Source organism: Trichomycterus rosablanca, chromosome 4 (genome assembly GCF_030014385.1).
Source record: "Trichomycterus rosablanca isolate fTriRos1 chromosome 4, fTriRos1.hap1, whole genome shotgun sequence".
Lineage (NCBI taxonomy): Eukaryota > Metazoa > Chordata > Actinopteri > Siluriformes > Trichomycteridae > Trichomycterus > Trichomycterus rosablanca.
This window is the reverse complement of record NC_085991.1, coordinates 33,908,454-34,052,632: the sequence shown is the minus strand read 5'-3', so window position 1 is coordinate 34,052,632 and position 144,179 is coordinate 33,908,454. Positions and strand designations below refer to the sequence as shown.

The 144,179-nt window shown below is 39.7% G+C and overlaps 2 protein-coding genes across 2 annotated transcripts; one reads left to right on the top strand and one right to left on the bottom strand.

The window, feature by feature from the left end:
- The first annotated feature begins 1,115 nt into the window (after window positions 1-1,115).
- On the top strand, window positions 1,116-11,622 carry cckar (cholecystokinin A receptor). The gene is made up of 5 exons (XM_062993262.1): window positions 1,116-1,257; window positions 3,707-3,958; window positions 6,056-6,317; window positions 9,080-9,207; window positions 10,951-11,622. The coding sequence occupies exons 1-5, from the start codon at window positions 1,116-1,118 to the stop codon at window positions 11,541-11,543; spliced, it is 1,377 nt and encodes a 458-aa protein (XP_062849332.1). The 3' UTR covers window positions 11,544-11,622.
- A 23,115-nt stretch (window positions 11,623-34,737) lies between these two features.
- Window positions 34,738-121,478, bottom strand: rbpjb (recombination signal binding protein for immunoglobulin kappa J region b). The gene is made up of 11 exons (XM_062993261.1): window positions 121,407-121,478; window positions 68,313-68,351; window positions 54,657-54,752; window positions 44,722-44,887; window positions 43,332-43,506; window positions 41,012-41,149; window positions 39,656-39,768; window positions 38,746-38,886; window positions 36,990-37,145; window positions 36,565-36,668; window positions 34,738-35,029 (listed from the first exon to the last, which is right to left on the bottom strand). The coding sequence occupies exons 1-11, from the start codon at window positions 121,424-121,426 to the stop codon at window positions 34,765-34,767; spliced, it is 1,413 nt and encodes a 470-aa protein (XP_062849331.1). The 5' UTR covers window positions 121,427-121,478; the 3' UTR covers window positions 34,738-34,764.
- Window positions 121,479-144,179: the final 22,701 nt, after the last annotated feature.

Sequence of the window (144,179 nt, the reverse complement as noted above, 5' to 3'; positions counted from 1 at the left end):
GTGTTGGGTCGAACTGAAAATTGAATTCGGAGATGACCTTATTCAAATCCTCTATGGTCCAGTCCTTATGTAATTTGTAAACCTCAACCCCCTGCTCTAGTAGCCAGTTTCAAACCCTCCTTACGGTGGCACGGTGGCTCAATGGGTAGCACTGTTGCCTCACAACAAGAAGGTCCTGGGTTCGATTCTGTGTGAAGTTTGCATGCTCTCTCCGTGTCCGTGTGGGTTTACTCTGGGAGCTTCAGTTTCTTCATACACTCCAAAGACATGCAAGTGAGGTGAATTGCAGATACAAAGTTGTCTGTGATTGTGTTTGACATAAAAGACTTGAACTGATGAATCTTGTAAAACCAGTAAAACTGTAAAACATGCCATTAAAATCCAAATAAATAAATAAACAAACCTACCTTATCATGTGCTTCACCCCAGCTGATTGCCAGTCTTTTAATATGTATCTTGTTGTTATCCTGTGGTTGTTGGGTGGCATTTAGATGAGTTGGCAGTCATCCTTGAAGGGAAGAGTCATTTCTGGCCTCAAGGGTTGGCAACTACTACTAGCACTATTTTGGCAACTAGTTGGTCCTTGTTTGGTTCAGGTGATCATTTAACCAGTAGGTTATTTTAGAATAAGGTGTATCTGTGTTGGAATTTAACAGAAATAAAATGTGTAGAGATGCTGATTTAAGACAGATTTAGAGTAATCTCTAAATGAAACACTAAAGTGGTTAAATGCTTGTTTCTTGTGCTTGTACATGAGGATGGAACAGTAGAAAGTAGGAGGAGGTATTGCAGTAGTAAGGCGGGTCAGTGCTGCTGCTGTGGCGCTGCTGGGGTAGAGATGCACGTTCACTCAGCTCACATCAACTCTCATTCCTCTCAATACTTCACTCCTTACACACCTTTTATGTCAAATTACGTCTTATTTCTCTCAACATATTAATTTTAAGATAACATTTTGGAGTGTTACAGTGAAACTATTATTTATCTTTGGATAACAAACCATGACATGACACCGACTTTACAATGATGGGACGGCAGCGGTTTCTGGTAGCTTGTTTACCTGTTGGTCGATGAAAAAGGATTTTTTTCGTTGTGTGTAGAGTAAAACAAGAACCATGGAGACATTTACTATACATGATTTGCTTATTAATAGCACGGACATTTATAAAATACTGTGTGAATTCGCCTTCAGAAACTTATCCGAGTGTGAGAATGCAAGTGATACCGGTACATCACAGCCAGCTCATGAACCCAAAGGTAAACATGCATTTCTTAACATTTTATATGCACCGTTTATTATGTTCTAATTAAAAAAACATTAATGCGTTTGAATGTACTCATTACTTTATATAATAACTTGTGCTTGTGTCATATTTATGTTTTTTTAATGTGTTTTTGAGGTGACATGTATATCTATAGCACCTGTTTGTGCCAATACCTCCACTGTATAGTTCTAAACATGGGAAAAATGATTTAAGTTCCAGATGTTCTGCAAATATGTCAGAAATACAGCTTTTACAAATGACAAATTTAAAATTAAAGTTAAAATGACCAACAACCACCATACTTGCTATAATATACATTTAATAATTTACTTTTTGTTTACTTAGTTAGAGGAATAAGAACCTGGAGGTGAAGGTTTATCTTTAAATTGGCTTCATGTCACCCCCTCCCAAAACTGAATTCATAATGTCTTAACTTCATGCACTACAACAAAAAATAGAATCTTTTAGTATCAAATTGAGACTACAAATGTTATATGAATATGATTTCAGTTATAGTATCAGTTAGTTTGGTACAAAATCTATTAATTTATTCATTTTAATTTGCCACTTCATCCTGCTCAGACCCTCAGTTTTCACCACTTTAAAACAGGGTGCAAATCAGTCATTTACACCTAAGATTAATTTAGAGCAGCCGGTCCACCCTTTTTGCATTTTGTTGTGATGTGGGATCTCACCAGGACATGGGAACATTCTCACAGTGACCAGAGGCGAGGACAGAACCCAAATCCCCAGGACCCATGTCGTATGTGGCATCCAGTCAGATGCATCATCATGCCTGGGTGCAAAATCTAGTAAAATAATAAAATATACATTATGGTTGTCAAAATGGTCCTCTCTAAGGCCTTTCCAAACACCTACTTCTTATGATTCTTCGGTGAGCTAATATCTCAGTTTTTAAAGGTGCGTTTATGTTCGACTAAAGGACTCTGTATCTCAAATGCTTTCATCGCAAAATATCTCATCGATTTCCTTAAAGTTTGCCTCTCTTCTAGCTCGGTAGACATGTACAGCATATTTACTTATTTATTAGCCCTTCTAACTGCTTAATTCTACTGCGTGAGGTGCTGCTGCCAAGAAAGGCATTGGTTCAAGGCAGTAACACACCCAGGACATTACACACTTACACTTATAATGCAGTACTAAATATAGGGGATAATGTGGTTGGTTGACACAGGCAACTGCTTTTTGTCCTGTTCAGAGACATGGTGTGTCCGGTTCAACTAAGAAACAATGGGCGCAAGGCAGAAATATCCTAGACAGGGTGTCAGTTCATCTCAGGGCTTCGGCCACTGACCCTCCAACCCAGACATAGCTGATCAAGCTTGGCTGGCTGATAGCACCACTGAGATTCAAACCTAGATCTCAGAGGTGCTGGTCTAGCATAGACTGCTGTGCTGTATCTTACTAAACTAATTCTGCCAAACATTCTCAATAAAGTTGCCTTTTTGCTGCTGCTAGTTGGGTATTTGGAACGTAACACTTCCCTCTTCCTTATAGCCTGTATATTGTAATACTAAGGACACTTCATTTAGATCCTATCAGTGCAATATTTTGCAGATATAAAAATAATAGTAAAAATAATTTTTTGACACAAAATGAAAATTTAACATTATTATTAGAATTGTATTGGAATTAGTTAAGCTTTTTGTACTGGCTTAATCGATGTATTAAAAATAAATTAAAACAATTTGTCCTGTGATGGACTGTAGTTTTCCTGCTTTTCGTCCAGTGAATTGCACCCACCGCGACCCTGAATGGGATAATGAATGAATGTTTAAATTATTTGTTCATGAATAAAACATCTGTTTTGAGTTTTACCAGTCAGATTATTTTAAGAGACACTGTTATATTGATTATTATAATTAATGCCTAGTGCCAGTTATGCAATGATGCATGTTGTGTAACAGCAGTTGTCAGTTTTTACTGTGGTAATAACAGGCTGTGTCCTCATCTGCATACAACAAGAACAAATAGCATGTCAAATAACAAATTTGAGTGTGTCATTACTCTTTGGGTATACTGTTTAGCACATAGCCTGCATCTGCACACAATCAAAGACCACATATCTTTAATCTTTGAAAGTTTTATTTGTTTACTGTATGTAGCCTGTTGCATCTTTGGAAAATACTCCAGACTTATAGCCTTTCCCAAAAAATATTCTGTGGACCATTGTAGACTATTCTATATTACTGAAAATTGTTTGCATAAACAGATGTAAAGGCTGTTTATTAACTTGGAAGAAGTAGTAAGGAGAACAGTACTGTTTTTGAATAGATTAAACTGACATTTATCAAACCTGAAACCTGTTCTACATCATCTAGACACATACAAATGAATCAGTCCATATTAAACTTATTATTTCTGCAGAGTGGAACTGTATATCAATGTGTATTTGTCCTGTGCACCCTGTGAAATGGCAGATATAAACCAGACGGTGCGTATCGTGCTTTACTGTGTCATCTTCCTGCTGAGTGTTCTGGGGAACAGCCTGATCATCACCGTGCTGGTGAGGAATCGACGCATGCGAACCGTCACCAACCTCTTCCTGCTGTCTCTGTCTGTCAGCGACCTGATGCTGTGTGTGATCTGTATGCCCTTCACCCTCATTCCCAACCTGATGAAGAACTTTGTGTTTGGCAGCGGCATCTGTAAAGTGGCCACTTACTTCATGGGTGAGTAGCTGGGACTGATGTGAACATAAGCGTGATAAAATAATACATGTCCTGCGAGTAAGTGCAGGGCCGAGTTACAGCTGTGGGTCTGGGAAATTCAGCAGATGGGCAGGATGGATAAATCGGAGGAATAACTGCAGGGTACTTCACAAATACATGTAGGTTCACAAAGTCTGCTTTAGCATACAGTTTCAAGACACATCTGATGAAAAATTCAGTTGGTACCTGTGTTATGTTTGAACAAAGAATATACAGTTATCGAAAAAATTAATGTTTGGGAACTCTTTATCAGGATTGCTGCTTTTCAAAAGACATTGTCTAGACTTTATTTAATTTGTGGTTACTGGTCAGGGTTTCTGTGAGCCTGGTTTCACTGGGAAACACTGGGCATAAGGTCAAGTCAAGTCAAATGTATTTATATAGCGCTTTTTACAATGGACATTGTCTCAAAGCAACTTTACAGAATCCAGGACCAACAGACAAAAAATACCCTATTGAGGGAGCCGAGGGCGACGGTGGCAAGGAAAAACTCCCTTAAAAATACAGGAAGAAACCTTGTGAGGAACCAGACTCAGCAGGGACCCCCATCCTCCTTGGGTGGCCTTGGTTTAAGTCGGAAACACCGTGGACAGGGCGCCAATCCATTTAATCCTTCGGCCACTCTTCCCCAAGGAACAGCCAATGAGGTCTGTGTAAATATCTGGTCGGCCAATAGCTGTTGAGGTTCAAACTCAAATCTCAGTGGTGGTGAGCAAGCATAATAGCCATGAGACGCAAAAGTTGTGTCTCAGTGCAACTTTTAACCTAATTTAGGTTTTAGGTGATGTGCTAATACTCTGACAGTCACCTGTAGATTTTTAAACCATGATGCTTCCTCCACCATGCTTCACATTTGAGATAAGATTCTGCCCTTTGGGATGTTGTTCCTTTTTGGGAATAAGCTACTTTTTACAAAACATATTTTCTGTGGAATATCACAGTCTTTGTTGGATGCTTATTTAAGAGTTAATGCACCACGCATTGTAAACTCCTTACAAACCGCGCTTAGAGGCAATGATTAAATCTAGGTCCCCAGGATGCATGCAATTTTACCCATGGTACTGATGAGGGATTTATGTGCAGACACACCTTGAATTCCTTCATGAATTCCTTCATGAGCTATGTGCTGCCCCCGTTAAAAGTAGAAAGTGGTCATTATATTGTGACTTAATTGTGTATCAGGACTGTAAAGGATTTATTAATATGTTAAATAAAGATTTAAACACAGTTAACACAATTGTGTTGTTAGTTTAGACAGACTGTTTGTCTATTAACTCTACACGCAGTTAAAATGTACAACATAAATACAACATTATATAAAATATAATGTGTTTTAAACACACTATGTTAGAAAACAGATTAGTACTGTGTTTCCATTTTTTTGTGCTATAGTCATTTTGGTATTGGACATTGTGATTTCAGACAATGTTAGTCAGTTAGTTACGTAAGGTTAAATCAAAGGACTAGAAGAATGCTTAAGGATTAGGTTTGGCCAACAGGATGTTAACTAAATAGCACTACTATACTTGGAAAGTCAAAATCATGGTATGACAACCATTCAGCATGCTTTGCATGTGTATACAGTACAGTTACATTTGTGATACAAGGTTATTATAAAGAAGTGGAGATTTACTTACTGTACTATCGCTGTGTACTATCGCTGTGTGGGTCCTTCAACTTGACACTTACCAGATCACGTTGTTGATCATTCATTAAAAAAAAAGGATCTTAGATCCTAGCGCGGTCAGTCATAAAGTAAGCTATGTCAAATTGTTAACGTGACAGTGACTCTTAACATAACAAGAAGTGCATACCTCTACTCTCAGCTCATACAGTGATTACATTTGACTATAGAATGATTTTAAATATCGGTGTTTTATGTTTTAAGGGGCATGATATGTGTTTGCCCGGAATTACAAAAATGTTTTACAAAACCAATGCAGTCCTATGTCTTTACTTAGCTGTGTGATAAAATCCATAAGCCATTTATATGTTACAGATTAGCTCTGCACATTAACTGAATTGAAATAAAGTAATGAACTGATTTTTTTTCTACAGGTATCTCAGTGAGCGTGTCCACTTTCAACTTAGTGGCCATCTCTTTGGAGCGCTATAGCGCCATCTGCAACCCACTAACGTCACGCACCTGGCAGACCAAGTCGCACGCCGCCAAAGTAATCAGTGCTACATGGCTGATCTCCTTCCTGCTCATGCTGCCATACCCCATCTCCAGCACGCTGGTGCCATACCGCCGCAACAACAACAGCACAGGGAACATGTGTCGCCACATTTGGCCGAGCGACGTCGTTCAGCAGTCATGGTAAAACACAGAACTGCACAGTAATTAACAAAATGATTCATTACTAATAATTAATTACATTACTCAGTGATTCTGATTATTATTAGTAATAGGGCAGCATAGTTTCAGATCCTTAGGGACCTGGGTTTAATTCTTGCCTCTGATCACTGCCTGTAGAGTTTGTCATGTTCTCTACTGTTTAGAAGCTGCTCTTATCCATATGTACAAAAGTATCCAGTGTTTTCCGGTGGCACTTGATTCAATGCAAAATAAATGAAAAATGAATCCTTATTATTTGTCACAACTATTTAGACGAATTAAGACATTTATTATTAATTTATCTTTTTGGTGGGTCTATAGTCTAATGGAAAATACTGGGCACAACCCATTAAACATTTCTTACTGTCAGTGACCGAAGATGAGAATTAAACCTAGGTCTGGGCAGCTGCCACTCTACTAACTGTGCCATTGCTCAAGCACATGTATTAATCTGAAGAGCAATATTATCTAAGAATATAACAGCACACTTAATATTTGTATGTCCCTCAGCTCAATTTTGAGCTTGATTTATTGCTGTTAACAAGCTTTTGGTGCTTGAAAGTATACACAACTGGTAGAACCAGTTGCCCTGCTACAAATTCAGTCTTACTTTTATGGGTTGAGGTTCAGCTTTTAAAAATTAAGATAATCTTTCTCTTTAATTAATTCATTCACTTTTTTTGCAATGCACCAGCAGAACAACCCCAAAGCATAATCCTACCACCCCATACTTGATTGTTGGTACTGTTTTGTTGGGTTTGAGTACCTCAGAAAATCTCAGTCAAGCTTTAAGGTAGCAATTTTGGAGCAGGGGGCTTTTTTTGGGACTGGCAATTTAGGTTACAGTCAATCGGAAATCTGTTTGGTCAGCACCTTTCCTTTTATAGCAGACTAAATATTACTGAAACATAAGGTGACATTTCTGACTTTGGCAAAGAGACCACTTTTCCATGTTTTTTAGACTTTATAAAATGTATTAATAATGTTGGATCCTGAAGTTGCTTGGCTGTAAGGGCTCTAAGAGACATTCCTGACTGTACATAGCTTAGTTGACTTCCCCATTGTAATGCTAGAAGCTTAGTCTAATTGGTGTTAAAGAATGGACACAGAAAAGTCACCAGCTAATGTAATCAATCAATAAGAAGGAATTAGGAAATTATAGAATTTTCACAACCACATTTGCAGCTACAAATAAGGCTTAAGGGCCGTGTATTGGGACTCAACGGTGGCAATTTGGCAGTGGTATGGCTTGAACCGGCAACCAACTGATTACTACCTTAGTACCTTAACTGCTGAGCATCGACTGGCCTTAATAACTAAGTTGCTCCCATCTCTAAAACATCTCCCAATCAAAGTTTTCATCTTAAAAAAAGCTTATGAACTAACTAACTAACTAGCAGAGTGTTTTTGGACAATGAAGTCTCCCATTTATTTAGTCACAGAAAAGAGCAGTTGCAGGAATTGTTAAAGCTCTGTGTAGAAAAAGAACTGTCGAGTGCACAGGTTTTCTCTGGGTGCTCTGGTTTCTGAAACATGCATTAGGTCAATTAGGGACTCTAAAAAGCTCTGTGGTGTAACTCAATAAGTAAACAGGTGAATGTGTGATGCACTGGAATGGACTGGTATCCTATATGGATTTCTGCCTTACACCCAGTGTTTGCAGGTAGGCTCCAAACCATTGCAAGACTGATCCAGATTAAGTGGTCGCTGTGGGTAGATGAATGAATGTCTTGCCAGTTTCAGTAATTGTACAGTTTGTAGTGTGTATAATGACAGATGTCTTTGAAATTAGTATTAGTAATAGTACTTTTTTCACATAGCACAACAAATCTAATTTTAAATTGAAAGTGGACAGGGCAATCCATCACAGGGAATTACACTCTTACTTACTCACTTACTTACTCAGGGAAAAGACTATGATGATGTGTTGTTAACCACTGTACCATCCATGATGTCAGTTTATGGATTTTCTGAATTAAGAAAGCCAAATACATGATCTAATTACAGTAATTATAGTGAAATGTGTAGATGCCTCATTGCCCTGCTTGTGCTTTAAAGGGGACTATACTCTAATAAAGCTGGTCTTGGGAGCTGGTCTATAATGGTACAATATATAGCCAAATGCTATATATATATATAGCCAATACAATGGCTATGTAGTGGTACAATATTTAGCCAAATGCATGTGGACACCTCTTTCAGTTACTACAACAAGCAAGGCCCATAAAGACCTTGGGCAGTTGTTAAAAGTTGAAAGGGCAGTTGTAGTCTAGCGGTTAAGGTTCAGGACTAGTAATCAAAACGGTCAAGCCCCACCACTACTAGGCAGCCACTGTTGGGCCCTTGAGCAAGGCCCTTAACCCTCAATTGCTTAGATGTGACAGCTGTATACTGTCACACTTGTAAGTCACTTTGGATAAAAGCATCTTCTAAATGCTGAAAATGTAAATGTAGGTGTTGAAGAAATTCAGTAGCCTGTACAGCAACAGCTTTGATATGAATAGGAAGGTCGATTGCAGCCAGGCATGTCTGTCCAACATCACTGCCTGAACCTGAAAGCACTTTTAACTGAATAGACACAAATTCCCACAGGCAGACTGTAAGATCTAGTGAAAAGCCTGCTGACTGTACTGCTTACATACTGTTAATGTTTCTATCATAACATCAGCTACATTATACAGTGGAAAGTGAAAGCATGCTGGAAAGTATTGATTTACTGAGCTGTGCAACTTTCCTTTATTCAGGTACGTGTTCCTGTTATTGATTCTCATCCTAGTGCCGGGAATTGTGATGATGACAGCTTATGGGCTAATATCAGTCGAGCTCTACAGAGGAATCAAGTTTGAAATGGCTAATAGGAAGTCTAACCGAGGTATGAATTTTATACAGTTTTATTTCCAATAGAAATGGCTGCTACATATTCTTGCTCCTGTTTTTTTTTTACCTAATCTCTGTTCATGTATCTGTAGTGTGTGTCTGAATATCAGAAACTATTGTTTTGATAAAAAGCATGTTTACATAGGAAATTATAAACAAATTCCACACACATACATGTACATGAGTGCATTTTGACTGGCCAAACAACATACTGTAGGCTTTATTATAAATTATATAAAATTGTAACAAGTAAATGTAATGTAATTACCTTTCAATGTAATCAGATTAAGAAAGCAAAAATGTTTTTCTTTTCTGATACTACAGAATAGGAAAAAAAAAACCCACAACACTAAAAACACCGTTCAAAAGCTGAAGCATGGTGGTGGTAGCATCATGTTGTATGTGCTGTTTTTAATCCGTAGCTGGCCAGATATTCACCTTTCAACAGCGCAGTTACCAAAAGTACAAAATGAAAGCCTTAATCAAGTTGTATAAAACTAAGAATTTTCAATCCAGTATGTCTTCCAGAGACTCAGTCGGAGATCATACCTCACTTAAACTAGGGTGACCGTATTTTGGTTGGAAAAAAGAACACTTGGCAGGATGGCAGCATGGGCCAGGCGGACACCTGCACTGGTTGAAAGTTTGGTTCGGAGAGGGGTTGGCAAAGTAATTTCATTCTGCTTCCCAAGAATCAGGGATTTTTTTCTGTAATTCGTCTGTAAATAATCACAACCTGTAAGAGAACTGCGAGAAGCCGGGACCTAAAGAGAAAGGTTTTTTTATGGGGAGGCCATGTCTGGGAAAAAAAGGGACGTATGGTCACCCTACCTAAACTGACAGTTCTTATCAAGACATTAGAATCAATGGTTGTAATACACCAAAAAGAGCTGGTAGAGACTTAAGCTAAAAGATTATATGCTGTAATTTCTTAATTAGAACACTGTGGACTTCTTTAGTATTTTCCACACGTTCAAAATAGACTTGGGGGGGGGGGGGCAAGGGTCATTGTGGAAATGTCCTGATGGTGATAGTTAGAGGGGTTAGAGGAATGTAAGATTTAGTATTTCAAAAAAAAGAATGAATCTGACTAATATTATCACAATGTATTTGGTAGAGCTCATTCTCTCTTAAATTATTAAGAAATCAAATAGGGTTACATATGTATTGGGGGTGGCTTGGTAGCACATCTACATGGTCCTGAGAACCTGTTTGTCATGTCTTTTCTGTGTCCATGTGGGTTTTCAGCCATTTCTTAACTCGACATTATGAAATGGCCGCTGGGTGTGAGTGATTGATTTAGTAAAGGCGTGAGTCGTATTGATTGGCACCATGTCCAGCGTGTATTCCTGCCTTGTTCCCTGTGGCTGTTCACCCAGGTGTGCATTTCTGGCAGAGATTTACAGAGATTTACCCCGATGTTTCTTAATCGTCAACAATCACTTCATCATGAAATGGAGAAAACCTACACAGACACAAAAAAAACAATCAAAACATTTAATGATAGTGGAGGATGATGCTGCACAGTATCAAGGGTGGACGAAAAATTATATTTTCTAGGTTATAACAGTGGTTCCAGGTCATAACACTGGTTCAAAAAGGAAAAATTTTATGCAAGGCACTGTATTCTGAAGAAAACAAAAATATTCCATATTCCATTAACTAGCCAAACAATAAAGCATTTTAGCACTTTTAATTAAAAGCAGTTTTAATTAATCTGACTTTTTTATGTTTTTAGAGAGACAGAGCAGCACAGGAAGCCTTAAGCCCAGCGATAGCGACGGTTGCTACCTTCAGTCGTCCAAAAAGAAGCGCTCAGAGTCCTTAAACAATCAAACAGCACTACTAGTTTCCAGCAACCCCAGCAAGCCCAAGCTGAGCCGAGTGTGCAGCAGCAGCCCCACGGCTAACCTGATGGCCAAGAAGCGGGTGATCCGCATGCTGCTGGTCATCGTTGTGCTTTTCTTTATCTGCTGGACCCCGGTGTATGCAGCGAACGCATGGAGGGCGTTTGACCAGCGCTCGGCTGACCGCATTCTCTCCGGAGCTCCTATATCATTCATCCACCTCCTGTCATACACCTCTGCCTGCGTCAACCCCATCATCTACTGTTTCATGAACAAGCGCTTCCGTCAGGGCATGCTGGCCACCTTCTCGTGCTTTGCTAAAAAGTCGGCGCACGAGGGCAGTGGTAGCGGGCGTCTCAGTGCTGGAGGAGGAGCGGGTGGAGGAACTGGAACTGCAGGAGTGGAAGGGCAGGAGAATACACATAACAGTGGGACGCTCACCAGGCTGACCTACAGTAGCATCCGTGGCTCTACACATGCATAACAGGAGGAGAAGACACAACCTCGGAAGATAAGGTTCTGCACTTAAGCTCTGCATTTAATAAATCACATACTGATAATGGCAGGACCTTAAAGAATCAGCTGCTCTGGGATCCATTTAAAAGTTGTGATATGTGAGAAAACCAATGGTCTTATTAGGGGTTTCAATCCTAAATGAACCCTTTTATTTGGTACATATGTACAACAATGTAACATTTAATCCATGCAGCTGTACAGTATCAGAATTTATACACTAAGGCTTTAATTTACTAAGATTCTAAATAAAGAGTACATATTTGCATGTGCAGTTGACAAAAAACTGCAAATATTATATATAAATGAAGCTTTCGCATGTGCTATTTGTTTTAGATAGCCATGCCAAATTTAGATCACAAAAAGCTACGGTTATACACTTACTCACTCAGTTTCTTAACCGCTTATCCAATCAGGGTCCCATGTGGGGGGTACAACTGGGTTTTGGATGTCATACAATGCAATTGACGCACTTCTTGTCACATACACCACACACACATCCAGTAACATTCTACTGTAGCAGTATTCTTGGAATATTGGAACATAACTACTGGCCCTAACCATGTCCTAAGTCCACATTTTCTAAGTAGTAATTGATTATGTATTAATACTTCTAGTGTAAATTAAAAATGTTTCTCTCACAATCTATAGACCCAGCCCATTGGGTATTCAAATTAAGCTGTTGCTCCTGGTGTATTGGTATGAAAATATTTTAGCACACATTGCCCCCCTAATATTAATTGAGCATAGTTTGAATTCCTGTTTGCAAATTGCTGCTAACTAAATGCACCCTCTTATGGACCCTCTACTGGCCTTCATCCAGCATAAAAAGGTACAAGTCACCTCAAACTAGTTTTATTTCATTTGCGATGTCCATAAGGTCAGCGTATTTTAAGGGCTTTTCTAGCCGGTATATCCGAATCCACTAAAGCATCTTTGGGCTGTGGTACAATGCAGCATCTTAAAAACATATTTCCTCCTTGTGGAATTTATGTCAGGTTGTTCTTAGAGCAAATGTAAACAAAGTGGGTGTTAGCAATGAAGTATCTGGACTGAAGAGTCCAGTAGTTAAGAATGTTTCATTATGCATCCATGTCAGGGTAAACAGAGACATTTAAAAGTACATGAATGTGCATGGCTTAAGAACCACTTTGGTTCACATTAGGGCAATGAGTAATGCTCAGACCTTACATAAGACACAGGAGGTTATGGTCCTGCTCGTTTCTTTCTATTTATCTGCTCCATCTGCAGTCAAACAGTGAGGGGGGGAGGTTTACTGAAGAGCTCAAATTTATCTGATCAATCACTAGTCCTCTGTGTAATTTGTACTGCAGAACACAGTGCTACAAACAAACAAGCTGATAACAATAAGATGAGAATTCAATGTTTTATTAATTTGCTACATGTGTTTGTAGTTTAAGCAAATAATTGTTTAAAATTATAATCCTAAACAAATGATTATGGTCAGGTTTCACAGCTCCTAAAGCTAAAAAAACATAAATATTAAGATTTAAGTGAATTAACAAATAATTTTTTTTTTATTGCATTTTACAAGATGTCCCAACTTTCGGAAAGGGTTTGTATTAAGTAAAAAAATAGACCAACATTTAATAAATAAGTATATACATTCATACCATCAGTTAATGTGACCATTTATAATGATCAATGCTGTCCATAACAGCTTTATACACCGACAAGGCATAACATTTTTACCACTAACAGGTGAAGTAAATAACACTGATTATCTCTTCATCACAGCACCTGTTAGTAGGTGGGATATATTAGGCAGCAAGTGAACATTTTATCCTCAAAGTTGATGTGTTAGAAGCAGAAAAAATGGGCAAGTGTAAGGATTTGAGCGGGTTTGACAAGAGCCAAATTGTGATGGCTAGACGACTGGGTCACAGCATCTCCAAAACTGCAGCTCTTGTGGGGTGTTCCCGGTCTGCAGTGGTCAGTATCTCTCAAGAGTGGTCCAAGGAAAGAAAAGTGGTAAACCCTGACAGGGTCATGCGCGGCCAAGGTTCATTAATGCACATGGGGAGCAAAGTCTGGCCCATGTGGTCTGATCCAACAGACGAGTTACTGTAGCTCAAATTGCTAAAGAAGTTAATGTTGGATCTGATAGAAAGGTGTCAGACTCCATGCCTCGACGAGTCTGGGCTGTTTTGGCAGCAAACGTGGGACCAACACAATATTAGGAAGGTGGTCACAATGTTATGCGTGATCGGTGTATGTTATTGAAAGTCTTTCAAGTTCTGGATGGTTTGAGGTGATTTGTCGAAGAGTTCTTGGAGATTAAAAATATCTTAGCCACCGCTCAGGTGGCGCAGCGGTGAAAAGACACGCTGCAACCAGGGCTGGATTCTGAGTACGTAGTATCGAATCCAGCTCTGCTTCACCGGTTCGAAGCTGAGTGGCTGTATGGGCAACGATTGGCCGGTTGCTCAGTTGGGGGTGGGACAAAGAACCGGATGTGGGTCTCTCTCTGTCAGAATGCGATTACGACCTCTGCCGGCTGATTAGAGGCGCCTGCACAAGAGATGAGGAAGAGTGCCCTTAGGGTGTGTCTCTCCGCATGCAACGCTAGGTGGCACAACACTCATAAAAATGTGTGGGTGGCAAAAATGCATCCGGCTGCTGCTCATGTTTCGGAGGGGATATGGGTTAGCTTCGATCTCCTCGGTCAGGGCAGGGTTCGGCATAGACAGAGAGGAAGCATGATGCAAATTGAACAATTGGATGCGCTAAAGGGAAAGAAAAAGGGGAATATATATATATATATATATATATATATATATATATATATATATACGTATATATACAGTATATATATATATATTTTAGCCTTGAGTGGGTGATCTATTGTACAGTCTAAACTCCAGAACTTCTTCTAAGTGTTCAATTATACGACGGATCTTAAAAAAGTTTCCTCACTTTTATATTTTGGTTGGAAACAGTGAGGGTGGGTGGAGTAGTAATTGGTCGTGTCTGAGAGACTGAGAGAGCTTATAGTGTGGATTTAGCACTATATGATTTCCGCCTTTTGGACGCTCAGAGAAGCTTTAAGGGGCAGAAGATTTTCATGTGATGATGTGAAAGCAGCGGTGCATCAGTGGCTACAAGTTTTTTTGCTGATGGCATTAAAAAGTTGGTATGACACTTGGAAAAATGCATCAGAAGGTGACCATGTAGAAAAGTGATGTCATTTGTTTTTGAAATTCTTAATAGATTTAGATCTGGTGATTGGAGCGAACATAGATGGTGCTTAACTTGCTGCTGGTTTTAATCAAATCACTATAAAAGCTATTTTAACATATTGTCATATGAAAACAACAGCAGGAAACAGCATTTGCACCATAGGGTGCACTTGGTCCTGCAAATTTACCTCAGAATTTTTGACTGTTATATCATGCTAAACAATTATAGCAGATGATCCTAGCTTGATTTAAACATAAGTCTATCCAAATGCAACCCTACTCTAACTCCGTCAGCTTTGTAAGGTTCACAACACTACCGGAAGTGTTGTTTTTGTTAAATAATTGTTGAGGCCGACTCATAGTGGTAGTTAATCAAATCTGTGTTGCCTATAGTAATATAAAAAAATTCCACATGCAAAAAATGTTCCTGATGCTGTTCATGTGTTTGATATACACTGTCATTTAAGTTTTAAAACTAATCCCTTAAAATATTTTGCCATTTATTAGACCAGTGTTCCTGCTACTCAGTCACATAATGTGTAGCCACTTTGGAATTCTGTTAGTTTGAAATTATGTTGCTTTGAAATCCCATATATATAGAGAGAGCTGATAAATGTTTAAAACATATATAAAAATATATATGCCACTTTTATTGTAAATGTGATTCAGTTACTTTGAAGTCAAGCTCATTTATGTGGTGTTTCTGTTGTTTTGTCCACACCTTGGAGAATACAGTTTTAATTTGTTAATACTAACAATGTTTTAAAATATTTGCATTTATTTTTGAGTCAGTAAGTGACTTTAGATGTTATTTTAAAACAGTATTATTGATTTAAACGTGTTATTGTTTTAAACTCTACTCAGCTAGTTGTGTTTACTGATTTAGTAATGCATGTAGACCCAACAGGACTGAGGTTGACCAGACCAGATGTTTGAAGAAAACACATAGCTGGAGCGTTCAGAAACTGTACAGACCTCCAGCATAGCCAAATCACACGCAGAACTTCAAAACAATGCCGAACGAACACGCCCTGATCTACGTTTGTGGATCTGTGTACATAATCCAGCTACATCCAGCATTTATCTTCTGTGCTGTTTTTTCAGACGATAAACACACACAAATATTACTTGCCCTGGTTATGATCTGTAAATATACTCAAACATGCTGGCAAATATGCGGAGTACGTCCATGGCTACAATCTGTCGTCATTGCCACTCAAATATGTGGAATTGTGTAAATAAGGTTTGGAACGTTTCGCTGCTGATGCTCTTTGTAGAACCTGTGTAATGGAGATGTCAGGACTGTTTCAACCACTTTCACTCCCGAATGTACACAGACCGTTCTCTGTCCAAATACAGAGCGTTCTTTGAAACCGTACAGCTTGTTCTCATTATTTGACATGCAGTCCACTCTTATCTTCCCATGAGACTTTTCTCACCTGTCAGCAACATCAAAGCATTGAGCCAAGGCCCGCCACTTACACCTGGGTTATTTCCTAATAATGAGAAATGTAGCATTTTCTAGCACTTGTATTTTTGAATGACTTCTTTTTATTTGTGTTCATATATAGTTTCATTATTAGCTTATTGCCTAAGAGAAATATGTATACAGGCAGGTTGAAATATGTATTCACACTACGTAATTGCTCATGTACCATTCTTGCTGGTGAATAAACACTGAATATAATAAAGGCTTTATTAAACTAAGTGTATGTTTATAGCATGATAGCTGAGCCATTAATCACAGACTGATAGAGCTCACACATCAACATATGTGCATCACATTCATTCATTTATTCATTCATGATCAGTATCTGTAATGTGGCAGCTGCTGAATGTAACTCAGCAAGGGACCCATGGTAAGAGTTGTGTCCTTCTGCAATGCCCTTTTGGCTTGCGGAGGGAGCATGGAGGGCAATTTCCTGTGCCTTGTAAGTGTTAATTTGCTTCAGGTGGCGCAGCGGTAAAGTACGCTAGTGCACCAGAGTTGAGAAGTAGAGAATCTCGACTCTACCTCTCAGACTGGGTTGGGCGGCAGCATGAACAACGATTGACTGTTGTTCAGGGTTAGAGGGTAGAGAGTCGGATCATAGGTCCTCATAACTGGTGCAACTGCGGCCCCTGCTGGCTGACTGATGGCGCCTGCACAGGGCTGAGGAATAATGCTGATGGGGTGTGACCCTCCGTACACAGCGTCCATTAGTGTATGAACTCGACTCGTGCAGGTGAAAAATGCAGTCTGTACTGATTGCGTACCAGAGGGGGCGCAAGTCAGTGGTGAAGGGTCGAACCAGTATAGAGGACGCAATCAGGGTCATTGGACACGACTAGAATAGGGGAGAAAAATTGGGGGGAAAAAAGTAGGAAAAATAGATAATAATTTGTTTCAGGTGAAAGTTTTTCCCTCTCATACTTGCCAGCTTCTCTGTTGGCACACTTGCTTTTCTCTGAAGCAGTGATACTGGGCCGCTTGGTTTAGTCCCATCTTCCGCTGGCACATGATGTCAGCATTCTTTAGCTTTCTGGGAACTCACCCAATGTTGGGCGTTTTGGGCCTCATGATGGCACCACCCTGACCGCGAATTGCCCCAGAGGCGAAGTGACATTACTTTTCTGGAGCAGACTATTCCATAAATCCATGTTATGCATAGGGTGTGCCAGTAGGTGGGATAGGGGTGCTGGTCTGGCTGGTTCTGAAAGTAAGTAAGTAAGTAAGTAAGTAAATTTTATTTATAAAGCACTCTTAAAACAACTTACGTTGACCAAAGTGCTGTACATCGAATAAGCATACATAACACAACATTATATTAAAAAAGTAAGAACCAAATAAAAATACAGAGTAAGAGACAAAATAAAACAAATACAAATAGACAATTTGACAAACTTGACAAACAATTAAAAACAATTAAAATTGACAAACAATTAAAATTAACACAGCTCCTCACTGTTCAAATGCCAGCTTATAAAGGTATGTTTTTAGGAGTGATTTAAAAACAGCGGCCGAAGGTGCTTGTCGAATATTAGGAGGTAGAGTGTTCCATAGCCTTGGAGCATAAACTGCAAATGCACGATCACCTTTTAGCTTCAAACGAGCCCTAGGAACGGTCAACAAATTCTGAGTGGCTGATCTTAAAGATCGCTGTGCGGTTGCGGGAGAAAGCATACCACTGAGATAAGCCGGGGCTTGACCATTAAGCGCTTTAAAAACAAATAAAAGCACTTTAAACTGAATCCTGTGCTGAACAGGCAGCCAATGTAGTGAGGCAAGGACTGGTGTAATATGGTTTCTTTTCTTGGTATTAGTCAGTAACCTTGCTGCTGCATTCTGGACTACCTGCAAGCGCCGCAACAGAGACAACAGAGACTAATCCCAATATACAGAGAATTACAGTAGTCAATTCTTGCAGAAATGAATGCATGAATAACTTTTTCCAGGTCAGAATAGCAGAGAAAAGGCTTAATCTTCGCAATATTTCTGAGCTGGAAGAAGCTATTCCTTACCACAGAGTTGATTTGTTTATCAAATCGGAGGTCAGAGTCAAAGATAACACCAAGATTTCTCACAGATGTGGGCTTGTCACAGCTGGCCGGAGCAGCCTGCGTCATCTCTGTTCAGTCCACTTTCTTTGTTGCAGGCTGTCGCCTCACAGCAAGAAGGTCCTGGGTTTGATTCCCAGGTGGGGTGGTCCGGGTCCTTTCTGTGTGGAGTTTGCATGTTCTCCCTGTGTCTGCGTGGGTTTTCTCCCACAGTCCAAAAACATGCAAGTGAGGTGAATTGGAGATACAAAATTGTCCATGACTGTTTGACATTAAAGACTTGAACTGATGATGAATCTTGTGTAACAAGTAACTACCTGTCCTGTCATGAATGTAACCAAAGTGTGTAAAACATGACGCTAAATCCTAATATATACTTTATTTGTCATATATACATATACAGTTGTACAGTACAATGAAATTCTTTCTTCGCATATCCCAGCTTGTTTGGAAGCTGGGGTCAGAGTGCAGGGTCAGCCACCTTACGGCGCCCCTGGAGCAGACAGGGTTAAGGGCCTTGCTCAAGGACCCAACAGTGGCTGCATACAGTGCCTTGCAAAAGTATTCAGCCCCCTTGAACTTTTCCACCTTTTGCCACATTTCAGGCTTCAAACATAACGATATGAAATTGTAATTTTTTGTGAAGAATCAACAACAAGTGGGACACAATCGTGAAGTAGAACGAAATTTATTGGATATTTTAAACTTTTTTTAGAAATAAAAAACTAAAAAGTGGGGCGTGCAATATTATTCAGCCCCTTTACTTTCAGTGCAGCAAACTCACTCCAGAAGTTCAGTGAGGATCTCTGAATGATCCAATGTTGACCTAAATGACTGATGGTGATAAATAGAATCCACCTGTGTGTAATCAAGTCTCCGTATAAATGCACCTGCTCTGTGACAGTCTCAGAGTTCTGTTTAAAGCGCAGACAGCATCATGAAGACCAAGGAACACACCAGGCAGGTCCGAGATACTGTTGTGGAGAAGTTTAAAGCCGGATTTGGATACAAAAAGATTTCCCAAGCTTTAAACATCTCAAGGAGCACTGTGCAAGCGATCATATTGAAATGGAAGGAGTATCAGACCACTGCAAATCTACCAAGACCCGGCCGTCCCTCTAAACTTTCAGCTCAAACAAGGAGAAGACTGATCAGAGATGCAGCCAAGAGGCCCATGATCACTCTGAATGAACTGCAGAGATCTACAGCTGAGGTGGGAGACTCTGTCCATAGGACACAATCAGTCGTACACTGCACAAATCTGGCCTTTATGGAAGAGTGGCAAGAAGAAAGCCATTTCTCAAAGATATCTATAAAAAGTCACCTGGGAGACACACCAAACATGTGGAAGAAGGTGCTCTGGTCAGATGAAACCAAAATCGAACTTTTTGGCCACAATGCAAAACGTTATGTTTGGCGTAAAAGCAACACAGCTCATCACCCTGAACACACCATCCCCACTGTCAAACATGGTGGTGGCAGCATCATGGTTTGGGCCTGCTTTTCTTCAGCAGGGACAGGGAAGATGGTTAAAATTGATGGGAAGATGGATGGAGCCAAATACAGGACCATTCTGGAAGAAAACCTGTTGCAGTCTGCAAAAGACCTGAGACTGGGACGGAGATTTATCTTCCAACAAGACAATGATCCAAAACATAAAGCAAAATCTACAATGGAATGGTTCACAAATAAACGTATCCAGGTGTTAGAATGGCCAAGTCAAAGTCCAGACCTGAATCCCATCGAGAATCTGTGGAAAGAGCTGAAAACTGCTGTTCACAAACGCTCTCCATCCAACCTCACTGAGCTCGAGCTGTTTTGCAAGGAAGAATGGGCAAAAATTTCTGTCTCTCGATGTGCAAAACTAATAGAGACATACCCCAAGCGACTTGCAGCTGTAATCGCAGCAAAAGGTGGCGCTACAAAGTATTAACGCAAGGGGGCTGAATAATATTGCACGCCCCACTTTTCAGTTTTTTATTTCTAAAAAAAGTTTAAAATATCCAATAAATTTCGTTCCACTTCACGATTGTGTCCCACTTGTTGTTGATTCTTCACAAAAAATTACAATTTCATATCGTTATGTTTGAAGCCTGAAATGTGGCAAAAGGTTGAAAAGTTCAAGGGGGCTGAATACTTTTGCAAGGCACTGTAGCAGAGCCTGGATTTGAACCGCCAATCTTCTGGTTGATAGCCCAAAGCTCTACCCACTAGGCTACCACTGTCCCATACTAATAAGAAAAAAAAAAATTTGTTTCTGTTATTTTGTCCACTGTATTTGTTTGTGATGGTCCCCCTTTTTGTTAGTGGCTTTTTAGTGACAATATTGTTCTAAAAATCATATTTAAAACATACATATATATACAGTGTATCACAAAAGTGAGTACACCCCTCACATTTCTGCAGATATTTAAGTATATCTTTTCATGGGACAACACTGACAAAATGACACTTTGACACAATGAAAAGTAGTCTGTGTGCAGCTTATATAACAGTGTAAATTTATTCTTCCCTCAAAATAACTCAATATACAGCCATTAATGTCTAAACCACCGGCAACAAAAGTGAGTACACCCCTAAGAGACTACACCCCTAAATGTCCAAATTGAGCACTGCTTGTCATTTTCCCTCCAAAATGTCATGTGATTTGTTAGTGTTACTAGGTCTCGGGTGTGCATAGGGAGCAGGTGTGTTCAATTTAGTAGTACAGCTCTCACACTCTCTCATACTGGTCACTGAAAGTTCCAACATGGCACCTCATGGCAAAGAACTCTCTGAGGATCTTAAAAGACGAATTGTTGCGCTACATGAAGATGGCCAAGGCTACAAGAAGATTGCCAACACCCTGAAACTGAGCTGCAGCACAGTGGCCAAGATCATCCAGCGTTTTAAAAGAGCAGGGTCCACTCAGAACAGACCTCGCGTTGGTCGTCCAAAGAAGCTGAGTGCACGTGCTCAGCGTCACATCCAACTGCTGTCTTTGAAAGATAGGCGCAGGAGTGCTGTCAGCATTGCTGCAGAGATTGAAAAGGTGGGGGGTCAGCCTGTCAGTGCTCAGACCATACGCCGCACACTACATCAAATTGGTCTGCATGGCTGTCACCCCAGAAGGAAGCCTCTTCTGAAGTCTCTACACAAGAAAGCCCGCAAACAGTTTGCTGAAGACATGTCAACAAAGGACATGGATTACTGGAACCATGTCCTATGGTCTGATGAGACCAAGATTAATTTGTTTGGTTCAGATGGTCTCAAGCATGTGTGGCGGCAATCAGGTGAGGAGTACAAAGATAAGTGTGTCATGCCTACAGTCAAGCATGGTGGTGGGAATGCCATGGTCTGGGGCTGCATGAGTGCAGCAGGTGTTGGGGAGTTACATTTCATTGAGGGACACATGAACTCCAATATGTACTGTGAAATACTGAAGCAGAGCATGATCCCCTCCCTCCGGAAACTGGGTCGCAGGGCAGTGTTCCAGCATGATAATGACCCCAAACACACCTCTAAGACGACCACTGCTTTATTGAAGAGGCTGAGGGTAAAGGTGATGGACTGGCCAAGCATGTCTCCAGACCTAAACCCAAGAGAACATCTTTGGGGCATCCTCAAGCGGAAGGTGGAGGAGCGCAAAGTCTCGAATATCCGCCAGCTCCGTGATGTCGTCATGGAGGAGTGGAAAAGCATTTCAGTGGCAACCTGTGAAGCTCTGGTAAACTCCATGCCCAGGAGAGTTAAGGCAGTTCTGTGAAATAATGGTGGCCACACAAAATATTGACACTTCAGGAACTTTCACTAAGGGGTGTACTCACTTTTGTTGCCGGTGGTTTAGACATTAATGGCTGTATATTGAGTTATTTTAAGGGAAGAATAAATTTACACTGTTATATAAGCTGCACACAGACTACTTTTCATTGTGTCAAAGTGTCATTTTGTCAGTGTTGTCCCATGAAAAGATATACTTAAATATCTGCAGAAATGTGAGGGGTGTACTCACTTTTGTGATACACTGTATATATCACTATTGTTTACCTTTAATCCTTTAATAGCTGTGAGAAAATATTGTATTTGCTTTTGTAGGGAAGTCAGAAAGTTTGTAACGCTGTATGACAGTCGGTGAGAGTAAATGTGTGCACTCATTGAGTACAGTATTTACAGCCTGGTGTAAAACTTACTGTGATTTGTCAGGCTGATAGTTTCTCCCATTTATCACCAGGACATGTTAATGAATGTAATGGCTACCTTGTAAAGTACCAGAGATTAAATAAAAGCTTTTAAGCATTCTGGACTGGATACAGTTGTGTATACACACAGCAACCCAATATAATGTTTGGGTAGCTAAATGGAAACATCTCCTGGTGTCTGTGGAGCGCTCTGCACTCTGGATGTGCTAGTGTAGAACACTTTCCTAACAATACAGTAATCAAAAAGAGTGTACCAGGGCTGTTAATGGCCTTAGTAAAGAGTTAAGGGATTACTATGGGGTCTTCTGAGGCTCCAGGGTTATTACCCACGAGTCACTGCACCACTGGGCATAACAGCTTTCATGCTGGATGTGTTCAAAAGACTAGCACGCTGATCCAGGAATGTTGAGACAAACAAGGCAACAAGATTGAAAATATGTTCATCTAAAAAAAAGTGGAGTTATGCAAGTGTAGTGAAGATTACAGACCTGTAGGTAGTTCCAAAAGTAATATATATATATATTTTTTTTAAATATATTTTATATTTTGTTTATGCATTTTCTCCCCTTTTTCTCCCTTTTTAGCGTGTCCAATTGCCCGATCGCGTCATGCTTCCTCTCCACCAATGCCGATCCCCACTCTGAGGAGAATGTAGCTAACCCACGCCCCCTCCGACACGTGGGCAGCAGCCGTATGCATCTCATCACCTACACTTTGACAAGTGCAGTACAGATCAGCGTTATGTAAGGGTGATAGTGGTTAAGGTACTGGACTAGTAAACAGAAGGTTGCCGGTTCAAGCCCCGCCACCACCAAGTTGCCACTGTTGGGTCCCTGAGCATGGCCCTTAACCCTCAATTGCTCATTGTGTTAAGCTCATTGTGTAAGTCGCTTTGGATAAAAGTGTCTGCTAAAAGCTGTAAATGTAATGTACGGAGAGACACACCCTGAGAGCACTCTTTTCTCATCGCCATTAATCAGCCAGTAGAGGTCGTAATTGCATTATGAGAGAGACCCTATCCGCCTTAATCCCACCCATATCTGAACAACAGGCCAATCGTTGTTCATGTGGCTGCTCAGCCTAGCCGGCAGGCAGAGCTGAGACTCGATATGATGATATTCGAGATCCCAGCTCTGGTTCCAGCGTGTGTTTTTACCGCTGCGTCACCTGAGCCGCCCAAAAGTAATATATTTGTAATAGAACAGCAACAACATGCATATAAACACCTGATACCAGTTTCAACCTGAAAGTGAAAATGAAGCATAATTAGGTTTGATAGAACTGATTATGGGGGCAAATTATGTAAAACAATTACAAAATAAATAATCAAAGATTTGTATTTTGTACTAGATTATGCTTTCTCTTTGGCTCGCCACCATGTTGCTGTGGCATCAGTGACTACGTCATGAGGTTGGTTAGTTGGAAAATTGACCTGGGAAGACTGTAGTCGCAGTAAGTTGTGAGGAATTTCGAGAGAAAAGTGCTTCATTCACATTATAGTAGACGATGAAACTGAACAGTTTGGGAAGATTTAAAGAAACACAAAGGCTTATGCATTCAAGCCAGTAAGGAGGAGAGTAACTGTGTGAAGTTTGTGCAGAGGAGTAACCCTCAGTTTCCTGAGGTGTGAAGTGTGGTACCTGCACTGCAACACTGTCCACAAGATCTGCTGTCAGGGGGCATTTGATTGAAATATTAAATATCTGAAATACATGTCAAACCGGATTTGGAAATGATTGCTGTTTTTATTTATTTATGTTTTCCAGGTGTCACGGCAAGAAGGTCCTGGGTTCGATCCCCAGGTGGGGCGGTCCGGGTCCTTTCTGTGTGGAGTTTGCATGTTCTCCCCTTGTCTTTGTAAGTTTCCTACAACAGTCCAAAGACATGCAAGTGACCTCAGAGATACAAAGAGATAATTAGAGATACAAAATTTTCCATGACTGTGTTTGTGATATTAAATCTTGTGTAACTAGTAACCACCATAGTTGTCATGAATGTAACCAAAGTGTGTAAAACATGATGTTAATATCCTAATAAATAAATACATTTACATTTTCCTACTGACTTGGAAACTTTGACTAACTTTTTAGGAATTGGGTTTGTAAATTTTGAACTTAAATACGATGTACTTATTTTCACTACTCACTTTATCTTGGTTAAAGTCCCAGTTGTTTCAGCAACACAAGAAACCCCAACACCCATGATTAAATTACATAAACACTTGTGAAAAACAAGTATTTAAAGTTATTTAGTTAGTCAAACAACTAACTAAATACCTAACCAGATAGATTGATAGATAGATGCACAGTATATATGTAGTATTATGTTTATAATTTGAGTTTTTATTAGGATTTTAACGTCATGTTTTACACACTTCAATTACATTCATGACAGAAACGGTAGTTATTAGTTACACAAGATTCATCAGTTCACAAGTTCAATATCAAACACAGTCATGGACAATTCTGTATCTCCAATTCACCTCACTTGCATGTCTCTGGACTATGGGAGAAAACTGGAGCTCTCGGAGGAAACCCACACAGACACAGGGAGAACATGCAAACTTTACACAGAAAGGACCCGGGGATCGAACCCAGGATGACACTGTGCCAAAAAAAGACCACAAATTAATAGCATTAAGACAAGAGTAAGAAATAATGATTTATTGCAGCATAATTCCTCTTGGCCATACCACTGATTTACTCACAATAAAACAAATCTCTTTTTCTTCGGGATACAGTCCAAGCTTTTTTTGGCTTTATGTTTGTTTTCTTAAATTGTCTATTTAATTTCTTGGCTGAACTCTTAAATTTTCCAGTACAAAGCTGAGCTGTAATACCCCAGTGCAGCTAACAAAAAGCAGTTCAACTTGGTTATCAATTGAATTTGGTTAAGTGGTTAAATATGTAAGGGGCAATTACTTTTTCCCACTTGTTTTTTTCGTTGAATCTTGTGCAAGGAAAGCACCCAGACAAGACACCAAGTCTGTATAAATGCCTTCCTTGTGCACAAGATTCAACGAATGATTCTTCTCCTGGTTACGTTCTTTCTATTAGCTCAAGGGACAGGACTTTGAGTGACTTTTAGTAAAAACCTAACAACACTCAATGGGTGTGTTCGAAAACCTAGTGAGCTCTCTACATAGACAGCATTTTACGTCATCCTATGCACGCTCCCGAGAAGTAGGCTGTTCAAAATCCTAGATGCATTATTACATTGTCTACTAAGGTATGTTACAATTTCAACGCTATTTTGACTCAAAAACGAGTGAGCATCCGATGCTGCCTTAGCAGGCAAGGCAATCCCAGCATTCATTGCGGCACAACTGTTCTCACAGAAAAATAAAAAACATGGAGAACGGTGCGGAGAAACGGACGAAGTTATTTTCAAATGTAAATACATTTATTATTGATTTTTAATTTGTATAAACGTGCACAAGTGTATTTATTTGCAAATTCGGGCTTGTCAGGGACAGTTTCGCTGTTTTTGGTACACGGAGGGAGACGTTATTTGACATGCTAGCGCGTTGTGCCACCTCATCCCATTGGTTTGAATGCCATGATGCTAACTGTGTTAGCTTAGTAAGGGAAACCCGATGTGATCGCTGTGTAAGTAGTGCGTTCGAATAACCTTACTTAAGTCAATGACTTATTAGAATCCTCTTTACTTAGGCAGCTGCCTATGTAGACAGTAAGACAGCAAGGCAAATAACTTTTCCCCTCAATAAATGAAATGATCGTTTAAAAACTGCATTAGATGTTTGCTTCTGTTGTTTTAGACCTATAACACATTTTATTGTTGAACAAAATGTGACAAATATGCAAAAATATTCAGCCAATAAGCAGTGAAACCCCACAAAAGCAGTCAAAACACAATGTAAAGATTTTTATTTGATGACTTTTATGCCAGTATTGCAAGTTTTATTCACTTATTGAGAAATGAAGCTGAGCATGTGCAATATGTACAAAACAAACAACTGAAACAAACTATTGTTCTACATCAAAACTGCCCCCCCACCTTCCCGTTCACGTTATTGCTAAATATCACAGAACAGAAGAGAATCCTACTGGTAGGACTGATACCACTACCATAACCACACCTCAGCTTCTTAACACTAGTACAATACACTCAGAAAGACGGGGTTTCAGGTAAAAATGGAGAATTATGCAAATGTAAGCTAGGTTCTCTGTGAACACACAATGGTACGATCAGACACACATTATATAAAATAAAGGAAAATTGGTAGGTAAAATGGAAAGGTACAGAGGGGAAAAAGACAACGAATAAGTGCAAAGAGTTATAAAGTAAAAAAAAAAAAAAAAAACATGTGTGCAGACTGTCCATTTTGACTGAAAGCAGCCAATAAAAGAAACAGAGTGGGCAGAGGACAGAATGAGTAAACAGAAAAAGACGACTGTTGGCTGTAATGTTGAATTTGTGCCACAAACAAGTTTTATGTTTTTTTTTTTTAAATTGAAAACAACAAAAGCTGCCCGTGGTGCCCTATTCTTCTTTTAGGCAGTGCATGAAAATCTAAGGTATAAAAGTCATTTGGCATATTAGAGAAGAACCTCACGCATACACGTTGATCAGAGCTCATAAAAAACAGCTGCATTTGGAAGAGCCGAGTAAAAACAAACAAGAGAAACAAAGCCAGTGGACAGTTTATCACTAAAAACTACAAAACCTTTCAAACTATTTGTAGATTGTAGCATCTCACTGGTACTATGTAACGTTGCTTTTTAAAAGTATGTGGACACCTACATTTACATGTTTGTTTATTTATTAGGATTTTACACTTTGGTTAAATTCATGACAGAAACGGTAATTACTCATCAGACAAGATTCATCAGGTCACAAGGTTATATCAAACACAGTCATGGACAATCATCGTGTCTCCAATTCACCTCACCCGCATGTCTTTGGACTGTTGGAGGAAACCGGAGCACCCGGAGGAAATCCACGCGGACACGGGGAGAATATGCAAACTCCACACAGAAAGGACCCGGACCGGATCGAACCCAGAACCTTCTTGCTGTGAGGTGACAGTGCTACCCACTTAGCCACAGTGCCACCCTACATTTAGATTATTGGCATTTACCAGATGCTTTTATTCAAAGCATCTTACAATGCAAGCAGTTAAGGGCCTTGCTTAAAAGCCCAACAGTGGCAACTTGGCAGTGGTGGGGCATAAACCAGTGACCTTCTGATCACTAGTCCAGTACCTTAACCACTAAACTACCACTGCCCACATCTAGAAAGACACCTGCTCATAAGCTTGTTGGCCGTTCCATGCAAAACAAAACAACAAAAAAAGTGCTGCCCCCTCCCTTTGTGAATCTAACAGTCCCCACTCTTTTGGAAAGGCTTCAAAAAGAGAACAACAAACGGGTGTTACAAAATTAGTAGCATAGAACTTATTGTATACACTGCTTAGCAATGGGAGTGGCTAAAACAACTAAACTCAATACTTAACACAGGTATCCACATACTTTTTCCATACAGTTTAAACCATCCAAAATACCACAGCATGAAAAGTCTGAAAATCATTTGGAATTACCTGCATTTCAACCTAAAACCCTAACAATGTGGTCTGATCTTTATCCAAGTTAAAACAATTAGCCTTAACACACAAACAAATGTACTTTTTAGGTTTGGATTGAGCACTACAAAGACAATCTGCATATTTGAACAAAAGCGACAGGGGACGTTATTGCTGCTTTTATTCAACACAAGGGTTCACATACTTTTTCATATTTTTTTAGACTGTGGGAGAAAACCCATACAGACATGGGGAGAACATGCAAACTCCACAGAAAGGACCCGGACCGCTCAATTGAACCCAGGACTTTCTTGCTGTGAGGCGACAGTGCTACCCACCGAGTCACAGTGGCAAAGCTGGTGGAGTGGGTTGCCTATAGCAACATGGGCACTGATGACCTTGGATTGAGGAGTTTTGCATGTCTACTCATGTCTGTGAAGGTTTCCTCTTGGTTTTCTTACCTCCGAAAACATGCAGGAGGAAAAACAGCCACTTTAAAATGCACCTAGGTGAAAGTGGATAAGTAAGTGTGTGTTGCCCCGCAATGGATTTGCACCCTGTGCAGGCTGTGTTAATGCCGTACGAGCAGGTGTGTTCCAAATAGCACTGGCCCCCCCTACAACTTTGACTATAATGGAGTTAGGAAAATTTATAATTAATTATTAATTAAAGGTATTAAAAATGTGACTTGTATGAAGATCAGACCACATAAATAAGTAATAAAAATCAGGTCATTTGAATGCGTTCACAATGTGATTTTGATTTTCTTATCTATACGTAATTTAAAGTAAAGCAGGTGAGTTTCAGTCCTTCATTCTAAAGCTCCACACCAAACACAGTCAATGTAAACAGCATAAAAAAGTTAGGATTGTCATATAGTCTTTTTTAGAAAGCAAAGAAATGAAGCCTGCGACCACAGCTCACAGCTTCAATCAAGTATTGGGGTTCAATATATATAAAAAACACATTGGCCAAAAGCTAAATGCAAAATACACAGATCATACAAGCTGAATGGTACCTAAAAGAAAATGTATGTGAAATATGTGAAAGCAATCTGGCCTTAACGAATCTTATTTGTTCAAAGCTGATGCCACAATAGACAAAGACGTAATTAAAGCTCATTTCATACCCACCAACCAACCAACCAACCAACCAACCAACCAACGAACCAACCGACCAACCAACCAACCAACCGACCAACCAAAAAACAGCATGCTTAATTCTATAAATCGTAGTTAAAAGTGGTCCTAATGGCACTAGATGTCTGGGATGATGTACTAACAGACTATACCTAACATACACAGACCACTGCTACTGTTGCTACTGTCAGTTTTGGTCACACTAATCTTTACAAATTATTGCCTTGTTTGTCTGATCAACATAACCATTAAGATTAAAGATGCACCAATGGGAGGCTCCCAGTTGGCACAGCGAGATAATCCGCTAGCCCACCAGCATCAAGATTCTCGGCTTTACTATCAGTTGGCTGGGCGTCCTCTAGAAGGCACAACTGACTAATGCCTGCAGCAGACAAAACTGGCTTTCAGTCTGCCGGGTAGGAAAGGCCGACCTAAGGAGTGGGAGAGCCACGCCCAGATCTCTGCACTAACCCCATCCCTTAGGACCTTGGTTGCCCAGGGCGCCTGTACAGAAAGTGGAGGAACGCAGAGATCGGGGTGTGGCTCTCCGTATGTGAAGCCGACCTCACGCGCAAATCCACCGATGTATGGGTGAATAATGAAGAGTACTGGTGCCAGGCGAATATACACCCTTCTTGGACGCCATCTGGGTCCCCGGTAGCAGATTGGCTACACTAAATTGGGTGGAAAAATGCATTTAAAAAAATGCACCAATAGAAGTTCTGTCCATTTTTGCCAAATTTTGTCTAACAGCTCTGAGTGTTGGTCTGTATTCAGTTACTAACCCAATTGGAAACAGGTTCTGTGGCTTACATAACGTTGCAAACACACAAAATCATAAAGCTGGGACGCAAGAAGACACTTCAGATCTCATTACATTTGGACATTGTGTTAAGATATAATTAAATATTAATATATATTAAATAATTTGGCCTGTTTACCCAGATATGTTTACATTTATTGTTCTTAAAGTATATACTGTTGATTTAAGCTCAATCTGCAAGATTCATCAGTTCAAGTTTTTAATACCAAACAGTCATGGACAATTTTGGATCTCCCATTCACATCACTTGCATGTCTTTGGACTGTGGGAGGAAACCGGAGCTCTCGAAGGAAACCCACATAGACACGGAGAGAACATACAAACTCCACACAGAAAGGACTGGGACCGCTCCACCTGGCAATCGAACCCAGGACCTTCTTGCTGTGAGGCGACAGTGCTACCCACCGAGTCACCATGACGCCACAGGACATCTAAAAATTATTCAGATTATTTAGCCAACTAGTCATTTTCAAATGAATGCAGTTTGTTAATCTGATTTTGCTAATCCTGTCATAACATAATATTTTAATTATGTTTAAACCCTCCCTATTTAATAAGGTACGTTAAATTACTTTTCAAAAGAAAATAAATATAAAAATGCATGGCTTATAAATAATAGGCACTGGGCTTAAATGCCTTCCAACAGTGTTTACTAATCTGGCAGGGATTTGCTTTGTTTGATCATTTTAAGATGTTTGAAACATTTAAACAGTAAAGTAATGAATGTAAAAAAGCTGAATTTAACTCAAGATGAGTAGCTGTAAACCACAGCCACTAAAAGTGATCAGGCTGGTGAAAATCAGAGGTTATTCCCACAGAACAACACACAGGTAATGACAGATACAATATTGCTGTATGCATATATCATTAAACAACACACATTGTAAGGCCTGTATATATCTATGGAGTGTCTTTCATGTCCAGTTTAACAATTCTGACGATATATGCATGTAACAGGATGACACCATACACCAAATTCTCAAAGATGAAAGATTATCACAGGAAGCTACAAGGCTGTTGCAGTAAAATTGATGAAGTATATTGATGCAGTTCATTTACTGTTAAAATGACTAGCAAAGATTGACTTGTTAGTTTCTCCTAGTCGCTATTAATAATCTTGATTTACACTTGTGTGTTAGCGAGGCCACAAGAAACAAATAGAAAAAGTGATGTAGTAAAGCTGTCTACTTTTGGTGTACAAGAGGCCACCGCCAACACACAAAGTCATAAACAGAAAGCACGTCATAAGATCTTTGGGTGTGTTAATGTACGAGCAACACGATCAGATCCTCTAGAGTTGGACAACATGCAGATGGTATAAAGAAACTCAAGGAAGGAAACAATTTAAGGCTGAGCACAAGAGCTCGTCGTTCACAGGCCACGTTCTTAAGGCGTGAACTGCACTCTAAAGACCCGGATTTACTAAAGTCACACATAAACAGATCTAATTTACATGTGCAGTTACAGATGTGAATCGATTGTTGGTAGTTACTAGACCTAATGCAGATAAAATAATAATAATCCATAAAAAAGGGTTTGCTTATCCTAGCTGGTTTTATTAACCATGGCAGGATGTGACTTTAAACAGAGAAAAATAAAAACTATTAATATAAAATAATAATAATAACTAAAAATAAATGTAGATAAAGACATTTTGTATCTAGTTATGTTGGATGTTAGTTGACTTTTTATTTATTCTATTTTATTTATGCATTTTCTCCCAATTTAGCTTGGTCAATCTGTCTTCCACTGCTGGGGGATACCTGATTGCAGTCGAGGTGGGTATGTTGCTGCTCACGCCTCCGCTGACCTTAGCGGCACTCTGCACAGGCGCCTCTCTATCTGCTAACCAGGGTCCTTACACAGCGTTTGAAGACCCCACCCACATAGTCCTGTCATCCCACCCTAGCAGAGATGTGTCTGCTGCTGGCACTGCCAATTATGCCCGCTAGAGTTTCGAATGCCGAGTTTCGAACCGAGGTGTTCAGAATCTCCGCGCTGGCGTGCTAGTAAAATATCCCGCTGCACCATTACTTTAAAATTAAGATTACTTTGCCAGTATGGCAACAAGCAGAACTAAACTAAAATGTGTTTGTGTTACATTTGTGTAATGACGATTTATATGAGTTCATTTTTAATAAATTGTCTTAGAAATACATTTTGGCATTAGATTGGGAACTTTGGTATGCATTTATACTTTGCTCTCAGGTGGTGCAGCTGTCTATAAAGCTAGCCCACCACCGCTGATCCAGGTTTGAATCCCAGTCGACTGGGTGTCTACACAGACAAAAATGACTTTGTCGTGAAGATGAATGGTTGTTTGGTCAAAGCCCTGCAATAGATTGGCACCCTGTCCAGGTTATTGCTGCCTTTTACCCAGTGTTTCGCAGTGGAAACAGACTGCCGTGAACATGACCAGGATAAAGCAGTTGATGAAAATGAAATTAGAAAAATGTGGTTGTTGTATTTGGTTTGGTCAAGTGTTGAGTCAGCAAGACATCCACATTTAGGAAAACTTCATCAACGTAGATCTGACAACAGCATAAATGCAATTAAAAGCAGGATTGTTGTTTGAGGGATGTGTGTTCCTTCTTTTCTCCATTTTCTGCTTTTCAGGTTTGGTAAATCCAACTGCTGGTGTGGAATGAATCTATCCAAATGACCAATGTTCCATATGTTGCATTCTTAGGTAAAAATTGTCATAATCTGATCTTTGTTAAGGCAAATGTGTACATACACCACCTCCTTGTTCCTACACTCACTGTCAATTTCATCAGCTCCACTTACCATATAGAAGCACTTTGTAGTTCTACAATTACTGACTGTAGTCCATCTGTTTCTCTGCATGCTTTTTTAGCCCCCTTTCATGCTGTTCTTCAATGGTCAGGATCCCCACAGGATCACTACAGAGCAGGTATTATTTGGGTGGTGGCTCATTCTCAGCACTGCAGTGACACTGACATGGTGGTGGTGTGTTAGTGTGTGTTGTGCTGGTATGAGATAAGACACAGCAGTGCTGCTGGAGTTTTTAAACACCTTAGTGTCACTGCTGGACTGAGAATAGTCCACCAACCAAAAATATCCAGCCAACAGCTGGGCAGCGTCCTGTGACCACTGATGAAGGTCTAGAAGATGGACAGTGAGTGGACACGGTATTTAAAAACTCCAGCAGCGCTGCTGTGTCTGATCCACTCATACCAGCACAACACACACTAACACACCACCATCATGTCATTGTCACTGCAGTGCTGAGAATCATCCACCACCTAAATAATACCTGCTCTGTGGTCCTGTGGGGGTCCTGACCATTGAAGAACAGGGTAAAAGCAGGCTAAAAAGATATGTAGAGAAACAGATGGAGTACAGTCAGTAATTGTAGAACTACAAAGTGCTTCTATATGGTAAGTGGAGCGGATAAAATGGACAGTGAGTGTAGAAACAAGGAGGTGGTTTTAATGTTATGACTGATCGGTGTATTTTCTTTATTAAAGAGATGCAATCCTTCATAGATCCTCTTAGTAAACCTTTTTGTTGGTATTTGTACTTTTAGTAAATCAGGGTCTAATGCGTAGTTACAATAAGGCCACGTCTAATGGAAGAATATGACTTCTTCAAATAACTTAATCAATTTATAACAAAAAAAATTGGAAGTTTTGATAAATAAAGTTTAGGAAGACGAAAAGAATTAAAAAAAAAAAACTATATAAAAGCGGTTCAGTCCAGATATGAGTTGACACTTTACTGGTAACAGTATCCAAACAAAGTAGAAACGCTCCAGCTCATTAGACTATTAAAGAGCTGCTGTATTGCGAGTGGTGGTTTTTTGTTTTACTCTTTCAGACAGGAGGAAGAGACATGGCACTGTTCCTCCTAAACCAAGATGCACTATAGAAAATCCTTAAAGGAAGCATATTTACGTTGTATTGCAGACAAGGCAAAAGCGTTGCTTAAAGCTTTTTTGTTCTTTTCAAAGACTGTAAAAATCGATAACAAAAATAGACGCTCTGAGTTTCTTTCCGATGCAAAATAAACACATCAATTAAAAAAAAGAAAGTGAAAAAGAAAGAACGAGTCTCGTATTAAAAAACGACTATCAAAAATGAGGACGTTCAGGCGAATGTAAAAAGTATATATGTATACGCACAAGTATACATATATAGATGAAAATACGTTATACAAATAAGCCAAGCAAAGACTACAACAGCAGCCTGCTATGACTTTTCCCTACAAAAATCATCAAATAAAGTAAAAACTAAAAAAGTGTAAAAACTCAGATAAGGAAGAGAATCTATTTGGTAACAAAAGCGTACAATATGCCTTGATACAAAAAACGTATGGAGAAAATGTACCTTTACTAAAGCTTATACAATAACCTTGGTCCATATTACTTATTGAACATCACCCTCGTCTTCTAGGAAGTCCAGACAGAGCCACAAAAACATTCAGTTTCACTCCTTCACTCAAACACCGACTGTAGGGGGGATAAAGAAATTGAACTGAAGAGGGAAGCTTCACTGTCATGGGTGTGTCTTCACCTTCTGTAGTTCTTTGACAGGTACAGGTGATATTCGCCATGCAGCAGCGTCCATCACCATAAATCCTTCTCAATATCCCAAAGACATCACCCATCCCCCCTCTTCATTTTAGCCGAGGTGTTTGACATCTATATGCAGCATTTCTCTGAAGTGTACCTGTAATTTTCTTTACCCCCCCCCCCCCCCCCCCCCCCCCTCAGTGTAGCATGTGTGCAGTTCTTGAGTGTTCCCGTGTGTGTTAGGAGACCACAGTGGTGTTGGAGGAGTTTTCCGTGACCGAGTCAGTGTTGGCGCTGTTCGCAGAGCGCAGGATGGCTCCGGCAGCGCTGCAGTGAGGCCTCGGGCCTGGCTCTGGCGTGTATGTGAACGTCAGTGTGGTGGAGTAGATGATACCGTCGTTCCGCACCAGCGTTACGGGAACCTGTACCGGCTGCCTCACCCACCTCCAACCCTCACGGAACGCTGAAATATCAGGTACTACGCATAGCATGCTCTCTCCACACCTGCAGAACAGGAAACACCGGGTTTAAACACAAGCTTTCGATTGGAATTCCATCCCTTTTTCTCCAGATTTAGCATAGCCAATTAGCATAGTCTTCCGCTGCTGGGGATCCCAGTTGCGCCCGAAGAGGGTATATTAGCCTGGTCCATGCCCCCTCTGACGCATGCACAGTTCCTCGACCCCTTCTTTTTCGCCTGTGCCTCGGTGGATTCGCACATGAGGCTCCTCCTTTGCTGCACAGGCACCTCATGCTGCTAACCAGTCCTTGCACAGCGTTTGAAGACCACACCGACTTTATTAGTCTGGTCTTTTCTCACCCAGCAGACTTGATCGCCAATTTTTGTCTGCTGCAGGTATTGCCAATTGTGCCCGCTAGATGGCACCCAGCCGACCGGTAGCAGAGCTGAGATTCAAACCAGGAAGTTCAGAATCTCAGTGCTGGTGTGCTAGAGGAAGATCCTGCACTTTTTAGCCCTTGTTTTTTTTGACAGAACTGTCCATCACCAAACATTGCCACCATTTTTTAAATGGCTGGATTAAATTATCATTTTTCCATAGTTCAGGCAGGAATAAGTGTATCATAGGGTCTGTCTGAAAACTTGAGTGAACTGCCTTGCTGTCTACTGCCTACCTAGGCAGCTGCCTAAGACACTCTAATAAAAACTTATAGGAAAGGTTATTTGGACACCTTACTTAGACAGCAATTACGTTGATTATATCCATTTAAACCAAAGGGCTGAGGTGACACAACTCACTAGCATGCCAGCTAACATCTTCCTCCGTGCACCAAAAATGCTTACATTGTACACCTTTATACGAATAAAAAATCTATGAGAATTTATTTACATTTAAAACAAGTCATATTTGTAATTTTTTGAAACAAAAGTTGTGCCGCATTAAATGCTGGGATTACCTTCACTGCTGGAGTAACATTTGATGCTTCCTCATCATTTAGTCAGTTTATAGCTTAGATTTACATTTTCGACATTTAGAAGATGCTTTTATCCAGCAGTGATTATACAGTGACAGTTTATTGTCTAAGCAATTGAGGGTTAAGGGCCTTGCTCAAGGGCCCAACAGTGGCAGTGGTGGGGCTTGAATTAGCAACCTTTCGATGACTAGTCAAGTACCTTAACCACTAGGCTACATCTGCTTGGAATTAAGGCACCTCAGTAGGAGCATTTTAAGGAATGTAAGAATTAAGTCTTCTTCTTTGGAGCACATGTAGGATGATGTAAAATGCCATCTATGTAGAGAGCTCACTAGGTTTTCAGACAGACCCTTGAATGTACACCTGATACTGTAAAAGTGCCTCATATTTGTGGCCTGTTAGATGACTATTTGTGTACAAAATTATTTCTAGGAAGATGGATGCCTAATAATTATGTCTCTTGTAATGTACCTAACAAAGGCACAAATGAGCAGAATATGCAGGTGAACTGATAACAGCTGAGGGAATCATATATATACTTTGGAAACAACAGCTCTTTTGTCTGTATAGCATTTCAAATCCATGTGTAAAGTAAGACATCTAACCTGTACATGGTCTCAGCTTCAACGTCCCCAAACCACACACGCAGGTTTGGAGCAAAGTTCTGTCCTGTTAGTTCCAGCATTGCTACATCCCCTCCACCATTCAGCTGGACACACATAAACACACAAAGTCCATCGGTTCTGTGGTTTTTAAACCAAGGTATGTAATGTATAGCCTGGTCATGGCTAAAAATGATTTGTCATAACCACTTACACTAGTTATAATAATAATTAATTGCTAATTTATAACATATTAAAATCTGCTGTGTGGTTTGTTTCTTTCTGTCCCCAAAGGTTACCTGATTGTTAATAAACATTAGTCAGCTTTATCTATTTACTAGGACTTCATTTAGATTTTGTATTATGCACCACCATATAGCTGTTCAAGGTGAGGGGGGCTGAATATTTCAGATTGTAAATGTACTAACCTGTAAACTCTCAACCACAGGCACAGGTGTGACAGATGAGTGGACAGGTCCCATTCCCTCATAGAAAGTGTATTCTGCTTTGTCTGTGCTGATGATTGTCCAGGAGGCACCATCGTTTACCATCTCTTTATTTGGTTCTTTTGGGCATGGAGTGGCCTGACACACACACACACACACACACACACACACACACACACACACACACACACACACACACACACACACACACTTAGTAAAGACACTTCGCCAAATGGGTACATTCATTATTAATATATTAGAAAATGGATATCAGTTAAACTTGCTTAGGAAAATAATTTATGAGCTAAAAGATGTTATGTGTGAATGATACAGAGCATGTATAAGGTAAAGTCATGTATAAGGGTGTAAGGGACTGTTTGTATTAGTGTTAAGCAATAAAGGGCAAAAATTATCCATGGACAAACTAATCCGATGGCATCACAAAATTACCCAAATATCCCAAAAACCTTCTTAAAAAACCCCAATAATTTGCTTTTAAAAAATTCGGCACAGTAAAGGATACATCTATTCCTCAAATCAGCTCTTCTCCATCATCCTGTTGTTTCTAAATACAGTCATTGCAATCAGGTGCTTAGCAACTACTCTGATTGTAATGACTGCACTGATCTATGCCATGATCAATGCAAGAATATAAATCAGGAGACAGCTACTCTATGATCTATATTCCAGGTAACATTTATGGATAATGACCTGCCTTTGTTGTTTTGCTCAATTAAAGTACAAATGGTATTTACAACATCAATAATAAAGACTGCAGAATGTGTAGGATCAGCCAGTTGCCTACAAAAGAGCTATAATCCATTTTCTGAATGCTCAAATACAAGTCCTAATGGGCTGGTTATGGGATATTTGAGCATCAAGAAAATCAGAACAGTATTTTGGAGGAATGTGGTGTAATTTACAGCATTTATTTACAAAAAATGACAACTGGTCAAAATTAGTGTTGCAGTTGTTTCAGACCTCAAACAATGCTAAGAATATTTGGTTTATTGTTAATCACAGATTTTATAAGTCTTCCATGAAAGTTGTCCACTTTTTGTGAATGTGAAATCTGTAAACTGGATCTGGTTGGTAAAATAGGATCTAGTGGTAAAATAAATAACAAAATATGGTAAATACCTATTTACTTTTACTTAATAAACAAAGATTAAACAGAATGAAGAGAAAAATGTGTCAGGTTCTTAGAAATGCTGGAACAACTACAGTGCTACAACAGTACAGTGTAGCTACAAGAAGTGATGTAGTATTAAAGAGCAAAGTTGCTCATTCCAAGTAATGCTTGACGTAATTTTTACTGTTTAATTATTTATATTTAAAAACTTAAAACTTAAGGTGGCACTGGAGTAAATTATGCTAGACCACTATAACTGAAATTCAGCATTGCTATAAGGCGGTTGAGTGTTAACATAGAGACGATTGGCTATGTGTGTGTGTGTGTGTGTGTGTGTGAGGGGGGCCCTGTGATGGATTGGTGTGCTGCCATGTTAATGCAATGCATTCCTAATGATCCCGGACCTGCAACCCTGAAGAGGATTAAGCTGTGGTAAAACATTAAAATAAAAATGGAGCAAAATTTTGAAACTCTATATTTTATAGAGGCATTGCAGATTTTCAATGTGTCTTTTTAACACACCTTTTTATTTTGTTCCTACTGAATTGTGTGTGTCTGTGTGTGTGTGTGTGTGTGGGTGTAAATGCACCAAGAAAGTGTACACACTTGAAACTGGATGATCCTCTCTTGAGAAAGGCACAGGTACATCCTCTCCGTATCCTTTAGGTAGAAAGCACATTTATGCAGCTGAGACACGGGATCGTCTGCATCCAGCAAAGCCGTCTGCTTATCCACCTTCCGGATGATCTGTATGAATATGTACAGCACAGAGGCACACACACACACACACACACACACACACACACACACACAATCATAAATAGATGAAGTACATTTATTAGTAAGGAAAAGAAAAGGGAATGAAAGACAGAAGGTGGATGAAGGAAACAGAGAGTAGGAAGAAAGTTAAAACATGTACAGCATGATTTAAAGTCTATTAGTCTATTAAATACCTAAATAAAATCATGTTTATTGTGGTTATTTGTATGTGTGGCCACTATTAAATAGTCATTGAATATGACTATTCAAATTAAGACTAAAACTGATATCATACTTGTGAAGATTAGCAGTAAATAATCAGATTTTTTGGGGGGTTTAGGTGGGGAAGTTCCTGCACACTACAATAAAGTATACAACTGTAATAATAAATCTGGTATTCCATAAAAGTAAATAAAAAAAAGACCAGACCTGCTTAAAAACCCTGCAGTTTTAGTCTCTGCTGGCTGATATATGGCGCTGCACAATGAGACTAGGGAGAATGGAGATTGGTGTGTGACTTTCCATACAAAAAAAGGCATTGTGTGAACCCCAGATGAAAAGATGTGTCGGTACTGCACACGTGTTGGAGCAGGCATGTGGCGGTGCAACCCTCCTTGGTCAGGAGTGGTCTGCAGCAGTAAAGGTGACTTACGATTGGGTAATTATATATGACTAGATTGATGGAAAAATGCATAAACAGAAAATAATGATAATAAAAGTTACCGAGAGAAAGACAAAGGTAAAAAAGAGACCGTACCAGTCGAGGAAGAGCCATCCCTGTGACAGAACAGACCAGTTTGACTGTTTGGCCGTAGTGAACGTAACCATCCCGCACAGTAAACTCCTCTCCCTCCGACTCTTCATCATCCACTGTACACACACACACACACAGAGTATTTATTTATTAGAATTTTAACGTCATGGTTTATACACTTTATTTACATTCATGACAGAACAGGTAGTTACTCATTACTCGAGATTGATCAGTTCAAGTATTTAATGTCAAACACAGTCATGGACAATTTTGTGTCTCCAATTCACCTCACTTGCATGTCTTTGGACTGTGAGAGGAAACCGGAGACACGAGAAGAACATGCAAACTTCATACAGAACAGACCGGGACCGCTCCACGAACAATCGAACAAAGAACTAGCTGTGAGGCAACAGTGCTACAGGTGGAGCCCACACACAGAGTAAACAGGGAATCGGACAGTGAGTTCTCTAGCCGTTTGCTTTATTCATGCTGATGTGTACATGCCAACTGTATGATGAAGATGTTTATGATTGTATGTGTTTGTAAATGCGTGTGGGTGAGCCTGTCTGCATGATGAAGATGTGTTTGTGCATTGGAAAAGGTCTGCATAAAGAGCTCATAGCTTTGCTTGCCTTATTTGTATGCACTTCTCATTTGGTTTTGCTTTTGACCATATCTGAAGACTTATATTGAGAGCTTGACTGAGAAGTCACACTCATGTTCAGTGAACTACATCTAACTGCATAATGCAATCTGATTGTTAAAAATTAAAACTTAAAATAGAAAACAATAACTACACAGACGCCGGTCGGGTCGTGAATGTGGGGTAAAGAGGGGACAGCCCAGCCATTGGCATGCACTTGTCAGTGTGCTCTCAGTGCCAATCCCAATCCAATTAAAATGAAAAAAAAAGGGGATCTGGTATTGTGTGCAATCAGCTAAGCGGATTAGAATGATCCATTGTAGCGACCACAACGTGGGTTCAGACCCTCTGTGTCCCTGACCAGCATGAAGTGGATAAAATGTAATTGGTGGTCAGGACCACCACAGAGCAGGTGTTGTTTGGGTGGTGGATCGTTCTGAGCGCGGCAGTGGCGCCGACATGGTGGTGGCAAGCCGTAGCCTAGTGGTTAAGGCACAGGACAAGTAATCCAAAGGTTGCTGGTTAAAGCCCCACCACTGCTAGATTGCTGCTGTTGGGCCCTTGAGCAAGGCCCTTAACCCTCAGTTGCTCAGACTGTATACTGTAACCGTACTGTAAGTCGCTTTGGATAAAGGCGTCTGCTAAATGCCGAAAATGTAAATGTAAATGTAATTAATGAATGTATCGTGTAAAGTGTGAATGTGTGGGTGACTTACAAAGGTGGATATAGAAGGCTCCCCACTGTTGTGAGCTGGCATGGAAGTTGCCACCCTCCACATGGAGGTAACGCGTGCTGACCGTCTGTGAGCGCAGTCTGTTAAACAGTGCCACTTTTGTTCCAGACGCTATACACACTACACACACCCAAACAGAAAAACAAAAAGAGAGGGAGGTCAGAGGAAAAGAGATGCAGGGAGGTCAGAAAAGCTTCGTGTTTCAAGACATCATTAAATATTAACAGTGTTTAAGAGCAAAAAGGCCAGCTAAAAGTGGAGTTACATTAAGAAGCAGTAAACACCACTCCCTTCTGGTCTGATGTTAGATATATGTTAAGCTCACACTACTTCGAATTACTAGAACAACAGGTTAACGTATTGGGTGTGTCTCCCTCTAGCGGTGGAAGATGATAAAATCATAATGCACCCATTTTTTTCTTCTTTTCCCCCTATTTTTCGTTTGTTCATCATCCTGTCAAAACATGTCACTGACGAGAACATGCTGTTTTTAAACCCTTACCCAGTTGTGTTTCTGGGAATGTTCAAAGTTCTTTGTGGTGACCAAATGTCCATATAATAATTGGAGTTTGTTACTAAGTTATGCTTAGTAATTATACAAAATTACACATAAATTATGCTTTAACTTTTAGGCAACCTTTCCTGCTCCGGTATGACTGTACAATTTATGAATACATGTTTTAACAAATTTGGTGTAGAGCAACTGTCTTGTCTACTTCCTGATGGAACACATTTGTGATCAATCAGAATGACAATTAAAGACCAGGCATTCTAATCCAGCATCTGTGATGACTTAGTGGACACAAGTTCACAAAGAGACACAGCGAAGTGGGGATTGCCATAGCTGCAGGAGGGAGATGAGGGGTCATATTAATGGCATGATCATGATTATGTCCATAAAATAATGGGTCAGGTGTCCGCATACTTTTGCAAAACAGTGTAGGTTATGACAGTCTTGGGATTTCAGTGATCATCACAGCTGTTACTTTTTTTTTACATGACAAAATAATCTGAATCAACAATATACATTTACCAACCCAAAAATCAATTCAGTGGTGTACCATGGTATCTTCCTTTCTAAGGAATAATTATGATTGACTAGCTGTGCACATGTAAATAAGAAAATCTGAGTGCGCTCTGTCCAAATCTCAAAAAAGACCAGACATATTTTAAGTAAGGAATGCCAGATGCAAAAAATCATTTGTACAGACACTTGATGTACAAAGTACTGTATATTAAACAGTGGTCTATTGCCAAGAAAAGAAAGCTTTTCACTTAAATGTTAGGTCAGTGGTAGCTTAGCAGTTACTGTTTTAAGACACAACACCACCAAGTTGTCTCTCCTGGGCTAATCAGTAGCTATAATCAGCTATACCTGTAAATCACCTTGGATAAAGGGACAGCTAAATGCCATTAATGTAAAATGTTAGTGGCTCAGAATAACAGGTGCAGTCAAACTAGCCTAATTTATATTGGCACAAAACAAGTCACTAGGCATAGCTGTACCCAGTGACATGAAATTATAAGGCCATGCAACTAATATAAATGACACTTTCTAGACCAGAAGAAAAAATACTTTTTAAGACTGTTTAAATGCTTTGAAATTTAAATTCAACTGCAGACACACTGAAACAAGTAAGTCAATTACAGCGCCTTAAAACCTCTTTCAATCATAAACTTGAATTTAACAATAATTTAGTGAGTGATTAACATTAATTTACCGAATTAAAACCAAGCATGAATGCCACGTAACTGCAACAGACCTATACATTTAAGTTACTGAGTCGTAGTAGTCTTGCACTAGTGTAGACTACCATTGGGCCTAGATAAAATAAAACATGGGTATGCTAGTATTTCACACTTAATTTTCTGGTTCATACAGATATTGACATTATAACCCTTATTAAATACCACTTAAACATGTTTCATTGTGTATTGAGTCATATGAATATGATGAATAAAAGCATGGTACAAAATAATGTCAAAAGGTCTATAAACACCAAGAATGGAAGAGAAACACAAAGCATGTCTGGAAATTGAAAAAAAAAAGAAAGAAAGAATAAAGCAGACATCCCATAATATTCAGAAGATTAAATCTGAGTGTATATTAGTAGTGCAAAGATACAGCTGATAAACTTGCAACATATTTACTGTACTCAGAAGATTGTATGAATAGTGGCATCTCAGTAAATAATACAAAGCAATACTGTTGAACATAGTAAAAGTAGCAAAAAAAGTGTGTGTGTGTGTGTGTGTGTGTGTGTGTGTGTGTGTGTGTGTGTGTGTGTGTGTGCGTGCTTACAGTCAGCATTCTTGAGGGACTGTTTCTTTTTGGAAGGTTTGGAGATGACCTTGATGCGCTTGCTGAGGAAGACACCGATGTTGGCGCTGTTGCCGTACAGCATGCGCACCGTCAGCATGAAATGCTTGCGCTTGTCCGTGTCAGAGATGTACAATGTTTTGGCTGTGCAGTAGTTCTGCATGGAGAAAGAGAAATGATGCAGAGCTCAGAGATTTACTACATACATAACATTATAACATCATGTCTTACAAAACAGTGCAGAGACGCTTGATTCGGTCTACTGAGGCGAGCAAACCTCTGACTGTGTAAAGCCTGCTAGAAAATCTTCCTGTGCAAACAAAAGAAACATTTCTCCATCACAACAGTACAGCCAAGAACACAGATGAGATCGGTTTGCCAACTTGTTGGAAATGTACTAACATTTTGGCTGTGAGACCATCAGTCTGATTATTTAATAAATTAACTTTTAAAATGGGAAGAACATTTAAGAGTTCTGGTGAGAACAAGATTACAATCTGGCACCAGGACTCTCCCCATAATGATTAGAAAGGTTTATGTACTATAGAATAGAAGGCCTTTATTTGTCCTTCATACATACACTGATCAACCATAACATTAAAACTACCTCCTTGTTTCTACACTCACTGTCCATTTTATCAGCTTCACTTACCATATAGAAGCACTTTGTAGTACTACAGTTACTGACTGTAGTCCATCTGCTTCTCTGCATGCTTTGTTAGCCCCCTTTCATGCTGTTCTTCAATGGTCAGGACCCCCACAGGACCACTACAGAGCAGGTATTATTTAGGTGGTGGATGATTCTCAGCACTGCAGTGACACTGACATGGTGGTGGTGTGTTAGTGTCTGTTGTGCTGGTATGAGTGGATCAGACACAGCAGCGCTGCTGGAGGTTTTTAAACACCCAGCTGTCCCTGCTGGACTGAGAATAGTCCACCAACCAAAAATATTCAGCCAACAGTGCCCCGAGGGCAGCGTCCTGTGACCACTGATGAAGGTCTAGAAGATGACCAACTCAAACAGCAGCAATAGATGAGCGATCGTCTATAACTTTCAACTTTACAAGCCGGGGTCAGAGCGCAGGGTCAGCTATTGTATGGCACCCCTGAAGCCAAAAGGGGTTAAGGGCCTTGCACAAGGGCCCAACAGTGGCTGAATAGCAGAGCTAATGACATATTTAGAAAAAGCCTATTTAACAATCTATTAACAGGGCTTATAATAATTTTATAAGCAAACTATAAATAAAGTCACACTCACTACGTAACAGTGCTCTTAAACAGTTTCTTTCAAAGCACCGTGTTGCTGAAAATGGAAACAGAAAACCCCCGCAGTGTGAATTGCTGGTTTTGACACTGTGTGTATGTGCTCTACCTTTCCCTCAAGGTTGAGTTGCTGCATTTCCAGGTCGCTGTTCCCGATCCCGATAAAGGCACATGGCTGAGACTCCTGCTCTGAGCAGCCGTCTCTCTCCATTTGCTCCCTCTTCTTCTTCCAGCCGCAGCCCATAAGATATACACATGGTGGAGGACAAAAAAACCTGCATACAAAGAGTAAACAAAACAAAAATGGCGAGTTACAAATGTAAACGTATCCCATCAAAGCTTTTAATCAAGATTTACATAGTTTAGGGCTTAAGGGAGGCACAACAATAAAAGTTTTGCTTTTTTTAAACTGGAGTCATAGCCATTTATGGTCAAGGCCCTCAGAGTGCACAACTGACTCTGCTCATTTACATTTTAGACATTTAGCAGACACTTTTATACACAGTGACTTACAGTGTATTGAAGCAATTGAAGGTTAAGGGTCTTGCTCAAGGGCCCAACAGTGGCAACCTGGCAGTACCTTAACCGCTAGGCTACAAGTGCCCACATATTATTATTATTATTACTGTTATTATCATCCTAATGTCAATTCCAACTCCTGGCAACCAAACTGTTTATCCAGAACATCTTGTCTTCTGTTTGGGTTTGGTTCATCATATCTCTAATTGTTTCCATCCATCTTGTTGCTAACCATCCTCTTCCTCTTCTACCTTCAACTCTTTCACGCATAACTGATTAACTGGTTCTTCCTATGTGTCCAAAATAAGAAAGATTCAGTTTGATTATCTGGGCTTTGAGTGAGAGGTTGGGTTTAATTTGGTAAAGGATCCATTTGTCTCTTGCTATTTAAGGTACTATCAAAGGTCTTTGTCATCCCAAGTTCAAGGGCATCAATATTCTTTTTGTCTCGCTACTTTTATTGTCCAGCATTTACAACCATAAAATACCTCAGAGAAGAGCATAGTCTGGACAATTCTAATCATAGTTTGAAGAGACAAATCTTTACATCTGAAGAGCTTTACATCTTTACAGTTTTTCCAGTCCATTCATTCTTGTTCTGCCAAGTGTCAGTCTGTGGCGTATTTATTGACTGCTGGATCCTGCTTTTAATAATTGATTCAAACAGAAAAAACTCCACCACTTAAACATCTTCACAATCAATGTTAAAGTCAGTGTCAGAAGTTATTGTTTCTTCCAGCAGTCTTAAATTTATAATCAGCATCCTCCAGTCCTGCTTCTCTTATTGTTTAGTGTACAGACTGAATAGGAATGGTGACAGAATGCAGTCTTGTTTAACTCCAATTATGACTGTGGCTTGTTGATGAGTGTACAGATTCATTATTAGAATAATAAAAATCGTCTTGAGGACATTCTATCATTTTGCGTGGTCAACACAGTTGAAAGCCTTGCTGTAGACAGTAAAGCGTGCTGACTTTCTTCTTGAATTCTATGGATTTTTCCAAATCCAGCATACATCTGTGATGATGTCACGATATTTCTTGTTCCCTAGCCTTTTTAAATCATGTTTGCACATCTAACAATGTAAAGCTCTGGTCTGTGTTAAATCATTTCCAGCATATCTTACCGGCGTGTAATATGTGGGGGATTATACGATAATATGAACACTTCTTCTTGTGTCCTTTCTTTGGTAGACAGTATGAACTGACATTTTCCAATCTGCCAGCCATTGAGTGCTTTTTCAGGTTTGTTGGCATAACTTGATCATCGTTTTAACCTAATCTTCTTCCATCTTGAAATATTTCCATTGCAATGACATCAGTATAACTGTCTACCTTATTGGAAAAGTCAATAACCAATCTGTGGGGACATGTGGAAGGTGGTGGATAGGTAGTCAGATAGCTCTCATAATAGCTCTAAGACATCATAATGACAAATTGGTTTTTGTGATTCTTTGCTGTTCACAAACCTTTTACAAATGGTCTAAAAGCAGTAGCGTTATAAAAACAAACAAAAAGAACTTTTAGTATCTCCATTAGTGAACTAACACAATACTGCTAGAACAGTGGGGTGAAATCCATTTTAAACAGTTCTAGTAATATACATTCATTCAAATAAATGACTAAACATTATTAAATCAGCAAGTACAGTAGAGACTGATATAATAAAGTCTGGCTGATTTCTTAGAACACAGACACTTTGCTTTTCATTTCCAGTAGATGGCAGCAGACACAATATCATTTAAAGCGCGTTTTCACCACGTCCGTTACAGTACTGCCAAAGCATTTAAATTTATATATGGTGTTAAAAAAGTTATGTAAAAAACAGTAACACATAAAACACTATTACTGTCAGGAATGTCTGTGTTTGGGTGCTGCTCTTCTGTTCATCCAACATGTCTGTTACATTCAATTAAATTCAATACATTCTATGGTAACTTAGATATACAACAAATATAGACACTTATTGCTAAAGCTTGGTTATAGATTAAAGAAACAAATAAAATAATAATACTAAAAAAACACATACACACACCTTAATAATAATGTAATAATAAAATAATATCAGTGCAATAGTAACAACAATAAAAAATAATAAAACCCCAAATCAAAAATCAGAAGTTGGGACAGCATGGAAAAAGCAAATAATAAAAAAAACACAGAGTTTCTTACATTTACTTTGACTTTTATGTGATTACAGTTTGAACCTGAGATATCTCATGCGTAGTCTGGTCAACTTTATTTCATTCATAAATAAACCTTCATTCCTGGATTTCAGGCCTGCAACACATTCCAAAAAAAGTTGGGACAGGGGCAATTAGGGGCTAAAACGAGGTGAAAAATGAGGTGAAAAAACGAAATAATCATGGTTGTACAAAAGCAGCATCCAGGAAAGGCTGAGTCTTTAATGAGCAAAGATGATCAGAAGATCTCCAGTTTGTCAACAAATGCATGAGAAAATGATTGAAATGTTTAAAACAATTTTCCTCAAAGAAAGACTGGAAGGGATTTGCATATTTCTCTACAGTCTCCCTCCACATAATATCATTAAACAATTCAAGGAATCGGGAGACATTTCAGTGCTCAAAGGCCAAGGGTGCAAGCCTAAGCTGTCAAAGGTGTTAAACGTCAAAGTAAATGTAAGAAACAATGCATTTTTATTTTACCGGCATTTTCCATACTGTCCCAACTTTTTCTGATTTGGGGTTGTAGTAAAAATGATAACAGTAAGTGCATGGTGTGCATTATGTAAATATGTGTGTGTGTGTGTGTGTATAGTGCTACTAGTATGCAGCTCTCTCTTTACTCCCCTAGTAGGTGAGATAGTCTGACAGGGTCTGAAAGAGAGTTAGATTTGGGGATGCACTTATCTGAAGGAGCTGAGGACACGGTGTAAACAAAACATGTTAAATAAGCAAAAACTAAAGTTAGTCTGAAGTAAACAAGGCACATATTTCCTCAGAAAAGAAATTGGTATTCTAAAGTTGAGTCAGTGATCCCTACAAACCCAAGTTTTTAACCTTTTTTTGTTTGAGGGCTTTAAGTGTCCAAGACAATATTGGAAACAATCCCACACAGGCTGCAATTTCTCTTCTGAAAGAACGTGTTTATTAACGAGAAAGGCCAAATGCCTAAATTAGTGTGTTTCAAATTATTTTATGTTTGTTACTACAGAATTCCTTGTCTATTAAACAAAAAAGGCTTGGGACAACCTTTTGAGACTAGTTTAACATGTATTATGCATATACACTATGTGGACAAAAGTATTGGGACACCCATTCTAATTTTGAATTTGCATGATTCAGCCTCAACAACTATAGATGTAATATGTATTTCTTTCTTTATTTTGACATCATATTTTACACACTTTGGTTACATTCATAACAGGACATGTAGTTACTGATTACACAAGATTCATCAGTTCAAGTTTCATGGACAGATTTGTCTTCCATTCACCTCACTTGCATGTCTTTGGACTGTGGGAGGAAACCGGAGCTCCCAGAGGAAGCCCACACAGACATATAGGTGTAATAAATCAATTATATAAAGCACGCTTTATGCTTCCAACATTATAGCAACAGTTTGGGAAAGGCCCTTCACTGTTCCAGCATGTCTGTGTGATTGTGCACAAAGCAAGGTCTATAAAGACATGGAGAAAATCTTGGCTTAAAGAAACTCCAGTGGCCTCCACAGAGCCCTGACCTCAGCCCTACTGAACAGCTTTGGAATGAACTGGAATAAATTGAGGCTTTCTTGACCAACATTAGTGCCCAGCCATACAAATGCTCTTTTGTTTAAATGGGCACAAATTCACACAGACATACTTTAAAGTCTTTTGAGAAGCCTTCTCAGAAGAATGGCGGTTGTTATAGCTAAAAAGATCACAAGGCTCATTGTCAGGTGTCCAAATACTTTTGGCCATACAGTGTTTATGTGTTAATCAGCAGGCTTTGCTAAGAATTGTTTGATTGAATGATCAAGACTACATCTTATAACCCATTTTTTCCAATAATTTAGTCACTTTTTCACCCACTAGCCAAGTAGATGAAACATTTGTAGCTATGGCTGTGGCTTGTTTCAAAGAAGTCAGGCTGACATGTGCTTCCTATGAAAGACAGGGAACCTTATGAAAACATGGGTCTTCAGGACCTTAGGTTACTGTCTAGAAAGAGTTTTTCCTGACCTTCCTCTAAGCACTACAGCTTTATTGCAACTCCCAAAAACTGAATATGGTAAATGTAAGTAAATGTGTGAATGCATTGCCCTCACATGACTGTGAGCTAAAGTGTGTACACCATTTGCACAAGCGCCACTTTGCACACAGCACAAAGCTGAAAAAAAAGAAGAAAAAAAATCCCACATGCTGATCAAAACAGAAACACATTCCCAAGCTTGGGTTCAAACCCAAAGAATCTCACACCGCTTAGTCAACACGAAACCTTTCTAATAGACACGACGTACAACAGAACAAATGATTAACATGTCATAAAAATGTCTGGGTCAAATACAAGTTTCTACTATATTGTAGGACGTTTTGGTGATAGGGGAACCCAGCAAGTTTGTATGAAGCTGCTTTATATCCTGCTAGTGTCTGGTTTCACATCCTACTAGTCTCATAACACCGAAAAGTCACTACAGCACAGACTGAAGAAAAGACTATGCTTTGAAGAAAGGTCTATTTAAAAAATAGATCAAATACATTTGCAATCAAACTGCAATTTAGAAAGATTATACGAATAGTCCAAAGGTTTTTCATCCAAATTTTTAAAGTGTCTGAACAATATGTGTTTCTTCAATCACAATGCTGCATTTAAACACTAACACTGTTTAGGCATGAGATACACACTGGTGAGTCAAAACAGATCTGATCCAACCAAGACAAAATCTTCACAAGACATCTGAGGAAATCCTGTGGTATCTGGTACCAGGAGGTCCTTTAACTCCTCTATGTTAAGAGGTGGATCATCCTACACTGCATCCTGGTACCTATTCCACAGGTAAATGGAGCACACAAGCCCAGCCATCCATATGATTCTAGAGAACACTGTCAAATACGCCGTCAAAACAGCTCTGACCCAACCAAGACATGGTCTCCACAAGACATCTGAAGAAATCCTATGGTATCTAGTACCACGACATTATCAGCAGATCCTTTAATGTCTCTACGTTAAGATTGGATCATTCTACACTGCATCCTGGTACATATTTCACAGATAAATGTTGCACACAAGCGCAGCCGTCCATGTGATCCAAGAGCATACTGTCAAATACGCTGTCAAAACGCTCTGACCCAACTAAGACAAAATCTTCACAAGACATCTGAAGGAATCCTGTAGTATCTGGTACCAGGACATTACCAGCAGGTCCGTCAGCTTCTCTATGTTAATAGGTGGATCATCCTACACTGCATCCTGGTACCTATTCCACAGGTAAATGGAGCACACAAGCCCAGCCATCCATATGATTCTAGAGAATACTGTCAAATACGCCGTCAAAACAGCTCTGACCCAACCAAGACATGGTCTCCACAAGACATCTGAAGGAATCCTGTGGTATCTGGTACTACGACATTATCAGCAGATCCTTTAACGTCTCTACATTAAGATTGGATCATCCTATAGTGCATCCTGGTACCTATTCCACAGGTAAATGGAGCACACAAGCCCAGCCGTCCATGTGATCCTAGAGAATACTGTCAAATATGCTGTAAAAACAGCTCTGACCCAACCAAGACATGGTCTCCACAAGACATCTGAAGGAATCGTGTGGTATCTGGGACCACGACATTATTAGCAGGTCCTTTAATGTCTCTACGTTAAGATTGGATCATTCTACACTGCATCCTGGTACATATTCCACAGATAAATGTCGCACACAAGCACAGCCGTCCATGTGCTCCAAGAGCATACTGTCAAATACGCTGTCAAAACGCTCCGACCCAACCAAGACAAAATCTTCACAAGACATCTGAAGGAATCCTGTAGTATCTGGTACCAGGACATTACCAGCAGAGCCTTTAACGTCGCTACATCAAGATTGGATCATCCTACAGTGCATCCTTGTACCTATTCTACAGGTAAATGGTGTACATAAGCCCAGAAGTCCATGTGATTCTAGAGAATGCTGTCAAATACACTGAAGAACCAGCTCTGACTTATTCAAGACATTTACATTTACGTTACATTTTTGGCATTTAGCAGACGCTTTTATCCAAAGCGACATCCAATACTGTGACAGTATATTGTCTAAGCAATTGAGGGTTGAGGGCCTTGCTTAAAGGCCCAACAGTGACAACCTGGCAGAGGTGGGGCTTGAACCAGCGACCTTTCAATTACTAGTCCAGTACCTTAACCGCTAGGCTACAACTGCCCTAGACAAAATCTTCACAATACATCTGAATGAATTCTGTGGTATCTGGTACCACAACATTACCAGCAGGTCCTTTAACCTCTCTACGTTAAGGTTGGATCATCCTACACTGCATCCTGGTACATATTCTACAGGTAAATGGTGCACATAATCCCAGAAGTCCATGTGATTCTAGAGAATACTGTCAAACATACAGTGTATCACAAAAGTGAGTACACCCCTCACATTTCTGCAAATATTTTATTATATATTTTCATGGGACAACACTACTCTAAGTTATATCCAAGTTTTATTTCTATAGTCAGTGTACAACTTGTATAGCAGTGTAGATTTACTGTCTTCTGAAAATAACTCAACACACAGCTATTAATGTCTAAATGGCTGGCAACATAAGTGAGTACACCCCACAGTGAACATGTCCAAATTGTGCCCAGTGTCAATATTTTGTGTGACCACCATTATTATCCAGCACTGCCTTAACCCTCCTGGGCATGGAATTCACCAGAGCTGCACAGGTTGCTACTGGAATCCTCTTCCACTCCTCCATGATGACATCACGGAGCTGATGGATGTTAGACACCTTGAACTCCTCCACCTTCCACTTGAGGATGCGCCACAGGTGCTCAATTGGGTTTAGTCCATCACCTTTACCTTCAGCTTCCTCAGCAAGGCAGTTGTCATCTTGGAGGTTGTGTTTGGGGTCGTTATCCTGTTGGAAAACTGCCATGAGGCCCAGTTTTCGAAGGGAGGGGATCATGCTCTGTTTCAGAATGTCACAGTACATGTTGGAATTCATGTTTCCCTCAATGAACTGCAGCTCCCTAGTGCCAGCAACACTCATGCAGCCCAAGACCATGATGCTACCACCACCATGCTTGACTGTAGGCAAGATACAGTTGTCTTGGTACTTCTCACCAGGGCGCTGCCACACATGCTGGACACCATCTGAGCCAAACAAGTTTATCTTGGTCTCGTCAGACCACAGGGCATTCCAGTAATCCATGTTCTTGGACTGCTTGTTTTCAGCAAACTGTTTGCGGGCTTTCTTGTGCGTCAGCTTCCTTCTGGGATGACGACCATGCAGACCGAGTTGATGCAGTGTGCGGCGTATGGTCTGAGCACTGACAGGCTGACCTCCCACGTCTTCAACCTCTGCAGCAATGCTGGCAGCACTCATGTGTCTATTTTTTAAAGCCAACCTCTGGAAATGACGCCGAACACGAGGACTCAACTTCTTTGGTCGACCCTGGCGAAGCCTGTTCCGAGTGGAACCTGTCCTGGAAAACCGCTGTATGACCTTGGCCACCACGCTGTAGCTCAGTTTCAGGGTGTTAGCAATCTTCTTATAGCCCAGGCCATCTTTGTGGAGAGCAACAATTCTATTTCTCACATCCTCAGAGAGTTCTTTGCCATGAGGTGCCATGTTGAATATCCAGTGGCCAGTATGACAGAATTGTACCCAAAACACCAAATTTAACAGCCCTGCTTTCCATTTACACCTGGGACCTTGACACATGACACCAGGGAGGGACAACGACACATTTGGGCACAATTTGGACATGTTCACTGTGGGGTGTACTCACTTATGTTGCCAGCTATTTAGACATTAATGGCTGTGTGTTGAGTTATTTTCAGAAGACAGTAAATCTACACTGCTATACAAGCTGTACACTGACTACTCTAAGTTATATCCAAGTTTCATGTCTATAGTGTTGTCCCATGAAAAGATACAATGAAATATTTGCAGAAATGTGAGGGGTGTACTCACTTTTGTGATACACTGTACTGTCAAAAACACCTCTGACCCAACCAAGACAAAATCTTCACAAGACATCTGAAGGAATCCTGTGGTAGCTGGTACCAGGACATCCATACCAGCAGGTCCTTTATTGTCTCTACGTTAAGACTGGATCCTACAGTGTATCCTGGTATCTATCCCCAGGTAAATGGTGTACACAAGCCCAGACGTCCATGTGATCCTAGAGAATACTGTCAAATACGCTGTCAAAACAGCTCTGACCCAACCAAGACATGGTCTCCCAAAGACATCTGAAGAAATCCTGTGGTATCTGGTACCAGGACATTACCAGCAGGTCCTTCAACTTCTCTATGTTAATAGGTGGATCATCCTACAGTGCATCCTGGTACCTATCCCCAGGTAAATGGTGCACACCAGCCCAGCTGGCCATATTTTGACTGGTTTGCGGTTATGCAGCTGTATACACTGAAGGGTTTGACGCATTGCGTGTTGTGGCATGTTCGTCACATCATAGGAATTAAAATGATCAGCAATTTGAGCCACAGTAGCCCTTCAGGCACCATAGCCTTCATGTCTTGCCCATCAACCTGATGCCTTGTCTCTCCTCAGACCACTGTGGGCTGCCTGTAAGCACCTGTTGCTGTTTTGGAGATACTTCAAGCCAGTCGCTTGACCAAAGTGATTTGGCCTTTATCGAAGTTACTAGATCTTTATACCTGAATATATCTGCTACATTTAACATGTAAGCTGCAAGTAGCTACCATCAGCCCATCATTTAATATAACCCTGACAGTCGTGTGCACAGTTGTTACGAAATAGCCAGTCACTGAAAGGTTAAAGCAAGGGAAAGAATAATAAAGGGAATCGAGCCAAATCCAAACACTCAGTCCCTACCAGCACTTAAGTCTGTCAAAGCGTCACAGTGTAGCTAATTTCATGGGGAACATTTAACAGCAGGTTTAACAGTCTCCTTTCTTTCCCTCTCTCGGCTCTATCTGAGGTCTGGCACTGAATTTTAGATTAACAGTCACACACTTCTGGTGTGATCACGAGGGAAACGCATTGCTAGCCAAAAGAAACCAGCCAAGATCTAACCACGACATGAGCTCCCCAGATACTGAATCCTCTTCTCTCTGATCAATCCGTCCGTACCTTCCACTCCCCGATGTTTTCCTCAGTTCTCCTTTATGTTCCTTTACTCCAATTTCAACTTTATATTACGTTCGACCCTCTTTCCTCCTTCCAAAACTCCCTGCAGGCAAAGAAAACCTCATTTCCTCCACTGCTTCATATGCAAGAGGGGTAGCGTGAGAGGTCGCAAAGCATTTCGGCAAAACATCCCTGCTGAAATTAACGGTCATACCTCGGCCACTCGGAGCCCTTAGAGCTGCGGTTTACCTTTTTTCATTGCCGTAGGATTTCTGTGCAACTTTAGCATGCAGGATCAGAACAGTCTGGTCTCCTCGCTCCTTTAGATAGTTTCGCATCGCTTCTCTAGAGAAAGAACAAAAAAACAACAAGATGAAGAGTTAGCTAATTTTCCAGAAAATATCAAATGACAGTATGGAAAGATTTAGTGTTGCATTTCTATTTTGTTTTTACAAAAGTTTCCACACTTTTTAAAACTCTTTATTAAGAATTTAATATTTAAATTTAATAAATTTAATATTAAGAAACAAATGACATCACTTTTATACATGGTCACCTTCCGATATATTTTTCCCAGCGTCCAACTTTTTAATGCCATCAGCAAAAATGTTTTTGGTTGAGCGTGTAGCCACTGATGCACCACTGCTTTCACATTATCATCACATGAAAATCTTCTTCCCCTTAAAGCTTCTTTGAGCGGTCCAAAAAGGTGGAAATCAGATGGTGCTAAATCCACACTATAAGCTCTCCCAGTCTCTCAGACACGACCAATTACTACTCCCCCCACCCTCACTGTTTCCAACAAAAATATAAAAGTGCGGAAACTTTTTGAAGATCCCTGGTATTAAATTTTAGTATTCCTTAGGTTTTTTCATTTCCTATTTTTACTAACCACTCTGTCCTCTTTCATCTGCAATTACTGGGCACACGGCTTGAACACACCCTAAACCGGGTGTCAATCCATCGCAGGGCTTCGGCCATGACCTCCTCAGACATAGCCAATCATGTCGATATAGGAGCCTGGCCAGCTGATAGCACCACTGAGATCTTCAGCTATTCCATTGGTGTAGAAATCCCCTTATTTTTCCATGACGTCACACTGCCACTAGGGTGCCTAAGGTCTGTACTTTAATACCACTGCTATACACCAATCAAGCATAACATTATGCCCACCTTCCTAATATTGTGTTGGTCCCCCTTTTGCTGCCAAAACAGCCCTACAACTTTGATGCACTGTGTATTCTGACACCTTTCTATCAGAACCAGCATTAACTTCTTCAGCAGTTTGAGCTACAGTAACTCGTCTGTTGGATCGGACCACACGAGCCAGCCTTCGCTCCCCACATCAATGCGCCTTGGCCGCCCATGACCCTGTCGCCGGTTTACCACTGTTACTTCTTTGGACCACTTTTAATAGATACTGACCACTGTAGAACTAGCACAAGAGCTGCAGTTTTGGAGATGTTCTGACCCAGTCATTTTTTCTGCTTCTGACACATCAACTTTGAGGATAAAATGTTCACTTGCTGCCTAATATATCCCACCTACTAACAGGTGCCGTGATGAAGAGATAATCAGTGTTGTTTACTTCACCTCTCAGTGGTCATAATGTTATGGCTGGTCGGTGTATACAAACGTTATTCCAACAAAAGTTGGAAACAGCCTAACTGTTGGGAAGTGCACTTGTCAGTGTGGTCTCAGTGCTGGTCCCAAACCCAGATAAAAATAGGAGGGTTGCGTCAGGAAGGGATGCGGAGCAGATCCGCTGTGGTGGAGCAGTCAAAAAAAGTACAGACCTTAAATACAAATTAAAGCTTTGACTTTCCTATTATTAACTGAACCATTAATCTAACTAGTGTCATAACAACTGAATTAAAGGGAGGACTGAAATTCTATAGAAGCCGGCCATTAAAGCCTTAATAATTTCAATACCTTTGTATTTAGTCTCATATCTAAAAGGTTTATTTACGACTTTCCATAAAGAAAACATTAGAAGAACATTATTAGACCTTTGAAGTGGAAAGTTTCTAGAACAATACACAAGCACTCTTTAACCATTGCCTTATATGAAATTCTGGCCGTTTAAGACAGTCTGATTTAAAAAATTTCCATTAGGCCACAGCTCCTACAATTAAAACATCACTCATCTTACTGCTTCAGATCCTCACTATTCATATGTACAGAATACAATAAATGCGTAGACAGCAATCACTTCTTTAGTGCGTGTGTATTTAAAAGAGAATGCTGGTGGAAAGCCTGCATGTGCTTTACGGTCCAAAACCTCAAAAGCCTGACTGGAAACAAAACCCAAGTTTGATTAGCCAATTCTCTGGTGAGCACAAATATGTGTTGCTTGCAGAGAGCACACGAGCACGATAGCCAAGAACCTCAATCTCCACAGCTGGGGGGTCTTTATAAAAGTGTGTGTGTGTATCTTCAGGGGACGGTAATGAAAAGGGTAAAAGGACAGATGCAAGATGCAGAGTATGTGTGGAAAGAAATCAAAAATAAAGGCAAAGTTTGGGAATAAAGAAGGAATAAGAACAATAAACATTATAAGACCTACTTTAGTTAACCAACTAAAAACAGTTACTGCATATGTAATAATCTCCCTTGTGCGCACTCATGTATGCATATGCACAGACAGGCACATCCGCACCTTTTGTACATTAATCTGCACATTTTCTTAAATTTGCATCGTAGTTTTACTTTATAATTTATATATTACAGCTGTTAATTACGTATAATCTATAACAACCCTACGATGTAAACCAAAAACATCTCCATATGTACCCCCAGGTCCCGTTGTTGTTATACAGATGCTTGTTTGTTTGTATAATGTGAATCTCTGTAGTGTGTACTATTACTTTTGACTTTTTAAGTAACTTGCTACTGAGGCCTTAATTTCCTTTGGGATTAATAAAATATCTGTCTGTCTATCTATCGATCGATCCACAAAGCCTTTGTCATACATAAAGCATTTGAAATGTTAACCAACACTGGTCTGTACCTGACTTGATTTTGCCCTGCTCACTCAACACACACACACACACACGCACACGCGCACACACACACACACACACACACACACACACACACACACACACACACACACACACACAGCAAGCATCCTCCACACGTTCAAGTTCGTCACTTCTTTGTTATGGAAAGTATGGGGCCCCTGAGACTTGAAGTGGGAGGGAAAGAGGGGGCGAAATAAAGAGGTGCAAGATCACAGCCTGACAGTAACCCTTACAGGACCGGTCTGGGGCTTCAACAAACAAAGCACAAACCACTGACACACACTCATCCTTCAGTCTTTGTCCACACTAGTATGGCTGTATTTAAAAATACATTTTGCTATATTGGAACAGTGTGTGAAGCACAAAATCTGTCATCCAGTAACAGGATCTGGTTATGACCGACCCATAACACCCAAACCATGCCTGCAGCCAAAACTGCACTTAAACTGTAAATTATTTCACTTTTTTATGTCTTGCTGGTTGTAAAGCTTCGGGAAACATTAGAGTGTCTTAATGTTTTAGAAAAGCATTTCTACATCAGTTTATCAAAACAAACCTGGCAAATCTGGCTGCTTCTCAAACCACATACTATTAGATGCATTAATAATTAACGGGCTAACCGATACCCGACAAAGAAGTCGTACTTCAATGAATGCTGTCGGTTAAAAAGGTCATATCAGTTCATTTCCAACAGCTGATGCTTGAAATAAAATGAACTAAGTGTGAAGCTACAGATCTCTACACACATGCACTGCTGAACTGTTACTCAGCTTCACCCACCCTCAGTTCGCATGCGTCAGTTCACAGTTTGCATACTCATTCTGAGAAAGAGCGCTGCAATTCTGATCCGAACAGAAAAAAAACCTTTTATTAATAATGAACACTGGAACTATCATGTATTAACTTCTCAAACGGAAGCTGTTTTGTATCAGTATGCAGTAATGTTGTTGTTTTACAGAAATGATGTGGATGTTTTGCATCATGCCCCTAAATAAATGTAGATCTCTAAGAGTAAATGCTTATCCTCTTGTAACTACACTAATGTTGTCATAAAAAAGACACCAACTGTATCTTTCAACTGTATTTTTATTCTTTGATTAACTGACTGTGTTTACTGGTTTTGCTACAGATGTAAGCTTCTTACTCAACAGCTGTCAGGTAATAGTAATAAAATAATTAGCAAAAAATGCATTCAAACATACTACCATTAACAATAGTACATCAAGGTTTAGATCAAGATTATGATTTGTTTTTGATCTTTTCACTTGGCCAATCAAACCTTCAGGCTTACAAAGTTCTTAAATACAGACTTTGACAAAATAAAGTACATTAATTGGTGACCAATCATTTATTAATTTACTTTTGGTAACCCCTTACCAGAGCCTACCCAGTAAAATTAGGCACAATGCAAAAATACCCATAGAAGAATGAAAAAAAGCCTTCATTTGTAATATATACATATACACGTGTGCAGCTTGTTTGGAAGCTGGGGTCAAAGCGCACAGTCAGCTATTGTACAGACAGAGTAAAGAGCCTTGTTCAAGGGCCCAACAGTGGCTGCACAGCAGAGCCTGGATTTGAACCAACAATCATCTGATTAATAGCCCAAAGCTCTACCCACTAGGCTACTACTGTCCCACCCATCTATAGATCTACCGATCTACTGTCTAAATAACAGTGCATCAGTCCAGTGGAGGGTCTAAAACTTTAAATGTAAAACCAGCTATCCTGAAAAAACATCCTAAACATGAAGAGAACATCCAATCTCTTCACAACAGTGAGACAGTGACTGGAGGTGAGATTTAAACCATGATGAGTATCACTGACACTACTTGCTGTGCCTTGGCACAAACTTGAAGCTTCCTAGATTTGAACGGACAACCGTCTATGCAGCACTTCATAAATCAGGCCAATATGGCTGAGTGTCAAGGCGGAGGCCACTGTTGATGGCAGGTCGATGCACCCACACGAGTAGCGAAAGTACACAATGCCTAGTTCACACTACACGATTTTTGCCCAGATTTGGCTCGGCGACTGGTTGGCGCTAGATTTTCCGGCTCGGGAGCAACTCTGCGTTTGCTCGGTGATCTCAACTCGGCTCTCGATCGCTATGTGTGAACTACCCAAAAACTCGACCCGACCGGCTCGCCGACCGCTCGGCGACTGGATTCAGTTTTCTAGCAGGTCAGATATCTGATCCGAGATGTCCGACTGGGAATGAGTGACATGTCGAACAGCCAATGAGAACGCAGGATGCAGGATACAGGAAACGCAGGAGAGAAGTGTAAACAGGTGGGACAAAGGCTTAATTAATATACAGTAGTTTATATCAGAATACACCGGCACACACACGTTTTACAGTATTTCTGATTTGATCATCCTCTACAAAAGATGATACCCATGCTGCATTGCAAAAGTATTAATAACCTGCACAATCCATACTGTTCGTGTTGCCAAATCCACTCAGATTCATTTATTTTTACTCCTTGATTTTACGCTGCACAACAGCGCACAAACACTTTGATCTCTCACCACTTGTTGACGTGCATTTTTGGACGTGGTATCATTAAAAAAAGCAAGACCAGAGAAGCTCGCCTGCGATTCCAGTTGGTGATAGATCGTGTAGTGTGAAACCCCCTATCACCGATCAGTCGTGTAGTGTGAAATACACACTGACTGAAAGACTTCAGAGTGCAAAAGATTCAGTCGTGTAATGTGAACTGTACAGCGACCCGACAAATCAGAAAGTCGTGTAGTGTGAACTTGGCATAAGGCTAAGCATGTCTGGGACACCTTTGTCTAGGACAGTGGTAGCCTAGTGGGTAGAGCTTTGGGCTATTAATGAAAAGATTGAGGGTTCGAATTCCAACTTTATCATGCAGTCACTGTTGGGCCCTTGAGCAAGACCCTTAACCCTCTCAGCTTCAGGGGCGCCGTACAATGGCTGACCCTGCGCTCTGACCTCAGCTTCCAAATAAGTTGGAATATGCAAAGAAAGAATTTGGTTGTACTCTACATCTGTATATGTATATATGACAAATAAAGGCATTCTATTCTAGTATGCCTGTGCAACTCTTTGTGAGAATCCACTGCTGGCTGGTGTAAAAAAGGGGTGGTGACTTCACACATATCAGAGGGAGTGAATGCATTTCTGTGGTACTCATTGGCCAGCATTGGGGTCTTACAAGCAGCAATGAAATTACATTTCGGAATTTTAAATTGTTGGGTCAGAGTTTGGAAGGATAAGTATAGTGAGTGGGAAAAAAAATGCAAAAAAGTCACTGACAAACCAATTTCTATAAGAATAAATATAAACTTTGGCTGACTAAATTGTAAACCATGTGATTAGACACCTTACTTCTCATGAGGCAACAGTTCCTGAAGAAAAGCAATGAAATCATTTTCCGGCTGCTTGTGCCATCTGATATCTCAGATACATTGCTTGACCTGCCGTGTGTGCACGAGCGTAAGTGGGTGAAAGTCAGGAAAATTACAGGAAAATATTTATAGAAAGAATCTAGTAGTGTTTCATTTCGAGAAGAACGATTTCTTACTGTGCTGAGGTATTTTTGGGGTATTTTAATTATTTGTGTAAAAAATGAAAACTTCAGCTTATCACAACTCATTCAAAAACAAAATGTTGACATAAAATATGTAAATTCATTAATTCATAATATATTTTTTCAATATTAAAAAGTGAAAAAAGCTGCTTGTTCTTTTGGATGTGTTAAGAATTCATAATAGTAAATGAATGTAGTAAATAACAGAGGTAAGAAAGTTGCATTCACTCTTACAAAAATGAATCATGAACTTGTTCTATATATGATCACTTACTGTGACAATTGAATATGCTGGAATTTTTATTTTTGGTTATCTTTTGCTTTTGTAATCATGTATATGTGATATATACCCCGATCAGCCATAACATTAAAACCACCTCCTTGTTTCTACACTCACTGTATCAGCTCCACTTACCATATAGAAGCATTTTGTAGTTCCACAATTTCTCTGCATACCTTTTTAGCCTGCTTTCACCCTGTTCTTCAATGGTCAGGACTCTCCCAGGACCACTACAGAGCAGGTATTATTTGGGTGGTGGATCATTCTCAGCACTGCAGTGACACTGACATGGTGGTGGTGTGTTAGTGTGTGTTGTGCTGGTATGAGTGGATAAGACACAGCAGCGCTGATGGAGATTTTAAACACCTCACTGTCACTGCTGGACTGAGAATAGTCCACCACCCAAAAATATATCCAGCCAACAGCACCCCATGGGCAGCGTCCTGTGACCACTGATGAAGGTCTAGAAGATGACCAACTCAAACAGCAGCAATAGATGAGTGATCGTCTCTCTGACATTACATCTACAAGGTGGACCAACTAGGTAGGAGTGTCTAATAGAGTGGACAGTGAGTGGACATGGTATTTAAAAACTCCAGCAGCAGCACCGCTGTGCACTCATACCAGCACAACACACACTGAAGAAAGCAGTTTTAAAAAGTATGTAGAGAAATAGATGGACTACAGTCAGTAATTGTAGAACTACAAAGTGCTTCTATATGGTAAGGGGAGCTGATAAAATGGACAGTGAGTGTAGAAACAAGGAGGTGGTTTTAATGTTATGGCTGATCAGTGTATATATATATATATATATATATATGTATATATATGTGTGTGTGTGTTTGTGTGTGTGCGCGCAAATATATATCTGTACTGACATTTGTTTTTTAAACACATGAACATGTGATTAGGAGTTACATTTGTTTATTTTTTGGTAATGATGAGAGCACTTTTAAGCTTATACAACCCAGTATTAGTCTCTAAACTTTCATCATCAATCTCTAGGTATTTTGTATCGTAGCCTCAGTTATTTGTCCATTTCGTAAATGTTCCTGTATACACACACGACGGCCAAATGACTAAACAAACCAGTAATGTTTTCTTAACTTGCATCAACAGAATCGTGTTGTACAGTATAAACCCATCAGAAGAGAATTCGTCTTTGGGTTCCCTGATCCTAAAAACAAGAACTTTGTTCTTTGTGTCCGACTGCATATGCATGATGCTTAATCAATGCAGCTCTGTAAAGAAGATTGATTGCCCAAGCTGAGTAACTGTTGCTCCATATGGTCAGGAATCATGTGGTATAAATAAAAAAGTACTGGTCAGTTGAGGTGATGTGCATGATGCACCAGATGGTGCACACGCATAGGCCGATGTGGTCAGTTTGAACGCCGTGTCCATCCATTAATCTTGCCATTAATTAAAGCCTGAGCGTGAGGCCACATGATCCCATGCGAGCAGAGCATCACTTCTCGGGATATGTTCTGTGGTCTCGCCTCGTATACACTCTGCTTGCATGCGAAAGAAAAACCGTGGCAGCGTGCGACTGTGTGCAGTGTAGACAAAAACCACACGCACTGGGAACAGCTCCCTAACGGAACAGGGGACAGAAGCCAACCTGCCCCTACTTAGAAAAGCCGTCTTATGAAGTTCTAGTTCCTGGAACGAGCATTTTTAATTTGGCACAATATGTGAATGAATAAAAATAGCACCCAAAAAAAAGCAAATATACAATCAACAAAAGCAGTTATCTGAATAAAAAAATAATCTTCTTGAATGGGAGGTACTGTAATTTTAACTTGTTATGACTGAACCCTAGTTAGTTACAGAAACAAAAGTTAAAACTGATGTTTGTTTGTTTATTAGGATTTTAACGTCATGTTTTACACTTTGGTTACATTCATGACGAACAATAGTTACTCATTACACAAGGTTCATCCGTTCACAAGGTTATATATCAAGCACAGTCATGGACAATTTAGTATCTTCAATTCACCTCACTTCCATGTCTTTGGACTGTGGAAGGAAACCGGAGCACCCGGAGGAAACCCATGCAGACACTGGGAGAACATGCAAACTCCACACAGAAAGGACCCGGACCGCCCCACCTGGGGATCAAACCTAGGACCTTCTTGCTGTGAGACGACAGTGCTACCCACTTAGCCACCGTGCCGCCCAAAAACTGATTTGAAATTAGGTGTACATCTGTGAAGTTGGGACATTTTTCTAAAATGCAATAATAACAAAAATCTGTGATTTGTTTAAGGTAATGAACCACTGTTGAATGTGTGTGACCTTCAAGCCCTTAAAGGGCATAAGAAACTGTCATGCTACAGCAGCCACATGAGCTCAAGAGTACTTCAGAAAACTGTTGTCACTTAACACAGTCTGCTGCTGCATCACTAGAAACTCTATTTATGCAAATAAAAAAGCAACATCAGAAACATCAGAGTTCTCTGGGCCCGAGTTCATCTCATATGGATTGAAACAGTTATACAGTTGAAACGTATTCTGTGGTCTTTTTAATAGATTAATGCATTTTATTAAACCAACCAAATATCAAAGTCACAAATTCAATACAAATGAGACACAGGCAGAACCCTGGAACTATGGGTAGAAAATATGTTAAGTCTTTAAATTTTTTAATGTTTTTATAAACATTATTTAATATTTGTAGACATTTATGTTTATGCAATTTTGCACTTTTTTATTGTTTTTAGGTGTTTTTTTTTATTTTTATGGGTTTTTCATATTTTTTGCTGACCTTTGTAAAGTTGCATAAATTAATGATCACATTTTATTTTTCCCTATTCTTATTATTATTTATTTATTTATTAGAATTTTAACGTCATGTTTTACACTTTGGTTACATTCATGACAGACTCAGTAGTTACTCATTGCACAAGATTCATCAATTCAAGTATTTAATGTCAAGCTCAGTCATGGACAATTTTGTATTTTCAATTTATCTCACTTGCATGTCTTTTGACTGTGGGAGGAAACCAGAGCTACTGGAGGAAACCCACGCAGACACGAGGAAACATGCAAACTCCACACAGAAAGGACCCGGGACTGCTCCACTTAGGAATCGAACCCAGGACCTTCTTGCTGTGAGGCGACAGTGCTACCCACCAAACCACCCTAATGTGTGGAATATTTATTTATTAGGTTTTAACGACGTGTTTTACACACTTTGGTTACATTCATGACAGAAACGGTAGTTACTCGTTACACAAGATTCATTAGTTCACAAGTTTAATGTCAAACACAGTCATGAACAATTTTATATTTCCAATTCACCTCACTTGTAAGTCTTTGAACTGTGGGAGGAAACCAGAGCTACTGGAGGAAACCCATGCAGACACAGGGAGAACATGCAATCTATTCACAGAAAGGACCCATACTGCTCCACTTAGAAATCGAACCCAGGACCTTCTTGATGTAAGGTGACAGTGCTACCCAGTGAGCCACTGTGCAGCCCATATTCTTTTTATTAAATCCACCACAAAGTTAAACATGGCGATGGTCAAAATGATGTAAATGCAAGCATTACTGTAAGTGGATTTTAGAAAGACATATGCTGCCATCAATGCCATGTCTTTACCTGCCTGCAGCCCAGATCTGTCTAATATTAAAAGAAAGTTAAGAAAGTGAGTTACCAAACCATTAAAAGTGTCAATAATATGAAAGGTCCCAACTTTTAAATTGGGAATATACAATCAAGTTGGTCAGAGAAATCATACATTTGTCAGGTAAATAAAGGTTCAAGAGAATTAATGTATCCCTGATAGCATTTTACAAAAAGTCCTAGCTTTTTCAGTAAGGAGGTTTATACATCAAAAGATGTAACTAAATTATTTGTAAACAAGATAGGCACCATATTTTTTAGTTAATTTCAAGTAGTGCTCTCAGTTCCATTCAGAATCTGCATTTGAAAATGTACGCAAATCCAACCAATACCTGGAGTCACAATTTCCTCACTAAATGTGTAACTTGGCCAGAAATATTTAAAGTGTCATTAATTATGCATAGGACAAATCCAATCAGTCAACAATTATTTTATTTGAAGAAAAAGGTGAAATTGCTTTTTTAATGAGGCGAATGTCTTATACTTCTTAAAACACTGCTATACAGCGTCAGATTGTGATTCGACTGTGCAGACGTTACAGTAAACACAGAAGAGAAGTGGTAAGAGGTTCTTGGTGAGTCATAAGTTTTTTAGAAAGGTTATGACAGATGTGGGTACTTCCTCAGGAAGATGCTGTGACACACACTAGCACTTAACATACAGCAGCAAACACATACAAGTGTACTTAAGCAGTATGTACAGCATGTAACTCCCCCACATGTAGAACTGGAGCAAAGGAAACAATGCTTTCATGCTGACTCATCACTACGTCACCATCCATGCAAAAACACGCTTTATTCATCACCCTACAGCTTAATCTATTTCAGCTGTAAAACACTTTCCATGTTACTACTTATTGAAGACTAGTGATAAATTCTGAGGGAAGAGAAGATTAAGAATGAAAAGGAAAAGGGGAATCGGAGAAAGTAAGACAGATGCAAGCTACAGAGATCTATCTATCTGTCCGTCTGTCCAAATGCTGAGGCGCACTGAAAAGAAATTCCTAATGCTTCAGCATAGCAAGAGATTTTGGATAATTTCATGCTCCCAGCTTTGTGGGAACAGTTTGGGGATGGCCCGTTCCTGTTCCAACATGACTGCGCACCAGTGCACAAAGCAAGGTCCATAAAGACATGGATGAGCGAGTTTGGTGTGGAAGAACTTAACTGACCTGCACAGGGTCCTGACCTCAACCCGACAGAACACCTTTGGGATGAATTAGAGCGGAGACTGCGAGTCAGGCCTTCTCGTCCAACATCAGTGTCTGACCTCACAAATGTGCTTGTGGAAGAATAGTCAAAAATTCCCATAAACACACTCCTAAACCTTGAGGAAAGCCTTCCCAGAAGAGTTGAAGCTGTTATAGCTGCAAAGAGTGGGCCAGCATCATATTAAACCCTATGGATTAAGAATGGGATGTCACTCAAGTTCATATGAGTGTGAAGGCAGACGAGTGAATACTTTTGGCAATATAGTGTATCTATCTATCTGTCTGTCCATCCGTCCGTCCGTCCATCCATCTATCTATCTATCTATCCGTCTATCCATGTCTATCCATGTCTATCCATGTCTATTCGTCTATCCATGTCTATCCCTGTCTATCCATGTCTATTCGTCTATCCATGTCTATCCATGTCTATTCGTCTATCCATGTCTATCCATGTCTATTCGTCTATCCATGTCTATCCATGTCTATTCGTCTATCCATGTCTATCCATGTCTATCCATGTCTATTCGTCTATCCATGTCTATTCGTCTATCCATGTCTATCCATGTCTATTCGTCTATCCATGTCTATCCATGTCTATTCGTCTATCCATGTCTATTCGTCTATCCATGTCTATCCATGTCTATTCGTCTATCCATGTCTATCCATGTCTATTCGTCTATCCATGTCTATCCATGTCTATCCATGTCTATTCGTCTATCCATGTCTATCCATGTCTATTCGTCTATCCATGTCTATCCATGTCTATTCGTCTATCCATGTCTATTCGTCTATCCATGTCTATTCGTCTATCCATGTCTATCCATGTCTATCCATGTCTATCCATGTCTATTCGTCTATCCATGTCTATCCATGTCTATTCGTCTATCCATGTCTATCCATGTCTATCCATGTCTATTCGTCTATCCATGTCTATCCATGTCTATTCGTCTATCCATGTCTATCCATGTCTATTCGTCTATCCATGTCTATTCGTCTATCCATGTCTATCCATGTCTATCCATGTCTATCCATGTCTATCCATGTCTATCCATGTCAATTCGTCTATCTATGTCTATCCATGTCTATTCGTCTATCCATGTCTATTCATCTATCCATGTCTATCCATGTCTATTCGTCTATCCATGTCTATCCATGTCTATCCATGTCTATTCGTCTATCCATGTCTATCCATGTCTATTCGTCTATCCATGTCTATTCGTCTATTCGTCTATCCATGTCTATCCATGTCTATCCGTCTATCCATGTCTATCCATGTCTATTCGTCTATCCATGTCTATTCGTCTATTCGTCTATCCATGTCTATCCATGTCTATCCGTCTATCCATGTCTATCCATGTCTATCCATGTCTATTCATGTCTATCCATGTCTATCCATGTCTATTCGTCTATTCGTCTATCCATGTCTATCCGTCTATCCGTCTATCCATGTCTATCCATGTCTATCCATGTCTATTCGTCTATCCATGTCTATCCATGTCTATCCATGTCTATTCGTCTATCCATGTCTATCCATGTCTATTCGTCTGTCCATGTCTATCCGTCTATCCATGTCTATCCGTCCATCTATCTATATGAGGGATCACTTTTTTTAACTCTACATCACTTTTCTACATAGTCACCTTCCGATCCATTTTTCTCCTAATGCCATCAGCAAAAAAATTTTTTTGGTTGAGCATGTAGCCACTGATGCACCGCTGCTTCCACATCATCACATGAAAATCTTCTTCCCCGTAAAGCTTCTTTGAGAATCCAAAAAGGTGAAAATCAGATGGAGCTAAATCCAGTCTATAAGCTCTTTCAGACAACCAGTTACTACTCCTCCCACTCTCACCGTTTCCAACGAAAACATAAAAGTGTGGAAACTTTTTGAAGATCCCTTGTTTATATATAGGCTTCCAAGAGACCAACAGCAACATCAAATGAGCTGCAGGAATTTCTGGCATGTACTTGTTTTCTACTACATGTACATCTCTTCATTTATCTAGAACATTGCCAGTCATACTTGTGTGGATGCTTGGCCATCCAATAGCACCACTGAGATTCGAACCTGGATCTAAATGGTATTGGGCTAGCATAATGGACAAATGCGGCACCCGATCGCCAAGGAACCATATGACTTAAATGTTTTATGTGCGTATGCTTTCTGTGTGTACATTATCAGACGAGGGTGAGCTGCTTACCTTGTCAGGCGCTGTGGTTGAGGGCGCTCCCCGAACTTCCTGTAACGAGAGGACAGGAAAGAGAGAAAGCACATGAGAAAGGCTGCCTGATGACTAACCACAACACAAACATCAATTTGGTGCAGCAGGCACAAACCACCTGAGAAACCACCCGAGAAGATGAGTTATTACTGCAGAGAGAAGTGCACTCACACATCACAGGAAATGCTAAACTGCTACTGACCACACCACGATTTTAAAATCTCCTCATAGTGTCTGACAAACCATCAGACCACCATCACACACTCGTCCGGCTGCTATTTCAACCTTGGGAAAGTTTGGTCACATGACTGTTTGTACAAACACTAACAGGTGGCTCGGACTGCGTAATCCTCCTACCACTCTTCCTCAAACAGTCATATTGCAAAGCTAACAACTCTTAACCTGAGCTGAAAACCAGCTAGATTACACTGAGCTTTACAACTTATTAACCCTGGTTCAGCTGAGGTTCTAGAAGGAGTTCTCTGTTTGTACAGTACAACCACTGCACTGCAGGAACCGGTCTTTATGAACATAGCAAGTGTTAAATGTTATCAAAACAAGGAACATATTCAATGCACTTTACGTTTAGTTACTGTGGAGGACACAAACGTCAGTATTTGATGACATGGCAAACTTGTTGGCAATAAAGAGAAACGCTCTGCCATGCTTCCACTGTTGGGCCCTTGAGCAAAGCCCTTAACCATGTGTGCTCAAGGGGCACCGTACTATGGCTGACCCAGAGCTCTAACCCCAGCTTCCAAACAAGCTGGGATATGTGAAGAAAGAATATGTATACACTGATCGGGCATAACATTAAAATCACCTCCTTGTTTCTACACTCACTGTCAATTTGATCAGCTCCACTTACCATATAGGAGCACTTTGTAGTTCTACAATTACTGACTGTAGTCAATCAGTTTCTCAACATACTTTTTTAGCCTGCTTTCACCCTGTTCTTCAATGGTCAGGATCCCCACAGGACCACTACAGAGCAGGTATTATTTGGGTAGTGGATCATTCTCAGCACTGCAGTGACACTGACATGGTGGTGGTGTGTTAGTGTGTGTTGTGCTGGTATGAGTGGATAAGACACAGCAATGCTGCTGGAGTTTTTAAACATCTCACTGTTACTGTTGGATTGAGAATAGTCCACCAACCAAAAATATCCAGCCAACAGCGCAACAGGTGTCCTGTGTCCTGTGATGAAGGTCTGGAAGATGACCAACTCAAAGAGCAGCAATAGATGAGCGATCGTCTCTGACTTTACATCTACAAGCTGGACCAGCTAGGTAGGAGTGTCTAATAGAGTGGACAGTGAGTGGACACAGTATTTAAAAACTACGTGCTGCACAGCGCTGCTGTGTCTGATCCACTCATACCAGCACAACACACATTGTGTGATTGCTGAGAATGATCCACCGCCCAAATAATACCTGCACTGTGGGGGTCCTGACCATTGAAGAACAGCATGAAAGGGGGCCAACAAAGCATGTAGAGAAACAGATGGTCTACAGTCAGTAATTGTAGAACTACAAAGTGCTTCTATATGGTAAGTGGAGCTGATTAAATGGACAATGTGTGTAGAAACAAGGAGGTGGTTTTAATGTTATGGTTGATCGGTGTATATACATACATATATACAAACATACATATTATAAGCTACACCTACTATATAGATAAACATTGTGTAAACATTTACCCTTAACAGCCCCTCTCTTGCTCTGTACTGCCCCCATAACACCCCCCTAGGCCCCATTTAGACACACAAACCACCCCCAATGCATTTTTATGCATTTAACCCCTTGAAATTACAACCTCTGCTGGCCTATTGATGGAGCCTGCACAGAGACGAGGTGTAATGGAGATCAGTGGATTACTCTCCTTGTGCGAAACTGAGCCCCATTCGAACTCATCTTGTGCAGGTGAAAAGATGCAGTCAGATGCAGTGTTAGTTGTGGCTCTCCTCTGTCAAGAGTGGAGATCAGCATCAGTAGAGAGGAAGCGTAATGCAATCAGGTAATGCAAACAATGGCAAAGTTTGGCTTAGATTAGCGTAGGAGGTGTTAATCATGTGACACAATCATGGAACAACATTTCAGCAAAGTACAGTAGTTTATAGGAAAGTGCAAATATTATTTGTCATATCAAAACCAGACCACTCACAGCATTATCTGTCTAGAAAGTCTGAGTGAGCGTGCCACCTGAATTCAGAACCATAACTCGGGTTAAAGGAGTCTGTAGGCTTTTCAGAAATCTGACATTTAACTGGTACAGAAAAACCACAGAGTTCAGGTTGAGAGGAGAAGGGTGCATTTCAAAGTTCACGTCTTTGATTTCAGAGTGAAGTTGTGATATCAGTGGCTGACACGCATTCAGGAAATGAGCTCTACAGATCTAGAGACCTACAGACCTCCACAGCAAACAAGAAAACACCATACATACACTCAGAGAGCACTTAATTACATACACCTATCTGTAGGTTTATTTTAAAAGGTATGAACTTTGTGGGTATACAATTACTGCCTGCAGTCCATCTGTTGCTATATACACGTTGTCAACGCCCATAACTCTCATAAATCTGTCAATCAAATAAGGCCTGCTAGGACCCCCATGACTAGATGTTATTTAGTTGGTGGACTATTCATACACCTGAAATGTTACTAGATTGTGTAAGGGGTGTAGCAGGTGCAGCAGTGTTATTATAAACACCCCAGTGTCAATGCTGGGGGAAATAGTCTTCCAGTCAAAAATATAAAGCCAAAAGCTTTTTGTGTTCAGAGAGTGTCCACTAATAAAAAACCGGAAGAAGATTAACACACACTGGTAGGGATGTCCCGATCCGATCTCAAAGATCGGGATCAGGGCCGATCAAGGCATTTTTTAACTGATCGGAATCGATCCTAATCCCGATCTTTTGTTTTACATCAGCATGTCCGCTGTGTGGAAATTGTTTGAATTGGAAAGTAAAACAAGTCCAGCAGTGAAGTGTAATGTCTGCAATGTGAGCGTTTCACGAGGCGGTAGTAGCAGAGCTGCATTCATTACTGTAGAATTTTACTGTAGAATTTTACTGTAGAATTTTACTGTTTATATGGTGTGTGAGTTAAGGATCACTCTGGTTTACTAAACAATGTAGTGATGCACTCGTTTGATAAAGAAATAAATACACGGTATATTCACATATTGTCGGGAGCAAAACACTTTATTAACGTCTTCTGTTACGGTACCGAATAGCGGACAGCTAGAGTCAAGCACACTAGTCCATGCACTATGGAAGCCCCAAAGGGTCAAAACACACTCACTTTGCATAGAAACGTCCATCAAACCATTGTCACAATACAAGCACTTGCTTGTAAAAACTGGCTTTCCTTCATAACAAGAGTGACTTTCCATTTTATTTTGGTATTCAGGTTTTACTGTCATGCTTTTAAGTAACTTTTTTTCTTATATTCAAGTTAAGCTGCTACACAGATTTCTGTTCATTTTTAGTGTATCACTGCATTAAACAGATTTTTTTTCTTCGAATGTAAAGTTTAAAGTAAAACTGTAATTATCTCACTTATTTTGATTAATTTTGTAAAAATACAAGAACATTAAGCCAATAGTTTGGATGCAGCATTTTTCCCTTCAGCACTGCAGAGCTATTTAGTTGTTAAACATATACACTGGATTAATTTGAATAATTGTAATGTACTTGAAGTGTGCACTGTGTGAACAGTTTTATCTAGTTCTTATCTAGACAATATCTAGAAAATACAAGTATCGGTTTGAGACTCGGTATCGGATCGGGATCAAAATTAATAATCGGGATCGGTATCGGGAACAAAAAAACGTGATCGGGACATCCCTACACACTGGACACAAAAAATACCACCAGTGTTAACAGGGGTATGTGTTCCTAATAAAGAGTCAGTAATTGTAAACAGTGTGTAAAAATCCCAACAACACTGCAGCACCTGATACACTCGAACAGAACAATGCTGAGAATGCTCCACCCTCCAAAAATCATCTGGTCAGTTGGGTTCCCTTTCCAAAGATAAATAGTGTACAGGGGGGGACAAAGTATACAGAGCAATAGATGGGCTACAGTCAGTAATTGTGTAGCTGCAATGTTCATATGTATGGTAGATATAGCTTATACATTAAAAAAATTATGTATTTGTTCATTTTAAGTGCTAACTAAACATGTTAATCAAAATGAAGAGGTACAGTCTGTATATAAAAGCTTTTTCTGACAACATGAGTACAGATATTATAAGATGGTAAGCAGAGTTTTACCGTTATACTGGAGTATGATGCAAAATATGCACATTATTTCTGTAAACAAGATCCACGTGTAGAAATGCGGGATACAGTCTGAGTCCATACTGGAGCAAACAGCTTCTGTTTGTAGTTATAATTCATAATTGTTTATGATTTTATTAATGCAAATGCATTTAAAAACTTTTCTTCAATTGTGTCTGTTAAACAAAACTGGCGCACGTGCACTAAGGGTGGGCTGGGGAGCATTACAAATCAGAACTGTTACTTTGTACAAACTGTAGCTGCACTTTTGTGTGGGATCAAGTGTATGCGATTGGAAATAGCTTAATTAAAATTTTTTAACCAGCATTAATCAAACTGTCGATATTGGTTAACTGGTTAATTATTGACATCACTAGTCAAGGTATACCACGACTATGTAGGGTCTAAAGAAAATGGTGGTATCACTGTAGTTTGCACCTTAACACTCAGACACTGGAACTGCTTTTAGGTGACAGCAACGTGAAGAACTGCTGTAAGGTGGTGGAGAGGACACTGAAGAAAGCTGTGGGTGTTTAAAATAGAACGATACAGAGAGGGAAATCGATGGCTGAATCATCCGTGGGCTTGAAGGACTCAGACAGTAAGTCTGAGGTAATGACAAAAGGCTGTAAATGAGAGGGACAAGGTCTGCGGAGAAGAAGCCAGCATGGAGCATGCGTGGAAAAAAGACAAGATAAGACCAAGGAGGACAAAGAAGTAATTAGAGCCAAAAGTAGAGGAGAATGAAGCTGGCTTAACAGAAAAGAGGAAAAGCGGCAGAGAGAAACGACGGGTGTGTAAGTAGAATAATTATAGAGCCAGAAGATCAATAAGGTTCCCACAGTGAGACGCTGATGTTTGAGTGGATAATAGATTCCAGCCTGTTTCAGATACATGCTGCGGAATGACCCATATTCACCACTCTACACCTTACAGAGAGAAACAAAACCCATACCAATCAACACAAACTTGGTAAATCAGTATGAATATCTAAGATCCGAGAGGAACTGCTGCGTAAATAAACAATGACCCAAAAATAACCCAGAATCACCACACATTTACATTTTCGGTACTTAGCAGACACTTCTGTCCAAAGCGACTTCCAGTATACAGTCTAAGCAATTCAGTGTTAAGGGCCTTGCTCAAGGGTCCAACAGTGGCAACCTTCTGTTTACTAGTCCAGTACTAGTCTCTAATCACATACACATTTGTGCCACTATCTATCTGAAAATACTGGACCCAAGGAAGGAATACATCCTGAGCAGGAACCCAAATACATTGGAGGGTGCCACAATCACATTCACATCATCACAATCACTCACACATAGGTTTAATTTAGTACAGCAGATTCACCTTCTGCGTGTTTTGGGAGGTGAGATGTCCAACAAACTCATGGTCGGATGTCCATACATGCACTCATGGGCAAACAAATTGGTCAAACCCAAAATTTCCTTTGGTCCAACAACAAATTACTGGTCAGAAAATTAGCAAATGTTCTCATTTGACTGCTTCCACTATTCTGTGACCGCAGTGAACTGTGCAATACTCTGATCTGGTTAAATTATTTCAGCTAATAAGGATCATCACTTGTTTGATTTTATATACATATACAGTGGTACCTTCAAACTCAATCTCAATTGGTTCTGGGAGTGGCGTTGAGTTAAGGTGTTGAGTTTCAAGGTATTTTTTTCTCATAAGGATGTATGGGAAACCTGTAAATGTGTTCCATGGCCCCGTGGAACTGCATATATTTAGGCTAATGTAAAATAATGGGGTTGGTTTTGACACTTTTACATTGAAATGACACAAATATAAAATAAAAAACACTGAAATACGATTATGAAAACAGTTAAATACAATAAAATCTGCACTTTACTTTTACTTCTTTATTGTTCCCTTATGCTTTTTAATTGTGAAGATGCTTGATCTTGGAATACCATATTCCTTAGCAAGTTCAGTAAAGGCGCATTCACATGAGAAGCATCAAAATTGCTTTTGCACTGGCTGTGCCGTTATTTCCTATGGAGTGTGCCAGTGCACAAAGCTTAACGTGACTTATTGTACTTAAACAACGAGTAAGGAATTTCATTATAACACAAGTTTAAAAGTGAAACAGATACATGTGGACGCTTTCAGAGTGAATTTGATGATTATTCCACACAAATGCAGACTCGTCTCATAGTCGCACTTTGATGACGTCTTACTGCACTGCTCAAGCCATGCGCTGAACTAAGCGGCTGTTCATTGTTAAGTTTTCAGGTTTTTTTTTTTTGGTTTTTTTTCTTTGCATTTTTCCCAATCTAGTCATGTCCAATTACCTGATTGCATTACGCTTCCTCTCTACTGATGTTGATCTCCACTTCTGATTGAGGACAGCGAGACTCCCCCTATGACACATGTGCATTAGCTGACTGCATCTTTTCACCTGCACTATGCGAGTTCATATGCGGATCAGCTTTGTGTAAAGAGAGCCACACCCTGATCAATGCATTATTCCTCGATTCCTCGAACTCTCAGGATACCCAGGATACCACTCAAGCTTGTAAACGTCTAAAAATAAACAAAAGTAACCAAATCAAACAATCTTAACCTAACTGTCCAGTGTTGCCAGTAGAATGGTGGGTTTCATTTCTGAGCCTGGTTTCTGTTAAATGTCTATTTCTTTATGCAGTTTAGGGAGTTATTCCTCAACACTGTCGCCTTCTGCTTGCTTATTTGGAACCCAAACACTTTTCACACATGACAATTGGCTATGTCTGAGGAAGAAATATCCGGATTGGGATTCATCTCCTTGCTGCTGTAACAGCGACTCTTTTTGTCTGGTAAGGGCACTAAAATGAGCAGCAGGTTAAATCCAATATACTTTAACTACGACAATGCAAAGAGAAAAGGAAAAAATTGAAAGTAAAAAGAGGTGTCAAAAGATGCAAAGATGGCAGCCGGGGCAATATCCTGTTTGTTCAGTGAGCTCATATGTTGAGTCAGTCCTTTCTGTCTCCGCTCACGTCCGTCCAGCCTAAGCCACGAGTGTCCGACAGGAAACTCTTTCACTTACGGCTTAGCACACATCGGACCGTACAGCCGGCATGCGGCCCTTCTAAACATGTCCGGACTCAGAGGAGAAAGCAAGCCAGACAATTCAGTCTCTCAACACGTACGCCGCCACAGTACTGAACGTTAGAGCTAGGAAAGTTGAGAGGGAAACGAGGGAAAAATGAAAACAAAACATGGTAGAGATGAATGGTAGCTGGTGACACTTTCCCCCGGTGAACACTTTGCAGAGGAGCTCAATAGAGGAAAAGGAAGCTCTGTCGGAATTGTGGTTTAATCTGTTTTTCTGCACATTATCCATTTTTGTTTCCTTCCCTCCGGTCTTCCTCCCCCTTCATCCCACAGTGGAGAGAGAAAAGTCGCAGTCTGCTACTGTCCAGACAAATCAATAAACACATAGTGCATTACATCTTATGTATGACATATTTGCCATGTCATGCTTGGTATGATTTTGGCTATTCTTTTTCATACTGTACCAGAAATATATATGAAGCAATTTATATGATTAATATGGTATTGTTACTGTTGTAGAAAGAAATAAAATTAATTTTTGTGGTGTGGGCTTCAAGTTACTTGCTAGTGATTATGACTGACCATGGCTTGTTTTACTGTACCCATTAGAGTAAGCCACAAGTATTACAATGGAAAAGTCTGCGAAGCCTTGTATATTTGTTTTAGGGATGCATCGATACCATTTTTTCCCAACCGAGTACGAGTACAAGTACATGTATTTTTGTACTTGCCGATACCAATACCGATACCAATACCTATTTAGAATACCGTTTGTTTTTTTAAACAAAAACACACGTGAGAAGTGACGAGAAGTTTAATGATACCACGTCCAAAAATGCACGTCAACAAGTAGCGAGTGATCAAAGTGTTTGTGTGCTGATGTGATGAAATCAAGGAGAAAAAAATAAATGAATCTGAGTGGATTTGGCAACACGAATAGCATGGATTGTTCTATAGTGAGTTGTTAGTTAATAAATATTTTTGCAATGTTGGTGTTTTGTTGTTATGTTTTGTAGAGAACGATCAGGTCAGAAATACTGTAAAACGTGTGTGTGCCGGTGTATTCTGATATAAACTATATTATCCCCCTGTCCCACCTGTTTATACTCCTCTCCTGCGTTTCCCCTCACACCGTATCCTGCGTTCTCATTGGCTGTTCGACATAGCACTCACTGCCAGTCGCACATCTGAGATCAGATATCTGACGCAGAGCCGCAGATTCTCTCTACCGCTCTGATCTGACGTGCCAGAAAACTCGCCGAGCCGGTCGGATCGAGTTGTTGGATAGTTCACACTTAGCGATCGAGAGTCGAGTTTTGAGTTGCTCCCGAGCCGGCAAATCTATCGCCGACCAGTCGCAGAGCGAAAATCGTGTAGTGTGAACTAGGCATAACGCAGCAACGTGCACTAGGCACACGGTATCGGATGTTCAGTATCGGAGCCTCGTTTGCGAGTATGAGTACAAGTTAATGAGCGCGGTATCGGGCAAATACCCGATACCAGTATCGGTACTCATGCATCTCTAATTTGTTTGTTTGTTTTTATAAAGCTGTGTTGTCACATTTATGATATCAATGCCAAGAATCAGTGTTTTATGCTAGTTTTATTGGTCTTGTATTGTATAAATTTCCATACTTTTTTCCGTACTATATAAAGAATTTTATACATGGTTACCTTCCGATGCATTTTTCCCAGTGTCGTACCAACTTTTTAATGCCATCAGCAAAAAATGTTTTTGGTTGATGCCATAGCCACTGATGCACTGCTGCTTTTACATCATCATCACATAAAAATCTTCCTCCCCCTAAAGCTTCTTTGAGCGTCCAAAAGGTGGAAATAAAATGGAGCTAAATCCAGACTATAAGCTCTCTCTCAGACACGACAAATTACTACTCCTTCCGCATGTTTTTAGTCTTATATTATTACGAAATTTGATTATTATTTCTGTACTATCTAGTGGGGGAGTTTCTTTTAATGTATTGGGCATACACTGACCAGGCATAACATTATGACCACTGAGAGGTGAAGTGAATAACACTGATTATCTCTTCATCACGGCACCTGTTAGTGGGTGGGATATATTAGGCAGCAAGTGAACATTTTATCCTCAAAGTTGATGTGTTAGAAGCAAGAAAAATGGGCAAGTTAAAGGATTTGAGTTTGACAAGGGCCAAATTGTGATGGCTAGACGACTGGGTCAGATCATCTCCAAAATTGCAGCTCTTGTGGGGTGTTCCCGGTTTGCAGTAGTCAGTATCTATCAAAAGTGGTCCAAAGAAGGAACAGCGGTAAACCGGCGACAGGGTCATGGGCGGCCAAGGCTCATTGATGCACGTGGGGAGCGAAGGCTAGACCGTGTGGTCCGATCCAACAGACGAGCTACTGTAGCTCAAATTGCTGAAGAAATTAATGCTGATTCTGATAGAAAGGTGTCAGAATACACAGTGCATCACAGTTTATTGTGTATGGGGCAGCAAAAGAAGGACCAACACAATATTAGGAATAATGTTATGCCTGATCGGTGTATGTAGTCTTTGTCTTTCACAGTTGTACTTTGGGCATTCGTTAAAGATGTGTTTTATGGTAATGGGAGTCTGACATTAAAGTCTTCTCCTAGTATTTAGTGTTGGTGTGTCAATCTGGAATGACCTATTCTACATCTAGTTTAGATAACTTGGTCTGTACATTTTCCATAATGTATTTTAGGTTTTTTTTTCCTGATGTGAACTTGGGGTGAACCTCGTGTAGTTTATTGTTTGTCTGTGTTCCATTCAAGTTGCCATTTATTTTTAATTAAGTCGCTTATAAGGGGTTTGATGTCCGTTTTTGGAGGTTTGAGGTTAGGAATATTTTGTAGAGTTCTTACTCTTTCCAACTGGTTAGCTTTTTTATTTCCCGATATTGCACAATGACAGGTATCCAGCACAGTCCAATATCAAACCTTGTTGTTGTAGAAAGAAATAAAATGTCATTTAATTTTACGGCATGGGCTTCAAGTTACTTGCTAGTGATGATGACTGATCATGGCCTGTTTTACTGTCCCCATTAGACTAAGGCAGGGGTTTTCAACCTGTGGGGCGCGGGGGCGTGGCATTGCGAGATTTTTTTACTTCTAAAACTAAAGCAATTCATTTTTCACCCACGGGAGACATATTTGATTATTCTTACTGACCACGCACACACGCACGTTTAATGTTATTCAGTTTAGTTTGGAAAAAAAAAAAAACCTTCAAAATAAGGCTAACAGCGAAGATAAACCGGTGACAAAAGCAACGACCGCTGTTATAGGACGTGTGTGTGTCTTTGAGAGAGATGCTCTGTTCACTGTGTCGATATAAGTGATTCAGGAGACAATTCATTTTAAGCGCAGCGTAAGTTTCTTTTCTCAGTCATCTCTCCGTGTTTACTGTTATTAAAGAATATAGCGGTTTTAAATAAACACCAACTACTACAGAACAGTGACTCGCTTACCTTAAAAAGCTCAGGCTTAATTATACTGCTTATTACCACATAACGGGAACCGACTCAGACTCGTTCTGCCTGTGGAGCTAAACGTTTTCTGTCAGTCAGAGCAGATGATCCTGAACTAACCAACTTAGTAATTGATGAACTTTTGTCTATGCTTGACTCTGAAGTAACGTTTTCTGCTCTCATCTACATCAAACAAGAACCGCTTACGATTTACCACAGTGAACCACGAATTTATATAATGTGTTGATAGAATCGGCTCTGATGGGATCGGGCTGTATTATTTTTTTGTAAATATTAAGTAATATTTTCAATCAGCAAAATTGCATCGTATTTATGATGTGCACAACGTTATTTCAGCTTGGGGGGGGGCAAGTTCGCGGTTGGCACACGAAGGGGGGGCGCATGTCCAAAAAAGTTGAAAACCCCTGGACTAAGGCACAAGTATTACAATGGGAAAGTATGGGGAGCTTTGCGCAGATCACAGACTTTTTACACAGAAGTCTGGATTGTCACTTGAGGCCATTTTTAATCAGTTTTAGATACAAGATCATCTGTGCAGAGAACTGCCTGCAAGCACAAGGTACATGAAACATGAAGTTTCATGCATGAAGTTGAAAAGAATCCCCAAACTGTCACCTTATGCTGAGAGAAAATATGTCCAGATGGAGAACAATTAAAAAACAGGTCCACGAATACAGAACAGAATAGAAGGCCGTTACTTGACATATATTAAGGTACACATGTACAGTACAATGTCATTTTTCCTGAATATCCCAGCTTGTTTGGAAGTTGGGGTCAGTATGCAGGACTAACTGTTGTATGGCGCTCCTGGAGCAGAAGGGGTTAAGGGCCTTGCTCAAGTGCTCAACAGTGGCTGCATGGCAGAGCCAGGATTTAAACCCACAATCTTAAGATTGATAAGCCAAAGCTCTACCCAAGAGCTTCTCTTGAAGCTCTTGAAACACAGATCTATGCTTCATGTAACAGGTCAATCAATGAGGTCAAGCCAGAAATTTGACACCATCACATATACAGTGTATGCTGCATGTATGTACACCGATCAGGCATAACATTATGACCACCTTCCTAACTGACTGGTCTGTGGCTATGCAGCCCCATACACAACAAACTGTGATGCACTGTGTATTCTGACACCTTTCTATCAGAACCAGTATTAACTTCTTCAGCAATTTGAGCTACAGTAGCTCGTCTGTTGGATCGAACCACATGAACCAGCCTTCGCTCCCCACGTGCATCAATGAGCCTTGGCCGCCCATGACCCTGTCGCTGGTTTACCACTGTTCCTTCCTTGGACCACTCTTGATAGATACTGACCACTGCAAACCGGGAACACCCCACAAGAGCTGCACCTTTGGAGATGCTCCGACCCAGTTGTCTAATCATCACAATTTGGCCCTTGGCAAACTCGCTCAAATCCTTACGCTTGCCCATTTTTCCTGCTTCTAACACATCAACTTTGAGGATAAAATGTTCACTTGCTGCCTAATATATCCCACCTACTAACAGGTGCCATGATGAAGAGATAATTAGTGTTATTCACTTCACCTCTCAGTGGTCATAATGTTATGCCTAGTCAGTGTATGTATGTTTTTTGACACTTTGTGTAGTAAATTGTATAGGTATTGTATTTCAATCCTTTAAAAACAGTTGCAGTCCCAAGAGGGCCATGACAGACAGATTTCTCTTAGAAAGGGAGGTAAACTTTTGACTCCCGATTGTTTAGACTCTTTATTCCTGCGGCAGCAATGACAATATGTAACCTTAGGTCATTTAACTGGTATAAACCCTAAATCTATTATGAGTGTAGACGTGACGGGTGTCTATATTAAGTTATAATAGGGGTTTCCCTCATACTTTTCCAAAAGGAAGTGAGAGCGATGTAATGGTATCACATGCCAAAACTCGACAGGATGAGCACTTCTTATATCAACCTAGAGGTCATTTTACATTATTAATCAATCCTTATAGACCAGGTCAGACTTAAATTTTCATATTCATAAACTGACCTGGGAATATCCCTTCCACCATGGTCTGTGTAGACACCTGGCCAGCCAGTAGCAGTGCTGAGAGTTAAACCTGGAGTCTTAGGTGTTACCGCTCACAATCTCAAAAGATCAGCAAAAAGCAGCCTGTATGCAATGCATATGAATACGTTATGAGGTCAAACCCATCATATAACAATTTGTAAAACATAATTTTATTATATATACAGTCCCCTCCAAAAGTATTGGAACAGTGAGGCCAATCCCTTTATTTTTGCTGTAGACTGAAAACATTTGGGTTTGACATTAAAAGATGAATATGAGACAAAAGATCAACATTTCAGCTTTTATTTCCAGGTATTTACATCTGGATCTGATACACAGTTCAGAAGATAGCACCTTTTGTCTGAACCCACCCATTTTTCTTGTGAGCAAAAGTATTGGAACAGATCAACTTAAAACAGATTACAGTGAATAAGACTTAATATTTAGTTGCAAATCCTTTGCTTGCAATAACTGCATCAAGCCTGTGAACCATTGACATCACTAAACTTTTGCATTCTTCTTTTGTGATGTTTTTCCAGGCTTTTACTGCAGGCTCTTTCAGTTGGTGTTTGTTTTGGGGGTTACTCCCTTCAGTCTCCTCTTTAGCAGGTAAAATGCATGCTCTATAGTAGGGCTGGGCGATATGGAGCAAAAATAATATCTCGATATTTTTTAGCTGAATGGCGATATACGATATACAGTGTATCACAAAAGTGAGTACACCCCTCACATTTCTGCAAATATTTTATTATATCTTTTCATGGGACAACACTATAGAAATAAAACTTGGATATAACTTAGAGTAGTCAGTGTACAACTTGTATAGCAGTGTAGATTTACTGTCTTCTGAAAATAACTCAACACACAGCCATTAATGTCTAAATGGCTGGCAACATAAGTGAGTACACCCCACAGTGAACATGTCCAAATTGTGCCCAAAGTGTCAATATTTTGTGTGACCACCATTATTATCCAGCACTGCCTTAACCCTCCTGGGCATGGAATTCACCAGAGCTGCACAGGTTGCTACTGGAATCCTCTTCCACTCCTCCATGATGACATCACGGAGCTGGTGGATGTTAGACACCTTGAACTCCTCCACCTTCCACTTGAGGATGCGCCACAGGTGCTCAATTGGGTTTAGTCCATCACCTTTACCTTCAGCTTCCTCAGCAAGGCAGTTGTCATCTTGGAGGTTGTGTTTGGGGTCGTTATCCTGTTGGAAAACTGCCATGAGGCCCAGTTTTCGAAGGGAGGGGATCATGCTCTGTTTCAGAATGTCACAGTACATGTTGGAATTCATGTTTCCCTCAATGAACTGCAGCTCCCCAGTGCCAGCAACACTCATGCAGCCCAAGACCATGATGCTACCACCACCATGCTTGACTGTAGGCAAGATACAGTTGTCTTGGTACTTCTCACCAGGGCGCCGCCACACATGCTGGACACCATCTGAGCCAAACAAGTTTATCTTGGTCTCGTCAGACCACAGGGCATTCCAGTAATCCATGTTCTTGGACTGCTTGTCTTCAGCAAACTGTTTGCGGGCTTTCTTGTGCGTCAGCTTCCTTCTGGGATGACGACCATGCAGACCGAGTTGATGCAGTGTGCGGCGTATGGTCTGAGCACTGACAGGCTGACCTCCCACGTCTTCAACCTCTGCAGCAATGCTGGCAGCACTCATGTGTCTATTTTTTAAAGCCAACCTCTGGATATGACGCCGAACACGTGGACTCAACTTCTTTGGTCGACCCTGGCGAAGCCTGTTCCGAGTGGAACCTGTCCTGGAAAACCGCTGAATGACCTTGGCCACCATGCTGTAGCTCAGTTTCAGGGTGTTAGCAATCTTCTTATAGCCCAGGCCATCTTTGTGGAGAGCAACAATTCTATTTCTCACATCCTCAGAGAGTTCTTTGCCATGAGGTGCCACGTTGAATATCCAGTGGCCAGTATGAGAGAATTGTACCCAAAACACCAAATTTAACAGCCCTGCTCCCCATTTACACCTGGGACCTTGACACATGACACCAGGGAGGGTACAACGACACATTTGGGCACAATTTGGACATGTTCACTGTGGGGTGTACTCACTTATGTTGCCAGCTATTTAGACATTAATGGCTGTGTGTTGAGTTATTTTCAGAAGACAGTAAATCTACACTGCTATACAAGCTGTACACTGACTACTCTAAGTTATATCCAAGTTTCATGTCTATAGTGTTGTCCCATGAAAAGATATAATGAAATATTTGCAGAAATGTGAGGGGTGTACTCACTTTTGTGATACACTGTATATCTCGATATTTTTTCATCCCATACAGTAATAACAAAAAGACACTTCTGAGACAAAGCTACATGTTCCAAATGTTATACAGGCACTTTTATTAACATTCCGCTGTAGAGAAATTCCTCAAAAATAAACTATTGGCATATATTAAATCAGGGGTCACCAACCTTTTTGAAACAGAGGGCTACTTTAAGGGTACTGAGTAAGCCAAAGGGCTACTTGTAGGATACAAACTTCCTGAATAACATAAGGTTGCATGGTTTACCTTTAATGATAATATTATGATTAATAATAATAATAATAAATATTCATATATGTGAAGAGACTGTCTGATCACATGTTAATTATTTCTTGCAATAATTATTAACAATGATGTACCATGGCAGGAAACACAGACATATTTAAACATGTAACATTATTTATTTCTGAAAGTCAGAGTGATCACATCTCTAATATTTTTGTAAATATTGTTGTTTTGTATGAATGAGCATATTTGTAGCATTTTGATCAAAATCACACAATTTTTTAAATTTATTTATTAATTTTTTATAAATTATGACTTCTGTAGCATTTTTTTAGGAAATCATTAACAGTCCCATCTTCAAATAATGTCCCGTTTGTACTGATCCCGTTTGTACTGATCACTACTTTTGTTTTAGAACAAATCATGAACTGTGTCCCATGTTTATACAAATGATCAGTTAAGTAAGATTTTTTAAAAGCTACGATTTAAATGGACGTTTCTGTGACATGTACTGAAGCCTCTCTCCACATTGTGCCGCTCTCTGTCGTCGTCCCCCGAATGAAACACACTTTTCCTCCCAATCATTGTTAAAATATTAAGTTCTCTTTTGCTTTTCTTGTGTGTTTTTTCATTATTATTTTTTCGGGGTAAAACCCGCATCTCGCTCCCCATAGTAGCTGCGCTCGCTCGCTCGTCTCAGCGTTCTGCGCCCGATATAAAACTCTGCACCCAGACCAGATCAAATCAAAGCTCATATAAACATCAAACAGTTTTGTTCTTGAAATGTTATATTCAGTATTGTCATTTTCAAATCTACATCAATGCAAGTGTTATTGATTCAAAGAGATCAACAACGAAAATATCATTTTTAGACGGAGCTCTATAGTCACTAGAGCTGTTTAGAACATGCCCTGCGGGCGACTCACGTGGTGGGGGAGGGGCGAGTTGTGTTCAGTGAGGGAGAGGGGCGGGGCAGGTGAACATGTGCAGAGACAAACTGGGAGAAGGGAACGACGAACTGTCGGATCTAAATAGAACGCAACATCTACTGTATATCGATATACGCGATATTGTCTTATCTTATATCGCGTATGAAAATATATCGATATATCTTTAAAACTCGATATATCGCCCAGCCCTACTCTATAGGGTTTAAGTCTGGAGATTGACTAGGCCAGTCCAAAACCTTCCACTTCTTGCCCCTGATGAACTCCTTTGTAGTTTTGGCAGTGTGTTTTGGGTCATTATCTTGCTGCATGATGAAGGATCTCCCAATCAGTTTGGTTGCATCTTTCTTTAAATTAACAGACAAAATGTTTCTGTAGACTTCTGAGTTCATTGTACTGCTGCCATCGTGCGTGACATCATCAATGAAGATTAATGAGCCCGTCCCAGAAGAAGCCATGCAAGCCCAAGCCATGACATTACCTCCACTGTGTTTTACAGATGAGCTTGTATGTTTGGGATCATGAGCAGATCCTTTCTTTCTCCAAACTTTAGTCTTTCCATCACATTGGTAAAGGTTCATCTTTGTCTCATCAGTCCATAAAACTTTATCTGTACTTCTTGGCAAATTCCAGCCTGGCCTTCCTATTCTTCTTGCTCATTAGTGGTTTGCATCTTCTGGTGAAGCCTCTATACTTTTGTTCATGAAGTCTTCTGCGAACAGTAGATTGTGATACCTTCACTCCTGCCCTCTGGAGGTTGTTGCTGATGTCACTAACAGTTGTTTTAGGGTCTTTCTTTACAGCACGCACAATGTTTCTGTCATCAACTACTGTTGTTTTCCTGGGTCTACCTGTTCGACATCTGTTACTTAGTACACCAGTGACAACTTTTTTCTTCAGGACATTCCAAACGGTTGTACTGGCTATGGCCAATATTTGTGCAATGGCTCTGATTGATTTTCCATCTTCTCTCAACTTCACAATTGCTTGTTTTTCACCCATAGACAGCTCTCTGGTTTTCATGTTAGTTACTCATCTAACTATAAATGCACAGTCTGCACAGGCAAAACCCAAATCTGAAACTGAGCGTAGACATTCAGCGCTATTTATTGTTTAAATAATCAATGTAACAGGACACACCTGGGCAACAAAACACACCTGACAGTCACATGTTCCAATACTTTTGCTCACAAGAAAAATGGGTGGGTTCAGACAAAAGGTGCTATCTTCTGAACTGTGTATCAGATCCAGATGTAAATACCTGGAAATAAAAGCTGAAATGTTGATCTTTTGTCTCATATTCATCTTTTAATGTCAAACCCAAATGTTTTCAGTCTACAGCAAAAATAAAGGGATTGGCCTCACTGTTCCAATACTTTTGGAGGGGACTGTATATATACACACAACACCCATATCATGCTTGGGAGGAAAAGTTGCCTTAACTGGTTATACCCCCATTAGCAACAAAACCCAACTCATTGCATCTAAATAATTTTTTTAATTAAGTATTTAAATGCTAATTTGTTTTACGCTGTGCTTACACAATGGTTAGATTCACAGCAGTAAGGGTAGGTCATTTTATATCAGTCTATAGCCTTTGTTAAGTGTTATTTTAGTATGTAGATGCGTTCTTTTACACCAATTTTTTTCAAAAATTCTCATATTCTAAGGTAGTGCTATACACCAACCAGGCATAACATTATGACCACTGACAGGTGAAGTAAATAACACTGATTAGTGAGTGGGATATATTAGGCAGCAAGTGAACATTTTATCCTCAAAGTTGATGTGTAAGAAGCAGGAACAAAGGGCAAGCGTAAATATTTAAGCGAGTTTGACAGGGCCAAACTGTGATGGCTAGAAGACTGGGTCTGATGATTCATGTTTTCTTTTACATCACGTGGATGGCCGGGCGCGTGTGCGTCACTAACCTAGGGAACACATGGCACCAGGATGCACTATGTAAAGAAGGCAAGCTGGCGGAGGCAGTGCGATGCTTTGGGCAATGTTCTGCTGGGAACGTTGGGTCCTGCCATCCATGTGGATGTTACTTTGACACGTACCACCTACCCAAGCACTGTTGCAGACCATGTTCACCCTTTCATGGAAACAATATTCCCTGATGGCTGTGGCCTCTTTCAGCAGAATGATGCACCCTGCCACAAAGCAAAAATGGTTCAGGAATGGTTTGAGGAGCACAACAATGAGTTTGAGGTGTTGACTTGGCCTCCAAATTCCCCAGATCTCAATCCAATCGAGCATCTGTGGAATGTGCTGGACAAATAAGTCCGATCTATGGAGGCCCCACCTCACGACTTACATGAGTTAAAGGATCTGCTGCTAACATCTTGGTGCCAAAAACCACAGCACACCTTCAGGGGTCTAGTGGAGTCCATGTCTTGACGGGTCAGGGCTGTTTTGGCAGCAAAAGGGGGACCAACACAATATTAGGTCTACCTTGTCATTGTCATCAATGCCACAGTGCCCCGGATTTAAATGCAAACGGTCTTTCTTTTGACTGTAGCTGCACTGGTGGTACAGCTGTAAAATATGCCAACCCACTAGAGCTGAGATCCGGGTTCTAATCTCAGCAGTGCTAATCTCGGCTACAGTGGGGTAAACAGCCAAACAGTATAGCTATTGGGAGGTGCACTTGTCAGGTTGATCTTAGTGCTGGTCCCAAGCCTGGATAAAAATAAGGAGGGTTGCGTCATCAGGCATAAATCTGCCAAATCAGATGGCAGAACTAAATGAGCCACAGTGGCGAACCATGAATACAGGAGCAGTCTTGCTTTTACCACTTCATTGCTCCGTGCTGTCCTGCTTTCACCCATGCTGAAAGCGAAAGGCTAGCTCCTGTTCTCCAGTAAATACAAGGCGTGAATGCTGGCTCTGGAAGTCAACATCTGCACTCTGTCATGCACATTTTCACATCTTTCAACATCACTTTTGCAAAGCGGTTTGTGCAGCTCGCCCCGGGATTTAAGTCAACAGCATTATGAACCACAGACAGCAGTGGATTAGCAGTCAGGATAGCGTGTCAAAGCCTGGGGGGGATTCTCCTCACTACTTACACAACTCTGCTCACCACTACTGCATCATCTGGATATGTAGTTTCAGGGTAAAGGGATTTTAAGATTTTTTAGGCGTGAGTGTGTGGGAATGTATGCGTGTGTTTATTGCAAACGTGTGAATTACAGGGTGGTTGTGGGTAGTAAATTAGAAGCATATCCTGCAGATCAGGTGCCTGCAGGCAGAAAGATAATTCTCAAAGAGCTAACCGCTGAGACTACATTTACACTGGTGGCTTATTGCGAAATACCATCTTCCTGATGTCATTCACCTATTCAGGTCTAACCACCAACAAGAAGCATTCTTACATGTCAAGAGCCAGATAACGAAGTAAAGTTCATTATTACTCTAGCTCTGTATACTAGAAGTGTAAAGGCCCCTTTCTGAGAGGCTGGACGCTCTGACAAAAGTATTTGGTCACCTGACCTCACATGAGTTAGTTAGACATACCATTTCAAAAACAAATGACATTAAAACAGAGTGACCTCTGTTCTGATCTTTTCACCTGATTCAATAATCAGAACGCTTCTCACAAGTCTTCGAAGTATGTCTGTGGGAATTTGTGCCCATTTGTATGGCGGGGCACTGATAATGGTCAAAAAAGAATCAATTGATGTTTCAGTTCATTCCAAAGCCGTTCAGTGGGACTGAGGTCAGAGTTCTGTGCAGAGTTCTGGGGCGATTTAATGCATGGGCTTACCTGGGCTTCAGCCCAGGGGCCCCGAATAATTGAGGGCCCCGGATTGGCTGTTTTATTTTTTTATTTTTTTATTTTGGTTAATAAGAATGGGGAAGCTTACAAACCAATGATTTTGTAAATAATTTACACGTTATTCATTTCTGACTGTTGATTGGCCAGATAAACTCTAACGAGCTGCTGTAATTCTGATTGGTGGTTTCAGTTCAGCAACGTGAATGTTAGAGCTAGTATGTGAGTGACATTCAGCTCAGCCAATCAGAATGCAGCACCAGGTTTATACACGTGCGTTCGGACGTTCTGCAGTTAGTTTTGTATATGAGACTCGCCTTATGGTCCCAGCATTGAAGTTCGGGTTCTGGAACTAGGCGGTCTAAAGTGCTGTAACCCTCACTGAAGTCCTGACTAAACAGTTTAAGTGACTCTACCCTGTCGTGTGCCTTTATTCCCACACCTCCACCACTGCACAGCAAAAGACCCGCAGCATCCCCACCGGACAGCGGCGAGGTGAGCCGACCCTCTACGATAGCAAGTGGCTAATGCTAGCGGTAAAGTGCCGCAATAGCGAAAGTAAAAACACGACAATATTTTTGTTAAGTAAAATATAAAAATAACTAAGACAATGAAATATCAGAATACATGTAATCACAATACACAGTGAGTGCACAGCAAGGGATTTTGGGAATCTGTGTAACCTGCTTAACGTCACTAGACCAATATACAGGGGTTGGACAATGAAACTGAAACACCTGTCATTTTAGTGTGGGAGGTTTCATGGCTAAATTGGACCAGTCTGGTGGCCAATCTTCATTAATTGCACATTGCACCAGTAAGAGCAGAGTGTGAAGGTTCAATTAGCAGGGTAAGAGCACAGTTTTGCTCAAAATATTGCAATGCACACAACATTATGGGTGACATACCAGAGTTCAAAAGAGGACAAATTGTTGGTGCACGTCTTGCTGGCGCATCTGTGACCAAGACAGCAAGTCTTTGTGATGTATCAAGAGCCACGGTATCCAGGGTAATGTCAGCATACCACCAAGAAGGACAAACCACATCCAACAGGATTAACTGTGGACGCAAGAGGAAGCTGTCTGAAAGGGATGTTCGGGTGCTAACCCGGATTGTATCCAAAAAACATAAAACCACGGCTGCCCAAATCACGGCAGAATTAAATGTGCACCTCAACTCTCCTGTTTCCACCAGAACTGTCCGTCGGGAGCTCCACAGGGTCAATATACACGGCCGGGCTGCTATAGCCAAACCTTTGGTCACTCGTGCCAATGCCAAACGTCAGTTTCAATGGTGCAAGGAGCGCAAATCTTGGGCTGTGGACAATGTGAAACATGTATTGTTCTCTGATGAAACCACCTTTACTGTTTTCCCCACATCCGGGAGAGTTACGGTGTGGAGAAGCCCCAAAGAAGCGTACCACCCAGACTGTTGCATGCCCAGAGTGAAGCATGGGGGTGGATCAGTGATGGTTTGGGCTGCCATATCATGGCATTCCCTTGGCCCAATACTTGTGCTAGATGGGCGCGTCACTGCCAAGGACTACCGAACCATTCTGGAGGACCATGTGCATCCAATGGTTCAAACATTGTATCCTGAAGGCGGTGCCGTGTATCAGGATGACAATGCACCAATACACACAGCAAGACTGGTGAAAGATTGGTTTGATGAACATGAAAGTGAAGTTGAACATCTCCCATGGCCTGCACAGTCACCAGATCTAAATATTATTGAGCCACTTTGGGGTGTTTTGGAGAAGCGAGTCAGGAAACGTTTTCCTCCACCAGCATCACGTAGTGACCTGGCCACTATCCTGCAAGAAGAATGGCTTAAAATCCCTCTGACCACTGTGCAGGACTTGTATATGTCATTTCCAAGACGAATTGACGCTGTATTGGCCGCAAAAGGAGGCCCTACACCATACTAATAAATTATTGTGGTCTAAAACCAGGTGTTTCAGTTTCATTGTCCAAATGATTTTTTGCACTGGGGCCCATGAGCTCCTACTTACGCCACTGAACTCTGTTGTCTTGCGTTGTGTACTGATTTTATGAAAACTAAACGTGGGGGCCCACAAGCAGCCGTAGCCCCTGGGTCCACAGGCAGGTTAAATCGCCTTTGTGTGCAGGCCATTGGAGTTTCTTTAAACTAAGCTTTTCTTCATGTCATTTCTTTATAGATATTCGCTGTGTCAGAAATCGCATACTTCCATACTGAACAGTATGCAAAAGCAGTACGCGAGCGCGGGTAGTGTGTCCGAATCCATAGTGTTCATTAAACAGTACGCAAAAAGTACCTGGGGCAGCCGTTTTGGAATATGCAAACACAGCACACTGCGGTCCGATAATCTATCCCATAATTCAACTGGAGCTGCAACGGCGCAGCGGATCAAAGCGGAAGAAGAAAGATGGCAGTGTTAGTTTGTTTATTAGGATTTTAATGTCATGTTTTACACTTTGGTTACAGTCATGACAGGAACGGTAGTTACTCATTACACAAGGTTTATCAGTTCACCAGGTTATATCAAACACAGTCATGGACAATTTAGTATCTCCAGTTCACCTCACTTGCATGTCTTTGGACTGTGGGAGGAAACCGGAGCACCCGGAGGAAACCCACGCAGACACGGGGAGAACATGCAAACTCCACACAGAAAGGACCCGGACCGCCCCACCTGGGGATCGAACCCAGGACCTTCTTGCTGTGAGGCGACAGTGCTACCCACTTAGCCACTGTGCCGCCCACAAGTGTTAGTAAAACAAAAGTTAAAAATGTTATGATTGTGTACAACCCTGAGTAGCTTTGTGGAGAACGACAGAATTAATGTCTGATTTTTATATTGTTATAACTGTGGTGATGTGACATCATGCATCACGTGATGTTGGTAAGATGGTGGACATAGTACACGTCTCACACTTGCGTACTGAAAGAGCGTACTGCTTTACCGGCCGAGCGGTGCGCACTGCCTCGAATTTAGTACATACTGTTGAAGTATGCGATTTCAGACGCAGCCCTTGCTTTGCGCAGAGGAGCAGAGTCATGCTCGAACACGAAAAGGTTTTTCTGAAACTGTTGCTTCAAAGTTGAAAGGATTTCATTTCCTTTATATAATTGTTGTGGCTGAAACACATGAATTCAATAATCAAAAGGGCTCCAAAACTTTTGTCCATATAGTGTATGAGGTGACACAGAGTACACCTGTACGTCATGAAACGGCTCGAAAATATAGCTACTCACCTGAAAATTAGGGCAATAATGAATTAATTTAGCTTGTTTTGCCCCTGAGCACAGTGTGAAGGATGGTAAACACATGTTAACGTATTTTCCCTCCCTTAATAAGATTACATTCACTTTCATTAGCTATGTCCAAACTTTTAATGGGGGTGTATGTAATGTCACAATTGTTTACACAATTACAAAGTTGAGTCAGTAAAATAATAGAAGCTAGTGCTGACTTGCTATCTTTCTATCCATCAGCTTAAAACTCAAGGGGTAAAAAAAAAAAAAAAAAAAAAAAAAAAACCTGTTTGATTTTAGGCACTTTGGGAAAAGAAAGTTATCAATAGACTTCATTTTCATCCAGACAAATTGCTTACAAACCACAAACCACAACTGAACTGCTGTGTACACAATCTTTGCTGAATGGAAGCTAATATATTGACTAATTCATGTTTATTTAACTGATGTGTTATTTAGTCACGGCTTTATTTTTCTGTTTCACGCTGCAGTCAAGCCTGTTTGCTTAGAGAGAAAATAAATTTCTTGTTTATATAACCTGTAGCAACTTGGGTCGAAATTTCTTCTTCACTCCACACATTTGGGAATGGAAGGCATTCGATTTTATCTTCAACGATCAACAGCAGCCCACTGAAATCTGAAATAGGCTGTAACTAAACAAGCTTAACCAATGTTGTTTAAAAATCCTGCTCCAAAAGCAACTATCTGGGTATACATGACAAAAACCCAAAGCATTTTTACTGGTAGCTCAGAGACTAGTTTCCAAAATCATCTTTGACCCTTCAGCAAATGGACCAAACACTTGCACAGTGACTACAGTACATGGTTTGCAAATACACCTTTGTGTAAATAAGAGACCAGATGTGCTTTTAGTCTATGGTAGATTTGGACTTGTAAGTGTCACTTCAACCTAAAATACAGAAAACATCAGCTTATTCATGTTGTCACATTTAACGATGAGGTAAAACACAGTCATATTTTGCACACTTTGGTTACACAAAATTCACCAGTTCAAGTTTGATGTCAAACACTTGCACCCAGTGTTTCCTGGTGAAACCGGACCCACCACAACCCTGTCTAGGATAAGAATTTAGATAAATACAAAAATGTATCTAAGATGTTGGTCAAGTGCATCCCAATTGCATTATTACGCTTGAAATGTGTTTAGATCTAAATTTCAACTGGAGTCCACCTGTTACAAAAGAAATTGACTGGACATAGTTTGGAAATGCACCCAAAAGGGTCTAGCAGGGTCCACATCAATATCAAGTGTCTTGTTAGGACAAAAAACTAACACATGAATATCAAGTACCAGATCTAAATCAATATCTAAGGCTTTGAGTGTTCCCAGGAACACGGTGGCCTTAATAATTCTGAAATGCAAGAAGCTTGAGGCAACCTTGGACACAGCCATCTAAAACTGGCCATCTGGACCAACTGAACATCTGAGCAAAAAGGTCCTTGGGTAGGGAGGTATTAAAGAACCTAATATTTACTCTAAAAGAGCTGCGGCATCATGCAGTAGGGTGCTTCTTAGCAGCAGAGACAGAGAGACTGGTTAGAATTAAGGGACGCTTTAATGCAACCAAACAGGAATTTCATGAGGATCATTCATGAAGAATGGGATAAACCACCTAAATCCAGGTGTGCAAAGCTTATAGAGATGTGTTATATTCATTTTTAACAAAACTAAAACCCTTTATGGATAAAAAAGTCAATTACATTCTTTTAAAATACTATCCTAAATCAAAAAATCTGAATCAATTGTAAAGACAGTGCCATGATATGGGGAGCAAAACAGCTACCAAGTACCAAGATGTGGTTTAATAATACATACATGGCACAAGGGTGGAGAATGTTGGAAAAGGAATATGCTTTGCACAGCTGCTTCTGTTTTGGACATCCCGAGTCAACCAAGGTTAGGCTCACTTGGTTGTGCCTGCAGTGCCAGCATCTTGTTGAGTATTTTAATGACAGAGAAGAGTGAAAGAAAAATCTGACATTTTTCCTCTCCTGCTCTGACCACTTCCAACATCAAGCCGAGTCCGTAGAAGCTCCATATGGTAGTTTCTGGAGAGCCGTTTTGCTGTTGGCCGCTTGCCTAAAACAATCGTGCATTCACTCGCACACACTCGGCTCAGTGTGTGCACTTTCAGGGTAGGCAGACACACGAGACGAAAAGAGGAAACGTTCCTTTGGAGGTTTGGCAGCGTGAGCACAGGCCGCTATTTTACTTGTTTGCCTCGTGCCACAGCTAGAATTTAAAAAAGGGAACAGTTATACTTTTAGTGTTGGAACTTAAAATAGAGCTCTGATCGTTTGAACATATAGTGAATTTACATCTGCTGGCAATCACGGGCAGATTTCCTAATTCAGGAAGAGACAGTCTGGCACACTTACAATTAGAGATGCATGAGTACCGATACTGGTATCGGGTATTTGGCCGGTACCGCGCTCATTAACTTGTACTCGTACTCGCAAATGAGGCTCCGATACTGAACATCCGATACCGTGTGCCTAGTGCACGTTGCTGCGTTATGCCTAGTTCACACTACACGATTTTTGCCCTGATTTTTGCTCGGCGACCGGATCGAGTTTTCTAGCACGTCAGATATCTGATCTGAGTTGTGCGACTGGCAGTGAGTGACATGTCGAACAGCCACTGAGAACGCAGGATACGGTGTGAGGGGAAACGCAGGAGAGGAGTGTAAACAGGTGGGACAGGGGGATAATATAGTTTATATCAGAATACACCGGCACACACACACACACATTTTACAGTATTTCTGACCTGATCGTTCTCTACAAAACATAACAACAAAACACCAACATTGCAAAAATATTTATTAACTTCCAACTCACTATAGAACAATCCATGCTATTCGTGTTGCCAAATCCACTCAGATTCATTTATTTTTTCTCCTTGATTTCATCACATCAGCGCACAAACACTTTGATCACTCGCTACTTGTTGACGTGCATTTTTGGACGTGGTATTATTAAACTTCTCGTCACTTCTCACGTGTGTTTTTGTTTAAAAAAAAACGGTATTCTAAATAGGTATTGGTATCGGTATCGGTATCGGTATCGGCAAGTACAAAAATGCATGTACTTTTACTCGGTTGGGAAAAAATGACATTGATGCATCCCTACTTATAATGACCTACAAGTCTGAAAACAAATCTAGAATGTCTAGAATATTTTTGGTTTAAAAAATTTATGGCCTCTGCTTTTCTTTACTTTTCTTTACTTTTTCTTTTGCATTTAATGATGCGTTTAGTGATATTTTCAAAGCAAAATTTCAGGTGGCTGTGCCACTGATCGGCAAGCTTGAAATAATAAATACAATTGTCAACACTGACAGCTTATTCAGATACATTTTTATAAGAAATGTATTTTAGTTTATGAGAAAAACCTTTTGCAATGATCACCATTTGAAGCCACGAAGACAAAAACCCAGCAAAAGAATGAAGAGGTCTCATGAAGCTTAATTGTTTCATTAGTCTAAGGGTGAATTAAATCCTAATGAAGAACTACAAAGCCAGGATAAGTGATTCCTAGGGAAACGAGTTACTTAAAATACAAACCCAGTCTCCTGATTTCACAGCTCACTAGTCATTGTGCTGTATTTCTCACATTACCATGCGAGATTTAAGGCTGAAAGAAACAGCTTAGGGTTTTGTGAAACAGTAAGAATCGTTTTTTTTCCGCCATGTCTGAGCTTTGCTTCTGTGTACGTCATATGAACAGTTTGTGTAATTAGCAGTACTTTGAAAAAGATCAGCAGCAACAGGGTCAAAAATTAATGACATTAAACTTTGTGCTTAACAACAAGCAGTAAAAACTGAGCAGGAAAGCGGTAAATGCATACAGTGTGCAATGATCAAGGTAGAGCAGCAGCAAGGTAAGAAGCACCAACTTATATATATACACCGATCAGACATAACATTAAAAATCACCTCCTTGTTTCTACACTCACTGTCCATTTTATCAGCTCCACTTACCATATAAAAGCACAACAGTTCTACAATTACTGACTGTAGTCCATCTGTTTCTCTACATACTTTTTAAACTGCTTTCACCCTGTTCCTCAATGGTCAGGACCCCCACAGGACCCCCACAGAGCTGGTATTATTTAGATGGTAGATCATTCTCAGCACTGCAGTGACACTGACATGGTGGTGGTGTGTTAGTGTGTGTTGTGCTGGTACGAGTGGATCAGACACAGCAGTGCTGCTGGAGTTTTTAAATACCATGTCCACTCACTGTCCACTCTATTAGACACTCCTACCTGGTTGGTCCACCTTGTAGATGTAAAGTCAGAGACGATCGCTCATCTATTGCTGATGTTTGAGTTGGTCATCTTCTAGATCTTCATCAGTGGTCACAGGACGCTGCCCACAGGGAGCTTTTGGCTGGATATATTTTTGGTTGGTGGACTATTCTCAATCCAGCAGTGACAGTGAGGTGTTTAAAAACTCCATCAGCGCTGCTGTGTCTGATCCACTCATACCAGCACAACACACACTAACACACCACCACTATGTCAGTGTCACTGCAGTGCTGAGAATGATCCACCACCCAAATAATACCTGCTCTGTAGTGGTCCTGGGAGAGTCCTGACCATTGAAGAACATGAAAGGGGGCTAACAAAGCAGGCAGAAAAACAGATGGACTACAGTCAGTAATTGTAGAACTACAAAGGGCTTCTATATGGTAAGTGGAGCTGATAAAATGGACAGTGAGTGTAGAAACAAGGAGGTGGTTTCAATGTTATGGCCAAATGCACAACTTGCACATGTACATATTGTATTATTTATATTCTTCTTGTATCACCCACCCTGTTACTTACACTACCCTTTTTACTATACTGGTATATTTTTGACCCACTGTGTATTGTATATATGGACAGTGTACTTTTGCTACACCCTACTTACATGTTGTGTATTTGTATTAGTTTTTTGTCTTGTTCTTTTTGTTCAACTATTGGAGGCCAAAAATTTCCTTTGGGATAAATAAAGTATCTATCTATTTATCTATCTCTCTATCTCTCTACCTATCCATCCATCCATCTATCTATATGCATATATACAAATGTGTCACACACTTTCCTACAACAAATTCAGAGTTTCCATATCACATGCATCATTTCCAGTCCAGAATTTTGTTTAATACCTATTTAAATGTAGTGTAAACCAGCCCGAGTTTACTTCTTTCATTCGGCATGCACAATGCCAAGTGTCAACTGAAGTGTAAACCACACCATCAACAAACTGCAGCAGCAGAAGCACATTCCCTTTAAGTAATGAATCATGCTTCACCATCTGGCAGTCTCAGAGATGAATGTAGATTTGGCAGATGCCAGGAAACCACCCCAGTTGGCTACCGTATTACTAAAGATAAAGTTTGGAAGAAGAGGAACAATGGTCTGATGATTTTAATGGTTTTGGCTGGGTGTGGAATGGAAAGGTTAATGTTACAGTATACATTGGCACTGTATGCATTCTAAACCTAGATCATTTTATTCTCTGGTTCTTGTATTTCTAGTTCCTCATTCACCCAATATAACTTTGGCCCAAAGACAGTTTAGTATTTTTAACTTTAAACAAAGGAAGTATTATGAATTTCCGACTAAATAAAATCTTAAAATTTTACAGCACCAGGTCCGACACAGGTGAATTAATGTCAGCATCATGCTCCAAATTCGAATACAAATTTAGACCTGTAGGCCAACACTGGTAATAGATGAGATGGGCTACTTGCAAACAATCAACTTAGTCATTAATGAATGTAAAAAATATAAAAAACAGATGGTACTGATTTATAATAAAGACTTTCAGAGTTTATTACAGAGATTTAAAAAAAATAACACAAGACTCATTAAATATGACTGCAGTACTGTGTATTCTTAGTGACCCATCACCTCTCTTTCTTTAGCTGAACTAAAACAATGACTCATGTACACCAGAGAAAACAGCAGTGTGCAGGCTTTGTCAATCCTATTTCATTAGCTCCACACGACTTCCAAATTCCAAATGGGCCATTGGTCACCCTACGCTTCTCTTGTGCAATGGCTCAAGACTTTTGAATGCCCTTAAGCAATTCAGAGCAGTTATTAGCTAAGAGAGACAATAAAGGGGATGGGAGTTTGGATGCCACTATTATGATGTGATGAACTTGTGTAGTTAATGGCTGCATCCTAATTCTTATGCTACTGTACAACAGCGGTGTAGCAATACCCATAAATAAGGCCCTACCTAATTCACGGGCATGAAAAAGTTTCTCGTGTAATATGCAATTTGCTGTGAAACTCAAAATTTAAGGTTTGTGTTTAACATTTTTCATTCACATAGCAATATGAGGCGGTCCAAGCAATTATATGGCAATTAAGTTAGTGTAACAGACATTTCTGTGGTGTAGTGTGCTGTCAATGTTTGATGTATGTGTTTACGCATTGAGCGCATTTTATCCTTTTGGGGATTCCATAGACAAAGAAAAAGTGTGCTTCTCTACACACGTGATCATCTCTAGTCTGTAGTCTGTGCCGTGCCTCAAAAGAACAAGCCAGTAAAGTATTATGCTCCTGATAGTTCGTCTATGTACAGTTTATTTCTTCCTTTTTTTTTTTTTTTCTATTTTTCCAACCTTTTTCCCCCCAATTTTCTCCCCTAATCTAGTTGCGTCCAATTACCCTGATTGCATCGTCCACTGATTCAACCCTCCACTGCTGACTGAGGATGATTCTCAACTGACACACGCCCCCTCCAACAAGTGCTCAGTACAGACTGCATTTTTCACCTGCACAAGTCGAGTTCATATATACCGATCAGCACTGTGCATGGAGAGTCACACCCTGATCAGCATTATTCCTCAGCCCTGTGCAGGTGCCATCAATCAGCCAGCAGGGGGTGGTAATTGCACCAGTTATGAGGTCCCATGATCCAGCTCGACCCTAACCCTATGAACAACAGCCAATCGTTGTTCATGCAGCCACCCAGCCCAGCCGCGTGGCAGAGCTGAGTTTCGATACGATGTATTTGAAAACCCAGCTCTGGTGTGCTAGTGTATTTTACCGCTGCGACACCTGAGCGGCTAGTTTATTCCTTACTTTATAAACTCAGCAAACTCTAAAGATGCTCGGTTACACTAGCAATCAGTTAAACAAAACATCCAAGATGTCAAAGTCTAAAGCAGCTAAAAACACGACTCAGGTAACTGAGTTTGGAAAACTCCCAACCGATTATGTGGACGCAGAAGGGGGTGTGTGTCAAAACCCTGATGCGAATTTTCATCTTTCATCTATTAAGGTAGGCTGTGCTGTGTATTGTAGCTTCCATTTAATCTATCATTCAATTTATGAGTGCGATTTAATGACTGACATGAAATGTGGCACTTCTCTGTAAAAATCCGTGAAATCTGTGATTTTAAAAAACACAGTCTGTGAAATTAAGCACATTTTCCAGTGAAATTAATAAGGACATACCCATAAACATCAGATTAAATCCATCCTGCGATAGACAGAGGCGTCCTGTCTGGGGTGCGCTACTGCATTGTGCCCAGTGATTACAGAAAAAGCCAGATCATCACTGAACAGGATAAAAGTAAAATTAAAAAATTTAATTAAATAACTCATCTACTAATTTGAACGTACATGTTTTGAGCATGTGTGTTTATACCACACTACAAAAAGTCTGGACACGCCTGATTGACGTGAAATGAAAGAGCTTTAGTGATTAATGGAAAAGCAGCCAACAAGTGCTAAACATGTGTGGAACGTCTTCAAGAGAAGCTTCTGAGCTGATTACTTCATCACATTTTTGGATGAATGCATAATTTATTTTAAAAGGCAAACAATACTGAAGTTAAGGTAATACAGCAAGGCTAAACATGCCCTACTAAACTAAGGCCCTACTAAATTCATGAGAAAATGAGCTTAATTTCACTGACCTCGTTTTTCAAATATCACAGATTTTTAAAGAAAAGTGCCACATTTTACGGCAGTCATTCAAGTAAGTGTTTAGACTACTACTACTTACACTACTAGCATGTTAAGACTACTGTGCCAGCCGAGCACCCATAGTTATCCAAGTTATGTAGGATTTATAAACATGCATCATTTTATGTATTACCTTAACTTTATGTTATGAATTTTATGTCTATGTATTGTATTTTATGTATATAATAATTGTATGTATTACCATAACTTTATAATGTTATATAATTTATGTGTATGTATTGTATTTTATGTATATAATAATTGTATGTATTACCATAACTTTATAATGTTATATAATTTATGTGTATGTATTGTATTTTATGTATATAATAATTGTATGTATTACCATAACTTTATAATGTTATGTATTTTATGTGTATGTATTGTATTTTATGTATATAATAATTTCATGTATTACCTTAACTTTATAATGTTAAGTATTTTATTTATGTATTGTATATTATGTATATAATAATTTCATGTATTACCTTAACTTTATAACGTTATGTATTTTATTTATGTATTGTATTTTATGTATATAATAATTTCATGTATTACCTTAACTTTATAATGTTATGTATTTTATGTGCATGTATTGTATTTTATGTATATAATAATTTCATGTATTACCTTAACTTTATAATGTTATGTATTTTATGTGTATGTATTGTATTTTATGTATATAATAATTGTATGCATTACCATAACTTTATAATGTTATGTATTTTATGTGTATGTATTGTATTTTATGTATATAATAATTGTATGCATTACCATAACTTTATAATGTTATGTATTTTATGTGTATGTATTGTATTTTATGTATATAATAATTTCATGTATTACCTTAACTTTATAATGTTAAGTATTTTATTTATGTATTGTATTTTATGTATATAATAATTTCATGTATTACCTTAACTTTATAACGTTATGTATTTTATTTATGTATTGTATTTTATGTATATAATAATTTCATGTATTACCTTAACTTTATAATGTTATGTATTTTATGTGCATGTATTGTATTTTATGTATATAATAATTTCATGTATTACCTTAACTTTATAATGTTATGTATTTTATGTGTATGTATTGTATTTTATGTATATAATAATTTAATGTATTACCTTAACTTTATAATGTTATGTATTTTATGTGTATGTATTGTATTTTATGTATATAATAATTGTATGCATTACCATAACTTTATAATGTTATGTATTTTATGTGTATGTATTGTATTTTATGTATATAATAATTGTATGCATTGCCATAACTTTATGCTATGTATTTTATGTGTATGTATTGTACTTTATGTATATAATAACTGTATGTATTACCTTAACTTCATAATGTTATGTATTTTATGTGTATGTATTGTATTTTATGTATATAATAACTGTATGTATTACCTTAACTTCATAATGTTATGTATTTTATGTGTATGTATTGTATTTTATGTATATAATAACTGTATGTATTACCTTAACTTCATAATGTTATGTATTTTATGTGTATGTATTGTATTTTATGTATATTATAATTGTATGTATTACCTTAACTTCATAATGTTATGTATTTTATGTGTATGTATTGTATTTTATGTATATTATAATTGTATGTATTACCATAACTTTATAATGTTATGTATTTTATGTGTATGTATTGTATTTTATGTATATAATAACTGTATGTATTACCTTAACTTCATAATGTTATGTATTTTATGTGTATGTATTGTATTTTATGTATATAATAATTTCATGTATTACCTTAACTTTATAATGTTATGTATTTTATTTATGTATTGTATTTTATGTATATAATAATTTCATGTATTACCTTAACTTTATAACGTTATGTATTTTATTTATGTATTGTATTTTATGTATATAATAATTTCATGTATTACCTTAACTTTATAATGTTATGTATTTTATGTGTATGTATTGTATTTTATGTATATAATAATTTCATGTATTACCTTAACTTTATAATGTTATGTATTTTATGTGTATGTATTGTATTTTATGTATATAATAATTGTATGCATTACCATAACTTTATAATGTTATGTATTTTATGTGTATGTATTGTATTTTATGTATATAATAATTGTATGCATTACCATAACTTTATAATGTTATGTATTTTATGTGTATGTATTGTATTTTATGTATATAATAATTTCATGTATTACCTTAACTTTATAATGTTATGTATTTTATGTGTATGTATTGTATTTTATGTATATAATAATTGTATGCATTACCATAATTTTATAATGTTATGTATTTTGTGTGTATGTATTGTATTTTATGTATATAATAATTGTATGCATTACCATAACTTTATAATGTTATGTATTTTATGTGTATGTATTATATTTTATGTATATAATAATTGTATGCATTACCATAATTTTATAATGTTATGTATTTTGTGTGTATGTATTGTATTTTATGTATATAATAATTGTATGCATTACCATAACTTTATAATGTTATGTATTTTATGTGTATGTATTATATTTTATGTATATAATAATTTCATGTATTACCTTAACTTTATAATGTTATGTATTTTATGTGTATGTATTGTATTTTATGTATATAATAATTGTATGTATTACGATAATTTTATAATGTTATGTATTTTATGTGTATGTATTGTATTTTATGTATATAATAATTGTATGCATTACCATAATTTTATAATGTTATGTATTTTGTGTGTATGTATTGTATTTTATGTATATAATAATTGTATGCATTACCATAACTTTATAATGTTATGTATTTTATGTGTATGTATTATATTTTATGTATATAATAATTTCATGTATTACCTTAACTTTATAATGTTATGTATTTTATGTGTATGTATTGTATTTTATGTATATAATAATTGTATGTATTACCATAATTTTATAATGTTATGTATTTTATGTGTATGTATTGTATTTTATGTATATAATAATTGTATGTATTACCATAATTTTATAATGTTATGTATTTTATGTGTATGTATTGTATTTTATGTATATAATAATTTCATGTATTACCTTAACTTTATAATGTTATGTATTTTATTTATGTATTGTATTTTATGTATATAATAATTTCATGTATTACCTTAACTTTATAATGTTATGTATTTTATTTATGTATTGTATTTTATGTATATAATAATTTCATGTATTACCTTAACTTTATAATGTTATGTGTTTTATGTGAATGTATTGTATTTTATTTATATAATAATTGTATGTATTACCTTAACTTTATAATGTTATGTATTTTATGTGCATGTATTGTATTTTATGTATATAATAATTTCATGTATTACCTTAACTTTATAATGTTATGTATTTTATGTGCATGTATTGTACGTATTTTATGTATATATCATTACCTTAACTTTAGTATTGGCCAGTGGTAGCTCAGTGGTTAAGGTACTGGACTAGTAATCAGAAGGTTGCTGGTTCAAGCCCCACCACTGTCAAGTGCTACTGTTGGGCCCCTGAGCAAAGCCCTTTACCCTCTATTGCTCAAATCGTGTTCAATCATAAGTGTAAGTCATTTGGATAAAAGCGTTTACTAAATGGCTTAAATGTAAATGTATGTTCTTGTATTTCTTGACTTATATACATTTCAGTTGTGAGTTACAGTGCCATGCCAATGTTTTCCCCCTTCTGTTTTGCAAATATGTCACTCTTAATTCTTTTACATTTTGAAATTCAAAGTATTATATCAACAAAGACATGAGTAAACATAACAATGAGTTTTTGGATTATCATTTCATTTTCATTTGTTGAAGGTCAAAAGTTCAAACTGCACCGCTCAGGTGGCGCAGCGGTAAAAACACACGCTAGGACACCGGAGCTGAGATCTCGAATATATCGTATCGAATCTCAGCTCTGCCATACCTTTCTAATATTAGGTTGGTCCCCCCCTTTGCTGCCCCATATGCAACAAACTGAGATGCACTGTGTATTCTGATACCAGCATTAACTTCTTCAGCGATTTGAGCTACAGTAGCTCCCCACGTGCATCAATGAGCCTTGGCCGCCCATGACCCTGTCACCGGTTTACCACTGTTCCTTCCTTGGACCACTTTTGATAGATACTCACTAGGGCTGGGTGATTTTGCAAAAAAAAAAAAAATCTCGATTATTTTAAAATTATACCCGATTGTCGATTACGATTTCGATTTTTTTTGTTCTTGTATAATGCAATTAAAATAAGACTCAAATTTCTTTTTTTGCATTGTAATTAAAGGCTGCAGAAGTGCAAAAATAGTAACAGCACCACCTATAATTATCCTTTTAAGGGACTCAAACTTTATAACAATAACGATATCACAATAATTAACAATAATTTAAACAAAATAGATCTAATTTATCTATATCCTTATCTATCTATATCTAAGAATCGCTCACAAACAACTTTTATTTTAAATAATGTTCAGCAGAACCTCCTTACATTAGGAAAAAAACTACAAAAAGTTCTTTACATGTTTCTTAAAAGGAACACGAGCCTGTACTGTGCTGTTTCCACCACTGAGTGATTCTGTATCAGTATCTACACTGGGGGGGCAAAAAGCGATCACTCAGCTCAGCTTTGATTTTATCCTCTTGTGATTTGGGGGGTGGATACAACATTTTAAACATTTTAAACATTTAAGGATGTGTAATGTGACATTTTAGTCCCATAAAACTTTCAAACTGTATTAACCACTATTATGTGTCGTAGAATGATTCGATTCTATTGAACGGCCCTTTAAGCCAAAATAAAGGAACCGATTCGCGCATTTGGGAGTCGTTACATACATACGGCTCTTTAAAAGGAACCGAGACAAAAGATCCGACTCCCTATCGCAGAATTCACTGCAGCAGTTTACCAGACGCGATTTTTTTACTCAGTAACGGATGTGATTTAAAATGTAGCGAATTACAATTCTTAATACAAAACATACTTAAGTAAAAGTAAAATTACAGGCTGTAAAATCTACTTTAAAAAGTACAAGTACACAAAAAAAACCCGACTCAATTACAGTAACGCGAGTAAATGTAATTCGTTACTTTCCAGCCAATCCTGATCGCGCTCATTTTGATTCAGTTCAGCGGTGTTTGATTCAGTTAATCTTAATGAAACTCTTCTGTTTGTGTCTCGTTTTGCAGATCGTGTTTGCGCTCCTTATTACTGAATCTAACCGTTAGCGTGTATAATCCTTGTTGTCTTCCGTTTACTGTTTTGGTTTTCGCTGGTTTTGGACTCTACCTGATTTTGTACACTGTTTTCGCCCTTTTTATATTAAACTTTCCCTGATTTATATTCCGCGAGCGTCTGGTCAGTTTCTGCTTCGTGACATGTTGGTATTTTAATTAAAATATAAAGTATACAAACAATCGCGATTGTCACATTCTAACATCGGGTGAAAACATTCATGCGAATTAACCGAATTAATCGTGAAAATCGCCCAGCCCTAATACTCACCACTGCAGACCGGGAACACCCCACGAGCTCTGACCCAGTCGTCTAGCCATCACAATCTGGCCCTTGTCAAACTCGATCAAATCCTTACGCTTGTTCATTTTTCCTGCTTCTAACACATCAACTTTGAGGATAAAATGTTCACTTGCTGTCTAATATATCCCATCCACTAACAGGTGCCGTGATGAAGAGATAATCAGTGTTATTCACTTCTCCTCTCAGCGGTCATAATGTTATGCCTGATCAGTGTATATTCAATTTGTCTTATTGGCAGTGCTTTAGAAAGGTCTGGACACACTGGGTCAAAGTTCAATCAGATTATTTTTGACTTTTGAGTGCAGTGGCAAGCAGTAAATACTGAGCCACAAAGCTCAAGGTAGCACAGTGGCAGGTTAAGCAGCACCACTTCCCTCCCTAGGACACAATGGCACAGCCAAAACAAAGCGGTTTTGGCACAGATCCAGTGAATGCAGCCTTATGTAGCACTGTGCAGATGCAGGCATCAATTGGATCCTAACAAAAGCCAGTTTTAGCATTGTTTTACTTTATAGGCATTTAACAAGTCTTATGTCTGCTAAGTGCACCAAAACCAAGCCAACTGTGCAGACATTATGAACACAATGAGAACAAAGCAAACGACAAGTGCAAAGTTTGTCAGATGATGCTTATCAACCTCAGTGTGTTTGCAATAAAAGAGGCAGTCAGATATGAAAGTGGTATTTTTGTGTACTTGACTGGGACTAAATATCAAACAGTGCTGTAATAAACATAAAGTGCACTATCTGGGTCATACAATGCAGTTTTGCTACACCCTGTGTGAGTAAGCATGTACATATAATGTTAAACTGAGCCATATCAGATTTGGCCTAAAAAAGTGGTACTGGACACACCAAAATCTTTCTAAGGATTGTAATGAACCCTTGTGTAGTCTTGGCACTATGTACAGTATACTCCCCTTGTCCTGAGGGTCAAAATGACCTGGCTTCACTAAAAAACCTAAAATGAGGCAGCTTAATTACATTTTAAACCCCAAACCTATTTTGCAAAAAGAAACAACCTGTTATTTAGCACAACCTTTGTAAATATCTGGGGTCATTCCAGAAAAGGTCAGATATCTGCTGATAATCACCATAATCTAATCTAATCTAATAATATAATATAACATAATAAATATAATATGATAAAATATAATAGAATTTATAATTAATATAATATAATATCATAATATAATATCATATAATATAATATAATTTAATAATATAAACCAATCAGCCATAACATTAAACCAATCTCCTTGTTTCTACACTCACTGTCCATTTTATCAGCTCCACTTACCATATAGAAGCACTTTGTAGTTCTACAATTACTGACTGTAGTCCATCTGTTTCTCTGCATGCTTTGTTAGCCCCCTTTCATGCTGTTCTTCAATGGTCATGACCCCCACAGGACCACTACAGAGTAGGTATAATTTGGGTGGTGGATCATTTTCAGCACTGCAGTGACAATGACATGGTGGTGGTGTGATAGTGTGTGTTGTGCTGGTATGAGTGGATCAGACACAGCAGTGCTGCTGGAGTTTTTAAACACCTCACTGTCACTGCTGGACTGAGACATCCAGCCAACAGCGCCCCATGGGCAGCGTCCTGTGACCACTGATAAAAGTCTAGAATCTGTCTGTCTGTCTGTCTGTCTGTCTGTCTGTCTGTCTGTCTGTCTGTCTGTCTATCTTTTAATGCCGTGTTTACTCTTGTGAGTTATATTCACGGCAGGAAAGGTTTATGTGGGTGCTTGTATCCGTTACGTAGTCTCTGATATTACTGTATATGTATATTCCTAATTTAGTAATTTTTTTTAATTTATTTAATTTAATTTTTTTTTATTTTCTGTTTTTCCAAGGTTAAAAATGTCTTTCATTGTTCCAGCTATGGAGAATTTTTGTCTTTCCCTTTGGTACTTATGGCACTCAGTTTGAAGGTCTAGAAGATGACCAACTCAAACAGCAGCAATAGATGAGCGATCATCTCTGACTTTACATCTGCAAGGTGGACCAACTAGGTAGGAGTGTCTAATAGAGTGGACAGTGAGTGGACATAGTATTTAAAAACTCCAGCAGCGCTGCTGTGTCTGATCCACTCATACCAGCACAACACACACTAACACACCACCACCATGTCAGTGTCACTGCAGTGCTGAGAATGACCCGCCACCCAAATAATACCTACTCTGTGGTGGTCCTGTGGGGGTCCTGACCATTGAAGAACAGGGTGAAAGCAGGCTAAAAAAGTATGTAGAGAAACAGATGGACTACAGTCAGTAATTGTAGAACTACAAAGTGCTTCTATATGGTAAGTGGAGATGATAAAATGGACAGTGAGTGTAGAAACAAGGAGGTGGTCATAATGTTTTGCCTAATCTGTGTATATTACTGTTAAGCAAAATTTGAATGGTTCATGTTCAACTGAATATGGTTTAAGCAACACAGCTGGGTAAGACAAATAGATAATGATAATCAGAACTTAGCCCAATATTTATTTCATTTCATTTTCAGGTATCACCACTGTTTTATCCTAGTCAAGGTTGTGGTGTGTCCAGGTTCCCAGAATCACTGGGCGCACCCTGGACAGAATGCCAATTCATTGAGGGACTATGCAAATCATGTTGGTAAGTAAACGTCTGACCGGCTAATAGCAGCACTGGATATTCGAACCCTGGATTTTAACTCGCTGCATCACCTGAGAACCTAGCCTAATATTTGACTGAGCAAATATAAGCAACTACAAAGTTTTCTTTAATGGACATAGTATCTACATGTCTATGTTTCAGCTCTTGATATAAAAACTGGTAGTCTTAATGTGTTACAGTTCGATATGTTTCTGGACAGCCCTCTTAGTTCTACTGACTAATATGTCAGTTTGGCAATTTCAGCCACACCTCTTGCTAACGGTTGATTAAAATCAAGTGATGCAATTTTGACAGTAGTGTAGCTCTCGTGACAAGCTCAGCAACTTCCAAAGTGTGGTTTAAGCAACACAACTGGGTGAGACGAATAGTTACATTAGCCATGTAGCTTGAAAGCGCTTGTTTTTATTATTTGGTTTTGTTTTCATGTTTTATCACTGCTTCAATCTGAGTCACGATGGGTTCCGTTTCTCCAGTAGCACACCTCAACCAGGACGCCAACCCATCGCGTGATAAAGATATTTAATCTTAAGCATTTACAAATGTACTTAATGGAACAAAAGTAGTCACATCCGAACCTTGACTGGGACATTTGGTAATTCTCTTGTTTGTGTAGTAATGAGGCTCTTGCTCTCTGCCACTACAAGTTCTCTTTTTCTCTTTCAGACTGTCACAGTAAAATTAAATGTCACTGTTTACAGTTACTAGGCAAATTTGTATAAACAGCCATGCAGAAGAAAAAAGCCCTCCGATCCTCCAGCAGCCGAGAGTATTCACCATCAGTCGCGGTCACTCCACAACGCTCTAGCCTTCGACTTCAGCCAAGACAAACAACTCATCAGTGAGGGCCGTTTGCTGTCTCACACAATCACACAATGAGCACATCTCTGCCCCCGATTTTAGTCTCAGCCAGACTCGCTTGCTTGTGAGGCCCTCACATACGTTCAGGCTTATCTAATCCAGAAAGAAATTATGTTTACATTCATTTAGTAGATGCTGTTTACATAAATAATTATGAGGTGCTCACCAGTGCTGAGATCAGAGTTCAAATCTGAGCAATGCTATCTGCCGGCCGGGCATTTACACAGACATGATTGGCTGTGCCTGAGGAAGGGTGGGATGACTGTCCAGGATATTCCTACCTTGTGTCCTGCGTTTACGATGAAATCACAGAAACCCTGACCAGGATAAAACGATTAACAATGAAACAATGGAGTTTTTGTCCATGATTTTTACCGTGGCCCAGGCAACACAAACAACAAAGGGGCGGTCCGGGTCCTTTCTGTGCGAGATTTGCATGTTCTCCCCGTGTCTGCGTGGGTTTCCTTCGGCAGTCCAAAGACATGCAGTCAGGTTAATTGGAGACACTGAATTGCCCTATAGGTGAATGGGTGGGTGTGTGTGTGTGTGTGTGTATGTGTGTGTGTCTGCCCTGTGATGGACTGGTGCCCCGTCCAGGGTGTTACTGTGTGCCTTGTGCCCATTGAAAAGCTGGGATAGGCTCCAGCACCGAGTGAGTGAGTGAGTAATAAAAATGGTGGTAATCTGGTCCCACTGTGGTTTACAAAACGTAAAGTTCATTTTGTGTTTATGTGCCAGTTAAAATGTGTTTTTTTTTTTTTATTATTACTATTATTTTTCTCTGCAACCCATTTTTTGGCTCGTGACCCACCAAAGGGCCGTGAACCAGGGTATAAAAAACCCTGGCATAGCCCAATATTTATTTTATTTTATTTTTATGTATTACCACTGTTTTAAGGTTGTGGTGGGTCCGGGTTCCCGGAATCACTGGGTGCAATGCAGTAACACACCCTGGACAGGACACCAATTCATTGACATAGGCAATCATGTTGTACGTTTGTAAACGTCTGATCGGCCAATAGCACCACTGAATATTCAAACCTTGGATCCCAGCGGCAGTGGGCTTAACATAATTTATCTCTGCACCACCCGAGAACCTAGCCTAATATTTGACTGAGCAAATATAGCAATTACAAAGTTTCACTTAATGGACATAGTATCTATATTTCTATGTTTTGCCTCTTGGTATAAAATCAAGTAGTCTTAATGTGTTACAGTTTAATATGTTCCTGGACAGCCCTCTTAGTTCTAGTGACTAATGTCAGTTTGGCAATTTAAGCCACATCTCTAACACTTGCTAACGGTTGAACAAAATTAAGTGATGCAATAGCTCTACTCTACTGACAAGCTCAAAAAGTGTCACCTAAAGCCCTAAAAAGAGAAACACAGATATGGGGAACATTTAGCTCATTGTTCTTGACTTTTCATGTCCTATATTTCCAAACGTTTTTTTGTGTGCTGCTCATATGTAAAAGAATATGAAAAGTAAATGTGTGGGTAAAGAGGGATCAACTCCATACCAGACGAGTGGTGACTAACAAACACCCCCTCCGACATGTGTGCAGTAGCTGACTGCATCTTTTCACCTGGAGAAGACGAGTTCATATACCCTGTTTCCCCAAAAATAAGACAGTGTCTTATATTCATTATTCAAACCACATCCAACAGGATTAACTGTGGCCGCAAGAGGAAGCTGTCTGAAAGGGATGTTCGGGTGCTAACCCGGATTGTATCCAAAAAACATAAAACCACGGCTGCCCAAATCACGGCAGAATTAAATGTGCACCTCAACTCTCCTGTTTCCACCAGAACTGTCCGTCGGGAGCTCCACAGGGTCGATATACACGGCCGGGCTGCTATAGCCAAACCTTTGGTCACTCGTGCCAATGCCAAACGTCGGTTTCAATGGTGCAAGGAGCGCAAATCTTGGGCTGTGGACAATGTGAAACATGTATTGTTCTCTGATGAGTCCACCTTTACTGTTTTCCCCACATCCGGGAGAGTTACGGTGTGGAGAAGCCCCAAAGAAGCGTACCACCCAGACTGTTGCATGCTCAGAGTGAAGCATGGGGGTGGATCAGTGATGGTTTGGGCTGCCATATCATGGCATTCCCTTGGCCCAATACTTGTGCTAGATGGGCGCGTCACTGCCAAGGACTACCGAACCATTCTGGAGGACCATGTGCATCCAATGGTTCAAACATTGTATCCTGAAGGCGGTGCCGTGTATCAGGATGACAATGCACCAATACACACAGCAAGACTGGTGAAAGATTGGTTTGATGAACATGAAAGTGAAGTTGAACATCTCCCATGGCCTGCACAGTCACCAGATCTAAATATTATTGAGCCACTTTGGGGTGTTTTGGAGAAGCGAGTCAGGAAACGTTTTCCTCCACCAGCATCACGTAGTGACCTGGCCACTATCTTGCAAGAAGAATGGCTTAAAATCCCTCTGACCACTGTGCAGGACTTGTATATGTCATTTCCAAGACAAATTGACGCTGTATTGGCCGCAAAAGGAGGCCCTACACCATACTAATAAATTATTTCCTGACTCGCTTCTCCAAAACACCCCAAAGTGGCTCAATAATATTTAGATCTGGTGACTGTGCAGGCCATGGGAGATGTTCAACTTCACTTTCATGTTCATCAAACCAATCTTTCACCAGTCTTGCTGTGTGTATTGGTGCATTGTCATCCTGATACACGGCACCGCCATTGGATGCACATGGTCCTCCAGAATGGTTCGGTAGTCCTTGGCAGTGACGCGCCCATCTAGCACAAGTATTGGGCCAAGGGAATGCCATGATATGGCAGCCCAAACCATCACTGATCCACCCCCATGCTTCACTCTGGGCATGCAACAGTCTGGGTGGTACGCTTCTTTGGGACTTCTCCACACCGTAACTCTCCCGGATGTGGGGAAAACAGTAAAGGTGGACTCATCAGAGAACAATACATGTTTCACATTGTCCACAGCCCAAGATTTGCGCTCCTTGCACCATTGAAACCGACGTTTGGCATTGGCACGAGTGACCAAAGGTTTGGCTATAGCAGCCCGGCCGTGTATATTGACCCTGTGGAGCTCCCGACGGACAGTTCTGGTGGAAACAGGAGAGTTGAGGTGCACATTTAATTCTGCCGTGATTTGGGCAGCCATGGTTTTATGTTTTTTGGATACAATCCGGGTTAGCACCCGAACATCCCTTTCAGACAGCTTCCTCTTGCGTCCACAGTTAATCCTGTTGGATGTGGTTTGTCCTTCTTGGTGGTATGCTGACATTACCCTGGATACCGTGGCTCTTGATACATCACAAAGACTTGCTGTCTTGGTCACAGATGCGCCAGCAAGACGTGCACCAACAATTTGTCCTCTTTTGAACTCTGGTATGTCACCCATAATGTTGTGTGCATTGCAATATTTTGAGCAAAACTGTGCTCTTACCCTGCTAATTGAATCTTCACACTCTGCTCTTACTGGTGCAATGTGCAATTAATGAAGATTGGCCACCAGACTGGTCCAATTTAGCCATGAAACCTCCCACACTAAAATGACAGGTGTTTCAGTTATTTTGTCCAACCCCTGTATATATATATATATATATATATATATATATATATATACTGAGCCACTTGTACAGCAGGGACGGTATTGCAGCTTCCGGCCACCAGGGGGAGCTCACCACAGCACACTCGTACAGCACAGCAGGGACAGCGTATGGTCCAAACAAAAACTTTGCTAGGTCTTACTTTCGGGGAAGGCCTTATATTTAGCAATTCAGAAAAACCTCTACTAGGTCTTATTTTCAGGGGATGTCTTATTTTCGGGGAAACACGGTAGCGCTCAGTCTTGCGCATGGAGAGTCAAGCACTGATTTCCATTATCCCTCGTCTCTGTGCAGGTGTCATCTATTAGTCAGCAGAGGTCGTATTTGCATCAGTTATGAGGAATACCCTCCAGCATACAGCCCTGATGGATGAGCCAATCATTGTCTATGTAGACGCCCAGCCTGCCGGTAGCAGAGCTAAGATTCGAACTCACAAGTTCAAGATGTTAGCTTTGGTATGCTAAAATGTTTTACCGCTGTGTCACCTGAGTGCCCTCACCACACACATTTGACCATGAGCTTCTTAACCCTTTCCTATCGTACAGCCAGCCCTGCTGGTCCAGACCACAACATTGTTGCCATCTTTTGGCTAGCGCGGTTGGCCTGTTGGGAAAACTCCATACATATTTATCCATAGACCATTGCTGCTGGCCCAGACCAGTCAATAATTAGGAAGTGTGTAGCTATTTAGAGAACTGCTTTTCTGTCATTTATTGAGATTTTGGTGGGCTTAAGATGGCAGCTGCCAAATAATGTGCAAAAAAGAACGTAATAAGAAGGAAATCTCATAGTTAGTTGTAAGCCTGATTGAAAAGACTACACTTTATGAGTATTTTACTGGAATACCTCTGTAAGTAGAACTAAAGTGCTAGGATTGGAACCAGAATTCCAGTGTGAGAATTAGAAAAACTATAGAAAAGGACATTTCTGTTCTCAAACATTAAGCTGAGCTGTGACTCACACAGTGAAAGAATGAAGCACCCCGTTATCTACCATCAGCTTTTGGCCTGAAGTGATAAACACAATTTGATCTACCATGATGAAGCTAAAACCACTGGAAACACACACAAAATACTTTTTTACACAGAAGTTATTTAAACACCAATCATTTTAAAGAATCAAGCAAACCAGAGAAAAACAGCAAAACTTTCCAAAAGTTTGTCCCATTTTTACAGCTCGGCCCGTCACACAGACATTCAATAGCATTAAAACTAAGAATGTTAGACTAAGAATGCTAAAGTCCCTGCTTAAATACTCGACCACACACTCACAGCTCAGCAGGAAAAGAGAAACTCGCATGTGGCAAGAGTCCAAACTTTTGCAGAGTGCCAAGCTAAATCATGCTTGGCTGGTACCAAAAGTAATCCTAATTTAAACCACCCGTGACTTAACAGAGCGTCTAAGGTTTTCTCTTTCCAGTACTCATATTAACACGAATTTAAAGACCTTTAATCTGTTCACTAATGCAGCTTGTACGCACCCCACAGCCTTTTTATGGTTGAAATAATACACAACCCATGTAACTCGTAGATACATGACAGTAAAGTACAGTTCCTTTTTATGTCGTTTCACATTGTTATTGCTGACCGAAACATTCTGTCACTGCTCAAAAATCGAATGCAGTGGCGCCCAGATGGCACAGCGAGATATTCCGCTAGCACACCAGCGCCGAGATTCGAAACTCCGAGATTCGAAACTCCGAGATTCGAAACTAGGCGTTGCCACCGGTCAGCTGGGCACCATCTAGCGGGCAAAATTGGCAATGCCTGCAGGGAGGGATGACCGGAATATGTGGGCGGGGTCTTCAAACGCTGTGTAAGGACCCTTATTGGCAGGTTGCATGGGTGGAAAGGGTCAAGTTAAGGGCTGCGTGCGGGTCGAAGGAGGCATGAGTAGCAATATGCCCTCCTCAACTGCAAAAAATCGGGGATCCCCAGCAGTGGAACACAAATTGACTACACTAAATTGGGAGAAAATGGGGGAAAAAATGCATAAAATATATAGATTTTAAAAAATCGAATGCAAAATGAAGACGGTTTAAAAAAAAAATATTTGTCAGTAGTGCTACCACATCTGCACACATACAATGTATAATTCATATCCTGTACAATACCTGTACATCTGGACTTAATAATTATTATTCCAAATCTTCTATATTTATATTCCTCATTCCCATTTTAATAATTTTTGTACATCTGTACATTAATAGTCTTTAAACAATAACCTGTACATATAACAGATGGTGCTAGTTTATGTAAGTTAAAGTTAATGTGTATATTTTTTGTATTTAATGTGTATTATAACTGTGAGGGACTATGCACCTAAGATTTTCACTCACCTTTCACACCTGTGTTAAATTGACGTGACAATAAGGTGATTTGATTTGATGTATCTTTACCTTAACAATGGACAGTAGTGTAAAAGGACTAAAGGGTAAAAGTGGGAGAATTTTGCTTTAACACAAATAACCTCAGCTTAGTACGAACTATTTGTATTAAATTTTATTAGGATTTTAATGCATGTTTTTACACACTTTGGTTACAGTCATAACAGGACAGGTAGTTACTCATTACACAAGGCTCATCAGTTCAAGTATTTAATGTCAAACACAGTCATGGACAATTTTGTATCTCCAATTCACCTCAATTGCATGTCTTTGAACCCCCAGGGGAAACCCACTCAGACATGGGGAGAACATATAAATTCCACACAGAAAAAACCTGGACTGCTTCACCTGGGCATCAAACCCAGGACCTTCTTGCTGTAAGGACACGGAGCCGTGCCACCCATTTAGCAGGGACTAACCTCATATAAACACACATAGAAATAAAGAAGCCAAGCTTTCCTTCTAGTAAACAGCACTTACTGAGGGAGAAACTGAAATTGGAAACATGTTAAATCAAATGATCGAGTTGAATTTTATTCCCTGCAGGCGTACTGTGTTGGAACAGGCAATTAGCGCTTTCACAATAGCAGATGATGCAGAGATTACTATCTAAATGCTGACACATGCACATGGTAGATCTCGACATGTTTAATATATACACAAGACGACAAAAGTTTACTTTTTTACTCTTTTAAAAGATCAAAACTTATTAAAATTGCATTTTAGACATATATGGACGTTTAATAGCCGTTAGTGTAGATATGGGTTTAGAAAAAATGACTTGACAGTTTAAGTAAAATAAATCCACATACTGACTGATGTGAAGCTTAAGTCAAAGTTAGTTGTTCATTTCATTTCATTTCTTATTTTCAGCAACTACTTTATCCTGGTCAAGGTCTCAGCAGTTCTGAAACTGACATTTCAGCAAGAAAATGTGTTTGGATTCCCCAGGTCAAACTGATGATTCCACTTAATAGAAATGCAGTAAACAGAAAATGATGCATGTACAAAAGTTATGGATTATTTAATATTTTTTCCACCACTTTGTAAAATTCAGCAATTAAACAGAAATTTTGGACTCAAATTTGCAGACAAAACATGGAATTTGATATTAGGAGTTCAAAGTTATCATAAGTGTACATTGTAGTATAACAACATAATATTTTCATAATACTTAATTCCAATCACTCCACACTTCTCCCATGAGCCTTTCCAACCAGAAAAAAAGAGGGCAGCGGGGCCAGTGAACACTCGCATTTTCAAGCATTACAGCAACAATGCCGTGTTTCATGCTAATGAACCCTCCTTATGGCTCTTTAATTACATTTATGCTCCCCCCCCCTAAAAATCCCTGACTGACCCCTTGACTTGCTCGTGTTTGGAGATCGGGGGAAGGAACCGTGCAGACAGGTGGCCGTTAAGCCAGTAGCTGGTTTCCCAAAACAAACCGTGGAAGTTTGGGTCTGCTGGAAACCCCCAAATAAGTAGACAGTCATTCCTCCTATTTTATTACACACATATGAGCCACTGTGTCACCTACTCAGCTTAATAAAGGATTAGAAACATGAGTGAATGTAGTGCTGGACAATAATTCAATATCGATATATGTCGCGATAGAAAATATTTCAATAACGGTGATATGATTTTTAAACAAATTCGATCGATACACAATACGTCAGTGTGTGATGATGTACGCCACAGGCACAAAGCCAGTGCTCAGCGTTACCGCTCTGATTACACTACGCTACCTACAACACGGTGGATATTAGCTGCAAAATGAGTTCAACAGCTATGAGTGAACGAGCACCCACAGTCAGACATCCCAAGTATCCCAGAAGTTCCGGAAGTCTCCTGTATATACATAGCGGCTCCCTGATGCCCGCAAGTCAAATAAAATCTCCCGGTATCTAGAACGACTGCCAAGATCATCATCTAGTTATACTTTCTAGTGCACTATGTAGTGAACATGAATGCGTTATCTAATACACTATCTAGTGCACTATGTAGGGAACATAAATCCGTGATCTGATATACAAATTAGTGCACTGTGTAGGGAACATAAACCAATTGTGTAATTAACTATCTAGTGCACTACGTAGGGAACATAAATTCATATCTAAAATACTATGTAGTGCACTATGTAGGGAACAAAAATTATTTTCTAATATACAATCTAGTTCACTATGTAGGGAACATAAATCTATTATCTTTCACACTATCCGGGGGGGGGCATGGGGGTCCGGGTACGGGGGTACCTCTCTGAAATGAGTTTTTGCAACTTGGGATGTCTGCACAGTTGAAAAAGAAGCAGACGAAATAGTTGATAAGAGGGGAAAGACTATTTTTTTTTCTGTATTCTTCAAGCACAACACCTGCTGTAGCAAATTCTGCAGCAACTCTAAGCACTTTTTATATTCTTTATCCCGGTTGAGCACTTTTGTTTGAAAATGTTTACATACAAATAAAATAATCAGTCCATGTTGTGGATTAAAGTTGGTTAAGACATATGTTAATATATTCTATTATATTATAAATTGTCAAAGCTTATGTTTATTTGAGAATGATGTCATGTTTCTGTTTGTGTACAAATGCTGAATACAAATAAAAGGTAAAAGCTAATTTATTTGTACCATTATTATTATTATTACTATTATTATTATTATTATAATTATTATGTAGTTTTAAAGGGTGAGATTTCATAGACTTTGCAAATACATTTTTCCAGAGGTTTGCAGTTACACATGTTGGTGTTCTTGGCAGTTTTTCTCACATTTGTATTATTCATATCGATATCGGAATTATATCGTATCAACCGAAATTAGGAGTTATATTGTGATATAAATTTTAGCCATATCCTCCAGCACTAAGTGAATGGCTTCTTTGAAAAAAACACTGTTTGGAAATAACAAAGGGATTTAGGAATGCATGAAACAAGATACTATGCACTTAAAAAGAGTTTTGCTCACTATAACACTCAACACTTTCATTGTATTGATTTCAATGTCTATATATGGTCGCTACAGCATATTGGCTTTACTGTGGTATACTATGTCGGTCAGGGGCATAGGAACCAGGCAGGACTAGCTGTCGATCGGGCACCTAGATACAGACGTGTTTGGCTATGTTCGCCGGCCTGTACGGGATGTGTTGCTGCATTTGTTAAGCTTAGTATTTCTGAGGGAACAAACCACTGCGACTCTGACGAGTATAAAAAAACTTATTTATGGTTTACGTTGTAAGTGTATTTAGACATGTTTACTTTAAGTGTGATACATGTCTACATATTGGTGCACTTAAAAAAAAAACTATATCAGGGTTAATAGGGGAGGGAGTGGAGTAAAGACATCGATACAGTATTATTTCTATTTTATTTTTTTATTTGATTATCTTTTTATGCCTTTTGACATATTTTTCTATCCAATTTAGTGTAGCCAATCCACAGCTGGGGACCCCAATGGCATTCAAGGAGGGTGTATATTTGCCTGACACACACTCCCTCCGACGTGTGCACAGTCCATCAGTCCCTTCTTATTCACCCATATTTCGATTGCGTGTGAGGTCAGCTTCGCTGTACGGAGAGTCACACCCTGATCTCTGCACTCCTCCACTTATTGTACACAGGGTTGATAACTCAATCCGTTAGTCCTGTCTTTCCCACCCAGCAGACTGGAAGCCAGTTTTGTCTGCTGCAAGCATTAGTCAATTGTGCCTGCTAGAGGTAGCAGAGATGAGATTCGAACCCTGGAGCTCCGAATCTCTGCGCTGGTGTGCTAACGGATCATCCAGCTGCGCCACCTGGTCGCCCTTTCTTTAATTGTTTTTAGCAACGTAAAATGACTAGTTGAATAGATGGCTGCATTGCCTGCATGTATGCTGTTGGTTGTTGGTAATAAATGCAATCCCCCTTATTCTACCAGTCAGTATCAGCAGCTGATATCAGAATAGCTTGCTTACTTCAATAAAATACACAGAATAAACGTTTGTGCAATCGGACAGAATAAGAATATGTAAGAATGCAGCTGATGGAAAGAATCAGCAGGGTGAGTGGGACTGGAGTGTGAAAATTCTTTGCGTGCGTGAATTACTACTTTGTAGTGTCCACTTTACGCACTGTTTAGACAGCTGTGTCTACTGATAGTGAGCGGCAGGATTTACTGTTGTGGTCAGAGGATACTAGCTATAGAATGACATCACTAGAGTCCACTCATTTAATTTCTGATTGAGTCTGGTATGAGCGTGCGATGTCCTCGAATGCACTCGGCAGTTAGGATCGCTGGTCGCTGATAGGAGCTGAGCTGTTTTCTAAACAATGCTCAGGCCATAAAACACACACACACACACACACACACACACACACACACACACATCAGGTTCCTCCTCACACAATCAGGTAAACCTTGCATGATCAGTTTACAGAGCACAAATACAAGCAAACCAAAGTAAACAAGCAGAAGGAGCGTTGTTTCTGGGACGAGGCTTTCAGAAACAAAGCCGCTCAGTTTCGACTACATGTGTAAGACAACTTAGTGGTGGCTCAGTGGTTAAGACACTGGACTACTAATTAAAGGGTTGCCAGTTCTGGTTAGTAGTGTTGAGCTTTTCAGCAAGGCCCTTAACCCTCAGTTGCTTAGACTGTAAGTCGCTTTGGATGAAAGTGTCTGATAAATGCAGAAAATATAAATGTTAGAACAGTGTATAAAATATTCTAGAATGATAAATAAAGACTACAGGGATTCAGCATAGTAGTGTTTTTATGCATTTCCCCCCATTCTTCCTCCCAATCTAATCATATCAAATTAACTGATCACATTTCTCTTCCTCTACTGCTGCTGACCTCCACTCCTGACCAAATAGAGCCATAACTAACACACACACCCTCCGACACGTGTGCAGTGGCTGACGGCTTCTTTCCCCTGAATGAGGCGGGTTGATATGGAGATCTGTATCACGCACGGAGAGTCGCATTGCCACCCTCTGAAGCCGATCATTGTCCGTATAGTCACCCTGCCGGCAGCAGAGCTGAGACTCGAACTCACAAAGTCGAGATGTCAGCTCTGGTGTGCTAGCCTGTTTTACCACTGAGCCACCCACACTCGTATCAGCATGTTTTGGTTACATTCATGACAGAACAGGTAGTTACTGGTTACACCAGATTCATCAGTTCAAACACAGTCATGGACAATTCTCTATCTCCAATTACTTTGACTCAAAGACATCGTCTTTGGACTACAACATTGAAACCGGAGCTCCCGGAGACAACCCAAGCAGACACGGGGAGTACATGCAAACCCCACACAGAAAAGACCCGGACAGTCCCACCTGGGGATTGAACCCAGGACCTTCTGGCTGTAAGGCGACAGTGCTACCCACTGAGCCACCATGCTGCCAGCATAGTATTTGTTATTATATATATGAAAACAGGTCTCGGGTGCAGAGCTATAATCTGATGGCTGCAAATGTAACTACACGGTCATGTAACAGTAAAGCCGGTAGTTGCAGATTTTGAGTACAAAAAAACATGCTAAATCCAACCAACAACTTTGACTATGAGCAAATATATGTGGACACGTCTTCTAACTTTAGGTGTTTCAGCCACAACCATTGACCATATTTTGGTTTTCCAAAAAAGAGGCAGACATGCAGTCCATTGATCTGTAAATGTTCTGATGCTTTGTGGTGTGAAATGCAAAAACTCCCTCTGCAGCAGTAACACTAGTGGTCATTTCTAGTTCTAGCTTTAAGTTACTTTGGATAAAACACACTCTTTAGAATATCTATATAATAATTGGGTAGTTTTGTTTCAGATCCATTAGTGGCTCCCTGTTAGCTTGTTTTCACGATCAGATCACAACACAGACCCTAACAACAAAGTAATGATCAGGGTAGACAAAAATCCAACAGACATCAATACACCAGGGTGACTGCAGCAGTAACACTAGTGGTCTTCAGAGAGCCCTGACCTCAAGCCCGCTGAACACCTTGGAGTCTAACTACAACACTGAATATCAGCCAGGACTTTGGGTGCTTGACCTGATTTTTTACATTCACAAATTCCAAGCCTTGTAGAAAGCTTTCCCTGGTGAGTACAGCCAAAAACAGGGAGAGGGGGGATATCCATGTTGATGCCCATGGGTTTAGGATGGTGAGGTCCACAAAGCTCATGGTCAGGTGTATAGATTAATCAGGTCATGTAGTAAATGTCTCTTTATATGTTATTGATTATGAGGGCTATAAACTGTAGAATAAAGAATAATCACAAGTCTAAATTTAATACACAGATGTGGGGTTTAGTTCTTTTTTAAATAAACCCTCATTGTGGCAAGGTAAACTGCTCCTTTATTACAGGTTTTGATGAATTTGGAAGTAGAAATGATCCAGTTTAGTGTCGATCGTTATTTTGTGAGCACAGTTTATGATTATTTACATTTATGGACGGTTTAGTGATTGTTTGGGTTCATTCTCTCCACGCTGTGCTGTTTCCACGTTACTGTCCCTTTAACCAGCACAGTGTAACAACCGTCACTACACAAGAGCCGCTCACACTGGAAAACAAACACACACGCGTGTACTCTGTGCAGAGTCTCCACAAAGAACTCCAGCAGCAGTTCCACAATAGCACAGCACCGAAATCTCCGAGCACAGACCCACCAGATAACAGTAGTGCTGAATCTCAGACTTACCCTGTCACAACAGGCGCCATCTTCCACAAACTCTCACCAAAAGTCCAACACTCGCGAGAAGCGCTCTCCTCTCCAGCTCAGACCGACCCGCCACCACCGCCGCCGCCGAGACACCACCAGCGGACTGAGCCGCAGGGACAGGGAGACACAGGGAGACACGGGGAGAAACTGCGAAACACAGGGAGAGAGACAGGGGGCGGGCTGAGGGAGGAGGGGACAGGACGCGCACAGTGAGAGAAAAGGGCAGACGCCACAACAACAGGCGTGGGAAACTTCTCACATCTCGCGAGAGTTAGAAAACTCTCACAATAGAGCAGCATGCAGAGAGGCTTGAGTTATCGCGAGAGGATGGTTGGGTTACACAGGGCTGAGGAAAAGAACCAGCCCACTTTTCTCATTCAGGTCGTGCGGCGCAAAAAGCAAACAAAATGAGCACAGAAATAAGCCTTTTACCCTTTTCTGTAATTGTTTTATACCTAATTATGTATTTAAATATAGTTTTATATTTATACCACAGTGTAAAATTTGTGTTGTCCAATAGAGTTTAAACTTCCAAAAAGTAGAGAGGGTTAGAGCAGAAAGGGTTAAGGGCCTTGCTCAAGGACCCAACAGTGGCAGCGACGGGATTCGAACTCCCAACCTTTCAGCTGAAAGCCCAAAACCCTACCCACTGGGCTACCTCTGTCCCAGTGGCCTAACTAGGTGCTCATGAATTATGTATATATATATATGTATATGTATATATGTATGTGTGTGTATATATGTGTGTGTGTGTGTGTATATATGTGTGTGTGTGTATATATATATGTATATATCTCAGAATGAATTAAAAGTACTCACTCACTTTTAATATTTTACTTAACGAAAATATTGTAACATAATAATAACCACCTGGCGAGTGCAGCCAATGGGGGGCAGTGCGGTGGGAGCTTTAGTTCATGTCGTGGAGGGCCCCCCACCTGCCATGGGCCTCAGTGCAACTGCCCCCCGGTAGTTACGCCCCTGCACTGTCCCCATCAATACACTGATGTGTATTACTTCTTTAAAACAACACTTAATTGTTTACAGTCTAAAAACACCAAGCCTCACAGCAAGAAGGTCCTGGGTTCGATCGCCAGGTGGTGCGGTCTGGGTCCTTTCTGTGTGGTTTGCATGTTCTCCCCGTGTCTGCATGGGTTTACTCCGGGAGCTCCGGTTTCCTCCCACAGTCCAAAAACATGCAAGTGAGGTAAACTGGAGACACTAAATTGTCCATGGCTGTGTTCAATATAACCTTGTGAACTGATGAACCTTGTGTGAAGGTAAATTACCGTTTCCTGTCATGAATGTAACCAAAAGTGTAAAACATGACATTAAAAGCCTAATAAACAAACAATTAAGACACCAATCGATTTAGTTTTTCAAGGCTTTGATGTAATCTGTGCTTCGTAATGCATCACATGTTTCAAGTGGGACACAGGTCTGGACTGCAGGCAGACCAGTCTAGCACCTGCACTCTTTGATTATGCAGCCATGCTGTTGTAAAGTGTAAAAAGTGTGGTTTGCATTGTCATGCTGAATTTACCAAGGATATTAACCAAGGATCTGAAAGATGCGACTCACAATCTTTCTTCTCTTCTTCCATCTGGAAGACGTTATAGGATCTTAAGGAAACACACCTCCAGACTAAAAAACAGCTTTTTTTTTTCCAAGGGCCATCATAAATAATGCCCTTCTACCCCGCCCACCCACCTCACTACTATTGTAAACTAATGTGCAATGACTTGTGCAATAATACTGTTGTTTAAACATGTGCAATACTGCTACACTTCTTTATAAACTTTTATATACATTTTTTATACACTTTTTCTTTATAAACGTGTTTAGACCTTAATATTTAAGAACTTAATTGTTGTGTTGCTGTTTTTTTTTTTTTTACCATTTTAGTGTGTGTATGTGACAGTGTATGTTTCATGTTTCCTGGAGCTGCACAGAAAATTCCATTTTATTTTTAATACAATGACAATAAAGACATTCATTCATAATAAGTGTAGATACACCATTTGGCCAAAAGTATGTGGACACATCTCTTAATTATTGAGTTCAGTTTTCAGCCACACTCATGTGTATACATTATATACATGTATATACAATCAATTACATAAAATCAGCTATATTTCTCCAACATTATGGAAGAGTTTGGTATAGGACCTTTCTTGTTCCAGAATGACTAGACAATCTACAGAGCCATGCACAAAAACCTGAGGGCTCTTAATTTCATTGAAGGCATTTGAGATTAATTAAAATTCGTAATTATTATTATTAATAATTGTTTATCATGAAGCAGTGAGCATGAATTCTCACAGAAACACTCTAAAATTCTGTGGAAAGACCTCCCAATAAAGCAGATTTTGGTACTGTCACAAAAGAGCAAACGGACTCGCGAGAGCAGAGAACATCTGAAAATCCCTTTTAAATTACTGCCCTAAGTCTATATTTAACTTTTTATTCTTGGTTTGTTCTTAATTCCTGTTTCAGTTGATTCATTTAGCAACCATGTAACCACATGATTTCTACAGTCCGTGAAGTAGTTTTCCCAGACACAGCGCAATTATAGTACAAAACGTCAAATTTATAGTGCCAGATTTTTCTTAGTCATAAGTTTTTATACATTAATTGTTAGTTTTAGAAAATCTGCTGAATTAAACACAGTAATAATTGTTAATGTGGTTATGCAATGTCTTTTGACTTTGTGTTATACCTTATGGTACAGTAATCTGTGATCACACATTTAGCAGTAGCCCCCATTGCCAATTAATGTGCACTGTACCTACACTATATGGCCAGAAGTATTTGGACACCTGACCAAGTGATGAGACTCCAGGCCAGTGAAGTTTCTTCATGTTTTTACAGACTCTGCTTTGTGTACATGATCACAGTCATGCTGGAACAGGAAAGGGCCTTCCCTAAACTGTTGCTGGAAAATTGGAAATGTATAATTATATTCATAATCTGTTTATCAATAGTTGTGACCGAAACACATGAATTCAATAATTAGAAAGGGTGTCTTAATATTTTATTCATATAGTGTAGGTCCCGGTGCCAAAATTGCTCACCCTTCTTGGTCAGGGACCAGGCGTACCGCAGTAGACCATATGGGCCATATTTACTTTCAGCATCTGGAGGAGATTGAGGTCACAGCCTCACCTTCAGAGAACTACTACTTTTATGAGTTCCATTGTGCAACTGAAAATAGACAGTAGGTGAAGGTGAGGGACAATAGTGATGCAAAACTTACCTAACTGTTGAAACCTGTGTTCCAGCAATTTCGAAGTACTAGCATAACTGTTTTATTGCTTCTTAAATTACTAAGGAATTGAAAAAATATATATCTTTGGCACATAGAATCTCACTGTTTTTTCCAAAAACAAGCTGAAATATAGACTTGTCTGCACACAGAACACATTTCCACTGTTCATTGGTCCATCTCAGATGACTTCGGGCCCAGAGAACTCACCAGCGTTTCTGTGCAAAATTAATACAGTAGATCGTTGACTTATGAATTTAATTGCTTCCAAAGGGCTGTTCTTAAGTCAAAATGTTCGTTAGTTAAACCTATTTTTCCCATAAAAAATAATGTAAATAGAATTAATCAGTGCAAGACCTCCCAAACCACCCTCTTACCTAACCTTTCTAATGTCTTAGATGCTCTTTTATGTTATAAATACAAGTATATTTTCCCTTAAATCTAAAATTATAGAATAGACATTCCTGTAATAAACAATAATAAACAACAATACACAGTAGTACTGTACTGTACATAAAACACCACATTACATTTCAGTACAGTACGTGTGCTGTACCATACACCATAATAAATTTCCTCTTTTTTATATAAAATGTATTTACCAGAAACAACAATAACTCTCATATTTCTCTGTTATCTCCTTCTTTATTTCAATAGTGTTGTATTTTGTAGGTGTAATTGCACAACAGAAAGAATACTTTACTCAGCGATTTCCTTCTTCTCTCTCACTCACTGTCCCCTCTGTCTGATACACAGTGACAGCTACTGGCAGGAGTAATTATACTACACAACAAATAGTGATCTTTTTCATTTTCTTACCACTGCACTTCCTCTGCACCTTCTTTAGGGACATTTTAATATTGAATTTTACAAAATATAAAGAATGTTCACTCACTGCATATATATACAGTGTATCACAAAAGTGAGTACACCCCTCACATTTCTGCAAATATTTCATTATATCTTTTCATGGGACAACACTATAGACATGAAACTTGGATATAACTTAGAGTAGTCAGTGTACAGCTTGTATAGCAGTGTAGATTTATTGTCTTCTGAAAATAACTCAACACACAGCCATTAATGTCTAAATAGCTGGCAACATAAGTGAGTACACCCCACAGTGAACATGTCCAAATTGTGCCCAAATGTGTCGTTGTCCCTCCCTGGTGTCATGTGTCAAGGTCCCAGGTGTAAATGGGGAGCAGGGCTGTTAAATTTGGTGTTTTGGGTACAATTCTCTCATACTGGCCACTGGATATTCAACATGGCACCTCATGGCAAAGAACTCTCTGAGGATGTGAGAAATAGAATTGTTACTCTCCACAAAGATGGCCTGGGCTATAAGAAGATTGCTAACACCCTGAAACTGAGCTACAGCATGGTGGCCAAGGTCATACAGCGGTTTTCCAGGACCGGTTCCACTCGGAACAGGCTTCGCCAGGGTCGACCAAAGAAGTCGAGTCCATGTGTTCGGCGTCATATCCAGAGGTTGGCTTTAAAAAATAGACACATGAGTGCTGCCAGCATTGCTGCAGAGGTTGAAGACGTGGGAGGTCAGCCTGTCAGTGCTCAGACCATACGCCGCACACTGCATCAACTCGGTCTGCATGGTCGTCATCCCAGAAGGAAGCTGACGCACAAGAAAGCCCGCAAACAGTTTGCTGAAGACAAGCAGTCCAAGAACATGGATTACTGGAATGCCCTGTGGTCTGACGAGACCAAGATAAACTTGTTTGGCTCAGATGGTGTCCAGCATGTGTGGCGGCGCCCTGGTGAGAAGTACCAAGACAACTGTATCTTGCCTACAGTCAAGCATGGTGGTGGTAGCATCATGGTCTTGGGCTGCATGAGTGTTGCTGGCACTGGGGAGCTGCAGTTCATTGAGGGAAACATGAATTCCAACATGTACTGTGACATTCTGAAACAGAGCATGATCCCCTCCCTTCAAAAACTGGGCCTCATGGCAGTTTTCCAACAGGATAACGACCCCAAACACAACCTCCAAGATGACAACTGCCTTGCTGAGGAAGCTGAAGGTAAAGGTGATGGACTAAACCCAATTGAGCACCTGTGGCGCATCCTCAAGTGGAAGGTGGAGGAGTTCAAGGTGTCTAACATCCACCAGCTCCGTGATGTCATCATGGAGGAGTGGAAGAGGATTCCAGTAGCAACCTGTGCAGCTCTGGTGAATTCCATGCCCAGGAGGGTTAAGGCAGTGCTGGATAATAATGGTGGTCACACAAAATATTGACACTTTGGGCACAATTTGGACATGTTCACTGTGGGGTGTACTCACTTATGTTGCCAGCTATTTAGACATTAATGGCTGTGTGTTGAGTTATTTTCAGAAGACAGTAAATCTACACTGCTATACAAGTTGTACACTGACTACTCTAAGTTTTATCCAAGTTTCATGTCTATAGTGTTGTCCCATGAAAAGATATAATGAAATATTTGCAGAAATGTGAGGGGTGTACTCACTTTTGTGATACACTGTATATATAGAGAGAGAGAGAGAGAGAGAGAGAGAGAGAAACGGTTGGAGTCAACTTGTTTGTGATGTCACGTGTTTCGCGAATTTCTGTTCATAATCCGAAATTTGTTCGTACGTTAAGTTGAAAAAGATCGTTCGTAACCCAAAATGTTTGTATGGTAAACCATTCGTAATTCAAGGGTCTACTGTATATGGCTTACTCTTTGCATATTACAATTTTAGCTTGCATTTATTGATGCAGCTGTGGACTGTGTTAAGTCACAATGATTTTCCAAAGTACTTCCAAGCCCACGTGTCCATCACAATAGCATGTTAGTTGTTCTAACAATACCGCCTGAGGGCTTGATGAGCAAACACATTAAGCAGTGTTTTTCGCCCTTGGCCTTTACGCATCGAGATTTCCCCTGATTCTGAATCTTTTCATGCTATTATGCACTGTAGATGGTAAAAGACTTAAGTTCTTTGCAATCTTCTGCTGAGAAGCGTTGTCTTTGAGCTGACTGACAATTGTATCTCAAGTTTGGCACAAAGTGGTAAACCACAACCCATTCTTGCTTGCAAAGACTATACCTTAAGTGGTCTTGATGGCCTCACCAGTTGCCAGTTAAACTTCTAATTGTGGAACCTTCCAGAAATAGTGTTACTTGTATAACCTTAGTCTCATTTTTGAGAATGTTGCAGGTGTCACATTGATTTTTTAGAAAGTGTCCCAACCTTTCTAGAAATGGGGTTTGTACATTTATGGAATTTAACAAGTGCTGTTATCCAAAGCAACTTACAGTTGTGATTGTATACGATCCAGGTATTTTGGGAGTTAAGGGCTGTGCTCAGGGGAGATTCTGGCAGATTGGAGCTTGACCACAACCTTCTAATTTCTAGTGCAGTACCTTTACTGTTAAACTACTACTGTCAATTGTAGAAAATAAGGCCAAAATTAAAATACAGTACTAAAACCCTTATTATTTCTTACATTTGACATACATTAGGCACACACTTCATTTAGAGTTAACAAAAAACATAGGTGATTGAATACTCAGTTTTGGACAGTGTAATACTGGAATTGCTAAATCATCTGAGACCACATCCGATATACTAATTCAAATAAACATCACTCTAAAATTGGTCAATAACGTGTCAAACTCTTTCCACAAACATGCTTGGCAGTCCAGCTAGGCTCTGTTGTGGCTGTTTGTTGTTCATTACTCATTCGCAGAATCCAGATTTGGAAGATTTACTGGCAGTGTGACTGTAGATTCCAGAAAGCCCTTTCAGATATCCACAGCACTTCAATACAGAGGGAACACGACTAGGCACATCAGACATAAATCCTCACAACTCAGATCTGAACTGCATTATTCATTTTTTATTACTGCTCTTTAAGTCTGCCAGAGCCAGGAATGGAGAGCAGGGAGGGGAAGCTGCAAGAGGCATGGGTGGAGTGACAAAGAGTGAAAGTGAATGCTATAGGCAAAGTGTGATAGAAAATGGAGAGAAACTGGGACTGGATTGAAGCTTTGGGACCTCAGTCTTGAAAAAGAGAACCTAAACACTATTTAAATATTTTTCCACTCTTTTTATTGCAGTTTGAGGAGAACCTCCTGTTACTTCAAGTTTTATAAGAAGCATAAAATGTCCCAAATCGTCCACAGCTGAAACCAGTTAACGATCTTTTAATACATACCTGCATGCTTGGTATTCCTTGAAAAGTGCAGCACTACAGCACTCAGTGGATATTTGTGACTATGAGTTTAATCTTTTTCAAAATCTTTCTAGTACCATTTTTTAATTTATTTAAAAAAATGTTACTAGATCTTAAATTTTCTCCCAGTTTAGTGTAGTCAATTTGTCTTCCGCTGCTAGGGAGCCCCGATTTTTTGCAGTTGACGAGGGTATATTGCTGCTCACGCCTCCTCCAACCTGTGTGCAGCCCATAGTTGGAACCCTTTTCCACCCATGCACTCTGCACAGGTGCCTCTATCCGCCAATCAGGGTCCTTACACAGCGTTTGAAGACCCCGCCCACATATTCCGGTCTCCCCTCCCTGCAGGCACTGCCAGTTATGTCCGCTAGATGGCGCCCACCCAACTGGGGGCAACGCCGGAGTTTCGAACCGAGGGGTTCAGAATCTCGGCACTGGTGTGTTAGTGGAATATCCCGCTGCACCACCTGGGCACCATCATTTCTAGTAAAATTTAGATGTTACTGTAGCCTAGTGGTTAAGGTACTGGACTAGTAATCAGAAGGTTGCTGGTTCAAGCCCCACCACTGCCAGGTTGCTGTTGTTGGGCCCTTAAGCCAGGCCCTTAACCCTCAATTGCTCAGACTGTATACTGTAACTGTAATGTAAGTTGCTTTGGATAAAAACGTCTGCTAAATGCTGAAAATGTAAATGAATATTTTCAGATATTACTATTATTGAGGCCATGAAGTACTGTGTATTGTATTAATTCAGGTCCATGTGGGTTTCATTTGGATACTCCCAAAACAATCAGAATGTGGACTGGATGCTCTAAATTACTTCTAGTGACTAAGTGAATGTATGAGTGTGTGTTGCTTTGCAATGGATACATAAAATGTGTGAATGAATGAATGAATGAATGAATGAATGGGATTAGTGAGATTGGCACTTTTAACAGTTAATATTATTTATAATCCAACAAAATATAGTTGAAACTCTGAAAACCATCTCTGTTGACCCCCATTTGTTTATGATAGCATTGTCATGCTTTTTGAATAATTACCACATAGTAGGGTAGCTGTAGCCTAGTAGTTAAAGTACTGGATCAGTAATCAAAAGGTAGCTGGTTCAAACCAAGTTGCCTCTGTAGGACCTTGAGCAAGGCCCATAACCCTCAATTGCTTAAACAATATACTGTCACAGTACAATAAGATAGAAATGTCTGCTAAATGCTGTAAATGTACCACATGTAGACAAATTGATTATTCAGTATTGATAACTCACTTACTTTACCAAATATGAAATCGAATATTCATATTCATATATTCATTCATTTAAAAATAAAACAAAGCATTGACTCCTATGTCAACAGTACATTTTCTATACCATCCCTTCGCCATTTCACTGTTTATTAAAAATTATATAGACTAAGGACATGTCACAACATGTATTTGTATCTGTGCTGCCCTGTGCTGTAGTGTGTCCCAATATAGGACATTTATATTTGCTTTACACTTCAGCAATTAGTGCTTCTTTTCTGTAATGTATAGAATATACTAGAATTATGTCATTTAAAGTGGGATAGAGTAGACACCTAATTTGAAATGTGGGTTGAACAATTTTAAGTGCATTTATATTTATGTACGTACATACATACATATACACACACACATACACATATACACCGATCAGCCATAACATTAAAACCACCTCCTTGTTTCTACACTCACTGTCCATTTTATCAGCTCCACTTACCATATAGAAGCACTTTGTAGTTCTACAATTATTGATTGTAGTCCATCTGTTTCTCTGCATACTTTTTAGCCTGCTTTCACCCTGTTCTTCAATGGTCAGGACCCCCACAGGACCACCAGAGAGTAGGTATTATTTAGGTGGTGGATCATTCTCAGCACTGCAGTGACACTGACATGGTGGTGGTGTGTTGGTGTGTGTTGTGCTGGTATGATTGGATCAGACACAGCAGCGCTGCTGGAGTTTTTAAATACCATGTCCACTCACTGTCCACTCTATTAGACACTCCTACCTAGTTGGTCCACCTTGTAGATGTAAAGTCAGAGACGATCGCTCATCTGTTGCTGCTGTTTGAGTTGTTCATCTTATAGACCTTCATCAGTGGTCACAGGACGCTGGATATTTTTGGTTGGTGGACTATTCTCAGTACAGCAGTGACAGTGAGGTGTTTACAAACTCCATCAGCAGTGTTGTGTCTTATCCACTCATACCAGCACAACACACACTAACACACCATCACCATGTCAGTGTCACTGCAGTGCTGAGAATGATCCACCACCCAAATAATACCTACTCTGTAGTTGTCCTGGGAGAGTACAAAATGTACAAACAAATGTACTCTTAAAGTATAAACACAGATACAGAAAGAGAGCGAGAAAGAGAGAGAGAGAGAGAGAGAGTGATACACAAAGATCCTTAGGCACAGGATAAAAGGGTTGTAGGATCAGATAACACTTTTAAATTAGAATAGGTGCCCCCTGGCATCTACGATGCTCCTGTTGCTTATTTTACTGTGCTGGAGCTGGCAAGGTTTTAGGCAGCTGATATTGTGTGTTATGTGTTGGGGAAAGTAGAGGACCTTCAGTTTAATTTGTGGAAAAAATCCTAAAGAAGAAAAAAATCCCTTCTATTAATTCTATGTGTTGCTGACTTTTTTTTCCTACATTAGAGCGATATTATTTTTCTGTTCTATTTTATGTATATTTCTATGTCTTTTTTAATATTTATAGACACCAATATGTAACTTTCTAACATTCTTTTTATTGGTTTGTATAAGGTTTAGGAATTCCTTTCTTAAGGACATAGGGGTGGCATGGTGGTTTGGTGGGTAGCACTGTCACCTCACAGCAAAAAGGTCCTGGGTTCGATCCCCAGGTGGGGCGGTCTGGGTCCTTTCTGTGTGGAGTTTGCATGTTCTCCCCGTGTCCACGTGGGTTTCCACCGGGAGCTCCGGTTTCCTCCCACAGTCCAAAGACATGCAGATGAGATGAATTGGAGATACAAAATTGTCCAGGACTGTGTTCGATATAACCTTGTGAACTGAAGAACCTTGTGTAATGAGTAACTACTGTTCCTGTCTTGAATGTAACCAAAAGTGTAAAACATGACGTTAAAATCCTAATAAATAAACAAACAATCTTAAGGACATAGAAATAGGAGCAGACAATATGAGCATTGTACAACTAGTTGACAGCATAAAGACATTAACAGCATTGTGAGATTTACATTCAAGGGAACTACAGTAATTTTTGAGGAAGCTTACTGTAAGCTAAAACTTAGGTTAAATTGCAATGTTCTATGTGCTCGCAAAATGTTTAAAATTCATGTATAGTGCAGTGGGATTGTGCTGTAGATTATCATGCAACTTTAGGATGTCGGATTTAAAACATCAACTGCAAAGTGAAAATAGTCAAAAAGTTGGCAAAAATTACCGACTCGTAAGAACTGGTATACAGTGTGGACAGACATTCACATGACTGATATGCTTTGGCAACACAGGCACCAGATGTAACCTCGCAGCTGCAATGTTATAAGGTTAAACCAAATCGCAGGAGACTAAACTAAAGCAGAACAACGGAGAAGAAAGGAGGCATCTTCGCTCTTTTAATTGTAAGGAGCAGCTCTTTATTAAGTATTGCTTCTAAGTTAGGTACAAAAGCATGAAGAAGAGACTAGATCTGACATAGACAGATCCCTCCCACTATGCTTTTACGAGCACACTCTATCAAACATGACCACACTCCATCAAACAAAACAAAACGCAACCTAAATCAGAACTCATGAGTAGAAAAAACTGGCAACCACACTACTGAAGAAGTGCACTCCACATGATCACCAAGAAAAACAAAAAACACAGAAATACACTTAAGTAGAAACAAACGAGTGCTGGATGCAACCTGCCAGCAATCCTCTAGTGAGTCGCAACCCATATGATCACCAAAGAACCAGACAGGGGCAGCCTAAAACCTACAGAGACAAAAAACACAAGAAAACCACCACACCACCCATTGATCAAAACTGAAGACCAGAAGGGGGGGAGAGCACACATGACTACCACACAAAGGAATGCCGCCAATGCCCACTGGCCAGGATCCCCAGAAACCAGAACAAATGAACATCAGCAAAAATGCCATTGGGAACAGTCAGGCAGGCTGCCAAGTTCAGGCATACCAGCCAGATAAAGGGCCAAGTAACAGGACCAACAAGTAAACAGACACACAGGAAGTCATATTCCATCAATCTGTGTCTCCACCTACTGCCAGCCTGTGTGGGTCTCGTCAGGTGTGCATGGTTTAAATACAAAGCCATCTATTTTGAGTAATATACATCATTGTTTTTGTATACACACTTATTTGTAAGTGAATTGCTACAACAAAGATACAATGAAATTGGGCCAGGGGCATACCACTGTGGTACAGCACTTTTTCTTTTAATGACGTTTTGTAATTGTCTTGGAACTGATGATTTTAATATTTGTTATTAAAGTGGAATTTATTCCTGTTGCTTGATATGACGTTTAAGCTGCTAAACTTCAAAGTTTGCTGTTGTAACATATTGTGCTTCATAATGCACCACATGTTTTAATGGGAGACACCTTTGGACTGCAGACAGGCCAGTCTAGCACCTGTACTCTTTCTCTGTGAAGCCACACTGATGTAACATGTGCAGAATATTTTTGGCATTGTTATCCTAAAACATGCAGGAAGATCCCTAACAAACATAGTCTAGATCGCAGTATATACGTTGTTTGTGCTCTTTCCATTTTATAAACCACTGCTTTCTGTGTTTATTTGCATTTTTCCTTGTTTTCCATGTTCATTACAATAAAAAGACAGCATTTTTAAGGTCAGGCAGTGATGCTGAGCTCCGGTTCAGTGTTCCGGTTTATTGCATAGGTGTTTAATGTGGTTTATGTCTGGAGTTTCTCCACACAAACTCTCAATGTCTTTATTAACCTCATTCTGTGCACAGTACCAAAGCCATGCTGAAACAGGTAAGGGCTGGTTTTAGAAAATCAACAACCAATCAAACTCAACCCCTTCTGTTTTCCCTCTCAGGTCTTGTGCATAACACACATCCTAAACCACATCCTATGGTACTTTGCTACAAACCCCATTTCCAAAAAAGTTGGGACATGTAAACTGCATAAAAAACAAGAATCTATAATTTGTTGATACTCTTGAACCTATTATTGAAGAACATAATTGTATTAACTTAAATGTATTTTACTTTAATATATTAAACATTAATGCCTCCTGTATACAAAAAAATACTAATCTAGGAATTTCATATATTTTTAAGATACAGTGTATGGAAGAATCTCTCTGTTTTAGTGTCAGAGTCAAGGTTGTATTACAAAGAAGACTTTACACTAGAGAAACTATAAAGGTTAGATGAAAGCACAGTGAGAGAAACAAAATGCAGAACAGATCCCAAATTCTGTGTGGAACAGGCTGTGATATCTTCAAAGGGGATTTTTAATGTAATTTTTTTGAAAATCAGGTGTTGCCAGGAGGCTGAGTATTTGAGATCAGAGCAATCTGAAGCTTATGAAGGGATCACAAGTTGATAGCAGTAAGAAGGTAATTCCAAAAATCTTGGAAACGGGCTTACATTTGCAGCATTTAGCAGACACTTTTATCCAAAGCGACTCACAATTATAACTGAATACATTGTTTGAGCAATTGAGGGTTAAAGGCCTTGCTTAGGGACCCAAAAGTGGTGCCTTGGCAGCGGTGGGGCTTGAACGAGCAGCCTTCTTATTACTAGGGAAAACTTTACTATTTTTAGTTATTCCATCAACTTCTGGATCTTTTTGTCCACACTGTGGAAATCTAGTGTACACATGACATAATAGATGCTGAAAAAAACCTCAAAATGTAAAATGAACTTGTACCTGTAAACCATTGAATCCATCTCATGAAAAGCATCAACTTCCTTTCAAGTTCAAATTAGTGGGTTCACTACTTCATTCTTCTCCTAATTAAAAAGAATGAAACCCAATTCATAAGGGAGTTTTTCAGAGCAGTTACTTTTGTAGACAGTGGTCTGCAGCTTTCTATGAGGAAAACAGTTGAAAAAAAAAAATAGGAGTGTGGTCTGGGCTCCTCCCTCTCTTTCTGGAGTGCAACACATCAGACAGTTCAACCCTCGCCCTGGGCAGCTAACACTGATGAAGAAAACAGCGCTTCAGCTGACAGGACAAGCACGAGATGCCCAAAAATATAGAGGCAAAGGACCAATGCTAGATTAGAAGTCTGATATTCTGTGGTTGGTTATGTGGTGGAAATAAAACACTCTATGATAGAAGCTAAAGGTTTGAATGCATTACCAATTCAAAACATCCCAAAAATGTATATAAAAATTCATTTACTGTAGGATCTGGTAAACTATCGTCAACACTGGTCGACAGATGAGTTGAGTGGACACATTTGTGATATACAATATATACCGATCAGCCATAACATTAAAACCACCTCCCTGTTTCTACACACACTGTCCATTTGATCAGCTCCACTTACCATATAGGAGCACTTTGTAGTTCCACACTTACTGACTGTAGTTAATCTATTTCTCTACATGCTTTGTTAGCCCCCTTTCATGCTGTTCTTTAATGCTCAGGACTCTCCCAGGACCACTACAGAGAAGGTATTATTTGGGTGGTGGATGATTCTCAACACAGCAGTGACACTGACATGGTGGTGGTGTGTTAGTATCTGTTGTGCTGGTATGATTGGATAAGACACAGCAGTGCCAGCTTTGGAATGAACTGGGACATTGATTGAGGCTTTATTGACCAACATCAGTGCCCAGCCATACAAATGGTCCTGACTTAAGTGGTAGAAATTCCAACAAACATACTTTAAAGTCTTCTGAAAAGCCTGAAAACCTGTTGTTATAACTGAAAGATCACATAAAGATTACTCCAACAAGCTCATGATCAGGTGTTCAAATTCTTTTGGCCACATAGTGTACCGGAACTACACTGTTTATATGCATAAGAGTTTTAATTTAGATTTGTCATTGTGTTGGGGGCTGCATGTAGCCCATAGGTCACAGACGGTGAATAATCTTTGACATCCTTTGCAAAACATTACTTACAAGATGAGGTTTTTTTTGCTTGTATGTTTTTGTAAGTTCGATTCTTGGCTCATAACCACACACGGGTAATTAACCAAATTACATGTGGCAGCTTGTACGTCCAGGCTGCTTCATAATATTATCTTACATAAGCATTCGAATTTAGGGATCTGGTTCTGATTCAGTCTCCCTTGTTCAGTTGTAGAACTTAAAAAAATGTGATTTGTCATTGTGATACAGCTGAAGACGATGAGATGAATTTACACACAGATATTGATTTTAATCTACTATGTTTTACGTTTTAATCATCCTTTTGTTTTTATTTTAAAGAGGTTTTTGGTGCACTACAACATGGCTTCAAATAAATCTGAAAGAGGTCATTTCAAGTTATGGGCAACAAGGACAAATTAAAATGTGAGTTAAAAAAAACTACATACCAAAGTATTTTGTGGTCAGTCTTTTTATTTCTCATGTTTCTGGCCAATATGATATATTATGGCCCGAAGCACACGAGGGAATTAAGCCAAATTAGCTTGGTGGTTTTAGGCTCATTTTTTGCATTTCAGTCTGGAGTGATGGCATCCAATTCCACTGGTTTGTTTATTTATTAAACCACATTCTAATGTCACTGTGATGCAGTTAAAGATGATGAGTCTACAGAATTGACTCACTACGAGATTCCACAACAGTATAGAATAAGATATTCCTTCACATTAATTGTGCCCAAAAATTATCATAATAATATCACTGCTAGCATGAGGAGTTTCTTTTTTATTGTATTATTGAAACATTTTAAAGTATTGTAAATAAACAATAAATAGTACAAATAAAATATTACAGTACAAAAAATAGTAATTTATTTAAAACTACAATATGATGTTGAATGACCATAATGCAAGTTAATGTAAGGTAATGCCAAATCAAAACTATATATACACACACACACACACACACACACACACACACACGCATATATATATATATATATATATATATATATGCCTGCTTTCAATGGTCAGGACCCCCACAGGACCACCACAGAGCAGGTATTATTTAGGTGGTGGATCATTCTCAGCACTGCAGTGACAATGACATGGTGGTGGTGTGTTAGTGTGTGTTGAGAAACAGATGGACTACAGTCAGTAATTGTAGAGCTACAAAGTGCTCCTATATGGTAAGTGGAGCTGATAAAATGGACAGTGAGTGTAGAAACAAGGAGGTGGTTTAAATGTTATGGCTGATTGGTGTGTATATATATATACAGTGTATCACAAAAGTGAGTACACCCCTCACATTTCTGGAAATATTTTATTATATCTTTTCATGGGACAACACTATAGACATGAAACTTGGATATAACTTAGAGTAGTCAGTGTACAGCTTGTATAGCAGTGTAGATTTACTGTCTTCTGAAAATAACTCAACACACAGCCATTAATGTCTAAATAGCTGCAACATAAGTGAGTACACCCCACAGTGAACATGTCCAAATTGTGCCCAAAGTGTCAATATTTTGTGTGACCACCATTATTATCCAGCACTGCCTTAACCCTCCTGGGCATGGAATTCACCAGAGCTGCACAGGTCGCTACTGGAATCCTCTTCCACTCCTCCATGATGACATCACGGAGCTGGTGGATGTTAGACACCTTGAACTCCTCCACCTTCCACTCGAGGATGCGCCACAGGTGCTCAATTGGGTTTAGTCCATCACCTTTACCTTCAGCTTCCTCAGCAAGGCAGTTGTCATCTTGGAGGTTGTGTTTGGGGTCGTTATCCTGTTGGAAAACTGCCATGAGGCCCAGTTTTCGAAGGGAGGGGATCATGCTCTGTTTCAGAATGTCACAGTACATGTTGGAATTCATGTTTCCCTCAATGAACTGCAGCTCCCCAGTGCCAGCAACACTCATGCAGCCCAAGACCATGATGCTACCACCACCATGCTTGACTGTAGGCAAGATACAGTTGTCTTGGTACTTCTCACCAGGGCGCCGCCACACATGCTGGACACCATCTGAGCCAAACGAGTTTATCTTGGTCTCGTCAGACCACAGGGCATTCCAGTAATCCATGTTCTTGGACTGCTTGTCTTCAGCAAACTGTTTGCGGGCTTTCTTGTGCGTCAGCTTCCTTCTGGGATGACGACCATGCAGACCGAGTTGATGCAGTGTGCGGCGTATGGTCTGAGCACTGACAGGCTGACCTCCCACGTCTTCAACCTCTGCAGCAATGCTGGCAGCACTCATGTGTCTATTTTTTAAAGCCAACCTCTGGATATGACGCCGAACACGTGGACTCGACTTCTTTGGTCGACCCTGGCGAAGCCTGTTCCGAGTGGAACCTGTCCTGGAAAATCGCTGTATGACCTTGGCCACCATGCTGTAGCTCAGTTTCAGGGTGTTAGCAATCTTCTTATAGCCCAGGCCATCTTTGTGGAGAGCAACAATTCTATTTCTCACATCCTCAGAGAGTTCTTTGCCATGAGGTGCCATGTTGAATATCCAGTGGCCAGTATGATAGAATTGTACCCAAAACACCAAATTTTACAGCCCTGCTCCCCATTTACACCTGGGACCTTGACACATGACACCAGGGAGGGACAACGACACATTTGGGCACAATTTGGACATGTTCACTGTGGGGTGTACTCACTTATGTTGCAGCTATTTAGACATTAATGGCTGTGTGTTGAGTTATTTTCAGAAGACAGTAAATCTACACTGCTATACAAGTTGTACACTGACTACTCTAAGTTATATCCAAGTTTCATGTCTATAGTGTTGTCCCATGAAAAGATATAATAAAATATTTGCAGAAATGTGAGGGGTGTACTTACTTTTGTGATACACTGTATATATATATATATATATATATATATATATATATATATATATATGAGATCTATGCCCTGTCATAATTTAATTGCAGAGATCCAAAGACAGTTCCTTGGACTTCATGGCCTGGATTTTGCAAAGTATATTGTGTGGCTTTACAGATATCAGTTAAGTTATGGACTCCAGTTAAGTTATAGACAGATCCCAGGAATAATTAAAGCAACCCTTCCAGTCAATTGTAGCCTGCCACTCTGCCACACAGTCCAGCTAGAATTTGTGGATGCTGTGTTCTGCTCAGACGCAAAGAAAACAGACATGTGGTTTTGCAGGATTGCTATATTCATTGTAGCTAAACACACTTAAAACATATGTTATCAATTGTCTGCTTGCACACCATGTGTATTCTTTATGAGGCTTTCAGTGTCCCTGTCACCTTGTATTATGATAGTAGAGGCAAAACCAAAACTAATGTAATAATTTTACTGTTTTCCAGTTATCTACAGTCCAGTGACAGAGGAGTATAACCCACTATAATAAAGTTGTTTGGTATGCTGTTGGTAAGAAAAGTCAGTTCTGGTTAACCCTGTTTCATCAATTGATTGATAAACTGCTTGCAGTCATTTCTGAATAGGTTTTCAGCCACTAAGCATGAAGAACAGTTAAAACCTGTAAAACCTGGCACTGAGTAGAGCGTTCACCCGCAGTTACTTTTACGAGTCCCTGTTGATGTGAACTGTAGACCACTGAACCGCTTGTTTCAACATACCACTAAATTCTGCAACTTGAACTTGTACCTGTAAACTTGATGAACAGCGATTGCGATAACACACTTTAGTCACTCTGGGACATGATTCTTCTGGCCTTTTTTACACAACACCATCACCGTCCATACTACTTTTCACATGTTCACAATCCAGTGCATTGTTTATTTAGTCATCATCATTCTCCCAAACATTCAAATGGGCAGCAAGATTTTAACCAAATCACATGTGGAATGTCTAGGCTCATATTTCGTTTAGCTCATTCTATGTAACATCATCTTTCATAAGAATTTGCATTCATGGATTTAAGCCGGATTTTAAAAGTGGCACACTGGTTTGTTTTTTTAAGCTAAGTATCATTATATTAGTCGTTCAAATGAGGTTTGGAATATCAACTTTTCAGATTCAGGCCATGTTGTGGTTGATGCAGCTAACATTCATTTTTTGTATGGAAATGAATTAGGAGAATGTTTTGGAAATGCAAGTTGTAACGAAGGAAAATAGTTTTATTAAGCTATGAGAATAAGACCCAAACTGTTTACAAGTATTGGTAACCTAAGATGTCCTAAAACTATTTGCTGTGTGCAATAATATATATATATATATATATTGAAATGGAAAATGCAAATAATAAAATAAAAACAGAATTTCTTACATTTACTTTGACTTTTATTTGATTGCAGTAAGGATGAACCTGAGATATTTCATGTTTTATCTGCTTAAATTCATTTCATTTATTAATAAACATCCATTCCTGCATTTTAGACCTGCAACACATTCCAAAAAAGTTGAGACAGTAAAGCATTTACCACTTTGTAATGTTGCCATTCCTTTTCACCAATACCAAGTGATTTAGTGTTTCAGCTTTTATTTTGTCCCAATCTTCCTGCAAACACGTCTTAAGGAGTGCAACAGTACTGGGTCGTTGTTTCCACACATTCTCTATTGGGGACAGGTCAGGACTGCTGGCAGGCCAGTCCAGTACTCGTACCCTCTTCTTCCACAGCCATGCCTTTGTAATGTGTGCAGCATGTGGTTTTGCATTGTCCTGTTGAAAAATGCATGGACGTCCCTGGAAAAGAACGTCTTGAAGGCAGCATATGTTGCTCTAAGATCTCAGTGTACTTTTCTGCAATGTACGTTTCCACTGTGTGATGGTCCATTCTAGATTCTCTGGTTAACATAAGGCTTCTTTTTTTTGCACAGTAAAGTTTTAAGTGGCATTTGTGCATGTAACTCTGCATTGTAGTGCTTGACTAAGGTTTGCCAAAGTAATCCCTCACCCATGTGGTTATATCAGCTATTGTTGAGTGGCAGTTCTTGATGCAGTGCCGTCTGATGAATCGAAGATCACGAGCGTTCAGCTTAAGCCTTTATGCACTGAAATTCCCCCCGATTCCTTGAACTGTTTTAATAATATTATGCACTGTAGAGGGAGAAATATGCAAATCCCTTCCAATCTTTCTTTGAGGTACATTGTTTTTAAACATTTCAATAAATTTCTCACACATTTGTTGACAAACTGGAGATCCTCTGATCATAGATGCTCATCAAAGACTCTGAATGCTGCTTTTGTACCAAACCATGATTATAATCACCTGTTGAAATCACCTGTTTGGAATCACATCATTATTTAGTTTTTTCACCTCATTACTTGACCTAATTTGCCCTTTTTTGGAAAGTGTTGCAGGCCTGAAATGCAGGAATGGAGGTATATTAATAAATGAAATGAAGTTAAGCAGATAAAACATAAAATATCTTGGGTTTTAACTGACTGCAATCAAACAAAAGTCAAAGTAAATGTAAGAAACTCTGTTTTTATTTTATTTGCATTTTCCATACTGTCCCAACTTTTTCTGATTTGGGGTTGTATATACAGTATTATATACTGTAGTTATGCTTATATCTCTGTTTACTAAAATGTTTTAAATGTAAAGATGAGCAAGGGAGGATCAACAAAACAATGATTAACAATCACAAGCTTTCTGGCTTCTACTGCTTTTGTCTTGTATCAGTATTTATCCTATCACTTCACTCTTCTCTGAATTTTGGCAGGATGTATTTGTCCATCCGACACTCCCTGTCATTTAGTGTGCTTTTGAGCATGTAGGGAATTTGAAGTGGGGCCTATTTAAGTGGAGCACCATGCTGTGCAGCACATCACTGTCTTTAACAACATACTGACAGCATAATCACAGAGTCTTCAGAAGTGATGGGAGTGAAGAAAAATATGCACCATTCAATTTTTTTGTTTTTGCTCATAAAGCTGTCAGACTTTTCCATCAACAGAAAAGCCCACTTTGTAACTGTTTGTAAAAGTATACAAATGATAAAGGATTATAATTGATTTCAAATTTAAATAAAGACTTTTACTCTAATTACAATCAACCAACTGCAATTTAAAATCAACAGATATCTTATACTATTTTACTGAGGGCTTTTCCTAGTATGTTCTTTCAGATTCGGATGCACATTTGTGTACACAGTCCGTGCTGGAAATTAGTTTATACTGTCATCTACAGGTTAAGAAACATAAATTTCACACATTAGCACCTCTTTTAAAGTAGCATCTTGTTTGGGTTAAGATCTAGACCATTTCTTAAATTTCTGTGATTTTTTGTGGCATCATCCAACTACAGTAAAGCCTCATGTGAAGGTTTGCTACACTGATATTCTTCTGTAAAATCAGATAATATTTAATAATATTTTAAATGCCGCTCAGGTGGCACACCGGTAAAAACACACGCTGACACCACAGCTGGGATCTCGAATACATCGTATCGAGTCTTAGCTCTGCCTGCCGGCTGAGCTGAGCAGCCACATGAACAACGATTGGCCAGTTGTTCAGATAGTGGTGGGATATTAAAAAAAGCCAGATAGGGACTCTCTCATAACTAATGCAATTACTCAAACAACCTCTGCTGGCTGATTGATGGCGCCTGCACAGAGATGAGAAAAGAGTGCAGATCAGGGTGTGGCTCTCCGTACACAAGGCTGATCCGCACTGCACTCGTCAAAGTGTAGGTGACAAAATGCATATGGCTGCTGCCCATGTGTCGAAGGGGGCGTGGGTTAGCTTCGTTCTCCTCAATCAGAGCGGGGATCAGCATTGGTGGAGAGGAAGCATGACGCAATCGGGCAATTGGATGCGCTAAAGGTGAGAAAAAGGGGAGGAAATGCATAAACAAAATTTTAAAAAAGCCTAGCGGTTAAGGTACTGGACTAGAAATCAAAAGGTCGCTCTTTCAAGCCCCACCACTGCCAGGATGTCACTGTTGGGCCCTTGAGCAAGGAAGGCCCTTAACCCTTAATTGCTTAGACAGTATACTGTCACTGTACTGTAAGTCACTTTGGATAAAAACACATTGTATAAAGCCTAATTAAATGTACTTTTTAAAAGTCATCTGGTAAGAAAATCACCCTCATGAAAAAGTAATTGCTAATTTGGTTCTCATTTAATTGGTATGCCAATTACACAGAGCCCTGTAAAATATAATCTTTCATTTTATTTTCATCAACTGCTTCATCCTGGTCAGGGTCACAGCAGGGCTGGTTTTACCAGTAAACACTGGGCACAAATCCATCACCCCAGACAGAGTCAATCATGTCTGTGTATATTGCTGGCTGGCCCAGCATCTCAGATCTATACAGTCTGGCAAAAGTTATTTGTACAGCCTAAAGACTCCACCAAACCACACTGAGGCTTATAAAAAACCTTGCAAATTAAGCCAGGTGTTTCCAGCCTGTTAAATGTCCTCCAAGAAACATCAAATCTGATGCAGTTATGCAAAAAAGAGTAAAAAAAGATCCTCCACAGTAATGTAAAAGACTAATATCAAATTAGCCAAAACATTAGCCAAAACCAACAATAAAAATGTGCTTGGTATTGCACTTATGCATTCACTGATGGGCTGATGATAGTTACTCATAGTACATGTGTTGAATGCAGCAGATATGATCAGGTATAAAGATCTGAGTGACTTTGCTAAGGGTTAAAATATCTCTAAAACAGCAGTGCTCATGGAAAGCTGTGGTGAGTACCCACCCACAGTGGTCTGTGGATTGCAAATAAAGGTAATACTGATGATGAGGTGATTGTCACAACACAGAGTGAATCAGTGGTTGCAGACCGCTCAGAGTGTGCAGGCACCTATATGCAGGCATCAAAACAGGACATTGGAGCAGAAGAAAGTAAAGTGGTTTGACAAGTCTTGTTCTCTTCATGATCATGAGGTTGGCCGGGCATGTGTGCATAATTTACCTATAGAGGAGATAGCACCTAGATTGAAGGACCTTCTGGTAATGTCCTGGTATTAGAAACCAGAGGACCAAGATATTATGGTCTGTCGGAGCAGTTCTGAGAGCATATTAGGTGAGTGTTTCTAATGTTTAGGCACATGGGTGTATAGTAAGTGTTTATTAGTCATCATTGTTGCTAAAGGTAATGCAACCAACTATTAGGTTAAGAGTGCAATAACTTTTTTTCAATGATGTTAAGCAAGTTGGATAACGGCCACTCAGGTGGCGCAGCGGTAAAACCACACGCTGGAACCAGAGCTGGGATCTCGAATACATCGTATCGATTGGCCTGTTGTTCAGATGGG

Excerpts from the sequence above, each read along its gene's own strand:
- cckar (XM_062993262.1), top strand. The coding sequence starts at position 1,116 with ATGGAGACATTTACTATACATGATTTGCTTATTAATAGCACGGACATT. Across the intron at positions 6,318-9,079 it reads GACGTCGTTCAGCAGTCATG|GTACGTGTTCCTGTTATTGA; the intron begins GTAAAACACAGA and ends TCCTTTATTCAG. Across the intron at positions 9,208-10,950 it reads TAATAGGAAGTCTAACCGAG|AGAGACAGAGCAGCACAGGA; the intron begins GTATGAATTTTA and ends TTATGTTTTTAG.
- rbpjb (XM_062993261.1), bottom strand. The coding sequence starts at position 121,426 with ATGGCGCCTGTTGTGACAGG. Across the intron at positions 68,352-121,406 it reads ATGGCGCCTGTTGTGACAGG|GAAGTTCGGGGAGCGCCCTC; the intron begins GTAAGTCTGAGA and ends CTCTCGTTACAG. Across the intron at positions 43,507-44,721 it reads AACTCAACCTTGAGGGAAAG|AACTACTGCACAGCCAAAAC; the intron begins GTAGAGCACATA and ends TTCTCCATGCAG.